This window comes from Protomyctophum bolini, assembly GCF_963924005.1.
Source record: "Protomyctophum bolini genome assembly, chromosome: 24".
Lineage (NCBI taxonomy): Eukaryota > Metazoa > Chordata > Actinopteri > Myctophiformes > Myctophidae > Protomyctophum > Protomyctophum bolini.
This window is the reverse complement of record NC_137885.1, coordinates 9416378-9544217: the sequence shown is the minus strand read 5'-3', so window position 1 is coordinate 9544217 and position 127840 is coordinate 9416378. Positions and strand designations below refer to the sequence as shown.

General features: G+C 44.4%; 2 protein-coding genes across 4 annotated transcripts in view; one reads left to right on the top strand and one right to left on the bottom strand.

Annotated features, from left to right (window-relative positions):
* The first annotated feature begins 6413 nt into the window (after window positions 1–6413).
* LOC308311668 (vang-like protein 1) lies at window positions 6414–112777 on the top strand. 3 transcript variants are annotated; one of them, XM_080758455.1, is made up of 12 exons: window positions 6414–6505; window positions 9544–9666; window positions 33269–33574; window positions 45508–45673; window positions 57589–57714; window positions 82009–82233; window positions 83486–83695; window positions 87203–87378; window positions 103893–104026; window positions 107685–107835; window positions 108820–109069; window positions 111779–112777. In XM_080758455.1, the coding sequence occupies exons 3-12, from the start codon at window positions 33504–33506 to the stop codon at window positions 112037–112039; spliced, it is 1770 nt and encodes a 589-aa protein (XP_080614581.1). In that variant the 5' UTR covers window positions 6414–6505; window positions 9544–9666; window positions 33269–33503; the 3' UTR covers window positions 112040–112777. The 3 variants fall into 3 exon arrangements, with proteins under 3 accessions (XP_080614581.1, XP_080614580.1, XP_080614582.1); XM_080758454.1 differs by lacking the exons at window positions 6414–6505; window positions 9544–9666 and adding an exon at window positions 10405–10607; XM_080758456.1 differs by lacking the exons at window positions 6414–6505; window positions 9544–9666; window positions 57589–57714 and adding an exon at window positions 10405–10607.
* A 12181-nt stretch (window positions 112778–124958) lies between these two features.
* LOC308311429 (calsequestrin-2-like) overlaps window positions 124959–127840 on the bottom strand; it is a gene marked incomplete at both ends in the record, with an annotated part of 12663 nt that continues 9781 nt past the window's right edge. The window contains 3 exons of the mRNA XM_080758115.1: window positions 124959–125228; window positions 126762–126836; window positions 127471–127571. Of these exons, the coding sequence (XP_080614241.1) occupies window positions 124959–125228; window positions 126762–126836; window positions 127471–127571 (446 nt within the window). The remainder of the gene's footprint in view (window positions 125229–126761; window positions 126837–127470; window positions 127572–127840) is intronic.

The following is a 127840-nucleotide window of genomic DNA, read 5'->3' as shown; positions in this document are numbered from 1 at the left end:
ATGTAGGCTATACTTGAGTTAAAGGAGAATTCCATGCTAGAAGTCTTTCTTACCTTTCTTTGTAGTTGTTACGTCCCCACCAAAAGAGGTAGCCTACAGGTGTTTTTTTGTGCAAAAACTCCTTTTTGGCTATTTCCCCTATATAAGCCCTCAATGAATTGCATTGAATTGAATGGGAATATGGGGTGTTGTGCTTATTCGCTTATTTCCATCTAAATAAGTTATAGTAAAGTGTGCCGCTTGGGATATTACTTACATTATGAAGAGAGGATATATACAAAAAATATATAGCATTGGAAATAATCAAATTACCCCATATCCCCATTCAATTCCCATTCAATTCAATGCAATTCATTTAGGGCTTATGGTATATAGGGGAAATAGCCAATAAGGAGCTTTTGCACAAAATAACACCTGGACCTTTTTGGTGGGGACATAACAACTACAAAGAAAGGTAAGAAACCTTTTTAGTATGGAATTCTCCTTCAAAGTGCAAACGTACATAAAGTATTCAAAGTAAATGTACTCAAAATCCAACGCGAGGTTGAACTTCTACTCAAATCTTTCAAAATATGTCAAAAAGAAATTCAAAACATATCCTATATCTACGAGCTCGTATAGATCTGCTATTTTCGAACGGACAAAGTGACTAACTTCTAAACAAAAGTTTGAAAAGAAGTGAGTAAAAAAATATATAAATACATCTATAAGATCTGAGCATAACGTATTGAGAAACGGACATATAGTCAACTAAAGTAAAAGCACCTCAGAATTGTAACATGAGTACAGAACACTTCACGCTATACTTCCCATCACCATCTGTACTTTGCCATGAACCACCACTATATGAGGGCCATTTGTGCTTCTCTCATCCCCAAAGCTTCCGTAGCATCGAACCTCTTCAATATATTCTTTACAAAGCCCCACGAGGGGCCGCGGGGGGAGAGAGAGAGAGAGAGAGAGAGAGAGAGAGAGAGAGAGCCATGACAGACACATCCCACACTGCTGGGGGCACCGAACAGCCTGGATGATGACGACTATGTGGCCTGGCACACGTGTGTGTGTGTGTATGTGTGTGTGTGTGTGTGTGTGTGTGTGTGTGTTTGGGAGGGTGGGTGAGTGGGTGGATGAGTGGGCGGGTGTGGGTGTGCATAATATACACACATGTCTGTGTGGGTGTGTATATCTGTGCATCTGTCTGTGAGGACGTGTATATGTGTGTGTGTGTGTGTGTGTGTGTCTGTGTGTGACGTGTGTGTGTGACGTGTGTGTGTGTGTGTGTGTGTGTGTGTGTGTGTGTGTTGGATGCATATGTGTGCGTCCTAATGGGTGCATGCACTTGCGCATGCACATATGCACAACGATCTGTGCATCTGTCTGTGAGGATGTGTGTGTATATTTGAGGTCGGTGTGTGTGCGTGTGTATGTGCGTGTGTATGTGCGTGCGTGCATGCGTGTGTGCGTGGCTGCGTGCACGTGTGTGTGTGTGTGTGTGTGTGTGTGTGTGAGAAAGTGCCATGCTGCCATTCTCCATTGTGGCCTTATACATAAGGGTGCACAGCAAAAAATCAAGAATGTTAATTTGAAGCCAGAGGCCGCAAAAACACACCCGTATATAACACTTCCAAATTGACAATCTGGATTTGACTGTGCACACACACGAGTCAAATCATCAGCTTTGACTCATCCATTTCCATACACTCAGAGAGCATGCAAATAGTTCCATTTGCACTGCATGCAGGTTCCAAAATGAACACTGTGGGTTTGACAGTGTGGAGGTCTTGGAGTGGCCATATGTCAAGAGGAGGGCACAGACGGCGGGGGATTAGACAGCCGCTATTAGGAGAGGCTGGACAGCCTTCTCTTTTGCATTGTCGTTCAGGTGTATGGGGCTACTTAAAGAAAACCCAGAGGAGGAGGACACATGCACGCGTATACGCACACACACACACACACACACACACACACACACACACACACACACACACACACACACACACACACACACACACACACACACACACGCACGCACACACACACGCACACACACACACACACACACACACACACACACACACACACACACACACACGCGCACACACACACACACACACACACACACACACACACACACACACACACACACACACACACACACACACACACACACACACACACTTCTCACACGCTCGGCACACATGCACATGCATACAACAAACACGGGGACATGCATTATATATTTCTGAATCTTAGTTGTATTCTCTGTCTCCACTCCTGCCTGTATGATCTGTGCTGTGTCATCCAACCATCCGTCTGTCTTTCTGTCTATGATAAACACAGACAAACGCATGCACGCACGCATGCACGCACGCACGCACGCACGCACACACACACACACACACACACACACACACACGCACACACGCGCACATGCACGCTCGTTTAATTCTGAGGGCTTGTTAGGTTTGTGTAAATTGGACAGGGAGGAAAGACCATGACAACAGGCGGCCATATGTTCACGGTACGAGGAGCAGCATGAGGGCTTTTCCATGCATGCCATCTTTTTGGCCCTATCTTTTCTTCTCCTACGTCTTTGGGTTACTATGACAGTATCAATACACCCCCCCCCCCCCCACACACACACACACACACACACACACACACACACCATTAATACTGCCAGTCTGCAACTCCTTCCTTCCCTCTGCTTCCACTTACCTCTATATCGCAGAGGCTTGTGTGTGAGTGTGAGTGAGTGTGTGTGTGTGTGTGTGTGTGTGTGTGTGTGTGTGTGTGTGTGTGTGTGTGTGTGTGTGTGTGTGTGTGTGTGCGCGCGTGCGTGTGTGACGTGTGCACGCGCACGCTGTGAAGTGTGCTCATGCGGGCCCAGGGTCTACGAGAAGTGTAGCAGCACTACAACAAAGCCAGGTCCATGTGTTGAAATGCAGCCCCCGGGATGGGTCGTATTATCCCTGCATACTTCACCAGCAGGGTCCCGGCCGGGGCCTGGGCTGGCTCGTGGCCCTTTGTCTCCAAACAGATGGAAATGGGCATGAGAGAGGAGAGGAGAGCGGAGGAGAGGAAGAGGAGAGGCTGAGAGGGAGAGAGAGAGGGAGGAGGGGCCATGCAGCAGAGAAGAATGGACAGCGGGGATAGAGTGCACGGGCAGGAGAGTCAGTCTGTTCTCATTAACTGGTGTATTGAAGGCGACGTCCTGCCACAATGCTCCAGCAGCCGTGGACGGTCCCGGGTCCCCCCTGTTTCATTCAGACTCACGCTCGGACCATCTGTACCGCGGGCCCTCTCTCTGTCGTAAGGTGTGTGTGTGTGCGCAACGCATTATGCCCGGCACGGCGCAATCTGGCGCGTTTATAAAATGGCAATATTCATTGGGCTTTAATTTGGTTAAGATCTTTCTCTGAAATCCAATTGTGCTGCCTTTTGTTGTCGTGTCAGGCAAAAAAAAGGGAGGGGGAGAGAGAAAAAGAGACAGAGATGGTGAGACGTTTTTGGCCACAAATTGGGGTCCTTGATGGAACACAAAATGTGCATGGACTGAAAATGAATTGATCAAAGCGGTATTAAACGCTGATAACGCTTGGAACGTTGATATCAGTGGGGAAAAACAATATTTGTGAGGACGGAGGACTGTACACTCCAGTGTAGTGCATGCTTGCACTTTTCCAAGAAAATCAAGTCTTGAACTTATACCGCTCCCACACATACATGCACCAACAAAAGAATGGAACAAACAATAAATATATATTTCTAAATGTCACGGATCTTTATCTTGCAACAAAATAACTAAAACTGCCATTGATTCTTACCACTTCACTTTGGTTATAGGCCTTAGAAGCCCACACAGTTTTTCTTCCTCCCACACAATGTCAAACGTGCATATATCTGGGGCCTGTTTTCTTCATTCTCTAATTGATTTATTAAATGAACAACTGAGTGTGCAACAGCATCTTTTTAACCCTTTTTATCGTTTGCCAATGTGTCGTATATGATTAAATATGTATATGGATAATTCAGCATGAATAATGTCTTAAAATAGTACAAGAGCCACAAGTATAAAGAGCAAATAGCTATTTCATTATGTACGCTATTGAAATATATCTGATTAAAACTTTGACAAACTTTGCATTGGAATATTGTGGTCCTAGTATAGGCCTATATACTCTGAACTTATAGCCTACTTCAAAGAATTGCACGGATTGTGGCTTTACCTTGTCCTGACCAAACAAATTTGTCACACACTGCAGGGAATGTAATTGGCCCCTGAAGACAGAATCTCATCTGGTTGATGGAAATGTTCCTCTGACGAAGAATCTAGCATTCTAACATTCTTTACATGCAGCCTGCTATATAGGCCTAGATTGAATCTCTCTCTCGCACACACGCACGCTGCACGCACGCACGCACACACACACACACACACACACACACACACACACACTACACACACACACTCTCTCTTTCTCTCTATCTCATGCACCCCCCCCCCCACACACACACACACCACCACCACATCCATGCGACGCGTGTGGTCTCGTAATAAACAGCATTTCCTTCCACTTCGTCTTCATTTTTACATGCTTTCATTTTTCTTCCCTATTTACCAAAAAGGCCCTATAAACTCATAAACTCCGTGTCTTTGGGGAGGGATCCATCCATCTTCCCCCGACACCAAATGTAATGATCTCAGGGGCCCCACCTTATCTTCTTCAATAGGGGCCATCTGCACGCCCCCCCACCCGCCACCACGTCTGAATAAAACGCACAGAAAGACAAAGTGACAGCAGGATCGTGCATGCTGCTTGCTCGCCCCGCACACGACGACGCCTGCCCGCGAGGTTAACTGCGGGCGGCGCGTGTCTCGCTCATAAACAACAACTGAGTAATCACATTTTGACCGCGACCTCTTATCGATTGATTATTCACGCATTTGACTGAGTATATTATGGGGTCGGTCTTTTGTTCACTTTTAGGGTGCTATTTAGCCTATATGTTGTTAAAACAACAACAAATAAATCATTTGTTTAGTATAGTCCACTCCACTATAATAACTAATTTAATATAAAGTCAACTGCCTAAAATAGCTGAGAATATAAAAAGGACAAGACTAACAACAAGTGAACAGACCAAACTATAATGTTTCAGTTGGGGCTTTAAGTGTGTCTCTCAGTCTCAACTCGTAAAGGTTTAACGTAGGTAGGCCTAAAAGTAAACCAAATAAAAAGAAAGGGGGTTTAAATTATGTAACCCATAAACCCACCAGTCCCGACTCCCAAGTCTATGGAAGCAGCCCGTAAGATAAAGAATAAACTATACTGTCCTCCTCATGCAAAGTTGAGCCTGCATTTTCTGTAATGGCGTAAAGCGAACAGAGGATGGCGCAATAAACTCAACATATGATTGTTTTTGGTGAAAGTTTACGGCTGCGGACGGCTGACAAGTCAAGGGTTAATTCCAGTAATTACGTAACACCCCAAAGAACAGCTGTGAGTGGACGAGAGAGAAGTTAATTGTCTATATGTGATAAATGATAATCATCATTATCACATATAGACCTTCCTAAACGTATGATAAATATAGCTGCCGAGCATTCTATCTTTCTTCTTTCTTTCTTTCTTTCTTTCTTTCTTTCTTTCTTTCTTTCTTTCTTTCTTTCTTTCTTTCTTATTGCTCATCTATCTATATGTTAGAACTAGAAGAGGTTTTTCCCTTCCCATATTTTATTCAGTAAAGCGTGAAGCAAAAATTGTGTCGATTATAGTGTGGGATTAGATTATGTTTAAAGAGCACCTCTGTGTCTGGACTCTGGACTCGTCCTCGTTTGCTCCCATACATACGTGCACAGCGCGCGCGCACGCGCGCGCACACACACACACACACACACACACACACACACGCACACACACACGCACACACACACACACGCACACACGCGTGAGAGAGAGCGAGAGCGAGAGATATATCCTTATGTTGATTCTGTTACATTTATTCTGATTCAATGTTTTTACTGTAGAAATAGAATGTATTTTATATTTTAGATGTTGTGTCGTTTGGTTGACTGCTGATTTGAGTGGAAGGTAAGAAGCTTTTTTGTGATTCGGTGACTATCTCCATGGCAATTTATGACATCATGACGTGTGAAAACCACACCCCCTTGTGCCTCCGCGCCCTTTTTTGTATTTGACGTGGAAGCGGTCACTGTCTGTTTCTGTTTGTTCTTTTAAAAGAGTTTAAATATCTTATTATGAGGAAGAAAGGAGTTGTTGTGAACAACTGAAAATAAGGAATCGTGTTTTTGCTATAGCCTAATATAATTGAAAATCCCTCAATCAACAAGCACACGATAATAATGACCTACAGCTGTAAACAGAATGCAAGTTAAGAACAGGCTTTTACTTCCTCGTATTTGGGCATTTTACCATGACGTTTGACATCTTTGTCCAGAGGAATATAGGTGCAGGCAGCATGGACTTTGCCTACAAACAAAGTAAGTGCCACCATTATAGTTAGCCTGTGTTTGTATTTAGCCTGTGTTTTTTTTGAAAAGCTTTTTAAAACTGACTCTTTGTTATGTTTATGTTGTCATATGATGATGGGTCTGCACTGCAGGGAGGCCTATAATTATGCTGCTGGCCATTTTAGTTCTCTTGTTTTCTGCTTTTCTGCACTTGTTTATTGTAATTTGTGTTGTATATAATTCTACAATGCGTGAACACATCATAAGCTGCCTTTGCAGGCACAGTTGTTGTGTTACTAGGCCTACTGTAGGCTAATATATGAACTTGCTGCACTGTAATTATGCCAAGAAGCCCACATTTAAATGTGGTACCACTGGTAGGCTAACCTATAGGCTGGCAAACCGTTCACTGCATGTTAACGCATGGAATACAGAAACCGTTCTTCTGGGGAACGGGGGTCGGGGGATGATTCTACAGGGTCTGCGGGCCTCTCATCTTAAACAATGCTAGACAATAGACATGGCCTGCTGAGCATATAATACTATAATTGACCGGTTGGATGGAGGATGGAAATGAAGACATAAGAGGCCAATTAAGGGTGTTCTCTGTCACTTTGGCCAAATTGGCCTCCCTCCCTCTTGACTCTACTGGGCCAGTGTTTATTTGGCTCTCAGTGGGAAGGCAAAAAGGGAAACTCGAGGTTCATGACCTAGGCATGACCTGCATTGTGCTGTGTGGAGTGTGTGTGTGTGTATGGCGTGTTGTGTCAGAGGAGGGGGGAGTCGGGGGACAATTGACTATATGTAGACCGCGCCATCTTGCCATTATATTAACTTAATGGCAGGGCGGTAACTAGATGCAATTTCCCATTGACAGCCCATACATCCAAACAGAAAAGTCCTATCTGAGTGTATTAAACAATGTCAAACTCACCAACATTGTAGCTGTACGAAAAGCTTGAATTATCCTGTTTCTATCTGCTGTGCTCGTTTCATAAAAATCCACTGTGTAAGACATGTCATGAGGACACTCTCAGAGTTACAGACCCATAAGGGTCCATTTGGTTCCAAACTATCATTTAGCTGGGGACCCCCTGGAACTCCCTCAAGGACCACTTTGGGAACCACATAATGTGTTGGTAGACAATGAAATGCATATTATATGAAGGCAGGACAAGGAGGCTCAACGGGAAAGATGAATACTTACCATGTACGCTATACCGTGTCGTTATCAGAGGTTGTGTGCATTGTGTTTTGTCACTGACTGTGTCCAGACACGATGCACTTCCATGCACAACAATGATGGTTATCGGTTGTGTGTCTGTTTTGTTTTGCCTCTTTTCAAATAAATGAGCGGCGTGCTGTCAGAGAGGCATCCTTTATTCACGACCACCAGCTGTGGAAAAACAAAACAGAGTGCCCGTACTAGATGATGCAATGAGAAACAAAGAGAGGAGTGTGGAGGCGAATCGTAAACTCTTCTTGCACACTCGAAGAAGATGGGTGTTCACTCAGTGGTTCCTTGCGGAACAGTGGTATTCTTTAGCCTCAGTCTAAATGGTTGCCTCTCAACTCCTTTATGGGCACGCAGAATGGACAGATGAGATTACTGTCCTTTTGAAATTGACCAACCCCCATTCTTCAGCACTAATAATAGAGTATTATTATTAAAAGATTTAGCCTTTTTTGATAGTTAGAGTGAAGACAGACAGAGAGGAAAGAGGGAGAGAGAGAAGGGGAGAGACATGCAGCAAAGGTAGCCATGAACGGGATTCGAACACGCGACACGCTGTCAGGCAAGAGCCTATAATGTGGCATGCGCCCTGGACCACTAGGCCAGCGGGCGCCCCCAACTAATAGAGTATTAAACCATACTGTCAATGTTAACAGAAATAAACAATCCTTAAAGGTTCTGAGCATGCCATACATTCTCAAATACTTTTTTGCAGTAAGATAACATTATCTTTCTAAAATATCTAAACTTCTAAAGGGATGATTCCTTTGCTCTACTTGACCAAAGTGCCTCTCATTAGAGTGCCACAGAATAGGCCTATTGAATATGTTATCTATTGCCTTAAGCTTTCTGGAGACATATAACGCTTTGTCTGTGTCTGTTTCGCGTTTGCAGTCTCATGACTGTCAGATTTAGCTCCAAAAATCTGTGACATCCCTGTAATGCAACTTTAACCACATGAACCCTATATAGCGTCCCTATTCTGGCCGTGTCGTGGCAGGCGATTATGAGTGAAAATAGCAGATCTACAAGCTCAGAGTTTCGCAATGCGACTAAGGGAGAGGGCCAAATGCAGACCACTGTGGGGGACCTTGGCCAATGAAGTCTATTTTAAATGGTTAAGAAGTGCTGTTAAAATAAGTGCTGTTTTCAAAAGAAACATAATGACATCTTGAGTACTGTCCGGCTAAATGTAGATACTCTCTGTATATTTTGTCTAAGATTGTGTCGCTCGTTGAAAAGGCAGGTCGGAGGTCACATGACACGACTAAATGTAAATGGGCTTACTGTGTGTACTGTATGTACTTTACGAGCCACTGTTTGGCAATTAAGCATTCTTCAAAGTGGAAGGGGTGAGTCTCAAGTCTAAGATGAATGTCAAGTGCACTACTTATTTACACATAAATCAATGACATACTGGCCTACATGTCTCACTGACTGTGCATTACAACAATGAAGTTACTCCTATACCTATTATGTGGTTCTCAAACCTTTTTGTGCCCAAGGCACCAAAGGGCCAGAGTGTAGAGTAGGAGAGTAGCGACACGCTTTGATCTCGCCGCAAAGCCCTATGGGCTATAGTTCCAAACATTGGCTGGAACTATCCCATTGAGATAGAATGAGCACTTCCGCATTCCATTGTTACAGTGGGAGTCAACGCTAGTGTCGCCACTCTCTTACTATATTACTCTGCAAAGGGCAAGGCACAGACACCTGTATTCATATCGATTCATGTCACAATATCCAATCCATGCAATATATATATATATATATAGCCTCTATAACACGTGTTATCACTCATATCACTCTTTGTATTTTCATTTACTAATGCCAGAGATGGGAAGATAACATCGGAGAATGGACACACTTGAAACTCAGTGTGGCAATGAGAGCTTCCGAGGACAGAGAGGGATGGAGAGAGCTGGTCAACAGATTGTCTGTGGTGCGGCTGGGATAGGTGAGTAGGTGAGGTGAGAATGCCAAATACATTTGTTTTAATTTTAAATGAACTAGAATGGTGCCCGTGGGGCCTCGACAGCGGTGCCCGTTGGGCACTGGCCTACTTGGAACGATGCAAGTTGGAAATGCATTCCCCACCCAGTTATTACAGTATGTGTCCCTTTTATGCCTCTATATGGAGTTCTTTGTAAGGCACGGGGGTCCGACCTACTTGACACCGGGCACTGCACCCTCTGCTGTTGTGTGGAACGTGTGTGTTGGATTTGGAATACAAGGCATATTCATTGATGCAATGAAATAAAAAAGAATCCTACGATGGGCGATGCCCCATATCTAATCCAAATTATCACATATATATTTTTTTTTAAGTAATTTTCTTTTTTTCCCCCCACACTTGCTTTGGCAATGTACTGAATCACTTAATGTAAATGTTATCCATGCATGCCAAGAATTAAGGTTAAGCACAGTTGAATAGAAATTAATTAAATGAAACGACGGAGACACTGTCTGGCACAGGGGGGGGGGGGGGGGGGAGAGAGAGACTAGCTGAAAAGAAAATGCTGAAACGCATTTTTACTTGTTGTACACTTGAAGTTTATTTTAAATAGTGTGTGTAATGTAAAGTAAACACATCCCCCCTAGCGCACTCCTCTCGCACTACAAGCAGACAGACCCCCCAACTTACAGTCAGGCAGAAGCACTGCCCCCTGTGTGAGATTCCTCACTGCCAGGGTGATTCCTTTGGTAACCCAGGGCTGCCTGTGCTGTGTGCGAGTGCTGCTGTGTAGCCTAGTAGACCAGACAGACTACCTTATGGTGTGTTGTGTGTGTTCTTCTGTTCTGTTGCTGGCTGCCGAGAGAGTGGCGAACTATTTCATGGTTATATTTGTGGATGGAAAACGGTCGCAATCGGAATGACACCTCCTCCACTGTAAAATGGTGAGTTTTCCCTTCCGAACAGTGACAATACACCCCGGCTGTTCGGATTAATCCTGCAGTTGTGTGGCGTTATGTAGTGGCGTGGTGTGCGCTTTGAAGTGTGGCTATTCTGTCTGGGTTCTCGTGTTTTTAAGGCTACCATTATGTAGGTTAACGTGGTGTCTACCTATACATTCGTGTGTGTAGACCCATAAAGTAGACTATATAGCCGGTGACGGTGTGTTTATTTATTTTTCGTAGATTGTCAATTGTCTTGTGGAGGAAACATGTAGGTTTGTAATAAAGTGTGTTGCGACCAGAACACGCCCTTGTTGTACGTGTGTGAGTGTTGTCTACCTGTATGAAAGGCAGCTCTGCCTCTGCTGGAATGCTTTCAACTGGATTTGAATGGACGACTGCACGCATAGCCTGCCCTACACACACACACACACACACACACAGCTACTGTTTCTTATCTTTCGAATGTGGAGTTGAACATTTCTTATTCTCATCATAAATCACAATTCTGTTTCGAGATCAGATCAACCGCAACGTGATTGCATATAGGATAACATATATAATAAGTGTGGTTTGTCCCCCACTCCCCCCCCCCCCCCAATCCCCAATGCGGTGCCACTGCATGGTCGCATTCCAGGAACTATAGGATTGGAATAATGATTATAATTGAAATAGCTCCATTGCAGGGCGGTGTCGCTTGCCGATAGGAGCAAGGCGCTAGCGACTATATACTATAGCGACGCGTAGTGACTGTTCCGTACAGCTGTTCAGTTTTTAGCTTCAGTTTGGAATAAAGGAAAAGTCCAATTCTGTCACACACGGTTGACTGGTTACACTGTAACCAAGCAAGGAAAGAGCGACAAACTGGATACATTGTCGCTTGTCGCGTCGTTGTTTTCGGGAAGGAATCGCAATTCGCAAATAAATACATACCGGTAAATGGAAAAAATAAATAAAATAAACATGCATTATTGCGTGGGTGGGGAAACACCTCAGGCATGCAGCGACCAGCGATCACATAACCCCGAGCCGAGCGCTGTCTAGCCTGTCTTATATTATGTTTGGTCAAATGAAAAGCTGATTAGCTGAAACGAGTAAAGTCAATGGGAACCGGGTACGAGGGCCGAAACCAGGGAGTTTCCTGTGTGAAGTGAGCCCCGTCAGTGTTTGTAGTGCGTGTTGGACACACACACACACACACACACACACACACACACACACACACGTACAGCATGCAGAGTCAGACCAACCAGCTGTGGAGCTGCTACACTGTAAACGCACGCACACCTTACGACGTGCGTCTTGGACCATCACACTCACACACCACTGTAGTAGGATCACTAGGGTGTGTGTGTGCGCGCGTGCAAACGATGGCTACAGTGGTTCTCAAAAAGTGGGGTGCTTGAGGGGGTTCCAGCGGGTCTCACTTGAACCATTTATTTTGAACCCAACATTGGCTAGAATATTCGAAAATAGTGTTGTGAGCAATTTAAAAAAAATCACACCTGTGTGAACTGAGTGGTGCAACTCCCACTCTCCCCCTCCTCTCTCTCTCTCTCTCTCTCTCTCATTAGCAGGCAACAGTGCAGCACGTGCAGCACTATATCTCTCTGTTTCTGGCACAACAGCTCCCCTACTGGTACTAATAGTCATACTGGTGCTCACTAACGTCACATAGACGGACACATAGGTGAACCAACACATAGACATAAAAAACAACTCAGTCAGTGTCTCATCATGTCTCTCGCATGATGAGAGACTAATGTTAACAGTATAATAATAATAATAATAATAATAATAATAATAATAATAATAATGTTAACAGTATATGCCTGCCTGGTCTTCTAGGCTCTAGAAAGTCCGAGATAGCCATACTGTGCTCAGTAGCTTCAGGCAGTACTACTTGTCCACCTGCAGGTGCATGTCGTATACCTCCGTGGTTCTCAACCTTTTCGGGCCGTGAGTGACCGCCCCAAAATAGTCGTATTTGAACTGGGGACCACAGGAGTTGAGGCATCACATTTAGTTTGGTTCCACAGATAAATGGTGTGAAAACAGATGCGAGGGCTTTGTGTGTCTGTGTGCACCAAATTTGAAATGATTTGATTGGCTGAGCATGTGAAGTATGATGATGTATGACGAATACGATAAGGGCGCCCCTCACTTCACGCAAGTGTGATTTTCATAGATGCAGATGGAGATCCATCTGCATCTATGAGAAAAAGAAGGGTAAAAGAAGTGGTTACTCAACAAAAATAAAGTATTCGTATCGGTACTCTGTATCGGCGAGTACAAAAAAATTAAATTAAGTACTTGTATTCTGTCTGAAAAAAAAATGGTATCAGGACTAGTCAGGACAACTCTATGCGAGAGGAGATGCTGTGAGATTAGAAAGCACTAATCATTCATTAGCAGACGGGCAGCATCCTCAAGAGGACTGACGGGAATTACCAGGCACTTATTTCCTTTTTAATGTGACCAAATGACACGGTTAATGGATCCATTTGTGCACTCTCAAAGTTAACGAACGGATAAGTTAACGCCGAGGATAGGAGGATTACCAGAAGAAGTACAATGACACCAGTAAACTCTTCTGAATCTGTGGTGTCACGGTGTTGTCATTATCGGTGACACACCGTCACTCACATTTTGATGGGACTCACTCCGTCAGCTCACATTTGCTCTGGGCATGTTTTCATCAAGCCAGTGCCTGTTCCCTAAAAACCCAAATACTGCTGGCGGTGGGCGGTCCAATTAGACACTTATTTATTTAAATAAGTTTAATTGCCACCTAGATTAGTTGGATGCCGAACAGCAGGAGGTGAATTACAGTGTTCTACCTCAGTGGCTCTCAAAGTGGGGTCCAGGGACCCTCAGGGGTCCTTTTTAGTTTAGGGGGACCCTTACAGCTCTGTAACTCTATGAGAGTGTACAAATGGAAGTTATGGCTGTCCTTGAAATGAAAAAGTTTGACAAACTGTGTTACTACCTGATATACAATCGAATTTCAACAGTATAGGCTCACTAGAGGCTGGAGAGTGAATTTAATTAGAACCAATATTTTGGAGCAGATTGTTGCCAGGTCCATTTTAAAGTCCGCATTAATGACTTGGAAGTAACTGATGTATGAACTTATGAAGCTTCAAGCAAGTTGGTCTGCATCACCATCAGATGGCTCGAACAGTGGTTTATTGTGCTTACATATGGCAGTCTGGAACCACACTACTGCTAGCTTTATGTTTGTCATCATCATACAATTTACAATTTAGGCATTTAGCAGACGCTCTTAATCCAGAGCGATTTACAATAAGCAAAAACAAAAAGCCTGGCAATACATCACAATGATCACATACGGTACATAAAAAGTAGTTTTTTTTTATGCATGAAACATGCGTAAGCTAAGAGCGTAACCGTGGAATATCTATTTTTAAACTGAGTACAATTGAGGGGCATGTAGCCGAATACAGAACACAAATCAACATTACGCAAATCAACAATTCACAACAGCAATCTTAAATATTTGAATCAACTATAGTGTAGATTATTGTCCTAACACAAACATTAAATGCCCGTGACAATGAATGGAGCATTTATTAGGCAATTTAGGCTCTGATTATAGAAATGGAAAGAAAGGGGGGGGGGGGCACCCCTCACCCCTCACCCCATAGAAAGTGTGTGTGTGTGTGTGTGTGGGTGCGGGTGTGTTTTAGTTTTCGTGAGAAGAGCGAGAGAATGGAGGTAGAGTGGTTACATACATTATGTAATAATTCAGCTATTTAAAAATAGCAGATCTACAAGCTCATAGCGCGCTACAAGGTTGTAGTTCTGCTATTTTTGAGAAATCGTTAAAATGTGCCTCAAATCTTTCCGAAAATTGTCATGATTTAAAAAACCTTTTAAACTTTTAAACTTAAAAAAAAAGAAAATACAAAAAACGCAGGATAGAAACGGCTCAGTCAAATAATCCAACAAAGAGATCATACCATATATAGAGATATCGCATGTTTGCATTGTAACGTTTTGCATTCTTCTTATTTATTGGTCCCCCTCATAATGATGTCTGTGCTTTTGTGTCGTCTGATTATGTGATGTGAATGTGTCTTTTTGTATATGTCTGTTTTTAGTGCACTGAAACAAATTCCAATCAACTCTGTTGACATGGCAATAAAGTCTTGAATCTTGTGTACATACAGCTGGACTGGATGTCCATTCGACCCACTTTAAATCAGTGATCATTAACTGGAAGTTGATGACAGCCACGCAGTGGTGGTTCTTCCTGTCCCTGAATGATGCAGCTCCTTTGTTCATCTCCATAACATCTTTTTGGTTTACTTGGATGTGTCTAAAGTAACTAAACGCATGGGTTTTGTGCAGTTGGGTTGTCCCACTTCTCTCATTGTGTTCCAGCGAAGTCTTTCTGTTTTTGTCTGACGATAATGCTGATGAACAAACAGTGTGGTCTACTACATGCTGCCTGATGTCAGGTGCACACAGGTGTGCTGTGTGTGCACGTGGAAGTCTGATGTACGTAGCTGATGCACAATGACGTAGCTCTGTTTTTTTGTGGTTCTCCACTTTGCTCCCTCTGACCCGGTCTGTCTGCTTTAAATTATTCTACCATATTTGTTGGATAATTGAATTCACCTATAAATCGTCTTGAGTTTGAATTAGTCCCCGATTAGACGGCTAGAATGACAATCAGCTGTGATCTGGGACCTCACAGCGGACATCGACAACCAATATTATAGTGGGGCAGAAGTTTATTTTCTCAAAGTGAAGTCAAAGCGGTCCCCCAAGAGTCCAAATGGACCCTGCAGGCTTAGTTAGAGGTATGTAACTCTTGAGAGTTATGGCAAATCCTTGAAATTGAAAAAGGTTGAGAACCACTGCTTTATAGTTATACATTCCATTGGGGCAAGGCAGTGGCTCAGGAGGTAGAGCGGAAAGAGAAGGTTCCCGGTTCGATCCCGGGCTCCCCAGACAGTTGGTGTCAAAAGTCTCCTTGAGCAAGACACTGAACCGTAACTGCTTCCCGTAAGAAGGTTGTCATCTTGCATGGTTAATGGTTAATGGTGCATTTATATAGCGCCTTTTCTCCAAGGCGCTTTACAGAGATTGTGCATTACATTCACCCATTCACGCACACATTCATACACCGATGGCGGCGGAAACCATGCAAGGCATCAACCAGCACATCGGGAGCAATTAGGGGTTCAGTGTCTTGCTCAAGGACACTTCGACACTAACTCTGGGGGAGCCCACAGGGTTCGAACTGGCAAACTTGCAAACGGTTTGTCTCCTACACCGTGGGCGTGTGCGTGTGATGCACACGTGATGGCGATTGCCATGATCCCATCACCTACTGTCGTGTGACATCACTGTTGTAGCTATACGGCAAGTGCAATGATGAAGAATTGTAGAGCATGCACAAACACACTGGTAATCAGAATCAGCTTTACGGTCACAACCCATTTTGGGGCGGGAACCCCTTTTGGTGTTAGCATTATGTTATGCTTTAGCTATTGAAAAAAATAGCAGATCTACAAGCTCATAGCGCGCGCTACGAGCTTGTAGGTCTGCTATTTTTGAAAAATCGAAGAACGACTGACATAGAAACAGCTTTTTCAGAAAACTGTCAGGATGCAGAAGACATTTTTAGAATCTGGTCTGATCTTTCTGTGAGAAGAGAGAGAGAGAGAGAGAATGGAGGTAGAGTGAGAGAGCAGGGGAGAAAATACAAAAAACGCAGGATAGAAACGGGTCAGTCAAATAATCATCAAGAGATCATACCGTATATGGAGATATCGCATGTTTGTAGGCCTTGTAGCAGACATGTAGGCTGCATGGCAGAGATGAAATGTTTTTATAAACCCCCCCCCCCTCCCCCCGCACATGCCTGATGCATGTGTACCATAGACTGTAGAAAATATGGACAAAGCGTTCTCCGGGTCTTATATGGACGTAAAATGAAGCCTGTCAGTCCTTGAACTGTAAGTCGCCATCTTTGTAGATCCGCTTGGGCCCAGCTGGCCATTGGCTGGTTTCTATTTTGACTCGAGCGGGGGGTGGCTCCCGATCATAGACTGTAACGGTAGCCATGCCCCTCAGAACATACACAACTTTATGGTCATTTTTTTAATAAATGGGACCATAGTTTTCCAAAAAGAATATTATGACATGAGAAATGAGACTTTAAACTACTACTACTGACTGGAAGAAAGTATTCATGACCATGTTTATTAAAGGACCACTTTTCAACCTTCAATCTTCATATAATAGGTCCTCACTAATAATCATGATAAAATGGCAAAAACATTTTCTACTCAGTCTGTGTCTCATAGGAGGGCTGTGGGCAGTTTAGAAACCGTCTTCCAGTGACATCATCATTAGGCAGATTTTTTTTTTTTAAACAAGATCTTTTTACAAAAATATTTAGATTTTCATTATAGTGAGAACGATGGCTTCCATTTTCGCATTGCAACTTTTCAGGACTAGAAAGCCTGCAGTTTTTATTAGCTTGTATTCCCCATCGATGATGTCACCGGAAGACGGTTTCTGAACTGCCTCACAGCCCTCCTATGAGACACAGACCGAGTAGAAAAAAATTGCGCCATTTCTTTCAAGATTATTAGTGAGGACCTATTATATGAAGATTGGTGAAGTGGTCCTTTAAGGTAATACAGTCTAGGTGAAGTTGGGCCCAAATTCATGGTACTCTATGGAGCTATGGGTTTTTTTAGCGCCACAACAGGCCATTATATGAACTTTCAGGAAGTCCCGATACCTGATGTGTACAAGAGGACAGGCAACATAAGCATCGTTGCTGGAGGACAAACAGAAGATCAGCATTAAGACGATAACAGAGTCAGTCCACACACACTGTGTTGTTTGCTCCCACTGTTTATTGCATCAATGTTTTGGTCCCCAGTGGGTCTTCATCAGCATAAATTAGGAAGTGGCACACTTGGCAGACAGTATACTCATATTGTCGCTGTCGGGTGGAAACCTTGTAGGTCCCTGTTCCCTTCAGGAAATGAAAAAAAAAAGATCCATGGTAACAATGGATTTATTTTTTATTTTTATATATAACTTTATTTATAAGATTTTCAAATTTTGAAGACAAACAACCCCACATATATCCCACCCTCCCCGGTTCCATCACAAAACAAGACAACAACAACAAAAAAAGCAACAATATATGAATATAAAATAAAATAGGTAGTAAAGGATATAAATAATAAATGAATAAAATAAATACTATAAAATCAAATGTGCCTTTTACTAGATTAAGGGGCTACACAGTGAACCAAATGACATGTAGGAAAACACTTGGGACACATCATCAAAAGACAGTGAAAGGGGGAATTCAAGGAAAGGGGACCAAGCCTTTACAAATTTCTGGCGAGATTTTTGTACCTGTTGTATCTGAGCTTCTCCAATGGTATAAAGGATAGAACATCCTTGACCCAACTTGTAAATGTTGGAGGTTTATCAGATTTCCAATTGCGGAGAATAAGTCTCCTCGCTGTGAGTGAAGCAAAAGCTATGAAATTGGCTTGGGGAGAGGTAATTGGTGCATCGTCGTTGGGAACTCCAAATATGGCAGTTATCGGGGTGGGGCGCAATTGGCATAATTTGACAGATGGTTGAGAAAGCATCAAAAATACTATTCCAAAATGGGTTCAAGGAAGCGCATCCCCAGAACATATGTCCAACAGAGGCTGGCTCCAGATGACATCTCGTACAAGTAGAGTCAATGTCAGGATACATTTTAGATAGTTTTTGTACCAATGGATTTAATGTAGTTATTATTTATTTAACGCAAACATATTTTCAATATCGCTCTCAGGGCGTGTTACTGGTCTGTCTGTCTGTCTGTCTGTCTGTCTGTCTCTGTCTGTCTGTCTGTCTGTCTGTCTGTCTGTCTGTCTGTCTGTCTGTCTGTCTGTCTGTCTGTCTGTCTGTCTGTCTGTCTGTCTGTCTGTCTGTCTGTCTGTCTGTCTGTCTGTCTGTCTGTCTGTCTGTCTGTCCGTCCGTCCGTCCGTCTTTTCAGTATTTATCTGTCTGACGTCAGTAGCTTGAAACGACAATGGAAAACAGGCTTTTTGAGGTAAGCCTCTCAACCTCCCAGTTGGGGGGAAAACACACCACATGGGTCGAAATGCTTTTCATCTGGTAGTTTGTGATTTTGACAAAAAAAGAAAAAAACGAAACAAGGAAATGTATCCATCTGCTTCTCACAGGCTCGTTCTATATTAGAACAAACCTGATTAATGTGCCCAGCATCTGTCTGTAATGCCTGTCTGTCTGTCTGTCTGTCTGTCTGTCTGTCTGTCTGTCTGTCTGCCTGTCTGTCTCTCTCACTCCGTCTGGCCTGTCTCTGTGCTTCCATGTGTCGTGCGTGTCTTGGGGTTAAGTGTGTGACACTGTGGAATGCTAATGGAATCCTTGTGGAATTAAATGGCCCTCTCCATGTGCTCCTTGGAAGTCAAGGACCGGTGTCAGACTGTCAGTGTGAGCATGTGGATGACCGGTCCAGGCATAAAGGCTGCAGTGAGCGTCCAACTTTATCCACTTAAAGCCTCAGTTATGCTCCCCACCGCAAAGTTCGGAGGGGGGGAGACGCGAGACGGACTGTGGGGGGGACAGTCGACACCCGACATTATAGCTCGAAGAGAGAAATTATTACTCTTCCCCCAGGACCCCAAACTAGTATGGTGAAAACAGAAAATAGCCGATCTACAAGCTCATAGTCACAACGCGTCACGTCACTATGAGCTTGCAGATCGTCTCTTTTCACTACTTCTACTATTTTTTATTATTCATTCTTTCTTTTTAGAACTCTTTTAATTAATATTTTGAAATAATATCTTTGTAGGGAACTGACAAAAGGTGGCGTTTACTGTACTCGCAAGCAACCCACAGAAATGGGTCACGACGAGTCAGTCTTTGGGAACCCCTGGTTTATGGCGTTCATGTTGCCTCATGTTCGGAACATGCCTGGTGAAGGCGTCCGTCGTAAATCATAGAGCTTACAGTAGCCTCCGCCTATAGATTGCACTCTGACGGTGTGTAAAAGTGCACAGGTGGTGACAGAACTAGACAGTAGGTGTGAGGTCTTCTGGGTCACGTATAGCGAGGAATGCGTGTGCAGGTGACAATGACACAGAGACGGTGTGTGTGTGTGTGTGACGTGTGTGTGTGTGACGTGTGTGTGTGTGTGTGTGTGTGTGTGAGAGACACACACACTCACACTCACACTCACACACACACTCACACACAGAGCTAACCAGTAAGACGCCTGAGGGTGAGAAGCGACTTCGCCCGTGCACGTGTCCGCCTGGGTGACGGCAGACTGCTGGGCGAGCGCTGGTGCTTTGGCATGGAGGGTCAGATCAACATTATGGAATTAATTATGTACTTTAATTCTTGTACCTGTCTTGAGAGTACAGGGTTTGATGAGGTCAGATCAACATAATGGAATGTCAGAACAGGTCAGCTCTAAGGGTGCCACTGGGGGCAGTGTCTTGAGAGTACAGGGTTTGATGAGGGCCCCAGGTATAGGGCCGGGGCCTTAGTTTACGAGACCTGGGGACCAGGGGGCTTTCCCCATGTATGGGGATTTTGAGTGATACACTGACTGTGACTGACGGACACAAATGTACGATTTCATAGTAAATGCGACTTGCCGTCGCAGCAAGACATAACAGTCGAATGGAAATGAAGTCTCTTTTTTTTGTTGTTGCTTCTTGTTCATAATGAAAGACCAAAACATCTTAAACATTCAATTCCACTGTGACCGTGTTTAATCAAGTATAATTTTAATTGGAGTTAACGGGAACAACAGATTGAATCAGAGTCCTTGTGCTGTTTTGTGTACTGTCAGGAGAAATGCGTTACGAAAGTTCAAAAGGAAAAAGGGGAAACATTAAAGCTTACGTCAGGTCAAATTCCGCAGCCTGTAATGTCTAATTCTGACTAATTAGCTTCAAGTTTGAGAGTTTCCCCCGCAGCCGGGAGACTGCTTATTCATTTACTGCTCGCGAGGGTGTGTCGGAGCGCTCGTCCATCAAGTAAATAAAGGTCATGTACGCCATTAAGCATGAACGCTGATGATGAGCTCCTAATAGCTCCTTTGTTCGCAGGGAGGGAGGGCGGGCGGGTCTCGTTTGGATCCCAGCGGCTGCAGGAATTGCATCTGTGACTGTGCATTCGGCTCAGCAGACGTTTTGTGTGCAGACTGTATAGTATGTCTGTCGTACTTCTTCTCCATCCTCCTCGCGACGTACGCTAACGCTACACTTCACTTCACCAGTGACCCTCAACCTGTGGGCCAATCACTAACATTTTAATGATAATATAGCCTGGCCTATCCATATGGCCTGCTTTCTGTTCTAGAGGGGGGCGCAGGCGCGCGCAAGGAGCAATTGCTGGAGAATATTTCTGATCTCATTCTGGCGGATCACAATTTGTGTCCTCACTTTTGTCTTCCGGACGACTTCTCTCTTTGTTGACAGTTTAATCTGGTGGAATACACAGACGTATCTGGTCCGCTTCTGTCTGTGTAACACACCCAATCCTCAGCACGTCTATAGCAGAATTAGCAACGTGACCAAGAGCATGTTTTTTATAAACAGTTTACAGTTTAGCATGTCAAAATAATTAATTGAAAACTTGTACAAAACATCGCCACTTGTTGGTACATTTAGCATGTTTAGAACAACTAATATTCATCACAGTAAACATACAGACTCTTGTTGAAAATATAGTGTGCTGAGGAACACATCTTACCATGGGCATGTCTCACGTTAGACTGACACCACTCTAAACGTGGACGCCTGCAGTGTTATTCAATGGGTGCCGCCCACTAACCAATAAGAAATGTCATTACTGATGGAGCAAGTGGAACCCACTAAACTCTGTTACATTTACACACTTTTGACAAATGTGTACACTTTCTCTTGAGTTATGAGGGCATACCAAACGGTGGGTCCTTGACATAAATAAATAAATAAATGCCCGAGGACCACTATGTATCAGACTATCTGGGACTTTTTGAGTCTGCGTTGTACTGTTTACTGTTTCTTTGTCCCGATGAGGAGGATCAGAGGAACTACGGTAAATGCTGCTGCCGCTCGCTCAAGTCACTCTATAGTCTAGAGAAGAGAAGAGCATGGGGCTCCATGCCAGAAATGTACTGGGAAAACAAACGCGTCATCTTGACGCCGAGCGCTCTCATTGCACACGAATGACATGTTGCGATCAGTCCTGTTGTGACTGTCTGATGGCGGTGTGAGATTCCACCATGGTGGTGGTGGTGGCTGAGGGGGTACGGGTGCCTCGAGGCCTGCCTGCATCTCTGTGCTCAAAGATTAGTTTTGCGGTATGTCAACGGTGGTTGTTTAATATGCCCCCTGCTTGGCCCTCTCGATGCATAAATCTTCCGAGCATGGTGCTCTTATTGCCACACCTGTGTGTGTGTGTGTGTGTGTGTGTGTGTGGCACACTTCTGCCTGAGTGCACAATTCTGTTTCACTGAGTACATATTTATTTTTGTCTCAGTGACTCAGTGAATTATATTTCTCTTGGAAGTGGGATCACAGTGTGTGTGTGTGTGTGTGTGTGTGTGTTTACTGTGTTATAGGTGTGTGTTTGCATGTGCACGCCGTGCACATGATTGAGTGATTACCTGTTAAAGGTCAACCCTCCTACACTGCCATCGTCATGTTGATGCTGATCTATTCTATACCTGACGTTTAGTAAGAGATTGGCGAAGTACACTACAGGGTTGAGTCGACACTTTATTATACCACTGGCTTTCAACCTTTTTCACATCGAGGCCCATCATTTATTCAGCATTTGAGCCACGGACCACTGACCACATTTAGCCTCTCAGACCCAAGACTTAGCATATTTTGTTGTCGTCGGATAGGATTTTGTCCACAATTCCATGCTATATTGTATGTGTTACCGTAGGAGAGATGACAGGCAAATGTTGAAAATCCTTCTCTAATTCTCTCTAATTGTGTAAATTAACAATAATCTAACTCTTGATTGAGAGTGTAAAATGAAACCAAATGGTTTCATTTTACACTCTGAAAGAGTTAAAGTTCTATAAGGGTCCTCTTGGTAACTACTCTCCAACATGTTGCTGGGGACCACCTGGGACTGTTACTCTTCTGTTGCTGGTCTTAGAGGGGTGTAGTCACAGTTAGTCAGTGACACTCCTACACAACAGAAAAGCACTGCAGGTTACTTGGAGGATTCCCTCTCTGCTAGCGTTGTGGACTTCAGTTTCCCTTCTGGAACAGCTAGACAACAGACAACTCACAAATAGATTGGACCAATATTTATTATAGAATGAGATGAGAATACAAGTGTGCATATAATACATTATCTTGGCGTTCGGCTCTGCTGCATTTTCTCCCTGCTCGGCACGATCAAACACCAACATTAGACATTAAGAGCAGGGAGATAGATATACAATAACCCCCCCCCCCCGCATGGGGAACATAAATAACAGAGCCCACCGGTGGTGCTGGGGTGGTGGTGGGAGCAAACATCACATAACAACCAGGAACCATGTGCAGAGGAAGGCAGGAAGAGCATGCAGTCTAGTGAGCTTAAGTATAGCCCGCCCAATTGGTCAGCTGACTGCCACATCAGCGAATGACATGTGGGTCTTGCACCCACATAGTAAAGCAGCATATTAACCCCTTGAGTATAGTATGCGCCTTTTGAGCACGGCATGAACTCCCTCGAGTATGTCTGACTGAACTAACTCCGCAAGCTACGTCTCATAAGTTCATCCGCCAATAGCCTGTAACCTCTAACATAACATTCACCCCAGGAACTCCTATAGCATCCCTGTTCTGGGACGAAGTACAGTTGGCGAAGAATTGCAGATATACGAGCAACGACGCACAATGCATGCACGTTGCACAATGCGTCACAACGTGCCACGCGTCGTAAGGTTGTAGACCGGCTATTATAACCGGTATATGGTCCTTTTGACCACATTAATCCATCATTCAGCGTCCTCCCTATCTCCCCACCGCTCCGCTTTCAAAAGGATTAACGCGGCGGATGGAAATCCCCTCGGGACGGATGACAGAGCTGCCCAGGTACCCAAAACAAATCGACAGTACTGTACAGCGGTACCAAGACCGCAACCCTTCCCTTCGAGGTCTAGAATTCCAAGTTCCCATTACGCCATGCGGAACTCGCGTTCAGTTGTCGGCATCCTTTGGATATAGCGGCTCAATGCTGCTATTTTAGCTATACATTTTGTGTATCATACGTCAAATAAAATAAAGGTGATTGAAGAAGCGATACCAGGAGAGAAGAGTGCTAATTGAGGTTGAGTCTGAGATGTGAGCGAGTCTGACATTCTGACTGCATTCTGACGGTCAAAACAAGCAGTATCTCTTCTCTCACTGCTTTTTTCAGCGTTATTTCTTCTTTCACTATCCTGCGGCCGCGCACAAATAACATGAAGCTCGTACACTAGTATGACTCTATGCTTCCGTCTCGTTGTGTAATTCCAATGTGACAACACCGCGTCGTGACTCGTGATTGGTGGAATATCTTTCTGATGAGCAGCAGAGACGGTTACTCGGCTCTTGGGAGGTGTAGGTCCAGACTCTATACAGTATCTACGGAGATTGTGGAATAGTTGTCTGGCTTAGTACGCGAGACTAATGAAGCTTCCTGTGTTAGCTATATGTTGGCTGATTCAGTGTGCGTGAATGAACTGGGTTATAGTGGAGGATCATGTCCTGATGGTATGGGGATGACGTGGGCGTGGCTGCCTGTAGGCTATGGCCAGTGTTTTGTACACTATAGTCTGACGTTTCCCCAGGCTGATGTTCCTGCCCCGTGGCAGGGGGGAGGGAGGGAGGGAGGGAGGGAGGGAGGCAAAGCCTGGTGGGAAAGCCCTTGAACGCATGCAGACGCAGTGGATGGATGCCCGCACGCACAAGAACGTGACCAGTGGATAATTTGTTACTACACATCTCTCTCCCTGTATGGTGAGATATTTTGAGTTGTGGCACTGCGCTGCAGGTTTAGCTGCACACTGGGATGGTTTTGATTTATATAGTTTTGGTTGACCATTGGGCTGTCTTAATTGTCACACAGACCTGGCAAGTGGCAACTCTGGTGAGACATCCTCAAACCGCTGTGCTCGGTGTTGATTTCGTCAACTTAAGACGGGAAATGTTCGTCGACTACCTTTTTTCACTAACAAACTACATGGAAACTAAATTAAAACTAAGCTATATGATGACTAAAACTGAGACTAAATATACTTACAATTTCGTCGACAAATAGAAACTGGACTAAAATATTAGGAAGGGACTAGTGTACAAGAGATCAAGTATAAGTCATTTTACAATATTGGTTGTATGCTGAAAATAGCAGATCTACAAGCTCATAACAATCTGCTATTTTCAGCAAGTGAGAATCGGCCATTACGACGGCATCGAGGCCCACCAAAATGCATTTATGTCGACTAAATCAACTGTAGATTTAGTCGACTAAAATCTTAGGATACTTAGTCTTACTTTTTTGACTAAGACTAAATGGAAGCTATTCAAGAGACTAAACTAAAATCTATATTTCCTGCCAAAAACAACACGGGCTGAAATGCAGCAATAAAATATCTCACTGTACTCTGTCTCTTACTTTGTTCTTGAACATTTTAATTTGTATGACCTGGAATGATATATGGTTATGGTTAGCACTGTTTTTTAGAGGTAATGTAGTCACCTAATTGGTTACATATTCCGTCAGTCAAGTTTAGACACTAGCCTCTTTGAATGAAGGGATTCTAAATTTGCTTTTGACACGGTAGTTTCCCACACATCTTCTAATGTTTTAGAGCCATTAGGAAGATGAGTAGCACGTGAATCATAGAGCGCACACACACACACACACACACACACACACACACACACACACACACACACACACACACAGCAGTACATGTACTTTTCACCGCCCATGTGACACGGGTGTCACATGGGCGGTACGCGGCCGCCCCAGAACCGGTCGAGAGAGGGAGCAGCGTGTTTTTTTGTTTATGTCGCCGCACGCGCAGGTGATTCAGACGGTTGAAATTATTCACGGAATGAACGTTCTATAGACGTCGTGCTGACAGACGGGCCCAGAGTGTGAAACCTTCAAGTTCAAAGCGACCTGCCGGAGTGACATGACTCATGCAACACAACGGCGGGCATGTTCACACACACACACACACACACACACACACACACACACACACACACACACACCAGATTTGGGTCACAAAGCATGTTTTGCCCCCACCCACAGTGTGTTTGGATCCAGTGTTAGCCAGTCATACGTGTGCTTTTTCGCTCCCCCCCCTTTCCGATGCTACCCGATAAAGACGGTGTCCCTCGGCACTGCTGAGTAAAGTGTTCAGAAGACCCAGCCAGGCTTCATAAAAAAAATCACACCCGTGTGAAGTGAGTCGTGTGTGTGGGGGTCCCCGGGGGGGATCCCCGATTCCCCGGAAGTTCCAGACCCACAGGGACCACAGCAGGGTGCAGGCCTGTGAAAAACAACCATCATACCCATCCAGGCACCCACACACACAGCTCCGTAAGGGAGTGCACCACTCAAAAAAAGCATGCAGAGAGACCCTCCCCACAGGGATGACCTACGGGTGGGGTGGGGGGAGGTAGAGTTTGTTCCATTTCCTATCCACCCTTTATGGCGACTGTGGCAGTAAATCAGCGCGTTTTTATAGCATCGCGGCGCTCGCAGGTTTCATGCCAGAGTTCAAGGACGGTCGGTGGGAAACGTCACTGCTCTGAGACATGTCAGGACACACAGGGAGAGGAGACTGGAGAAGAAGAGGCATGCAGGCAAGGCCGATCATATACTGTATCGTGTTATAGGCCTCTTGGTAATTGGTAGATGTTTGAGAAAGTAGCTCTGTGCCAGGGATTACTCAAAAGTATATACACACATTACAATATGACCTGGACAGGTCCTTCCTCGTGCTGGTGCATAACTTGACTTTAAATCATTGTTTCTCTCTCTCTCTCTCTCTCTCTGGGAGAGTTTTGAGGTGCTGCAGCGAGCGAGTTTCGCTCGCTGCCCTACTTTTGAATAGCTGCCATTCTTCTCATTGCCCAGGTCCAATTAGAAAGGTGGCTGTCTGAGCATACACTTGACTACCGGTATATGTTCTTTTTTATTTTTTCTTTTAAACATGTAGCTCATGTCAGCTCCTATTTGGGTCAGGCAGGCTCAAAGTACAGTACTGTACGTGTATACAGTGTATGTGGGAAGAACAACGCTGCACTATCTGTGCAGAGGTATGATTTGGCTGGCTTATACGGTCTCACGGTTATGTTTTAACTGGGCCATATAGAGCAATGCGTCCACGAAGAAACATTTTGCTTGCGCAGGAAAAACATACGTAATATACCAACAATAAAGTTGACATTATAATAATAATAAGGTTTGACATGAGTGAAAGACACGACGACAATGATGCGACTAAGAAATAAGATAAGGAGAAGGCTCTTGAAAGCCTTCATACTCCAGAGCCAGATATCATCTTATTGGCCTTGCCTGTAGCAGCTGGCAAAGACTGACAATGTTATGTACTGTACTGTATTAGAGTTTGACTCGCAAGTCTCTCTCTCTCTCTCTCTCTCTCTCTCTCTCTCTCTCTCTCTCTCTCTCTGTGTGTGTTTTCATTTGTCTTGATAATATTGGAACATCCTGACCTGTTAGTTGCTGAGGTAAGGACTTCCAGTTGATTGAGTGGTCGTTCTCAAAGTAAAGGAGTCTGGGCTGGGGGACCCAGCGGGTCCTTGAGGGGGTTCCTGACTTTATTGTCTGTCTTTACTTTAACCCTATTTTATAGGACTGTATTTGAAAATAACCGATCTACAATACAACGTATTGCAATGCAATGTGTGGTGATCTTGTCACATCTGCTTTCTCAAAGAAAAGTGAAAAATCTTGAACAATTATGAAAAACATTTAACCACGCAAATCTTCTCTTAGAGGGGTCCCTGGCACAAAATCCTTGCAGATGGGTAAGGGGGGGGGGGAGGCGCATCAAAATTAATATAATTTGGGAGTAGGGTTTGTGAACCACTGGACTGTGATGCTTGTAGATCTGCTATTTTGGCCATAGTACATTTTGATTTTTGGTGCCGGCGGTCTTTTGTGTCGGTCCTTTCTTTGTACAGTTCAGCAATGGTCTTAATCGTCCCCTAGAATGTGATCGTGACAGCGCTGCTCTCCCATGCCATTCCACACATTCTTCTTCCAACTGCAAACCATCTTCTCCCGTGCATTTACTCAAATCAAGGGCACTCAAATGAAAGGGTCCTTATCATTCTATGGCTCCTTTTAATCCATTTTGGGCCGGGAACGACTGACATGGAAACATGGCTTTTTCAAGAAAACTGTCAGGATGTATAGAAGACATTTTTAGAATCTGATCTCAGGTAAAAAATGGGTTAAAGTAGACTCTAAAAACCATATCCACCTGCTGGGGGGCGGCGGGGGGGGGGGGGGGGGGGGACGGGCGGGGGACGATGACGACGGACGACTACATATGGAATTAGTTCCAGGATGGGTGGTGGAGGGCGGGGGGGGGGGCTTTTTTCGGGAGCCTTTGATATCACAATCCACTTGATGCTTGAGTTGACTTTGAATCTGCAGACGCTGCCCTCAGCACTTTAGATTCTTTTTTTCACTGCACATTGATCCTCTTGGGAAAAGAATGCAGCTCTGTTTGAGGCAGCGGCTGGAAATGACTTCATTCATGCAGGTCCACCGAGACCGTCGCACTCCTGGAGAGAAAACGTTGCAGAGAGAGAGAGAGAGACGAGCGAATATATTGACTTGCGCCCGTAATTAACCCATTTAGACCTGCGGTCGATTCTAAAAAAAAAAACCTGTTTTCTGAAAAGAAAAACCTGTTTCTATGTCAGTATAGTGCTCAACCTTGTCAAGGAGGACCCCCAGAATTATCTGTTGTGGCTGTGTGGACCCCCATCTGAAAATATGTTTGTCCCCATGCGTTGATTGATTGATTGACATATTTATTAACAGTTTGCAGAATTACAGTACATTTCAAGCACAAACTCAATACAAAGACTGTTATAACTGGGAGTGAGTGGACGACCCAATTAAGCATTACACTTGTTTACAACAGGGTCCACCATGTTCAATTCATCAAAACATTTAGAGACATACAAATAGACACTTCAATATAGTCAAAGAACAGAACAGGAATTCATCATAATGGAGGTAAAAAGGGAAAATAAACATATACAGTGAGGGAAAAGAGGGAAGGGGGGGGGGGGGGGGGGGTTTCTTTGCAGAAACAAATATTTGAGTTAAAAGCGTTCACTGTGAAAGAATATATTTTCAAAGATTTGTGTCACATTTTCACGATTGTGAGATCTACAAGCTCGTGAGATCTATACCAGCTCGTGAGCTTGTAGATCGACCTGCCATTTTTCATAATGCTTAACGCGCCAAAAGGGGTTCCCGTCCTGAATGACTTAATGCAGTTGCTTTGCTGCGGGGAGCGTTGCATGGAAGCACGTTCACCAAATGGCATAATATTATATTATGAGACAAAGGAAAAGAAAGTGCGGTTTCCGTGAGGATGTTTTGAAGAGACCATTTGCAATAGCCAATAGAAAACATGTATTTTCATGTTATAGTAAGTTCTAGGCTAGTGCCAGACTGATGGCACTATAGTACTAAAATACTGACTTTTTTACGACATCAGTAAAAAAGAAATCAAGCTCACAAAGCGTCACGTTATGATACGTTGTGAGCTTGTATATCTTAATCATCAATTTAATGAAAAGTCTTGTTTAGAATTACATTTTTTGCACATTTTTGACCTAATGTGATGTGGGTCAAAACATTAGTAAAATCTGTGAGCTATAAAGACTCTCCAAAATTGTGGGGTCGGTCGGCCATTGTACCCCAAACCTGGCTGGGCTTTGGGTTTGTGGTTCTGTCGGAAGCTTGTGTGGTTTTGCTGTTCTGACTGTGTTGATGGCTGCTGTGTGTGTGTGTGTGTGTGTGGAGATGTTTCACCTGTAGCAGTTTATGGCTGGGCGGTGCAGTGATGCCAGCAGATCGGAATGCTGCACCCGAGCCAAACGGCTCAGCAGCAGCAGTGCCTCATTTGTACTCGGTGGTGCAAAGCATACATGGGCAACCCGGCTGCCCCCCCCCCCCACCTTCACTTAACTCATTTTGGACTGAAGTCGATTTAAAAAAAAAAAGTCTTCTAAATCCTAATCTTTTTCTGAAAAACCCCATGTTTCTATGTCAGTGGGGCTCAACAATTTTCATGTCAAGGACCCCCAGAATTATCTCTATTGGGCCACGGACCCCCCCCCATCTCAAAATATGTAGTTCCAGGGACCCCCCTCCCCCCAGAAGCCAATCTTTTAGTTAAAAATGTTTTCTCGGAAATATATATTCAAAGATTTGCACCACATTTTTACGACTTTTCAAAAATAACAGACCTACAAGCTCGTAGCGCGCCACTCGGTGGCGCGCTATATGAGCTTGTAGATCTGCTATCTTTCAATAGCTAAAGCATAACACAATGCTAACACCTAAAAGGGGTTCTCGCCCAAAATGGGTTAATGTGCCCCGCAGGTTAAATATCAGAATACTGATATAATATTGATTTCAGCTGTTACAATTCCAAACATGCAAACATGAGCCGCTTGAATTTTCTTCAGTCAGTAGCTTAATTACTAGTATTAAAATGTTATAGAGGGTATTATTCGCATGCATACAGTGAATGGCATGTATATGGGCTGTCAAGGCCAGAAAGTAGTTTTTTGGCCACTATTTCGTTCATAAAGTTAACATAACTTAACTAAATGCATTTGAAATTAAATAAATAGGTTGCTTTTCAGGATTCCAATTAAAAAAAAAAAAAAAGCAAAAGATATTATAGTCAAATGACCTATAATAGCTGGGGGGGACCCCCCTGGAACTCCCTCAAAGAACCCATTTTGGTGTTGGCATCATGTAATGCTTTAGCTATTGAAAAATAGCAGATCTACAAGCTCATGAGCTTGTAGGTCTGCTATTTTTTGAAAATCAAAGAACGACTGACATTTTTAGAATCTGATCTCAGGTCAGAATGGGTTAATCAGACCAGTGTGTGTCCAGTGGAAACCTCGTATGAATCTGATCTCAGGTCAGAATGGGTTAAGGCACACTGTTGTGCACAAACAACCTCCGCCAGAGCCCCCTTCTGGCTTCTGCCTCCCCCCCCCCTCCCCCCTCCCTGATTTTGATGGCTCCCGGGGAGATAATGCTAGACTAGATTTGGAAGGGGGGGGGAGGGGGTGAAATGAGGTAAGGTTGGAGCATTATGGGATGCCTTTATGTAGTCCTCCAATCCGAATCGCTGACATAATCCGTCCAATCGGAAATTGTTAAACGACCTATAACATAAAATTCAACTTTTTTCCATTTCTTTTGTGTTTTTGGGGCTCCCATATGTGTTTTCTATCCCCACAAATAACCCATTTTGAACAATCAGGCTTTCATATCACACAGGTGCTTTAATGGAAATTGCTCTCAGGAACAGCTCAACTGATTTTGGTCTCATCGTGATGTCATCAATGTCACCCTACTTTGTATAATTCCCCCTCTTCTTCAGTCTTCAGTTCCAAATGTACATTTCCACTTTGTTTACAATGTCCACCATTGTTGATTTTTCCAAGCTGGCATGGAATGGAAACAAGCCTGGTTTTTATCTAGCATCGGTATTATAATGACTCAAATATTAAATAATCTGCATATCAGCACCCCCACCAACTCAGGACATTGTCGTACTGCATCTAAAACTGCTTTGAAAGTCCAGAAAGAAATGACAAGGGCTGGTTATATCAGAGTAGTGATTGAGGCTCAAACCATTAGGAATAACTTTGAGGGAAATATTAAAAGCAGTTTTAAAATGCATGTTATTTGCGCTTTAACACACGCACGTGCCACGCACACTATGTTTGTACCAGACCAGTGTGCAACGCTATACGTTTGGACCAGAGTAATCTAGTAAGAGAGTGGCGACATGCTTTGATCTCGCCGCAAAGCGGGCCGCTATGGGATATAGTTCCAGACATCGGAACTGAGATAGAATGACACCTTCCGCATTCCATTGTTACAATGGGAGACAACGATATAGTGTTGCCACTCTCTCACTATAGATTACTCTGGTTTGGACTGTTACTGTTATTGCTTTAGAGTTCTTCTGACTTGTATAGACGATAGACATCGTATCCAGTCTCTCATCCACTTGTCGATAATCTGTAGTGTGCTGTACATTTAATTTATCATTGATTTTTCTATATACATTCATAGGCGATATATGCTCATATTAATTACTGGTGATAGATTGGACATTCTACGTATGCTGCTCATATTTATTATAGAATATACATTATCTTAACTCGATCAGACCAAGTGCAGAATAAGATGCTATTTTTTTTTTTTTATATTTTTAATCTTGTTTGTACCTGTACCCATCGTGTGCTTCATGCTTAGTGCCGTTGCTGCTATGACACCTGCATTTCTCTATGGAGATCAAGGACGGTCTAATATGGATAATAATTTTACAAGGCAATAACTGGGCTGCGTTGAGTGAATCGTACATTATTAGATTTATCAATACATGTAACCAATTCCATCTGCAACAAAGTCATCTCAGTCCAGCTCGTTTTGAAGTAATTGTTTGGAACAGCTCTGTGAAATTCTGATTTTATTTTGCCCGTAGCTACATACTCCGAAATGTTACTCTGAAGGATTGCTTGTAAAAAGGAATCTTATCTTCACTGACATCTCACCACAAAGCTCTCCAATGTCGGATGAAAATTGTTTGCTGTGTGTCAGAGATTTCAACTGAATAGCAGCTGTCAGCCAATTTTCTTTCTTTTCTTTTTTTTATATCGGAAGCACTCGACTGTATAGCTGTACTTGAACAGCATGGAATAGCTGCAGGTTCTTGCTGTCAGAAAAACAGACCTTTTAGATTGTGCTTACTCTTAACCCTCTATAGCATCTCTATTCTACGGGAACATTTGCCAAGCATGTTCCCCTTAGATCCTTAGGGTTGTGAGCTTGTAGATTTGTTATTTTTGGGCGAAAGATTTGGGGGAAATGGAGCGGACCAAGTATTACTTCACCAAGTATAGAGGGTTAAATTGTGTAAAAATCGAAGACCGACTGACATATTAACATAGCTTTTTCAGAACACTGTCAGGATGTAGAAGACATTTTTAGAATCTGATCTCAGGTCAGAATGGGATAACTAAGTTGCGTTCAGTGATCTAAATGGGAATGTTTGAATGGGAGACGATCGCACACACCTTGCGTGCATTTTGAACTTGGCCCCACTTCTTCCAAACGTTGATTTGCTGCAGGGCTGTTGTGTGCATGCTTGTTGTGTGTCAGATAACCCTGTTAAACTTTTGATCAGGAATCCACCTCATTTTTGGAGTTGGCCTCTCTTCGCTTGTGCACCGGTGAAGTATGCCGGGCAACTCTCCCAGACAATTCCTAACACTCGTATTAAATGTCTCTCTCTCTCTCTCTCTCTCCTCTCCGTTTCTCTCATTCAAAAGGTTTGACGTCTCCTAGCACGGAGGAGAGCCCCCCGGGGCCGCTTCCAAGATTGACCCCCGACAGCCTGCCGCCAGCTGCGTCAATCTCCTGAACGAGCCAATCAATCGCCTCCTGCGCGACAAGACGGCCCACAAGGTCCCGCTGCGCCTGCCTCCGGCGGTCAAGCCCAGCAACCTCTCTGTAGCGCCCCCAGCAGGCCAGTTGCCCGGCGGGCACCACCGCCGCGCCGGCGCCATGGACACGGAGTCCACCTACTCGGGGTATTCCTACTACTCGGGACGCTCCCGGGGGTCTCACCGGCACGGGTAAGGGGGCCGAGTCACAGTCGCATCACATTTCCACTGTGTTCGGAGTGTCGCCATCTATAAGGGGTGTCTGCTTGTGTTGTCTTGTCTGTGTGTCTGTGTTGGAGCTATAATATAGGCCTCGCAAACTGCTCGACTGATCAGAGCCAATTTCATGTACCTGCACTTTATTCATTGATTGAAGTCAGTGGGGCTCCTGTATCATGTAAAATATCCATCGTGTATAACCGATGACACAGGGCTGGCCACATCAAGTCCGAGATCCACATTGAAGCCATGCACGCCGTTCCCCTGTTTATCCTGAGATCCACATGATTAGATCCAAATGTATGTGAATTAGGCCAAAATCAGGCAAGATTCCATAAAACGTAATACAAAGTGTTTCAAAAACCTGCAAGTTCACGACACGTCTTATTTCAGTTTGTTCTGAAATTATACCTCCGCCATTTTCCCCTCGGCCGCCTTCCTTCTTCGTTTACAGAGTGAGGAAGACCTCACTCAGCCCTCCTGTCCTCCTGTCTGTTCTGTCAGTATGTGTCCCTGCGTTCGCGCGGACGCACGTGTCTGTCTGTCTGTCTGTCTGTGGTGTCCTGTGGTACCCCCGGGGACCCATTAGCCTGTCAGTGGTGAAATAGCTCTTAGTTGACGGCTCTCAGGAAGGCAGCGGAGGCCCCCGGGCACCGGACAGGTGCTGAAGGGGCCCGGCTGAGTGATGCCATCAGCGGATGCAGAGAGAGAGAGAGATGATAGGAGAGGAGAGGGACATTGAGAAGAGGCTCCCGTTCCAAAACAGTCCGTCCCTTGTACATATGACCATTCAGCTATATAGATCTCTCTCATTCCCCCATAACTCTCACTGGCGTCCCATCCCCCCCCCCCCCCGGCACCTGTTGCGGTGGAGAGGGGGACCCCGGCTTGCCCAGGCCTTCAGTCTGCATGGAGAGACAGACATGTCCAACCTGACTTGTCTTTCACTCAAATTTTTGAAAGACAAAAACAAATGTTTTTGGACTAGTGAAAATAGTCACACCTGTCGCTCTGCTATTTTCACTATTATAGATTTCATTTGTTTTTAAATAGTTGAGTGTTTTGGGAAATTATTCAATTCAGCAATACGCCGATATTAATAGAAACAATGTACTTTGTTATTTGTATTTTTTTTAAGAATTGCACTTTCTCAACTACAACTTTCTTGTACTGATTAACTTTCACTCGTAGTAGTGGAGTCATATTTGACCAGGAGTATCTATATAGGGTATGCGGGAATTCCAGTACTGAGTGACCAAAAACTACTTTCTGGCCTTGACAGCCCATATACATCCAAACAGAAAAGTCCCATCTGATTGCATTGCAAATGACTTTAAACAACATTAAATTCACTTTGTCACTCACTTTGCCACTCGGTTTGCCGTGCACTCAATCTGCCATTCACTTCATGCATGCGCATAGTATCCGCGTGCACCCTCTACTCATAGTATCCACATACACCCTCTACTCATAGTATCCGCATACACCCTCTACTCATAGTATCCGCATACACCCTCTACTCATAGTATCCGCATACACCCTCTACTCATAGTATCCGCATACACCCTCTACTCATAGTATCCGCATACACCCTCTACTCATAGTATCCGCATACACCCTCTACTCATAGTATCCACATACACCCTCTACTCATAGTATCCACATACACCCTCTACTCATAGTATCCACATACACCCTCTACTCATAGTATCCACATACACCCTCTACTCATAGTACCCGCATACACCCTCTACTCATAGTACCCTACCTCCCCCCCCCCATACCACCAGCGTGATGAAGAGGCAGCTGCCCTCTCTTGTTCAGCTCCACTTGACGGGCGCCCTTCTTTCCCCCCATGTCCTCCCCCCGCCCCCCAACTGTAAGCCCACCCCACCCCACCCCTCTAGACTGGAGACTGTCCCCACTCTCTCAAGAAAGGGGCTGGGGGCAGGCGTATCACCCCCCCCCCCCCTCCGCTTTCAGCACACATTCCCAAGGGCAGGAATTTGTCCTTGTACTTCCAAGTTACAGGGAGCGAAAGTGGTCCCACTTTGTTTGGAATGAGAGAGGGCGTGCGAGAGGGAGAGAGAGAGAGAGAGAGAGAGGAAGGGAGGAGGGGGAGGGGGAGGGAGATAAATCGGGTTTGTGGCTTCCTGTATCTGCAGCCTTTTCAAGCGTATGACAGATAATTGGGGCATCCCTGCCAGGCGAGGCCGCTCCTCTGTGCCCACACATGCACTTCTGGTCGCGGCTGTGCCGTCACGGCTGTGCTGTCGCGGCTGTGCCAGGGCTGTGCCAGGGCCACCGGCTGGCCAATCATTTGATACGCAAAAAAAACGAAATTGTTGCCTTTTTGAAACCCCTAGCTGTGTTCGTTTGAAGGTAATGCACGAGTCAGTTCTGGATCGCTGTTGTCTAATTACACTGATGCCAAGGGCCCGTTCGAGTGTTCGTGTGGCTCGCTCGCTCATAGGCATGTGTAAGTACGCAACCCCCCCCCCCCCCCTCCCCACCCCTTCCACACACAAGCACACGCATTTCGCATTTACGCACGCTCTCATGCACGCACGCACAGACACAATTTGTTAGAAGGCCGCAAATGGAAGGATGGCGTATATTCGTATAAGATAAGAGTTAATAGTTTCGATGGTCAGCCCTCAGCCGCAAACAGAAGGTGGCACGATTGTTTGGAGATGTTCCCTTTGCGTCAGCTCTGGCACTCTCTACACACAATATCTATACCGGGTCAATTGGTCACACCCGACTGGCGTCTGTGTCGCCAGGACACTTTGGATGGAGTGAGAGAAAAAAATCCCCTGGCTTCCCTATAGTGTCTGCTCTGTCTATCTATGATCATCGCTCCCTGGTGAGCGCTTGGGACGAGCCAAGCTGAGACGAGTGTGTGTGTTCTCTCTCCAGCGTGGCACATGTTCAACAGTGTAGAGCAGTATAACTATACCCGAGAGACTATTCTTTATTATGATTAAAGGATACAATGGCTCTGTGAGAGGGCTTTGTGCTGGACTGAAATGAGGGCAGGCCATCGAGTTTCCAAGCTGCAAGAAACTGATTTGTATTAAAGTGAATGGTGCGTGGATATGTTGTTGTACGGTGGCTATGAAATCTCACATCCGAGACCTGACCTGAGACCAGATTCTAAATCATGACAGTTTTCTGAAAAACCTGTGTCTATGTCAGTGGTTCTCAAACTATTTCATGCTCAAGGACCTCAGAAATTATATGTAATTTCCCCCCACCGACCCCTCCCCCTGCAGGAAGCAAAGATTTGAGTTAAAAACGTTCGCTCTGAAAGAATATATATTCAAAGATTTGCGCCACATTTCCAAGATTTAAAAAAAATGGCAGATCTACAACCTCTTAGCGCGGCACTCGGGTGCCGTGCTATGAGCTTGTAGATCTGCAATTTTTTTCAATAGCTAGAGTATAACATAATGCTTAAAACACCAAGGGGTTTCCGTCCTGAATGGGTTAAGATAAAGTTGAACATTTATATATAACAATAGGAAACGCAAGCACAATGCATTCGTATCTAATTCTTTAACATTTCACCATAATACAATTGCAGCAAAGCTATGTCCTCTTTATGTCCTGAATGTACGAATGCACTTCAAAAAGCTTTTAGGGATATAAACTTCAGAAAAAGTTCTGGGTTTTTCTGTTCTGTCACTTCACTGATTACTGAATTGCCAATCTCACATTAGCAGCTACTCATGTGTAAAATTGCTTCCTTTGATTGGTTGTACTCCAATTATATGGCAGCATACTGCATTGGCATGGGATTAAGTGGATAATTTAAGCCAATTCATTCACAGTTAGAATACTCACGGGTACCATTTTCTGCAGCCTGGGCAATGCCTCTCTTTTGAGGCAATGTGCTGTAACAGTCAGTGACTTGGAACAAGGCAAGAAGCCACAAGGAACAATGCACAAGAAATCTAAGTTTGATCCAGTGAGCAGGCAAGGTTTCAATCAGCGATGGGCATAACCACAAAGCCTATTTAAACTCATGAACCTCAGCGTCCCTATATTCTGAGCATGTCATAATAAAGATATGACTAAAACACAAGCTATAACACTGTAACGTTTGACCATATAGATCGGTTCTACTGGTAGGGTCTAAGTGGTCAGGTTTGGAACTTGGTATAGAACTTCAGAATAGAACGACTGGTAATGTGGAACGTTCATATTGTATACAAAAACACTTCCCAAATGAGTTCTGTGTTGAGAGCTCACCCTGGAAAATCACCACCAGAAACATTTCAATAGAAAGGAATTAACATTACATAGGATTCACATTAAATCATCCGCCAAGTGTCCCCTTGAATAACAACATCTTCTTTAAAAATCCATCTCCATAAACCTCATTTGAGTCCTAAAAAGTCCTAAAAAGAAATCACACCTGTGTGAAGTGAGGGGCGCTCTAATCAATTATTGACCTAATTTATACCATCCTTGAAACATACTTTAGTTACGTCACCAAGAGTGGTGGTCCCTTATTGGCCAAGCCGCTTTGCTCAGACACGTATGACGTAAATGATCCATTCATTGTCAATGGCATTTAATGTTTATGTTAGGACAGAATCCACACTATAGCTGTTTATAGGAGAAAACACTGCTTTAGGGGTCTCTCTAACGTTGATCCTTAGATTAGTGATGTGATATAGTACTTTATTGTCAGTTCACACTGAAATTTTATTTTGCGACACAGCAGCCACGTATGCAGAACACATATACTGTACACACATTTGACATAAGACAATTTACATACATAAAGACATGAAGACAAGAGCAATATCCACCGCTTAGATTATCCTGTGGCTACTACAACTCCTGATTAAGCCTCAAGGTCGAATGGCGGACAAAGGACCTCTTTAGTCTGACCTTATTGTATGCTGGAACACCATATCTCCTTCCTGAAGGTAGCAACCTATATTCTCCATACAACACATGCTTAGTATTAGAGGTGATATTCCTTGCTAACCTTAGGATGCTGTTATCATACGTGGATGTATAAGGTTTTCTCACTTTGTGAAAACAAAAGCCAAGGTATGCCCCCCCCCCTTCAGACTTGACCTCTGTGGTGTTTGGGGTATACACACAGTCGGTGGCAGGCGTCATTTGTCCTCCGTCACCTAGCTGCAGTGTTATCTGTTGAGAGCTGATCCTGGCATGTGGCCATGGGCCACAGAAATGCTTATCACTCCCAGTTCCCATGAGGGCCCCCTTCAACTCCCAACCTGTGTCAACAGCAAAAACCCAACACGCTGTCAGTTGATTTGGCCCATCCGGTCCTGCAGCACAATGGACTTACCGCTGATCTTGCCTGCAGCGTGTGCTGTCCAGCCAGGAATGAGGTTACTGGGCACGTCGAAAGGGCCTACACCGGTTATCTTGTGAAAAATGAAATGAGATTCATATTTTGATATCGGGTGTTTAAATCGGGACTTTTCACTCAACGAATGGATGAAATGCTAAAAAAGCACATTTTGCGACATCAGAGGAAGAGTGATCTCATGACCCGCCTCAACCCATCATTAGGCACAAGCTATATCATTATCTCATTAAGAAACAATTCTCTCTCTCTCTCTCTTTCTCCCCCTCATCTCGCCTCGTTCTCTAATGGGTTTGAGATGACTTAGCTGAGCGCTACGCCCGGTCGCGGCCATTTTTCATTTTGGCTCGGACCACGGACCACACTGTGGCTCCTTTTATAGGCTTACAGGTGGTGACTCCGGGGCTCGGTTCCTCACCGGTGTGTGCGTGGTCTGGCCAGCCAGCCAGCCAGCCGTGCGTGCTTGCGTGCGTGCAGAAAACAAAGTCACTTCTTCTTGGTCCTCCACGGACATTTTGGAGTGGGTGTGAAATGACCGTGGTTTTCCATCCCGATCTCTCCCCCCGCGCGGAAGCTGGCCAGAGTGTGATGGCGGGGGAGCTCTTAGCGTCAGGTGTGTTGCGGCGGGAAGAAAGGGTTTTCCTTGAGTCTTTGGCAGAGCTCTGCCTCAGCTCGCCAGGCGTCTGCCTCAGCTCGCCAGGCGTCTGCGGGCCCATCATTCCCCCCTCACTGTGCTCCCGCCGGCCCATCATTCCCCCCTCACTGCTCCCAATATTCCTGTCCAGGAAGCTACACTGGAAGTTAAATTCCAATACCTCCGTTAAAACCCATTTTGACCTGAGATCAGATTCTAAAAATGTCCTTGACAGTTTCCTGAAAAAGCTATATGTTTCTATGACGGCTCCCCTGCCCATATTTACAATGAACCTAATCCCAGACTGCATCAGCACGCTGCTGGAGAAACTGAGGCTGTAGTCATGGAGAATGATGATAGCCATCATTTATTTATTAAGGCTCTGCACGTCAACCTCCCGGTCCCGTCCCCCCCCCCCCCGCCTGATTTATCCGAAATGAAAATGCAGTCAATCACTCCCATGTCTGTGATTGTGATAACAAGACTCCAGCGGGCGTTATTATAGCAATATAACTGCCAGTATGGTTTTTTCTCTCTCTCCGCACAGTTTACAGTTGTACACACAGGTTACACACGCATTGCACAGTGCTCCCCTGTACTTTCGAAGGACTGTGTTAAGCGTTTAAAAAAAAAAAAAGTGCCTACTGTATATAGAGATTAATATTATTAGTTGTTGTTATGGAAGTGGCTGCCTGATAATGATCTGTTGTGATTGAGGTGGCAGATAGTTTCCTGTTGCCACTTCACAGTAAGCAGTGAGCTGCATTCAGTTCAGACTAGTCAGTGGTTCCCAAACTGTTTCATGTCAAGGACCCCCAAATACACACTCATTAGCCGGCTGACCCCCATATGAGTAAATTTTTACGGCTCTAGCAGGGATTTCCATTCATTGAGTCCTGGATGGATTTCAAGGACCCCCAGTTTGACATGAATTAGGGTACGGACTACGGAACCCCCATTTAATGCCATTTCTATCTCTGAGACAATTTATATTGTAAAAGCAATGTTAATTTAACTCTGAAAGTGTACAAAATTAACCAAATTGAGTCGTTAGGGTCTGTTTGGTTCCATTTTTACACTCTCTTAGTTACAGACCCATACGGGTCCATTTGGTTCCAAACTATCATTTAGCTATAGTGACCCCCTGGAACTCCCTCAAGGACCCCTGGGGGTCCCCGGACCCCACTTTGGGAACCACTGGTTTACATTAGTCTCTTTGAATGATATTCAGAAAGCCTGTAATCTGCCCAAGAAGCTTAATATATTTTTTGCGTCCTGGGAGAGACCCCGGTCAACTCATTTAAGTGGTTATGGTCTTGAGGGCAGAGTCACTGACTTCAGCAATAAGAAGATCAAAGAAGTCTTTGCAGACTGTCTGGAATCAGAGTCACATCAGCCAGACTAAGATGGCAGGTTGAGGAAGTGATTTATTAAGAAAACTCCCCCGCAGTATCACTACTCGTTCATCGACTGAGCTGTTTGTCAGTGGATTTGGCTGCGGACGGTCCCCCATCTTAATTAACATGTTAATTATGCTAAGGACGTGTCCGGTCTGTCCACGCTTCTTTTCTAAATCAAACTGTGGGGGTCCTTGGGCGTGTATACACGTCTGTAGGTCCTTTTTTTGGCCTTTCCTTCTTCAGCGAACCTAGACCGGTTTCGTACACTGCCTACTAAAGTTTCCCATAACTCAAAATCTACGGCCATATCCACTGAGTGCTGACCTCATTACATTTTGTGATGACGGCTATGGCCGTTTTTAGGCCAAGGAGTGTTTTTCGGGCAAAACTAATGCTTGGAATGGATTCAGAATCATGTCACATCCTACTTAAAGTATGATGAAATGTTGCCATATATTGGTTGTCTATGGTGTGGTATACAAAAATGGCCATAACATTTTCTTTCTTTTGTGATGTTTCCGGCAGAGCAGACCTCTCATTCTGTGGACCTTATAATGGCCAAGTGAATAGAAAAAACACAAATGAAAATGACATGACATCACAGGTCCTCTCAAATTTTGGGTGACTGGCTAAGAGCATCACCTAATTCCCTTCAAATGCCAAATGAAATTGTTCGTTCGCGCGGCTCCCCTCCTCCGCCATCTATCACCGCTCCGTCTTGCCTGCTGTGCTACTGTATGTCTCAAAGAAAAATGGCCGGTGAGCTGACTGCCAACTCTCCATTTTACAGTTAACAATTATTCACTCCGGGAGCGTCTGTCTGGCTATCGACACTTTAAAATCAACAACTTAAAATAACAGCACATTTCTGAGCGGGCTAAGATAAACTGTAAAAAAAAGAAAACGTTGAACCACAAAACCCTCACAGTCTTTCCTCTCTGTTTGCGGTTTTGGGAAACTGTGGCTAGCCTTTGTTGGGGTTTTTTTTTGGGGGGGGGGGCGGAAGCCGCCACTCTCGCGCAGGGCTGGAGGGGAAGTACCATAATAGCACTGAGGAAACGGTGTGGTGAACTCCCTTTAATCAAAACACCTAGATCCAATGGAGTTGTGCAGGACTGCAGGACTGCTGCTGTCAATCAGAGCCTTATTCCTTCATTAGGGCCCCTTGCAGGCAGGATATCCTGGAGATGGAAGGGTGGGAACCGCCATTGTGCACGTGAGTGGGTATCGAGAGTGTCTCTGCAGAGTCCAGTAGTCCTTAGCATGGGGGGTTAAAAGTATTTAAAAGGATCCCTGCAGGCTAATAAGACAAATATGCCTTAAAACATTATACTTGCCCTCTACAACTAAAATAAAGAAGTAAAAACACCTTAAATATTGTAGTTTTCTTTTCATAAATAGAGAATCTTTCACTCAATGGGAGCTGCTCCTGTCGCAAGTTGATGATGTCATATGTCAATGTGGTCTAGCCCTATGGAATGTATGGAGTGCATATGCTAATAAATATGTATAAATATGAGCATCAAAGCAATATTTTAAATACTTTTTATTAGCATGTGCATTCCATATATTCCATAGGGCTGGACCACACAGACATATGACATCATCAACTTGCGACAGGAGCAGTTCCTATTGAGTGAAAGATTCTCTATTTATGAAAGAAATAAAATATTTAAAGTGTTTTTAGTTTTTAATTTTAGTTATATAATGTTTTAAGGCACATTTGTCATATTAGCCATGGGGTTCCTTTTAAGTTCGTAACAGTTTTCTGGGTTCTTGGGGTGCAACAGTTAATCGATGTATAGTTTAATCAATGACAAAAACAAATAGATTTTAATAAAATTTTTGATTTATAAAATAGAGAAAATCGGTGATTTACAAGCTCACAATGTGGTGGGCCTGTAGATCGGCTATTTTTGCATGACACCTTTGTACGACAGTATAACACATAAGGCTTAATTGTTCGTAAGATATTAGACAATTTAGTAATTCAGCAAATTATTATTATTCAAGTATTTTTATTGAAGTTTGCACATAGGACAGGACAGACAACAGATACATGACAACAATCACAGAACAGATACAGAACAACACAACACCCGTACTCTCAACATTCATGTAGAGTGTAAAAGTCTGAAATGCAATGTAAAAAACCACAAATTGTATATTAATGAAATCAACTATAATTCAGCAAAGTAGGCTATTAACCCCTTTTGACCTGGGAACGATTCTATAAATGTCTTCGAAAAAAGACAGTTTTATGAAAAAGCTATGTTTCTATGTCAGTCGTTCTTTGATTTTTTTCAAAAATAGCAGAACTACAAGCTCGTATAGCGCGCCACTCGGTGGCGCGCTATGAGCTTGTAGATCTGCAATTTTTCAATAGCTATAAAGCATTACATAATACTAACACCAAAAGGGGTTCCCGCCACAAAATGGGTTAAAAGAATAATCACATTTTCCGTTGGTTCGGTAAAAAAAAAAGTAATAAATGGAATTATCGCTGAGAAAATAATCAATAGTTGCAGCCCGACATGCAGTGGCAGAAAGAGTGGTTTTGCTGTGTGTTGCTCTACAGGGTGTGAGGTGGTGGTTTGGTTGGAGGTGGGTGGTGTTGCTCTGCAGGGTGTGAGGTGGTGGTTTGGTTGGAGGTGGGTGGTGGTTGTCCCCTAATGAAGCCTACCGGGAAACCACAAAATCCTCCTCCTGCGTGGTAGAAATCCCATTGGTTCCACTGCTGTTCTACTGTCTCTCCCACAGAAGACGCGATTAGCATTAAAGGACACGCTTGCAGAAAGAAAATATCTTCTCTTTTCCCTCTGCTTTTTGCCTCACACGAGAGAGAAAGTATATGACGGCTCGGAACAACAACGTCCTGCTGTTCTCTCTGGTAAAACCTTGCTAAACTACTTTGTTGACCATGCGGGTTATGACCTGCCCAGAATATTAGCACATTAACGTGACACAAATCCAACCGTTGTCTGCCTTTATCGGAATATTCTGTCATTTCAGGGACGCTGGGGTTCATCTGGTTGTAACCGGGAGAATCTTTTCATTCATGGAGGGATGTTATTCACTTTTATATCAGAAAGTGTGTTGAATTCGACAGATGGGTGAAAAGCCTCCCTCGGCTACTGTCATCATCATCACAGTGCCTTTGAGCAAGACGCTTAACCCCCCCTCCCACACACATGCACGCACGCACACACGCGCGCGCACACACACACACACACACACACACACACTCTCTCGCTTCCTATGAGGTGTAGAGCGCCTGAGCGGCCAACAGCAGTGTTAGATTGTGTTTGTGCTGTTTCCGTTGCTCCCAGGTGTGTCTGTGCATAACGACGCGTGAAGCATGAAGCAGTGCATTGTGGGGCGAATAAAGCATCTGTGCACGGTCTGCTCCCCGGCGATTACATAAAGCTAAAAAAGAGAGGAAAGCACGGGTATCCTAATCCCGCCTGCCTGTTAGCATGCATGCTAACGCACACGCACGAACGCACGCACGCACAGACACAGAAATGCCTTAAAAGTCATATCGGAACACTATTTCAGAAGGGGAGAATTCTGGCTAATGGAGTTCATATGCTGTTGCTCATATCTGTGACGGAGGCGGGAGAGATAGTCGGCATTCTGGACACAGCGAGCGTGGGAAGGTGCTGGGGGGGGGGGATTGGAATGGGTGAGAGGTCGCTGGGGCCTGACCCCTGCCTGGTCATTAGAGCTTAGATGGAGCATGAAATACAAAGCGGGTTTATTTCTCTATACCTTTACATGTAGGCACAGCGAGCAGAGGAATGGAGTATGTATCATCCGTGGCTTAAACTGCCATTCAATGTGAGATGAGATGTACTTTATTAATCCCCGAAAGGGGAAATTGAGAGTGTTTATACAGCAGCATAATGTGACGCATTATAAATTAAACTACAGCTACTGGACGATGAGAAAAACAACAAACACCGGTGGACAAAAACGCACAGGACCAACATAGGACAGTATGCATCGGCGGAGACGGTTCCTTCTCTTCTCTTCTCTTCTCTTCTCTTCTCTTCTCTTCTCTTCTCTTCTCTCCTCTCTTCTCCATGTCTGTAATTGTGTGTGTGTGCTCATGCGCGTGGCTGTATGTTTACGTCCAGATGTGGCTTCCTGTATGTGTCTATCCACTAAGCCCTTTTCCCTTTTGATTCGCTCAATAAACAAGGGAAATGAAATGAAATGCATCAAAAGTTAAAGGCCACAACGGTATTAAGGTCGTCACGGATTATACGCAGCGTGATTCCCCTCCGACGGAGACGGAGAGGGGGAAAAAAGACAAGAACAAGAAAGAAAGCTATAGACAGAGAGAAAGAGGAGAGAGTCGTCTTAACGTTGTCTTAAAAGAAACGCATCGTCGCCTCGTATAGATGGGCTCGTTGGGGCTCGCCGGTGGCGGCGGGTTGTCGTCATGGCAACAGCATGGCGGCGGTGGCGGCGGCGCAGCTCGGCTCATCCTCTCCGCGGGTTGTGTTTTTTCCAGGGAGCAGAGGAGCCGCGACAGAGACCGCCACAAGTCGCGCAGCGGCCACAAGGACAGCCGCTCGGAGAAGTCCGTCACCATCAACGCGCCGCCCACGCCCGCAGAGCCGCTGCTGGGAGGAGGAGGAGGAGGAGACTCGTCTGCTGCGCGGGGGGACGAGGTCCAGGTAGGAGGACGCTGATCCTAGATGAGCTTGTAGATCTGCTATTTTCTTTTCCTTCATTTTCAAAGGATGCGTGATTGTGAATCCCACCGACGTTCCAGGATAGGCCCCCGCCTTATACCATGTTTCTGATTGGCTCCCGGGCATGCATAGTTTTACCGAGGTTAGGGTTAGGGTTAAGGTTGGGTGTATAGGCATAGTTTTACTGAGGTTTAGGCTTTACTAGAACTGCAGTAGGATCCATAATAATGCTTCAAGGACCCCCCCCCATAGTTTTATATAGTCGTTGTTTTTTCATAAACGCCCTACTTGATCATACTACAGTAGCGAAAGTATAGCAGATCCACATGCTTGAAAAAAGTACCGCGAAGCGCCACGTTTTTTTTGCTTTATTTGAATCCTGAAATGTGGATTTGGACGTAAGAGGTTTCCACTTGACAGAGGCGACGGCGGGACCCCCCCTCTGCAGGGACCAGATTGTGCACAGCAGGTGGATCCAAATGGACCCGTGAGAGTCCATTTGGTTCAAGCAATTGGCCAGGTTTGCGTAGGTGAAACACACTGTACCGTCTCTCCTTCCTTCCTTCCCTCCCGTTCTCCCTTTCTCTCTCGGCATGGGCAGGCTCCCGTTGTAGCTGGGGTTATTGTGTTGACATGTACTGGGGCCTTACGCATTCTAATATATGAACAGGAAATGATGCACAGTGTGAGTGATGCGATATAATAGATCACATTGATTGAGAGGGAATTGGTAACGGATGACGGGTTAAACTTGGGCACGAAATGTATATTATTTGATAAGATAGATAGATAGATATCTGTCATTAACTGTCATTGCATCTCTGTGTGTATTTATCATTTTATTTTACCAACTGCATATAGGATGTCATTGTGCTGTGGCGGTAATGTACGTTTGGGAGTGTAGCCAAATGGACCCGCTCATTCCATGTTGTGGTCTCGAAACACGGCATGACACTGCGTGTGTTTTGGCGATAACGCACCGGGCTGAGTGGGACTCGGGGAAAACCCTGTTGTATTTGTCTGGCACGGCGAAGGAGGTGGTGGAGTGTTGTCACCCGCGGAGTTACACGTTATATCGAGTGGCGTGCGAGCAGGTTACGGGTAGAAAGAAGTGATATTATAGGCGACCGTGTTGAGCGACGGTGCGGTGGGTAAGGCAAGGAGAGTGTTGCACGGAAAACCCTGATCCATACATTAATCGGTGTCCCCTCCCAACATGCATTTCACTTGATCTGCGGGAAGACGGCGGGTGCTAGGAGTTGTTTGTGTCGAAAATGAAGTAAATCAAAATGGTGGAAGCAAATAGTTTCTGTCCATGCGCCGTGTCGTTGTGAGATATGGGCCCCAAAGCGAGCAGAAGTCTTGTCTCTGTGCTCAGGAAGGTCTTAGACAGCTTCCACTTTTCGACACTTTTTTGCGACGGCCGACAGACAGGCTTTTCTTACATTTATAAATTTATCTAGAATAGATGGATATCTGCACGTCCGCCACAGACGCCACCCGTCACAACGTCTCAGTTGTTTTGTGTAGGCAAAAGGTAATGCGTAATGCATTACCTAACGGTAAAGTATTACATCAACGTGTGATGCGATTACAGAAGCTCTCACACGGCTCTCACGCGTTAATCATTTGCAATTTTTACTGAAAACCACATGGTTATACGGTAACGGTTACGACACGTCTCGTCTCGTACAGTACTTAACCTCCAATTATAGAACGACACAATCGCACTTTGTAGATGATGTTTCGATTCCACAGCAGCGCCTCATACTGTACACATGCAACCACCAACCACGTCTTCTCTGTCGGGCTGGAAACCTCACAAAAACTACTTTTGATACTTTTGTGTGACGCTGTAGTACGATGAAGTAGGACAGTGGGTTTCAACCAGTGGTCCGGGGACCACCTATTGAAACTACATTTCAAAGACAAATACTGTACCTTCTTTGACTCTTGACTATATATATATATATCGACTATATTAACGGGACCCCCGGGACCCAAGGCGTAAATTATGAATTTACTACTTAATTTCAAAGGTAGTGAAAATAGCAGATCTATTTTTGAGCCTGTAGTACTGTAACTCATGTACAAAGTTGACAGAGCAACTTTCACTTGGAGAGTTGAGTAATATTTGATTACAGGGGGTTGAGTCACTCGCGCACCGCTGACAGTCGCTCGCTCACCCTCATAAGCTATTGTATACATTTGTAACACACGCACACACACACGCACACATGCACACACACGCACATTTCACATCTTTATTTGCATTCACATTTAACAAGAAATTCTTGAACACAAACAATAGTGGATGCGCAAACTTGCAAAACTCTACAACAAGTGCTTCAGGATACAGATCACGGGTACAGGAACACACACACGCACACCCTGTCGGTACAACCATCTCACCTTAGCTACCACCACACGCTTAAACCCCAGAGTTGGAGTACGCACACACCCTCCTGTCTCCCCCACAGTCGGTGCCGCGTCACACCACGGGGCGTCTCTTTTTTCAGAAGCCGCTTCCCCTTCGAGACGGGGATTATGCGCAGATTAATCGCGAGTCAAACTAAGGCCAAAATGATAATGGTGTGTATGTACAGTACACGGGGCCATCTGGGCCATTCCTGGCGTATGGCAGCGGGGCCTGCATGTGTCAACTTCTTGGCAAGGGCAGAGCAGGGCAATTACTGTACACGGACCTTCAGATCGAAGGGAGAATGTTAATGCACAGCGCAGCAAAGGCTTTAGAAGCCCCAGACACTAAATCAATGTTCATCCATTTGTATATGGACCCTTGCCGGTCCATTTGGTTACATGTGTATACGCTGCTCTCAAGAGTTAAATTAACACTGAGTAATTGACTATGCGTACCAAAGTGGATCAGTCCAAAGAAAACGGTGCAGTGCTAGTCTGCATAATTGTACCGAAATCTCACAAACCGCAACAGCACCGCAACTGTCTGCACACGTAGCAGCATGTTAAGGGTTATTTTGTTGAAAGGCAAATTCAAGGTAGGCCCCGTGTTTTTGTGTTGTTTCGTTCTTAGTTTGTGTATGAATGCAGTGCATGTAGTAGTATATGATCACATGCATAATGGACATTAGACAGGGGTATTTCTCTGTTTGCTTCACGTTTGACTGCCGGCTATCAGTAAGGGACATTTTGTCTAGCCCAGGGGCCCTTGGGAGGGTAAATCCAGCCCTGCACAGATTTGTCTATACACAACTGTATTTTCAAATGTATCTAAAGACCAGAATCATTTAACCTCCTTGAACCAAGCATCGCTATTTTGGGCGTGACTTTAAAGGTGAAAATGTCTTTTAATGTTTTTAAATAGAGCGTATATACCATAAGTGGTTAATAAGTAAGTCCAATGTTTCACTCGCATATCTCGGTTGGCAAGAATCTAAATCTTTCCCCAGACAGACACCCGTCAGCAAGGCGCTTCAGGTGTGCAAAAATAGCAACATTTATTTTTTTAATTTATTGATTAAATTGTGAATTCATAAAGAAACCAGGGAATTAATCTTCTTAATTAAATTGAAATAATTGACGTGGAAATTGTCTGAAAAGCATTTATCCACTATGTCTGGGTTTTGCTGGAAGGCTTGGGTGGAATCCTGACTGACACTTCCAGTGTATCGACTGCAGGCGGAGGCTTTGCAGGGCATTAGGGTGTGTAATTGGTCGATTGGCGTGTGATATCTTATGTCGGGTGGAAACCATCTATGTCCAAAACTTAATTTTCAGGAAATGGAAAAAAAGGAACTGTGTTCCAATGAATCCAATGTAGTTATTAGTTTGTCAGTTCTCTTGTCAATACTTTTTATTGGTTAAATATTTGCTGTCGAAAAAAGCAGATCTACAAGCTCACAATGCATCAGGTCGAGACGTGTTGTGAGCTTGTAGAGTGGTTATTCTTTGCTAATTTTGCGTGCCGCACTTGCATGATGAATTAGGGAATTCATTTAAGTAAAACAAACTTTGAATATTCAAATGGAGGGGGCACGGTGGCACAGTCGGTAGTGCTGTCGCCTCAGCAGCTAGAAGGTCCTGGGTTCGATTCTGTGGGTGCTGGGGGCGTGTTCTCTCCTCCGCGTCATCAGTGCCCATACCCGAGGCGGGGGTTGGCGAAAGGGCCTTTCTGTGTGGAGTTTGCATGTTCTCCCCGTGTCCCCTAGGGTAGGTACCCTCACAAAAAACATGCAGTAATCCTGGTCTCTAAACTGCCTCCCCCTGGCCAGCCGAGGCGCCTGATGGAGGGGAAAGGAACTGGTTGGAATAACATGTTCCTTCCACGCGTCCAACCGGGGAAACTCCCCCGTCAGGTGAAAATAAGCGGCTTGGACTCCTCATGCATTGAAGGAAGCATGAGGTCAGTCCGTTGCTCTCCCCAGGTTGACAGAGGGAGTGTAGAGCCCAGGATTACATTAGATAATTGACACAAAAATCGCGGGACAAAAAACTAAACAAAAAAACCATTAAAAGTTAAAACGGACGGAGATGCCTTTGGAGATACAGGGTTTCTGCACAACAAGCTGGGCTATGGAATGCAGGCAGTTTAGCTTGCAGGTACTGAAGGATGAAGTGTGCTTCATTACATGGAGATCTTACCAGTTAAAGCTGTCAGGAAATGAATGAGACGGAGAGATGGGGACTGTAAACAGGCAGACACACACTGCCTTGGTCATGAATGAAAATGTGGCTTATACACTACACTACTGTACTGTACCCCTTTGGGATAATAGTAAACCCCTTTCTGAAACACTGCACGGACACTTAGAGCATAGACAAATCAATGCAGGCTACCCTGGCTGGGTGCAATCATAGCTGCGGTGTCACATTCCGCGCAGCTTGACGCCGCAGCGTTGATTGCATGCAGCTGGCCTAAACAGGGCACCTCTCTCTGTGGATTGGTCCATAGGCTGCAGCAGCTGGGGGTCTACCAGTGATTGAAGTCCCACTTACACCCCGAAGTTGACTTTCATTAGCCAGTGGACTCCCATTTAAAAATGCTTCTGTCCAAGGGACTCTGATATGAGTCTTTTTTTTTTTTTTGAGAAATACTGGAAGATATTGTTAGACTATTCATCTGTACTGTCATGAATTCCTTGTATGACCAGTAAGACACATAGAGTATTAAAAGGATAGAGACTGATCTGGCGCGAAGCTCCGCCCCCTCCGCTATTCATGTCAGTGGAAGTTGATCAGTGGCGTTTTGAAGCACCCGGAGGGAACGTCTTATTTCCGCCTTTTTGGGCGCATTTCCGCATTGGACCACCACATTTTAGTGGTCCAATTGTGCGGAAGTGCAACCGAGCGCTCTATGTTAAAGCCCAGCTGCACGGGGTTTCCTCGCCATGAATCCACGGGTCCGCCTGCAGTCCTTCCTCTTACCACTAGGGCCCAGCGCTTCAACGTTGGAGTGCCTCACTGGCCCCTTGGTAAGATGCCCTTACTGGTGGTAATACACGCGTGCACACAACCACCTGGGTGACGACAGACTGCTGGGCGAGAGCTGGCGCTTTTGGCATGGGGGGGGGGGGGGGTCAGATCAACATATGGAATGAATTCTGTACTGGCCATATATGGAGCGTGTTTTGATTGTACAGGGTTTAATGAGGTCAGATCAACATAATGGAATGTCGGAACAGGAAATACGGGTGGGGAAGGACCAGTTCTCACATGTCAGAACAAGTCAGCTCCATATATGGAGATCTAAGGGTTTGAGGTCAGATGGAGAGTTGCTGGCCGGCTCCATATATGCAGATCTAGGTGATGATCCAGTCTTCTCCATGTATGGTTATCCAGGGTTAGATGAGGTCAGTGTCGTGATCTTCATATATGGAGATGGCCATGTATGGTGGCGTGACGTCATGAAATGGCTTACGGTCACTAATCGTCACTACAGCCATTTCATGTAGTGACCATATATGGAGTCGTGATGTCACGAGGCGTGACAATAAATGGAGGCGTGATGTCATGAGGCGTGACCATATATGGCGGCGTGGGGTGACTGACTAACTGACGGACGGGAGATGCAGGTTTTCATAGTGAATGCGAGCTGCGGTCGCAATAATAGTGAAGTGCAGCCACTATAGAATCGTAGTTAAATTAATCTACTTGGCTGTGGACCGGCTCAATGGACCCCTGGAGTGCAGTTTGAAGTGTATTACACTACCGTCTGGCGTTGTAGCAAAAAACAAAACAAAAAAAAAGACAAAACAGACAATGACAAATGCAAGCACAACAACATCCCCTGACCTTCACAGTAAAATCCTCACTTTTAATTTTACTCTGAGAGTGCACTGTAGGTCCCTGTTTACGCCCTCAGAGTTAAATTAACGTTGAGCATTTCACTGTGTACTTGGCACTCCTTTTCCCACTGTGTGTGTGTGTGTGTGTGTGCGTGTGTGTGATATACAAATATCATTTTTTTTGTCTGCATACACAAGGTCAAATTGCTGATGCTTGAGTACATTGGCTCTAATATGTTTAACCATTTTGTTTCCTACACTGGTGTTGTCCTTTTTTCAGGCTTATTGTTTAGTACGGTCCTCACTACAGTAAAGACTACTACTACTACTCTTCCTGGGGTCCAAAAACACAATCAAATTAAACAATGTAATTTCGCATTACATAGTTAAAATAAAACAAAACAAAACAAAAATAATTGAAGATTTCAGTCTTCAATTATACCTTCTATAAATGATATTACACTTTGTTTGGTTTACAACCAGCAAATTAAAACATAATATAAACTACAAACTAAATATCGTATAACCTACTACTCATTTCTAGGCCTCGGCACCAGCTCCACAAACTCTGCGGTGACAGTCGGAGATACATCGGCAAAGCCACCATTTAGGCTATACTTTGTCATGTGGGTAATTGCAATCGGACGCAAAACTATGGCGGACTCCACTCACTGCCAAACTTTACGAGTGTGTTATATCATTAGCAATCAGGCACAATTGACGCCCCAATTCATGCTGCAACCGGGCCAGCACAACCCATTCTTTGTGAGTATTTTACTGTGTAGTAGAGCAGTGGTTCATTGACACAATTATTAGAGAATGTCTGTTACCTCTCCTATAATACAACATGGACTTGTTGACAAAGTCCTATCAAACGATAACAAAATATAGTTTTGGGGTCTGAGAGGCTGTAACTCATCATCATAATTGTGGTCCGTGGCTCTCATGCTGAGCAAATAATGGACCGTGGTATGAAAAGGGCTGAAAAAAACCGCTGCAGTAGAGGACGGATGGGTCTAATTTGAAACGCATTGACAGGATTAGCCAGAAGAGCAGAGAGAGAGAGATGTCCTTCCGGCAGCGTGTCTCATTCATGCTGTGGGCTGTAGGAGTGCCGCTGACAGGGTGTGGAGTGTTGACTTTACTTACTAGTGCAAGCAGGGCCACCAATCCTTCAGAGAGAGAGAGAGAGAGAGAGGCTCATTTCAATGCTAAGCCTCTGTGTATCTGAGTGTATTTGTACGTGCAAGAGGGAAAATGTATTTGACAACGTGCGTGCGCGTGCGACCCGTGCGTATGTGTGTGTGTGTGTGTCACACTAAGCTGTGTCAGAGTCTCAGTGTTCAGAGCCGTGTTGATTACCCCACTACTAGTGGGACTCCATCACAGCTCTCTCTGACAGTGTACTGCTGCACAGCCCTGCGTTGCACAGCCCCTGCGCTGCACTGTTCCTCTGTGGTGGGGCTGTTCCTCTGTGGCGGGGCTGTTCCTCTGTGTATTACTTTGGAAAGTGAGAGTCACAGACACACACCGAAGCGTTTCCCCAACATTGGCCCCGTGACCCATTTTGTGGCCCGTTTTTTTTTACCCTTTCCTAGGAAAAACTAAAGAAGAAAAATAACTCTGTATGGTATTTATTTTTATTTCTTTATTTGACGGGGACAAAGCTCATTAATCAACATGTCAGTTTTCACATCAATGTAAATGGGCCAGAGTTTAGCTACAAAAGCTACATTTCATCTGTAGTCCCTGAGCAGGCTCTTAGAAAATGAATGATAAAAGAAAGACAGAGTGTATAGTGTGCCAGCAACACAACACCATGCTTTGATACCGTGTGTGCATTATGTGCAAGCAGCACCCAACACTATATCCATACAAAAACACAATACAATACAGTACAATACAGGAACAGATAAACATGGTACAGGGGACAGAACAACCGCAAAGTGAAGTGAAAAATGACACCGGTGGTATTTTAGTACAATTTAACTATAGTTAATTTGTCTGCTAGAGTAGGGGTCGGTGATACCGTGATAAATATGGTCTGGACGATACAATATCTCCATGATATGTCTATCATTTGCATTTCTATACCTTAATTTGTACTTCTGTAGAACGACGTATTTTGGTCTAAATGGTCTGACTGTTACTCATTTTACTTTTAGTTTTTGTTACCTTATAGTTGTAGGTGGTTGAACCGTTAAGTAATGTCAAAGAATTGTGATAATATCGTCTATCGTGAAAACAATATTGTGATATTATATTTAAAATGTCCATATCGCACGGCCCTATGCTAAAGTGTGCTAATACATTATAATTAAATTAGCTAGAGTATGTTTAACCAATATAACTACTGTACTTAATCTGTATACTAGAGTATGTTAATATGATAGTTTATCTGTATGGTGTATGTATGTATATCCGTATGATAGTTTATATATTAATACAATGTGTAAACCTGCAGTTGTTGAGGTGGTCTCCCTACTTTTCCATTGAGACATTTAGACAAAGAAATAGTCACATTTACCATTAATAATAATAATATCTCGCCCAGGCGGTGGCGTAACCGTCTGGGCACCCGACTGGTAATCCAGTCGCAGTGTGCCGCGGGTTCGACTCCCGAGCCCGACACGGCCTTTACTGCATGTCTTCCCCCCCATCTCTCTCCCGTTTCCTGTCAGCCTACTGTCTGTCCCTTCAAAAAACCAATAAAAAGGCGTAAGCCGCAAAAAATATCTTAAAAAAATAAATAATAATATGTCAAATGTACTGTACGTAGTGCTTTTCTTACCAGCCTACAGGCACTTCTAACCACCTGTAACTCTCCACAAACTTCTTGGTTGGTTCCTAACCTCCTCTCTCTCTCTCTCTCTCTCTGTGCGCACATAGACGCTCTCCCTTGCGTGGGCCTCGGTGTACATTTCCAGTTTAATTGCTCGATGTGTTTGAACAACACTTGACGCTCACCCAACAGACTGCCGAAGCGCAGGGAAGCAGGCCAGGGCTGCAGGCTGTATTCATGCTAATGCCAGCCATCATTCCCAGCCAATGGGGTCGCCGCGCGGGACCCATTTCTGGGTCATGCAAACCAATTTTTTTTTTTTATGGATGGCAAAGTAAATATACCCATTTGTTTTTGTTTGCGCGGTCCTCCCTTAAGCCAATTTTATTAGAAGATAAAGAATACAATAAAAAGATTATAAAAACAAATTAAGAAAAAATCTATACTTTTAAAAAACAACAAAAAGGGTGAAGATGGCAAAAGAACGGATCACATTGCGACCCGTTTCGAGGTTGTAGATTGGCTATTTTTCACAGTTTCTGAAATAGGGCTTAAGTGATTAAGTGATTAATTCATGATGTACTGTATTTATCTGTACAGTACAGAGGGGGGGGGGGGGGGGGGGATGCATCATTTCTCTTTAGCATCTCGCGGCTAAAAGGTTTGGGAAACACTGACTGAAGTGTGTGCTGTGATGCATTAGCTGCACTCTCTCTCAGACCCTGCAAACGGAGTAATAATGAATAGAAAGCATGACCTGACTGAGGCTTCTTGCAACCACCCAACTGTGTCCTGTTTTTCTGGCTGTCCTGTGTTCGGTGTTGCCAATCATGTCCCTTATCATGATTCATAACCCATTCAGGCCTGACGTCGGCACATTTTAACGATTTTTCAAAAATAGCAGACCTATACAAGTTCATAGCGCGCCACTCGGTGGCGCGCTATGATTATTATAACATAATGTTTAAAACACCAAAAGGGGTTCCCGCCCCAAAATGGGATAAGTGACTTTGGGCTTGTTGTTTTCTGTAAAGTCGCTTGTATAACATTTGTAGTTACAGGTTTCATTTTTTTTTTGGGGGGGGAGGGGGGCTTGTTTCGAAACTGTACAGTTTCCTTCCTAATGTGGTTTAAACCAGACGTTTCTGCTGAAACAATTTCATCCCAAGGACTGCCTAAATTAAAAATATAAAAAGATACTCTTGTAGAAAGGCTATATTATTTTACTTATATTGACCCTATAAACAATTTAGTATTATTTAGTATATGTAAGGTTTTGCACACTCAAATGGTACCTCGTCAGATAATCCCCACATATCCTACAACAACTTCTGTGAACAGACTTCAATGTAGTAGCTTTTCATAAATTATATTTGGCTGTTCTGCTGTCATGAAAGTTTATAGTTAGAGAAATTCAAAGTCCAGCCGTCTGCTGTCCAGCCTCTCCCACCCCTCACTGGGGAAAGTTCTGGGAGGAAAACAGAAACGGGGCGAGTCTTCTTGTTACCGCTTGTTTCACCGGCGCTGTGGCTTGTCATGAAGGACAATGGGAGCTCGGTGTGAAGCTTAAGGCTCTTAAGTACTATGAGCCTCGTATGGAAACCAAACGACTGCGGGGTCCGCCTGGTGTGTTCTTCAGCTTCATAACGTAACTGGATACGGGACGAGGGTTATAGCTGGAGGTGAGCGAGCGTAGCTTAGCTTATGGGCTAAAATGTATACCGGCCTCTGCTTTTGTAGTCGAGGAATTCGCGGGAGCCGAACGCCATTGAAAGAGGTGTCACATATATATATAGGCGGGAAAAGTGATCCGTTATTTAAACCACGGGGGCGTTCTTTTGGTAATTGGCGCCTACCCCCCCCCCCCCACACACACACACACACACACACGCACACACCGACACACAGAGCTCTGTTTGAACCACAAAGTGGTTTAATTTATTGTTTGTTATTTACTGCTTGTTCCACTGGAACGCACAGGTGTGTGTTGATTGGGTTGGGCTAACGGCTACTGAGTGCGGCTGGGCAGTTAATTTGAAAGTATCTTGAAACCGACTTTTAGAACCAAAAACCGACATCATATTGATCATGCAGATTAATGGAAATATTGTGTTTGTATATATCAGAAAATCATGGATTTGTTTCTCCACTGACTAACTAAATCAAGTAGTCTGATTAAGCACTTGACTCGCTCTCTTTATCTGCCTCCCTAAAACGACTTTGGATGAGTTGTAAGCAATGTTTGCCTAGAACGACATTTGGACGCGTTATTGGGTTATTTTTAATCTGCTATTTTCCCCTTTTCTTTTTTTTTTAAATAATCTTTCATTAATCACTATACCGAGGCAAAAGTCCATATCTCACTACTGAGACCGGGGGGGGGGGGGGGGGGTGGCGGGGATGAAGAAAACCTGCATCCTTTTAGCCCATAATGGCACATGACTGGACACATCGCATAATGTATCAAACCATTACAATTAAAAGCATTATAGAGTCATGTTACACGCTGCATCATGGCAGAAAACACAGACGCATGCATCCCCCCCCCTCTCTCTTCGATTCGAAATCTCAACCGCTCTCCTCTCCATCGTCTGCCCCACCCCACCCTCTCCGTACCCATTTTATACCTTCCACTCGTCGGCAGCTCGGCTCCCTCTAATTACCCTCAGCTGCTCTGCTATCTCAGCTGTTTTCAACGACGGAGGGCGGTGGGTGGGTGGGTGGGGGGGGGGGGGGGGGCGGTATATATACGGTGTGGGTGGGTTGGTTTAGTCGAGGCTGTGTGCGGCGGCTGCTGTTTGTCTGTTTTTTCCGGGTTTAACGACGGCATTATAACTGTCACCATTCCTTAGGCAGACCACAGCGCAGGTAACACCTCTACCCCTCCTCCTCTCCATCCGGGAGGCGCGGACCCCACGATGTCGGGCACTTGGACGGAGCGGAGCTCTTGCATTCACGCTTGGGATCCTTGTCCCATGGTGAGTGGTCTTCAACGACTCTCTTAGCCTCCTCCCACTACCCACCCACCCCACCCACAAGTTGAGCCGAGGCTCCTTTCATGTCTGTGCCGCCGAGCCCCGTGTGGTGTGTTGTGTGTGTGTGTGTGTGTGTGTGTACTGTGTACGGTACCTGTGTTTGCTCTCTCCCGGGTGTGTCATCATCACCATGCTCTGATCTGTGTAGGTGGGCTAGAGAGAAAGATATGTGGGGAGAGGTTTTGTCGCGTCTGTTGTCGTCTTTGTGCCGTTTAAACATCAGCGGCGAGCCTCCATGCGATCGCAGGATTAAATCCAGCAGTTGCATCTTCATCTAATAATAATAATAATAATAATACATTTGTATCACAAAGTGCCAAGAACTGAGCACTCCTTCAGTGGTCTCATTAGGTTAATCTGTGTGATTTACTGTAATCACCAACATCTACATTTTTGATATACTAGAGCGGTGCCCGTTGGGCACTGCGGCCTACTTGTAACGATGCAAGTTGGAAATGCATGCCCCACCTAGTTATTGTCTCCACCAGTCCCGAAGGCATGGGGGGAGAGACACACACACACACACACACACACACACACGTGTGTCTGTCCGTCCGTACGTCCGTCCGTCTGTGTACAGCTAATCCCTGGCACCGTTAACCGTTAATCTAGGGGTGATCAGGTGTGGCACGGAGGACACAGGAATGTTACATTTAGCAGCAGGACACAGTGTTTTGTTGTTGTGCTGCCTTCCTTGGCGGCATCTGGGTCTCGCCAAACCACAGTCTCTTTGACTCTAACCAGTTTGCCATTGCGTTACACCGTCGCTTCCCAACCTTTTCGTTTAATTTTAGTGACCCCTAATCTGTTATGCATTGATTGATTATGCCATGGACGGACGCCGATAGTTGATATGATCTTTTAATTTTTTTGGGGGCTTTTTATACCTTTGGGATCCCAACCTGAGAAGAGTTGTATTGATTGGACCAATATAGTCTGTCATTTGATATAGACTTACTTCAGATTGAATATGTATACATATATGTGCCCTATAGTTGTGTTTACTTGTACATGTAACTCATTTAGCCCGGGGACCCCCTGGAAACCAGTCACGGACCCTTGGGTGTCCCCGGACCTGTTATAGCGCCACCAGGATGCCACAACCTGACCTGCCCCGGTGGAGACCTGTGCCCCGATGGGGACTTTATCTAGCACTTTATCTGTGTCCCTTTTATGCCCATATATGGAGTTCTTTGCGAGGCATGCCCAAATGTGGAGTCTATGTGGATGTGAGAACAATCATTGTGACGCCTGATCAGGCCAGCTCCATATATGGAGATCTAGGGGTGATCAGGTGTGATGATCGCCTTTTGCTTTTGTGCTGTTTCTGGACAACGGTGTGTCCCGCCGACTCAAGGCCGGGCACTGCACTCCCTGTGGGGGTGTGTCTAGTCGCTGGGACGAGTGCTTCTCGAGTTCCGTGGTCGATTACGTACACACACACACACACACACACACACACACACACACACACGTACAGAGACGTGGTGCATTTATAGATCTATAGATAGATAGAACTACATGTTCGGCTCATTTTATCGGTGTGTTTGAGGGCGGTGTTTTAGTACGTTTTTAAGGCGGTTGTGACCGTGTAGAGCTACATATACACGGCGCATGGTGGGATGGAGAAGCGGCGTGGCAAAAGGCCACGGCAGCGAGCGGCGTGGCCGCCGGAGAGAGCGCTCTTGTCGGCTGTGTGCACGGCGGTTGGCGGGCGCGCCGTTCTCGCGTGCCCGAGCATGCGGCGTCGGACCTTCGGCGCGCACGAGGCAATTGGCCAGTCGGGTCATGACCTGCAGCACGACCCAGGTGTGCAGCTGTAACCTTACATACACAGGAGGAGACACACACACACACACACACACACAGACATCATGAGTGCGCGCACACACACACACACACACACACACACACACACACACACACACACACACACACACACACACACACACACACAGAGCTACAGTATATACGCCATCGCCTACAGGGTGACACCGGAGTGCTCACTGGGCTGGAAGCAATGGATGGAGAGTGGAGCCTAGGCGGTGGTGGGGGGGTGGGGAGGGGAGGGGAGGGGGGGGGGGGAGGGGAGGGAGGGGTGCATGAGAGAGAGGTCGCCTTGAGGCGGGAGGCGGATGTAAGGTAGGAGAGAGGAGAGTTTGAACAAGGAGAGGAGAAGAATGAGAAGAACAGATTGGAGAGAGAGAGAGAGAGAGAGAGAGTGTCAGTCCCTGGTATGTCCCTTCTGCAGCTAATTGGTGTGTTGTTTTGTTTCACTCTGCCTCTCTCTCTCTCTCAGCTGTTTGTTTAATGGACGATCCTCCCTCCTTATTTCTCTCTGTCCAAGTGCCACCCCCCCCCCCACCCCACCCCACCGTCCTGCTGTCAGGACATCTAACGTTAACTCGGCATTGCTCTTTCACTCACTCACTCCCTCTCTCTCTCTCTCTCTTCCTCTCTCTCTCGCTCCGTCTTTTCTCCACAAAGCCACTCGCATTAAAGCGCGGAGAGTGAGTGAGTCCCATACAATACCTCCTCAGGCATGATGGGAGATATTTTTATATATAAGGACGGATAAAGCGAGTGGGGGGGGGGGGGGGGCAGGCAGGCGGGCTGCAGCTCAGCAGAGGCAGAGGTCACACACACACAAACACTCGCACACACACACTCACTCGAGTTGGATGGAGGGATGCTAAGCTGCGAACACATTCTGACGATGGTGGTGGTGGAGGAGCTGTTGTTTCGCGCGTGGCGCTGCCGTAGCGGAGAAGTACTGCACGTGAGGTTCGGCGGGATTTAGCTCTTCCGCGCAGGTCCAGGTCTTCCTGTATAGTCCTCGGAGGGGTTTGGGGGTGGCGATGGAGCCCGTGGAGGTGGAGGAGGTGGAGGAGGAGGAGGAGGTGTTTGTGTTGTGCGAGCCCTCCGAGGAGGACTCGAGGGAAGCGCTCATCGGCACCACTGTGGAAGAAGACTCCAACACTACCTCGCCGCGCGAGCTCAGTCCTGGCCCGGGGTCGGGGACTAAGTCGGCCCAGGTAAGGCTTTAATTGGCTTAATTGACAGGGCTGACACTCCCCCCGATTGGATGGTTTTGATATAGCTTCAAAGGTATATATAACGCACATCGACTGGTGGGTGCTGGACTATAAAGAAGAGGCTTCATTAAGGTTTCGTGCTGTTGAAATGTCAACTAAAAAATTTTCTTCGTGTGACTTCAGGAACTATGTGTGAGGGAGATGCATTTAAAACCGTGAGTGTTCCTTTTGACTCTTGAGAGTGTGTGCAAATGGACCCTTTCGGGTCCCATTTGCGCACACTCGGGGTCAAAGGAACGCTCAGGATTTGACTGTGTGCGTGCTGTGGCACGGAGGACACAGGAATGTTAAATTTAGCAGCAGGACACAGTGTTTTGTTGTTGTGCTGCCTTCCTTGGCGGCATCTGGGTCTCGCCAAACCACAGTCTCTTTGACTCTAACCAGTTTGCCATTGCGTTACACCGTTGCTTCCCAACCTTTTCGTTTCATTTTAGGGACCCCTAATCTGTTATGCATTGATTGATTATGCCATGGACGGACGCCTAGTTGATATGATCTTCTTTTTTTTTGGGGGGGGGGGGGGCTTTTTATACCTTTGGGACCCCAACCTGAGAAGAGTTTTATTGATTGGACCAATATAGTCTGTCATTTGATATAGACTTACTTCAGATTGAATATGTATGTATATTCTTGTATGTGCCCTATAGTTGTGTTTACTTGTAACAATGGTGCAGATTAGCTAAATGACAGTAAACACAATGTTTTGGGCCGATCAAATAATTTGTGAGAAGAAAAACATGGCACTTTTTGTCTTGTTTTTCTCATTTTTCTTGTGTTCATTGTCATGATGTGTCACACAACTCGAGTTGGCTTTTGTCCGCGGCGTAATCGTCTTTAAATAAATACTTTTTGAAAAGTCTAACGAGGAAAATGAACGAGGAATTCACTTCTGGTTCTATATAGCGTCGTCATGAAAGGGGGCGGGACTGCGACGCTCTATAGACCGGCGTCTACCAAGTATATAAGATTTAACTTAAGTGCATAACATTCAAGTGATTATAACCTACTAACATTCAAACATTCATAACATTCAAGTGATTATAACCTACTAACATTCAAACATTCATAACATTCAAGTGATTATAACCTACTAACATTCAAACATTCATAACATTCAAGTGATTATAACCTACTAACATTCAAACATTCATAACATTCAAGTGATTATAACCTACTAACATTCAGACATTCAAGTGATTATAACCTACTAACATTCAAACATTCATAACATTCAAGTGATTATAACCTACTAACATTCAGACATTCAAGTGATTATAACCTACTAACATTCATAACATTCAAGTGATTATAACCTACTAACATTCAAACATTCATAACATTCAAGTGATTATAACCTACTAACATTCATAACATTCAAGTGATTATAACCTACTAACATTCAAACATTCATAACATTCAAGTGATTATAACCTACTAACATTCATAACATTCAAGTGATTATAACCTACTAACATTCATAACATTCAAGTGATTATAACCTACTTGAACTGAGCAGAGACGACACTCGTCAGTTCATCGGGACACTCTCTCCGTTTTCCTCCCGAATGGCTATACGTTGAAGCGTGTCAAATGGGGAGTGAGTGAATAATCTCTTTCACCGTGTACTATAATTATAACTCCTTTCCACTCGGCAGGCCTGATTCTTCTTAGCCCTCCATTGTCTTCCCCCGTCTCTCCTCTATCCCACGTGCGTATTTCTGGGAGAAACATTGCTTAAAGTGATTATACCCTCCCTTGTTACGCCAAGCCTTTTTGGCAGCTGCTCGTCCTGTGTCCGCACTCAAGAGCCACGGGTATATAGGTTCAAATGCATGTGAAAAAGCCCTTAGGAATGCATGCAGGCTTGTTGCTTTGCTTTACAGTTTACACAAACAAAACGTGCACAGTACTGTACAGTACACATGCACATATGCATTATGCATTACAGTATATGCATTATACAGTGCACACAAGGATGAAGTATAATATGCCTTACCCTTGTGGTGGGCATTGTCCGTATCTATGCTTGCACAAACATATGGATACTCTTCACAATCATGGATGCATGCACACAGTCGCACTACTGTACACCTTGCCTCCTAGGAGTGCGCCTTGGCTGGGAGAGCATTTTGACCCGCCGGGTCCATTTGGTTCCATCCTTGGAGTTGTGTAGCCCCACTTATACCACTCGCTGAGCGGCCGTCCGGAGGCTTTTAACGGACGGCCGGGTCTATATACTGTAAGAGACAATAGGAGTTATTTATGGAGGAACGGTCCCGCGGAAAAAAGGTTGCAAATGCCCCGTGATGGAGATTAGAGCAGAAGTTGTGCGAGTTGCAAACGTGTAACGTTCACATATACACAGACAAGAATGGGCCTTCTTTGGATTTCTTTTCGTGTTTTTTATCTGGCTGATCGTTGACAACGCTTCCCCTTTAGCTCTGTTCTGGTGTTTTCAATGGGAGGAAGCGAGGCTTTCGGGTCACCCCTGTTGTTGACACCCTCGCACAGCAGGCGCCTGAGAAACGGAGCCCAGAATCGTTCGGGACAGGAGATTAGTAGAATGCTTTATGTTTAGTTTTTTTTGTAAGGCCCAGGTTTTTTTCCACAGCTGCATGCAGGATTCAATTGGACAGAATAGAGAACATGGATCAGAACAGGGGGAGGGAAACCACCCATATGACTCTCCTATGCCCATGCTTTGTCTGTTTGTGTGTACACCATAGTGATGACTTGATTGGCTGAGCACCCCATAGCGATGATTTGATTGGCTGAGCACCCCCATAGTGATGATTTGATTGGCTGAGCAATGGACGTATTGAGGCTAAAAAGTGAGGACAAATAAATGGTGGTTTTCACTGGAGATGTCCCGATACAGTATCGTCATCGGCCCTTTGTCATATCGGTATGGTATCGGCGAACATGCCACTATGCCAGTCTAACCACCGATCACGACACAGCTATTGCAGGTAAATTAAATGTTGAGCCATGTGGAGTTTGCTTTCGAGTTGCCAAAACTGCAAGTGCACATTATGAGTGAGGAGATATATATATATATATATATAGCTAGATACAGTAGCTATAAACGCAACACGAGATCACAACACTGGTATCGATATTCGGTATCGGCTAACTCAGAAATTGTAGTACCTGGATCGGATCGGCAACTAAAAGTAATAATAATCAGGTCATCCCTTAGTTTTCACTGTAGTAATGTATAACTGGATTACATAGAATCACATGTTAACCCATTTTCTATTTTTCAGAAAACTGTGAATTTCTATGTGATTTCTATGTTAATTCATACAAGTATACCGCTGCAGCCACTGTGGGAACTATTTAGGATCATGCAGTGGAAAGCCGTGGAGCTGATGTCATCGTCACATTATTAAAAGCGAGAAGAAAAAAGTTAGAGGTGATTAATGAATTAAAGACAGCCAGGTGACGGTTGATTTGTTTAGAATTTGGCAGCCAGTAACACGGCGAGCTGAATGTCGGCTGCAAAGAAAACGTAATCAGTGTTGGAGCTTTAACCCATTTTGCGCGGGAACCCCTTTTGGTGTTGGCATTATGCCATGCTTTAGCTATTGAAAAATAGCAGATCTACAAGCTACGAGCTTGTAGGTCTGCTATTTTTGAAAAATCGTGAAAATGTGCCTCAAATTTGGAATATTATTCTTTCAGAACGAACGTTTTTAACTCAAGTCATTGCTTCTGGAGGGTCCCTGGAACAACATATTTTCAGATGGGGGTCAATTAAATTACAGATCATTTTTGGGGTCCTTGACATGAAATATTGAGTGATATAGGCCTAGAAAACATTTTAGAAGACATTTATTTCAGGCCTAAATGGGTTAAGCACCGTGGCTGAGCCTGATGGATGTCTGAGTGTGCACCGGGGGACCTTAGGACACTAATGTGAGCTACTTATCATAACGCAGGGAGCTCCCAGGAGCTGTGGTGGAAAGGAACTAAGTATACAGTATATTACTTAAGTACTGTACTTAACCCATTTTGGGGGCGGGAACCCCTTTTGGTGTTAGCATCATGTTATGCTTTAGCTATTGAAAAATGGCAGATCTACAAGCTCATAGCACGCCACCGGAGTGGCGCGCTACGAGCTTTTAGGTCTGCTATTTTTGTAAAATCAAAGAACGACTGACATGGAAACATAGCTTTTTCAGAAATTATTTGAAATTTGAAATTACCCACTTCAGCCCTATATACATTTCGGGCAATTTGATAATAGCCAATCTACAAGCTCACAATGCGTCACACTTGCGACACATTGTGAGCTTGTAGATCTGCCATTTTCAAAAATACTTTTTATACATTTTGAAAACTTGTGATTTGGGACACTCTGCATAATGAGTACTTTTACTTTTGTACTTGAAGTATATTTTGATACCAATACTTTTGTACTTTTACTCAAGTACATTTTGAATTCTGGACTTTTACTTGTAACGGAGTACTTCTACATTGCAGTATTGATACTTTTAGCCTAAAACAATTGAGTATACCGGTACTCTTTTTCCACCACTGCTTATCAAACGCATGGCGGTTCCCAGGAGAAGAGTGGCACTGTGCGGGCACGCCACATCCTGTCTGCTCGAATTTCACACGATAAGCCATCACCATGGTGATGCAATACTCCTCTCCTCTCCCCTCCCCTCCCCTCCCCTCCCCTCCTCTCCCCTCCTCTCCTCACTCTCCCCTCCGTCTGTGATCGTATAGGGGCGTGCGCGAGAGAACATGTCATATCGGATGCTTCAATTATGCGGCTCTTTTAGTAGGCTGTCTCCCCCCACCCCCCCCCCCCCCCTCCCATTCCTCCTCGTCCTCTTCTGAGAGCAGCAGCAGAAGTAAGTAAGTATACCCTTTGGGAACCAACGTTTTCCAACAAATAAGGGTAGAAGCCTATCGCCTGTTTCTGTAGCGTGAGGTGACTTATTGATGTACAATACAGTTACACCCCCCCCCCCCCCTCCAGCCATGATGCTACATGTAAACCCCCTGAACATGGCGCTAACTCTGCTAAGTATGTCCCAGGGACACACCCCCCCCCCCCCCGATCCGACCCTTGATGCTGAGCAGGGAGGCATTTGGCTCTCATTTTTGAGTGGTGCAACCCAACGGTACCACTCCAAGGAACATGCAATGTCCGTCCTATAACCTATATGTGACTATGTTATTATGTTACTATGTTTAGAGTACCAGTAGGGGCAACAGTGGCGCTGTTGTGCCAGAAACGGAGAGAGAGAGATAGTGCTGCACTGTTGCCTGCTAATTACAGAGAGAGAGAGAGAGGCAAGGGGAGAGGGGAGTTGCACCACTCACACAGGTGTGATTTTGTATGACCTTTGGTATGACCGGTGCTTGAACCCTGACCTTCCAATCTCAGGGCGGATAGCAGAAGTACTTGTTGTGAATAACCCTTCAGGCAATAATTCCTTGTTTGTACTGACTGAGCCGTAGGTGTTTGACTCACGCATCAATGCATGACTTACACGGTAAAATAGGTTTAAGTTTTCACTATAGTTTCCAGCTAAACCCTGTACTTCGTTGACCCGATCGGAGTCCCCATACTGTAGGTCTCTATACTAGGTCTGCTAGCTAGATTCCTTCTACACGGACACGTTGTGATCTTGTAGATTCGCTATTTTTGCCAAATAGGGACGCCTGCAGGGTTTATTAACCCATTCTGACCTGAGATCAGATTCATACGAGGTTTCCACTGGACACACACTGGTCTGATGAACCCATTCTGACCTGAGATCAGATTCTAAAAATGTCAGTCGTTCTTCGAATTTTTCAAAAATAGCAGACCTACAAGCTCGTATCGCGCCACTCGGTGGCGCGATATGAGCTTGTAGATCTGCTATTTTTCAATACATAAAGCGTAACATGATGCTAACACCAAAATGGGTGCCCGGTCAGAATGGGTTAATAAGCAATCTGTTTCTGATCTCTTCTTTATTTTATCTCTCTCTCTCTCTCTCTCTCTCTCTCTCTCTACACTACAGACTTGTGATAAATGGGGCCGGGGGTTGCTAGGCAGCGCAGAGAGTCAGAGGCAGAACTAGATCAGGTTCTGGAGATGGGTCAGTTCCCGGGAGGAAATGTAGGTCACTGGGTGACGATTTCTTCTTAAGACACAAGGGGAATCCCCCTTTAACAAAATCATTGTCCCAAATTCCTTCTAAAGTGTGTGTGTGTGTGTGTGTGTGTGTGTGTGTGTGTGTGTGTGTGTGTGTGTGTGTGTGTGTGTGTGTGTGTGTGTGTGTGTGTGTGCGTACCCCAGCAAGCTTCACTTCCATTCCCTTCTCCCTCCCCTCCCTTGATGCGTATATAGCACTTCTGAGACTTAATATCTAATGTTACATATCATGCAAATTTGTAACGTTTGTTTTTACTTTTGAACCGAATAACTTTAAAGTCCCCCTCTAGTCGTCAATGTGTTCTTTCTAAAGGTATAGCTCCTCTTTGGAGGCATGACTGTGACTCTACAGAATGTTATAGTATACCGCTATAACGTTGCTGCCGGGCAGAAACCGTGCATATCCAATTATGTATTTTCGTAAATAAAATGTCCCAGTTTCATCATACAAGAGTGTTGCACAAAAGTAGTGAAAATAGCAGATCTATACAAGCTCTCATCAGACCATACTTTTCTCATTCTTCCACTGGAGGTGAGAAGCTTCTCTGTGCCGGCTGTGTGACGTTATACTAATCCCACAAAACCTACATCACCCAAATCTGAAACCTCTTTGCTTTGAGCAGGATATGGTGGTGGCCTGCATGGCCTGTGATATTTGCATATTTTAATATTCATAGGCCCATCATTTCCCAGTGACAGATAATGAGGAGAGGTGCTTCCAGTCGGGTTTCAGAGGGTTTTTTTTTCAACTTTTGGAAAACCATGTCAAACAAAAACGAAGTACGAAACTTACGTATTCTCACTTCCTTTAAAACGTGCATGGAGAGCAAATTGAAGCCATTATATTTTGTCGACCGAGGCCGAGGTCTGTACTAGGGATGTACCGATGAGACATTTTGGCCGATATCGATATCCGATATGATTAATTGCCGTTATCTCCGATAACCGATATGATCTCATTCTGTATTAGGAAAATATAATAATTTTAGCCTTTCCGAAAAAGGCTTATAAACTCTGAATTATTATTTTTTTGCTGTTTTGAAAGCTTCCCCAGAAAACATTGATATAATTTGCAGCCTTCATCATAACAAAAGGCTTTTTCTGGCTATTTTGTTCCCTTTTTTTCAGCATAATAATTATAAAATAAAATATCTGCTTAAACCGATATATTATTTTACCGATACCGATGACCGATATATCCTTTTAAGGCCAATATCGGCCGAAAAACGATGTGTTTGCCGATTAATCTCCCATCACTAGTCTGTACTTGACCCCCTCTGTTTTCCCCAAATATCTTGTCTGAAAATAACCAACGCGTCACACTGCGAACCATTGTGAGCTTGAAACATCTGCTTGTAGATCTGTGAATGTTTGCCCACCCCCCTCCCCCCTCCCCATAGGGTCAACGTGGTCAAGATCCTCAATCCTCATAGGAAACGGTGCGGTTTGAAACCCGGAGCAGCCGAGTAGTGATGAGGTCCGTGTTTACAAACGGGCGATTCATGAGTCTCTGGGGGCGTTCATTATTAAGGGTAGTGTGTCAGTTTCCCTCGCTCAGAGGAGATATATCACACTCCAGACAACAAACTCATATTGATTTCTGATTCTTCGTAGAGCATGGACACACACATACACACACACACACACACACACACACACACACACACACACACACACACACACGCGCACACACACGCAAACACAAAGCATTTATTTTGTCGTTGCGACAACAAGACAGTGTCCAGACAAGGATTAAGTCTGGCGGAACGCAGCTAAGCGGGGGGGGGGGGGGGGGGGGGAGATGTACTCTCTAAGCAGATGTCTGAGTCCCGCCCGCTGCAACAGCTCATGGACAGGTTTGCTCTCCAGGGAACCGGCTCAGTCTCTCCCTTCTCCTTTTTTTTCTCTTCCCAATTACATTTGTTTGAGGATCATTCGGTATAAAGGCACAGAGGAAATCATTAGACCATTCTGGACGGGAACCCCTTTTGGTTGTTCTATAAGCGTCATGTTATACTTTAGCTATTGGAAGATATAGCAAGATTTACGAGCTTGTGGATCTGCTATTTTTGAAGATCTTTGAATATATATTCTTTCAGAGCGAACGCTTTTAACACAAGAAAAGCAACAAAAGATAGCATACATTGGCAGTAACCTCACATGAGTCGCGTCACCAGGCTTTCCACCTCACCTCGGAGGAAACACTGGCAGTATACCCCTCAATCCCCGCGCATGCGAATTTCTGTTGTAGCCCAACGACGTGTCCAAAACCACACCAACCACAGCACGCCGCCTTTGTTTTAACACGGTCCCACATTAGCAAGTTGGCAAAACCGGCTCGCAATCCAATAGTCCCAGTCAAAAATGTCATCCACCATCCCAGAGGATCCCACAGTAATGTTGTTGGGAGTGGTACCGGAAGGTCTGGAGAGTAGAGCCAAAATATATTTATTGCATGTGCTGCTTACAGCGGCCATCAAATGTATTACAATTAAATGGCTGAAACCAGCCCCACCAACATACAGTATGTGGGTGGAAAAAATATGGGACATCTACCAGATGGAACAAATTACTTATGCCCTGAGGCTTCAACCAAACATATTTAGTAAAAGATGGAGTCCTGTACTGCCTCTACTGTCGAGGTAGCAGGCTTTCGGAATCTTGAGTAACCCATACACTTCTCTTCAGACCTTCTGGTGTACCCATACACCTTCCTCCATCTCCAGTATGTCTGTTCCCAGTATTGTTTACCTCCCATTGTTGCCGTCGCTCTGTCGTTTTTGTCTCGCTGTATACCTGTATTTTTTGTTGTTTTGTTTTTTTTTGTTTGTGAGTACTTGTAAATGTATGTGAAGTTGTTTGTGTGTATGAGTGTATCAGTTATATATCCTGTGAAAGTATGCAGCTGAGGTTGTGAAAGAAAAATGTATACTTGTAATTCTGTGAAGTTGCCTAGACTGAAATAAAAACAAAAAAAATGTCATCCACGCTATACACGCCTGCCTCAAGTCTTTCTCACAATGTCTAGATTAAGACGTGATTTGTGTGTGATTTCCATCTCCTCCTACTAACTCAGAGTCTCAGAGAGGACATTCCTTAGTTGGTGTGCTGTGTAATTGTGTCGGCATGTCTCTGGTGATGTGTTGGTGACGTCACAGCCCTTTGTGTCAGAGGCGTGCTGTGACGGTATGTCCCTGGTGATGTGTTGGTGACGTGACGTCACAGCCCTTTGTGTCAGAGGCGTGCTGTGACGGTATGTCCCTGGTGATGTGTTGGTGACGTCACAGCCCTTTGTGTCAGAGGCGTGCTGTGTCGGTATGTCTCTGGTGATGTGTTGGTGACGTCTCACAGCCCTTTGTGTCAGAGGCGTGCTGTGACGGTATGTCTCTGGTGATGTGTTGGTGACGTCACAGCCCTTTGTGTCAGAGGCGTGCTGTGACGGTATGTCCCTGGTGATGTGTTGGTGACGTCTCACAGCCCTTTGTGTCAGAGGCGTGCTGTGTCGGTATGTCTCTGGTGATGTGTTGGTGACGTCACAGCCCTTTGTGTCAGAGGCGTGCTGTGTCGGTATGTCTCTGGTGATGTGTTGGTGACGTCTCACAGCCCTTTGTGTCAGAGGCGTGCTGTGTCGGTATGTCTCTGGTGATGTGTTGGTGACGTCACAGCCCTTTGTGTCAGAGGCGTGCTGTGACGGTATGTCCCTGGTGATGTGTTGGTGACGTCACAGCCCTTTGTGTCAGAGGCGTGCTGTGACGGTATGTCTCTGGTGATGTGTTGGTGACGTCACAGCCCTTTGTGTCAGAGGCGTGCTGTGACGGTATGTCTCTGGTGATGTGTTGGTGACGTCTCACAGCCCTTTGTGTCAGAGGCGTGCTGTGACGGTATGTCCCTGGTGATGTGTTGGTGACGTCACAGCCCTTTGTGTCAGAGGCGTGCTGTGACGGTATGTCCCTGGTGATGTGTTGGTGACGTCACAGCCCTTTGTGTCAGAGGCGTGCTGTGTCGGTATGTCTCTGGTGATGTGTTGGTGACGTCACACAGCCCTTTGTGTCAGAGGCGTGCTGCTCCACACTCAGCAGAGGACTCGTACCGCCAAGCCCCTCGCTTGAATAAGGGGAATCGTTTTATGCTCTCCGGGAGGATAATTGCCTCAAATTAATAATGGCCGTTTTCTTTCCATCGAGGGTCTGAGGACGTCTCCACAATCCTCCTCACTTAAATAGTAATGAAGTGGCTCTCATTTAATCTGTCCAAAAACCAATTCCCTCTCAATTGAAATTTACATGACTTGTGTGTGTGTGCGTGTGTGTGTGTGTGCGTGTGTGTGTTTTTTTTTACGGTGAAGTCAGACTGTATATGACTGTATGTGTGTGGCGACGGGCGTGTACACCCCATGTTGGCTGCACCTGGTGACTCCAACTCTCATAATAACAGCAATAATATCAAATTGAATCGGGTAATTTCAGGTAATCAGCGGCTGAGAACGCATATAATACTAATACGCGCAAAGACAAGCGCACTTTTAGATCGTGTCCTATATCTTGTATTTCTGCAGGCTGTGGTGGATTGCGTGATATTACGTGTATTACGGTGTAGCTCGGCAGTAACGGAGACATTCTATTAGATGTAATTTGACTGTCTTTGACTCTTCTGCAAATTATAAAACTGCTACTGGCAATAATAGCCCATATTTTGTGCAGGACCAGGTATATTACTTTAAATGTGATTGTGCGGCGTATACCAGAAATAGCAACTCACAGTCACAGTTCAGTCGTAACGGACCCTGTGAGAGAGAGGAATGGATTCTTGAAATTCACTTGCTGAGCTTGTTCGTATAGATCCGATATTTTCAGCAGCACTTATACTTGCACGATGACGGCGTTATCCCTCAACCAGCCCTGGCTATACAAATGGCATTCAGGAATTCTCAACATCAAACCTCGTGGTGGACTAACCGAGGCGTTGGACCCGGCTATACGTCTGAGTATAGACATGGAGAAAACGTCAGCTTGCGTCACGAGAACAAAACCAGGGACGGAGTAACTTCACCCCTTGACCCCGTTCACCTTTTCAACCTCAACCGCATGCATGGGGACGTGCACACATAGACATCAAAGGGGGGCTTGTTCAGCCGTCTGTAAAAACAACTGCCCTTTCCAGACAACGAATGCAGCATTTACTACATGGTGAAAGAAATGCAAAATGCCACTCCTTTCCTTTCCATGCCATGCCGGAAGGAAGGAAGGCAGCGTTCAGGAGAATTGCTTTTTTCCCTGAAGTCTCCTGAACTTGAACACAGTATTTTGCGTTGAACAAAATGTGTTTGCATCTCCACCAGCTAAAGAGTGCTGTGTTGCGCCTCGAAAATAGCTGATCTACAAGCTCTCGACGCGCTGTGAGCTTGTAGATGTGCTATCTTTTGTCCAGAAGAAGTGCCCTCTTGCGGGATTTCAGACCCTGCCCCCTCTCTTAGCACTCTCTGCACGTCCCTGCTCGGAAGCCTTGCATTCCCTCGTCTCCGTTTACGGCGTGTTCGCTCAGTCGGTCGTGATGTTTTGATGTGTTCTCACTGAGTCACGTTGACAGGCGGGTATTTATGACGCTGTTGTCCAGCCCCCCCCCCCCCCCCCCCCCCCCACCTCCAAAGGTCAGCTTGGGAGCCCAGAGCTATAGGATTCAGATAAACCAGGAAGACACATGGCTGGACGGTGTGTGTGTGTGTGTGTGTGTGTCACAGCTGAGAGTCGGACGAGCGGAATGTGCACGCACACATGCACGGACACACGAACATATACTCATATCCTACTACTGCAGCTATACTGCTAGATTCAAGAAGATGAATTTGTAACAGCCGTACATTGTGACGTGAAATGTTGCCGTGGCATGCTCCGCACCCCGCATTGTGTGCTGATGAAAACTAAAACCACGGTATAACACGAGTACAAACTTAGACGTATACAATTGAATTGAAATGGCATCTTCCCTGAGCTACACTGTAAAACTTGATAAGTTAATAGTACTCAAAAATTTTGGTGAAACTTATTACATCGAAATTTTTAAGTTAAATAAACTTGATATTTCTCTTTAAAAATACTAATACAAATCTAGTATTGATAACTCTAAAATGTTTGTTACATGTACTACTATTTTTAAGTTATATAAACTTAATATTTCTCTTTAAAAGTACTAATACAAATCTAGTATTGATAACTCTAAAATGTTTGTTACATGTACTACTATTTTTTAGGTTATATAAACTTGATATTTCTCTTTTACAGTACCAATAAAAACTAGTATTGATAACTCAAAAAATGTTTGTTACATGTACTCATTTGCTTAGGTTAAAAAAACTAAATATTTATATTTTTACAGTACCAATAGAATAACTCTAAAATAGGTTACCTTTAGGAAAGTTTCTAAAGCATTAAAGATGAACTGATTAATGCTTTACAAACTTGCCTATACCTAAGAATTACCCAGGTTTACAAAACTAACATACAATAATAAGCAACAGAAGGATGGCACTGGAGCAGGTCTGACTGTAAAAGCCATTTTTTATTGAAGGTTCAAAGTAAAAAGACTCATTTTGATGTATACATCTTGAGTCTACGACTCTGATGAAGACAGCTAAACTTTAGTCTTGGTATGTACTTTGCACCTTAATAAACAAGCACCAGTGCTGTCCCTCTTACCTTGCTTCTGTGATGCACCAGACCTGGCTGATGCGGTACTTAGATTACAATGAAGCAGCTTTTACTCTAAAACACAAACACATTTAAGTCAATTAAAAACAGGTTAACACAGAAGATTTAGATTTAAACACAAGTTACTTTTATTAAGTAAAAATATTAAACAAGTTACTTGTATCAAGTAATCAACATTTTGTCAAAACAGAGCAATGCATTTATCAGTGCAAAATATTAACAATCTGAACAATTGTGCACATCCTAATATAGGACTCGAGAATTGAATACAGTAATACAGTAACATCACAGAAATAACTAGCAGTACAAACAGTATGGCAAATATGCCATACTATTTACACATCCACATAGTACTTGGTGAAGCGTATATCTATTCTACATCCGAGCATAGACTTGGTAACAGCCTCTGATTGGCCTACCGACCCTACAGACACTGCCCTTCTAGCCTGTCTAGCCCCTATGGTCTTACAAGACTGTCCTCCGATACGCAAAGTTACTCCATGGTGGGGCATATTACAAGTACAAGAGAATGGCAGCATTATTGGCACGAGCGACTTTAACTTTAATTTTTGTAGAAGAGGCAAACTAATAAATGAACTAAACTTGTGCTGTTTGCTTTGATTGGATGTATTATGGTTAGATGTTCTAAATACAGTAAAGTGTTGGTGTTAAACTAAATACTATTATACTAAAAAGATCAGGGGAAAGATAACTTTTTACAGTACAATAATGTTTCAAGTTTACACATGTATACAAATAAACAGGCCAACGGCATAAACAATATTACAGTTTGCCTGTCTTCTACAAAAATAAAAGTTACAGTCGTGCATGCCAAGCTGTCATTCTCTTGTATTATATCGTATTTCCCACCACGGAGTAACCTTGTGCAGCAGACTATCCAGCATGCATCCTCCACCTCGGAGGAAACATGTGGTAAGGCCGGCAGTGTCGGTAGGCCATAGGCCTATAGAGGCAGGCGGGGCCTCTGATTGGAATAAACATTTGTGCAGAGTGTTTTCAAAGCATTAATTGATGGAAATGTGCACACACAGTCACTGTAGAGACAGGGCAACCGACTGACTGAGGACACATTGCTATGATGCAAGCGGTAGTGTTCCAGCAGCTGAGCTCTTTTCTCAAAAGAAAAAGTACAAAGTTTGCACCGCCAAGCCATTGTCTGACCATGTACATACCACACTGTTTTTCTGTTCTTGTTTGGTTCCAAGCTGAAAAGAGACGAGATTAAAAATTAAGACAGGCTGCAATCATTTTCTATTTTTTTCTAAACACAAAGTCACAGTATCAGAACAGGGTTCTAAACAAGACACTCTAAACATTAATAAATAAATAGAAGCCTGGTAACACAACGTTAAATTATATCACCTCATCAAGTTTTTGGTACAAAATGTACAACTAAAGGGCCTTTGCCCTGTATGAATCCTCATGTGAATTTTCAAATTACAGATTTGACCAAAGCCTTTGCCACACTCTGTACAACTAAAGCATTTGGTCTCTGACTCAGAGACTTCACAATTTGCATGATCCCTACTTTTGTGGGCATTGAAGGAGGAATCAGCATTTGTGCTGTAGTTACAATTTTTGAATGGACCAACCACCGTCTCATGGCGTCTTAAATGTCACCACTTTTCAACCTATCTTCATATAATGGATCCTCACTAATAATCATGAAAAAAAAGGCGCAGTTTTTTCTACTCAGTCTGTGTCTCATAGGAGGGCTGTGGGCAGTTCAGAAACCGTCTTTCAGTTACATCATCGATGGGGAATACAAGTTAATAGAAACTGCAGGCTTTCTAGTCCTGAAAAGTTGCAATGCGAAAATGGAAGCCATCGTTCTCACGATAATGAAAATCTAAACATTTTTGTAAAAAAATCTTGTTTAAAAGAAAATCTGTTTAATGATGATGTAACTGGAAGACGGTTTCTAATCTGCCCGCAGCCCTCCTATGAGACACAGACTGAGTGGAAAAAAATCGTGCCATCTTTTCATGATTATTAGTGAGGATCTATTATATGAAGACAGGTTGAAAAGTGGTGAAGTGGTCCTTTAAATAAAGAAATGTACCTAAATTATATTTAAAAAAAATCCCTAATTCCCGTACCTGGCCTGTTGCTGAGCTTCTCTCTCTGCTGGACCACGGTGTCTCCCAGACGCAGAACCTCGTCTCGGAGGTCCTTGGCTTCCTCCTCGCTGGCCGACAGCCTGGACTCCACGATACAGACTGAGCAGAAGAAAATTGTGCCATTTTATCATGATGATTAATGAGGACCCATTATATGAAGACAGGTTGAAAAGTGGTGAAGTGGTCCTTTAAATAAAGAAATGTACCTAAATTATATTTAAAAAAAATCCCTAATTCCCGTACCTGGCCTGTTGCTGAGCTTCTCTCTCTGCTGGACCACGGTGTCTCCCAGACGCAGAACCTCGTCTCGGAGGTCCTTGGCTTCCTCCTCGCTGGCCGACAGCCTGGACTCCACGATACAGACTGAGCAGAAGAAAATTGTGCCATTTTATCATGATGATTAATGAGGACCCATTATATGAAGATAGGTTGAAAAGTGGTGAAGTGGTCCTTTAAATGACCAAAGAGAGTTGTGTCATTAAAAGGTTGTCTGAATTTACACACTGGACAGACAAATGACTCATTGAATGAATGAATGACTCAAAAGTGCTTTCAACAGTAGCCTGGTGGCGTGACTTTAAATAATATTACTAATACATTTACTGAAACAGGACGACAACCATGGACATAATTCCATCGACATGTAAAGTCGGCATAATCGTCATTAACGTTCGTGATGTTTAATACAGCCTGCAGACCACATTGCTACAAGAACAACATCGCTAGCATGCCAAACTAACGGGATGAGGAGGAGGGGGGTTGTTACCGTGGGACTCGGAAGCCTTTACTATGGCTGAATCTTTAATGTACACATACACAACAAATGAAACTATTTAATGAGTAAGGTCTATATATCTATATGTCGGCATAATAGTCATTAACGTTCGTGATGTTTAATACAGCCTGCAGACTGTTGCAGTGTTGCTACAAAAACAACATCGCTATTCGCTAGCATGCCAACTGCCAAGCTAACGGGAGGAGGAGGCTGGTTGTTCAGGCGGTACTCGGGAGCCTTTACTTAATGTACACATACATACACAACAACTGAAACTATTTAATGAGTAAGGTCTATATATCTATATGTCGGCATAATAGTCATTAACGTTTGTGATGTTTAATACAGCCTGCAGACTGTAACAAAAACGGACTGAAAAAAACACACGGGAGGCGGGAGGTTACGGCGCGACTCGGCGGTAGCCTTTACCCTTTACTATAGCTAAATCTACAAATGTACACATGCACAAAGTAACACCAACAAGTTAACTGAAACAATTGAATGAGTAAGGTCTAAATGGTTCTAAAACAATTAATAACGTACCCGTATTGGTGTTCAGTTGTCTTGGTTGAGCGGGCTTTCTCGCGCACTCAGAGAAAATGGCTGCTCTCCAGTTTTGAGAAGGGAAACTGACGTTCGTGACGTCGTGACGTCACTCGGAGCCCCAGCTAATATTTGAGTGCCGAGTACTACTATACATTGAAATGCATTAAAAAATATATGGATTGTTCACTTAAAGTTTTAAATGTGCTCTGATAACTCATACCGTTAGAGGTGATATAATGTGTATTGCATTTTTAGGTCAAACAACTCATATTATTTATGAGGCTTGCACTGTTAGGACTTACAGTGTATACTGAGGAGAAATAATACAGAAAAAAAGACTATACACAACATGAATGGGGGAATAAAGAGTCACTACTACTTCGGCTAATGATTCATTCAAACCTTTATTTGTTCTCGAAAAGGGGCTTTGAATTTAAGCTGTAGGTCATTCCAATAAGACAAAAAGGGCTGTTTTTCTCTCGGTTCAGTCTTTACTCGACGTGTAGAACAACATATATTTTCTAGGTTCACTGGTTCAGTGCTGTGTGGAATGATTTGAGTTCATACTATATTACAGTACAAAGGAGTGTGTCTTGGCACCAATGAGAGATATGGTGACTCATTTAAGCGTGCGGTCGAGGAAGGTCTCCCTTTATTCTCTGTTGGATGTGTTTGTGCTGCTTTTTTAACCCGCTGGCCCAGAGGGCCCACTATCAATGCAACACACACACACACACACACACACACACACACACACACACACACACACACACACACACACACACCAGTTAGCCTGGATTGACCACAATGTGAACCCTTTCTCATTCCCCCAAAGCAGCCTATTTTAGTGACTGAGCTCATTGATGCTAAGCTCTGAATTGGAAAGAAGATTAAATCTGTGTTTGTGTGTCGTATTTTTGGGAAGAGCTATAAGAGTATATGAGCTAAGAGAGTATACGATGGCCTCGAATACTAAATCTCTTAATTGGTTTGAGATTAAATATGGCTATAGGCTTAAATTATGTATGTAATTGTGATTATTCAACATGACTTGATGCCATCGCTTCTTTGATTGCACAACTCGACTGCGTTACGCGTTTTTGCTTACTGACATTTGACTGAACACTGATAAAAACATATTTTATATTCCTTTGACTGAACACTGATAAAAACATACTTTATATTCATTTGACTGAACACTGATAAAAACACATTTTATATTCATTTGAATGAACACTGATAAAAAACATATTTTATCAAAGTAGAGCAGCAGTACAGCAAGTTGTCAACAGGAAGTCACTGTATGCAAGTAAATAAAGAGTCACTCCAGTCCAGTGTGCAAGGAAATTAACCCATTTTGGGCAGGAACCCCTTTTTGGTATTTTAAGCATTTAAAATAAGCATAATTATGTTATGTTTTAGCTGTTGAAAAGTAGCAGATCTACAAGCTCGCTATATGAACTTCTAGGTCTGCTATTTTTGAAAAATCTTGAAAATGTGGGGCAAATCCAATATATATTCTTTCACGACGAAAGTTTTTAACTCAAATTACGGCCAATTACATATATTTTTGGGGGGTCCTTCATGACATGAAAATGTTTGAGAACCACTGACATAGAAACATCAGCGTTTTTTCAGAAAACTGTATTTGGATGTAAACTGGATTTAAAAGACATTTTGTAGACATTTTGTTTAACAAAGTCACTACTGTGTGCAAGGAAATAAATGTGACCTTGTCACACTTCTGATGGGCTCCATGAAGAGGCCTGGTCACACTCGGCAGTCAATTGTGGGTTAAACATTAGAGGTCCACGGAACTGCGACGTGGAGGACGAAAAGAGACTCCGGGGAGGGATTCTCCGGATGTTTGGGTTAGTGGCAGGCCTTACTGGAGCCTATATGTAGTGTATTACAAGCACTGCTGGGAGGCAAACCCACACAGACAGAAAGCATCTTTTCAGAGGGACGGGCCTCTACGTCCACCACTGCATGCTGATCTGCACAAAAGCCCTTGGATAGAAGCATGTGTCTTGTCTGTCTTGTCTTGTCTGTCTGTGTGGTGTTACCGTGTTGCATTTTGCTGTGTTGCATTGGGTTGCATCAGCTGCTGCATGTGACTGATGACTGCAACTGCGAAGGAGGAAAGGGCTCTTTTCCCTGTTGTTGTAACGGCTTTGCTGTGACACCAGCGACCTTCATTATCTGCGGATGCAGTCAAACACACTAGTCAGCATAGCCCAGTTGGCAGGCCACTCTGTTTACTTTTTTCACTTGCTGTTCCTTTTCTCTCTTCCCCCCTCTCTCTCTCTCTCTCTCTCTCTCTCTCTCTCTCTCTCTCTCTCTCTGTCTCTCTCTCTCTCTCTCTCTCTCTCTCTCTCTCTCTCTCTCTCTCTCTCTCTCTCTCTCTCTCTCTCTCTCTCTCTCATCCCCCCTTGCTGGCTGGGTTGACGTTTCAGTGGAAACAGAAATGGGGTGTGATGATGTTGTGACGTCTCTGGGTGGACCCCTAATTGGGGAACCTTTTGGGAAAATTCTATGATCTAGAATTCTAGCTCAGTGGGTTTGAAACATTATTTTATTTATTCATTTCTCTTTTAATCCATTTAAAAAAATAGTGGGAGAGCACTATTTGGCATGGAAAAGTGTGGGATCCCCTGGCCTGACCGCTTTTTGTGCTTCCAAATCTGTTTTTTTCTGAAGTCTCAACACCGACATATCAAAATACCAGCATGTTCGCCCGAGTTGTTCTTTGCGCGTGACCCTAAAAAGATGCACCGTTCCTTCGCCACTGGGTCCTGAACCACCTGTTGGAAAACGTTCACTTGGGGGCCCTGTTCTTCATTCAGATATCCGTCAGTCAGTCGCTCGGAGCAACGATCAGATAAAAAAAAAAAAAAATCAAAATATTTATTTAGGCTTTATTATTTTATTCAGCTGTCGGATACTATATCAGATGGAGTGGGGAAAAAAAGACAAATCTTATCCGTTTCACTTTGTGTGTCTTTGCCTCGCCCTCTCTGATAGCATCTCTTCATGAATGTACCCTTGAGCAAAGTGGCCCTCTCTGACCCAAACCATATCTCTGTGCATCACCTGACCCGCCCAAATGTGATTAATGCCTTGTCTGGAGGGCTTTTTAGACGAACAAATCACACAAAAAAACACATCTTTCTCCCCTCGTTCCTGTCCTCGTTTGAGTATTCGTTCCTGATGCACTTACCCACTTAAACTCTGGCATCTCTATTCTGGGGCATGTCAAAATAAGCCAACATTCAACCGAAAATGGCAAATCTGCTTATAGATATATAGGCTGTTTTCGTCAAAGAGATTTGGTGTAGAGTGGGGAAAAAGTCGACGAACTATATATATACCGTTCTAGGGTTTAAGTGGTTAAATGATTATCAATAGTTTTAAAAAAAAACAAATTTTGCCCATGTTGACAGAGGAAATTCCCCCGTCTGTCTCAGCCGTTCTCTGTGTTCTTACATTTTCCATGATGAATTTGATGGGGAAAGCACCAGCCTGGCATGCGCTTGCATAGACGTGACGTTGAAAATGGTAATGGTGTCTCTTAAAAGGCATATAACTCTAGCGTCCCTTTTCTGGGGGGGCGGACGTTTGGGAGACATTTGCATTATCTACAATCTCACAACGTTTGTCCCAATTTTCAGTGAAGAGAAATGGCCTAGAAGGGGACCAAGTATATATAAAGCCCTATAGGCTACCATATTTCAGACGGTTCTTGGTCACTCGTTCTCACGTTTATGTTCCTTGGTTTTAGAGTGGCGCTATAGCCCCTCCTATGTACAGCTTTTGTCCCCACAAAATGTCCGCAACACAAACGTAACATTTAGGCCGTTGACAATGAAGGTGAAACCTTACGTCATCTCGTCCCCACACGTCTCATATTTGCCATCGACAATGAAATGAGAAATTAGGTCAAATGTCCGCCAAAATTTGTGGCAACAGGCATTCAGAATTCTGATTGGCCAGTATGAGATGATGCATGAGGATGCACGATGATATGAGCGCCCCTCACTTCACACGGGTGTGTTTTTTTGTCTTTCTTGATCACACCGTTAATAATGTAATTTTGATGTTATTTAAACCAATGGTATAGGGTCATTGTTTACCTGGTATCCTATAGTTTCCTGAGGTACTACAGTGTCGGAAACTGTGTAGTAACTACACTGTCTCACTGCATTCTAAGAAACGGGTGCACTTCCTCTGGAAACTGCCCATTGTTTAAGGCAGTGTGGGTGCTCGGCTTTGAAAATAACGTAACTCGTAAGCCAACTAAATGGAAAAAAGCCGGCCCTCCAAAATAAAAGATGCGAGACTGGCTCCAGATGCAATTTCTCATGTTTATTTGAGAAGTTTGAGAACGCTGACTTTTTAGTGTTAAAGTCTTAAAGGTTTATTTTCACTCAAATTTCACTCAAAAAAACTTTTTTGGCTGGCACCTAAGCCTTTCATCCAATCAGGATAGAGAGTCAAAAACGAAACCTAAGGTTTTTTGACCCCCAGGGGTTAACTGGGGACAGGGAGGAACTCCTTATATGGTCAGCACACTCTATAGTAGAGTGGATTATCACAACAAAACCAAAAAAATAAGTGATATTTGAATTAAGTGAAATCACTGAATATACCTTTAATTTTTGGAAAGAGTGCTGCATGCTTTTTCAATTTAGATGCATTCTAAGTACTGTATGTGATTACTGTCGCTCTGGATGAATGTTCTGCTAAATGCCTAAACTGTAATTGTACATTTTTTTCATTATAAATTGTATTATGGTAAACTCATTCTTCCTTTTTCCAGGATGACAACTGGGGCGAGACCACCACGGCGGTCACGGGCACGTCGGAGCACAGCCTCTCGCAGGAGGACATCGTGCGCATCACCAAGGACCTGGAGGACAGCGTGGGCTTGGAGTGCCGCCGCTACTTCGCGCTGACGCTGGCGGCCATCTTGGGCGCGCTGGTGTTCCTCACGCCGCTCGCCTTCCTGGCGCTGCCGCACGTGCTGTGGCCCGACAAGCTGCAGGTTAATAATAACCCCTCTAAAGTTTTGAGGAGAAAAGAAAGCTGTTCATTCCATAAGCTTCAAAACGCAAAAGCTGCTCTGCATAGAGATGACATGGGACCACGAAGCTAAAGCAGAAGCTATATAGCTTCTTTGGTGTGAATGGAGCTTAAAGGTAGAGTAAGTGATTTCACTCAAAAAACCTTAGGTTTCGTTTTTGGCTGTGGGACCTAAGCCTTCGTCCAATCAGGATAGAGAGTAAAAAACGAAACTTAAGGTTTTTCACAACAAAACAAAAAAATAAGTGATATTTGAATTAAGTGAAATCACTTACTTTACCTTTAAGATCTACCGAAATGTACTTCATGACAGTTTCTTGAAAAAAAAACCCTATGTTTCTATGTCCGTTCTCAAACATTTTCATGTCAAGGACCCCCAGAAATTATTATGTAATTGGCCGCCGACCCCCCCCCCCCCGCCCATCTGAAAATATGTTGTTCCAGTGACCCTCCAGAAGCAAAAGATTTGACATTAAAAAAATGTTTGCTGTGAAAGAATATAATATATTCAAAGATTTGCACCACATTTGCAAGATTTTTTCAAAAATAGCAGATCTACAAGCTCGTAGCGCGGCACCTATATGAGCTTGTAGATCTGTTATTTTTCAATAGCTAAACAAAAGTATAACATAATGCCCTATGTTGCGTCGAGGTGGGCAGATATTCTGGTGTTCTTTGTGACCTGGGGAGTTGTAAGGATGAGTTTAATTTAGTTTTCCACTAGTCCACTGTACCATGATGTAAAAGAAAGAAAAATAAAGAGTTGAGAAAATCTGAGTTAAATTAACACAGATTTTTACAATATAAATTGGGGTCGCAGAGATAGAAATGCCATTTAACGGGGGTCCGTAGAATAATTGCATGTCAAACTGAGGGTCCTCGGTCCATTACAGTGGTTGAGAATCACTGCTAGAGCCGTAAAAATCTTTCTCTTCTCTCTTCTCTTATGTCTTTTCAAATTGGGGTCCGCAGGCATGATAAGTGTCAATTTGGGGGTCCTTGACATGAAAAAGTTTGGGAACCACTGCTGTAGGACACTTTAATTATTTCTTTCCCAAGTCCGTATATATTCGTACGTCGACGCAAACACTGTCTATTTAAAGTGGACGTATGCGCTGGCAACTGGAGCTGGTGTTTATGCTAACAGCTAGTAGCAATAAATGAGTTAATCATTTTAAAAACAAACCCTCTCATATCTATATGTACTTCTGCAGCCGTGCGGCACGGCGTGCGAGGGCCTCTTCATCTCCGTGGCCTTCAAGCTGCTCATCCTGCTGCTGGCCGTGTGGGCGCTGTTCTTCCGGCCGCCGCGCTCCGCCGGCCTGCCGCGCGTCTTCGTGTTCCGCGCCCTGCTGGCCGTGCTGGTGCTGCTGTTCGTCGTCTCCTACTGGCTGTTCTATGGAGTGAGGATCCTCGACTCGCAGGTGAGTCCAGAGCGAGCGGCCCCCGAATCACCCTCCTCCCCCCCCCCCCCCCCCCCCCCCCCCCTCGCCTTTTAACCGAGCGCTGTTCATGCAGCCTGAACTGACACAAGCTGGAGTTGGAGATACATTGTTTTCAACGAGGGCGGCGCAAACGAGAGCTATTTTAAGCATGTGTGCAACATGACAACTGCATTTCTGCCTACTTCCGGTCCAGGACTTGGCCCAGTTGGTTGTCCCGCGCTCAATACGTAAGAGCCGCCATTGGACTGAAGCCCCATGAAGTGAACACAGTTCGCGTAACTCTGTCTATATCTAAGGCTCTGACCCATACTGACTATCAGGAGAGGTGGCTCCTCCTCCCCTCGCCTTTTACCCATACTGACTATCAGGAGAGGTGGCTCCTCCTCCCCTCGCCTTTTACCCATACTGACTATCGGGATAAGTGGGTGCTGTTACCAATTTAGCTGCCTTTGACGGAGTATTCCGTCAATCAAACCATTGTCTGCCTTTGTCGGAATTCTCCGTCAATTGATGTACTTTATCGATATGAAACGGTTTATCTGAAAATCAATAGCTAAACAATCTCAATAACGAGGTACAGATACAGTAAGGTAAACATCTTCACAGCCTTTAAAAGTTGTATTGTCGACTCGAGGGGGGGGTGAACGATTAATAACTATGGTTAGTGTTGCTATAGTGGCTAAAAACACTAAAAACGACTCTCCATCTGCTAAAATATGTCCAGGAGATGCCAAAATGCTCGCAGCTTTCCGGAGGAGTGCATCATTCATGGGCCAAACAGTGGGGTTGGGGTGGGTAACAGATTAGATTAGATTTCACTTTCATTTTTCATTGATCCCCTGGGGGGGAAAACAAGTGTTAACAGTAGCGAAGAGGCAAGCGGTACAGTGCAGTAACACAAAGGTGCACACCAAGCACATAACGAGCCTTCCAAGAAAGGGATATTGTCTCATAATCAATCACAATCATTGTACAGCAGCTGTGTTTCTTGTGTACAGTAGGTCAAGATGGGTTGTGGGTTACTTCTTATGGGTCGCTTTCCCTACAACTGTACTGCTGTAACTGTAAAAGGAAAATGCATTTAATTATTTATAAGATAGAGTTTTTCAAAAGACTTTCAGGAATTTTTCAAAGATCATCGAAATAGCCAAGCTCACAATTGTATTTAACCAGTAAAAACACATTGACTGTGTCTCTTTTACAAGTGTGAACTGGCCAAGAAGCAGAAATAAAATTACACTTCAATCGTATTATGTCACATTATAGCAGCAAATAAAACATCCACGGTACACCTCAAAGTACCTATGAAATAAAAAACAACAAATCACCAAAGTGCTAATCTTTTAGTGGCAGGGCAAATTACACAATGTACAAAATATAAACAAAAAATAATAAATATATAGGCATGAACAAAGGCTAGTACATATCCAAACATGTGCAGGTGGTGGACTCACTACATCTAAGATTAATCCTTTTGAAACTTCTCAAAGGAACTTTCAAATCCAACAATGCCTCAGAAATAGGGCAGGGAATCAGCGATACACCACACGTCTCAAGCTGAAAAGGCTCGGGAGCCGCTCTCTCATCGGTATTTATTCATATTCAGGCTTTTCTTTGTGATCAATTAAAAGAAAAATGTTTTTTTCAAAACAAAACAAACAGAAAAACACACACAAAACCGAACCGAACATGTACCAACAGTAGTCGTGAATACAGTATGTGTCACACATTGGCCACGGGGAACCGTCGGAGAGGAGAGGACGGTGTTGTTTTTGGCAGTAGTGTGTGTGAAACTATGGGAGATAAATGTAGCTGTCGGCGTAACGCACTAAATATAGGTCTTAGTGCACAATTAGGCTGCATTTCTCATGTGTTTTTGGTGTCTCGGCTGAAGTCATCAATATCCCGAGATCGCCTTTCAGAGCTCAGAGGGACATGTTTGCGTTCCACAGCGGCTGTGTGATGTATACGCTATACGGTCATGTAATCTTAGTAATCCCGCGTTCCCGTCGAGAATGCTCGAGGGAAACCTCACTGAAACAAACACTGACTTAATCGCACGCACACACACGCGTGCACGCACGCACGCACACACGCACCGTATCTTGTTTAGATAGCTTGAAGTCGTTTGAAATATAGATATAAAGGTTGTTTTGCATGGTGTCTGTGTAATGTTGGTCTGTGAGGAGAGGTGGTGTCTGTGTAATGTTGGTCTGTGAGCAGAGGTGGTGTCTGTGTAATGTTGGTCTGTGAGGAGAGGTTATAAAGGTTGTTTTGCATGGTGTCTGTGTAATGTTGGTCTGTGAGGAGAGGTTATAAAGGTTGTTTTGCATGGTGTCTGTGTAATGTTGGTCTGTGAGGAGAGGTTATACAGGTTGTTTTGCATGGTGTCTGTGTAATGTTGGTCTGTGAGGAGAGGTTATTCAGGTTGTTTTGCATGGTGTCTGTGTAATGTTGGTCTGTGAGGAGAGGTTATAAGGGTTGTTTTGCATGGTGTCTGTGTAATGTTGGTCTGTGAGGAGAGGTTATACAGGTTGTTTTGCATGGTGTCTGTAATGTTGGTCTGTGAGGAGATGTTATACAGGTTGTTTTGCATGGTGTCTGTAACGTTGGTCTGTGAGGAGAGGTTATACAGGTTGTTTTGCATGGTGTCTGTAATGTTGGTCTGTGAGGAGAGGTTATTCAGGTTGTTTTGCATGGTGTCTGTGTAATGTTGGTCTGTGAGGAGAGGTTATAAGGGTTGTTTTGCATGGTGTCTGTAACGTTGGTCTGTGAGGAGAGGTTATACAGGTTGTTTTGCATGGTGTCTGTGTAATGTTGGTCTGTGAGGAGAGGTTATACAGGTTGTTATACATGGTGTCTGTGTAAAGTTTGCGTGATGCTGACCAAGTCGTTTCTCACTTCACATGATCCATCATTTCATCCGATTGATGACCTGAAATGACAACAATTCACAGATGCTGTAAATACTATATTGTGCCACTGATGCGGTATACAAAGTGAAGTTTTTATTTTATTTATCGTGACACACTCAATTTTATAGCTAAAAATCTAAAATCGCAACAGATTCTTTCCTGGTTTTAACCCATTTTGGGCGCGGGGAACCCCTTTTGGTGTTATAGCATTATGTTATACGCTTTAGCTATTGAAAAATAGCAGATCTATACAAGCTCATATAGCGCGCCACCGAGTGACGGATAGAAACATGGCTTTTTCAGAAAACTGTCAGGATTTAGAAGACATTTTTTTTAGAATCTGATCTCAGGTCAAAATGGGTTAATGGGGTTAAAATAACTGATTTTATTCTGCGCACACGCACGCACGCAAATCTGCTATTTTCACTAGTTTGGGTCTAATTTCTCTTTTGGCTAAAAGGTTTGTGAACCACCACCACCGCAGTCTATACATTATGTGTTTCATCACCCTGCCCTTCCCCCCCCCCCTCTCTTCCTTGCCCTCCCCCGCCCCCGTCCCTCCCGCCACCAGGACGAGAACTACCAGGGCATCGTCCAGTACGCCGTGTCTCTGGTGGACGCGCTCCTCTTCATCCACTACCTGGCCATCGTGCTGCTGGAGCTGCGCCAGCTGCAGCCCGCGTACTCCGTGGGCGTGACGCGCTCCACGGACGGGGAGTCGCGGCACTACAACCTGGGCCAGCTCAGGTGAGAGAGAGAGAGAGACGCACGCACGCACGCCGCACGCCGCCGCATGTTATCCCATTCTGACCTGAGATCAGATTCTAAAAATGTCTGTTTTGAAAATGACAGTTTTCTGAAAAAGCTATGTCTCTACATGTATGTATGTCAGTCGTTCTTTGATTTTTCAAGAATAGCAGACCTAGCAGGTCTGCTATTTTTAAATAGCGAAAGCATAACATAATGCTAACACCAAAAGGGGTTCCCGCCCCAAAATGGGTTATGTCTACCTACAAAGCGGCTGTGGCTCAGTAGGTAGAGCAGGTCGTCCAATGATCCCTGGGTCGGCGGTTCGAATCCCGGCTCCCCCTGTCCAACATGTCGAAGTGTCCTTGGGCAAGACACTGAACCCTGCGTTGCCTCCAATGAGTCTGTCGGTGTGAATGTGGGAAGTGAGGTCGCTGGCGTCGACTGTTCGCCGCTTCACCTCCCAATGTATGAATGAATGAATCATTGTAAAGCGCTTTGAGCACTTGGAAAAGCACTATAAAAATGCAATTCATTATTATTATTATTATTATTAAATGCACCAAGCCTCTGACCCACCGACTTCAAATTCGACACACGTGTTCCACACGTGTGTGCAGTGCCCGGTGTCGAGTCGGTCGGACCCACGGTGGAACGGGTACTCTGACACGGGGTACACCGGGTATTGCATAGCCGAATGAGGCACGGATCTCCAACTTCCATCGTTACCGCCTCTGTGCTCTACAGACGGGCACCGGTATTTTATAATTGTATAGATTTTATAATTGTACTAATGAAAACTAAGCATTCTTCAAAAACACGCACGATATATCACGACACTGTTGCCTTTTGCGATACTGATATTGCGCATTTTCATACATATTTTGCAGCCTTAATTACTTTTAGTATCATCGGTCCCTGTATGAAGGAAGTTGGGAAGCAGTTATTCTGTGTGCATAGAGCCCATTATTACATACAGCAGTCGCCTGATTGTGATCATTTTAGATCATCGCCGCAATCGTTTTCCATGTTGAACAAATTCCATGTATTTTCTATTTTCTAACCTTTTCAAAATTAGTGGAAATATCAGAACTACAACTATACAATAACTGAAAGATGGGAGTAGAATAAAGGAGAGTAGAGAGAAAGCGAAGCGTTGGATGAATCACGTCTGGAAACTCACGCGTTTGAACACACTGATTTTAAGAGTTGCTGCTTCCACTGCATTATGTCATTGTGTTGCCCTGTTTATGTACAGTGTTGTCTGCTTTGCCCTTGCTATTGTAGTATTTTTCTTGTGTACAGCACTTTGTTTCAACTCTGTTGTGTTAAATGTGCTTTATAAATGAAGTGGATTGGATTGAATGCACAGGGAAAGACAGACAGTGGCAATTCAGGAAAGTTTGTGTGTGTGTGTGTGTGTGGGTGTGCGTGCGTAGGTACGTGCGTCGTGCGCACTTCCACAGCATACTGAGAAAAACGGACAAACCTCTTGTACTATGTACCGTATTACTACTAGTCACCATTGTGTGACGTGGTTGTGACCTTGTAGATGCAGGCTATTTCATGGTAGACCTATTTGGCATACAGTATATATACTGTAGGGCTTAAGGGGTTAAACATGATAGCTTTGTTTGTTGTGGATGGCCGTCCTTTCTGGGTCAAGCACCGGATCAAACGACTGTTTATACTGTAATTATAATCCCATGGCCGTGTTTGAATACTGTATGTCCACTCCAGGTGGGGTCACTGCAGTGTAAATGGATTACAGTGTAATATTATTGTACAGTGGCTTTTCTAATACGGTAGTTTTACCAAAGACTATCAAAAATGTCCAGGCCGGGGGTGTACTTGTACGTGAAACTGCCTCACACTATAGAAACAGGAGACAGGCCACACAGGGCTCTGCCCTATGGGCCACAAATGGCTCTGCAAGGCTTACTATTCTAATCGTCCGACGACTGCGTAAAATGCGCTTCACAATGTGCTTCACGTTCGCCCATTCAAACGTCAGTATGTCTGCAACAGCGGTGACGCTATTATCACATTATATATGTGGTACACATTAAAGCATTTCATTATCACATTATATAATGTGGTACACATTAAAGCATTTCATTATCACATTATACATGTGGTACACATTAAAGCATTTCATTATCACATTATACATGTGGTACACATTAAAGCATTTCATTATCACATTATATAATGTGGTACACATTAAAGCATTTCATTATCACATTATACATGTGGTACACATTAAAGCATTTCATTATCACATTATATAATGTGGTACACATTAAAGCATTTCATTATCACATTATATAATGTGGTACACATTAAAGCATTTCATTATCACATTATATATGTGGTACACATTAAAGCATTTCATTATCACATTATATAATGTGGTACACATTAAAGCATTTCATTATCACATTATATATGTGGTACACATTAAAGCATTTCATTATCACATTATATAATGTGGTACACATTAAAGCATTTCATTATCACATTATATAATGTGGTACACATTAAAGCATTTCATTATCACATTATACATGTGGTACACATTAAAGCATTTCATTATCACATTATATAATGTGGTACACATTACAGCATTTCATTATCACATTATATATGTGGTACACATTAAAGCATTTCATTATCACATTATACATGTGGTACACATTAAAGCATTTCATTATCACATTATATAATGTGGTACACATTAAAGCATTTCATTATCACATTATATAATGTGGTACACATTAAAGCATTTCATTATCACATTATACATGTGGTACACATTAAAGCATTTCATTATCACATTATATAATGTGGTACACATTAAAGCATTTCATTATCACATTATATAATGTGGTACACATTAAAGCATTTCATTATCACATTATACATGTGGTACACATTAAAGCATTTCATTATCACATTATACATGTGGTACACATTAAAGCATTTCATTATCACATTATACATGTGGTACACATTAAAGCATTTCATTATCACATTATATATGTGGTACACATTAAAGCATTTCATTATCACATTATACATGTGGTACACATTAAAGCATTTCATTATCACATTATATAATGTGGTACACATTAAAGCATTTCATTATCACATTATACATGTGGTACACATTAAAGCATTTCATTATCACATTATATAATGTGGTACACATTAAAGCATTTCATTATCACATTATATAATGTGGTACGCATTAAAGCATTTCATTATCACATTATATAATGTGGTACACATTAAAGCATTTCATTATCACATTATACATGTGGTACACATTAAAGCATTTCATTCGAAAACATCTCAATCAACACGCATCTTTAACTTCAATGTGAAACAGGTGAGGCTGAGTGGATCGGAGACATGGCGAACAACGCAAAACAGCTGCAAACATTCATTAACACCTGCCTCGAGAGAATACCAAACATCTGCTGCGGAAGAGGCAAAGTAAGCGGTATGTGGGACCCGTGGAAAATCAACGAGATGACCGGGATCGCGCTGACCTACAAATTCGAAAGACAAAGTGGAGATGGTTTGGACACATGTGGCGGCCGTAGCTTAGCGGGTATAGAGGGCGGCCGGTGATCAGATGTGCGTTTCGCCTCCCCGCCTCACCCATGTCAGTGTCTACTGAGCAAGACGCTCAACTCCTATTCATGCCCTACTTCGGCATACTATTACTACAGTGTCCAAAACTGTCCATCCATCCATACATCTTCAACCGCTTATCCGTAGTCGGGTCGCGGGGGCAACGGCTCCACCACAGAGAGCTCCAGACGTCCCTCTCCAGAGCAACATTAGTAACTTAACTTCCTGGGGGATCACAAGCCTTGGGTCTCTTCCCAGTGGGACGTGCCTCGAGGACCTCCCTATAGGGAGACGCCGAGAGGCATACTATAAGGGTCCATTTGGTTCCTATAACTATCATTTAGCTGGGGACCCCCTGGAACTCCCTCAAGGACCCCACTTTGGGAACCAGTGGTTTAGATGCGGGGTGCCAGGTGCATGCGGTGGGGTGTGTGCGGTGCACCAGGGATTCGGGGTTTGGGAACCAGTGGTTTAGATGCGGGGTGCCAGGTGCATGCGGTGGGGTGTGTGCGGTGCACCAGGGATTCGGGGTTTGGGAACCAGTGGTTTAGATGCGGGTGCATGCCAGGTGCCAGGTGCATGCGGTGAGCAGGGTGTGTGTGGTGCGGTGCGGTGCACCAGGGATCCAGGGTTTGAGAACCAGTGGTTTCTACTAGGCTTATACTATTGATCTCTCGGGGACTGGCGGATCCTTTTCCACAGCTGTGATCTGTGCTGTGAGCCACGCGATAGCCATGGTAGTGACACGCCTAATCTTCAACCCCGCGTTACGTTCTTTTCATTCCTTTATTATTCACACTTCAAAGCCGCCTTCCGAAATACTGAACGGGAACTCACTTAAACTGGCACAGAGGCTGTGGCTGCACCAGATCTGGTGGGACTTTCACTTTGATTTCACCACCACGGCAGAAAGTGTGTGCACGTGTGTGTGTGTGTGTGTGTGTGTGTGTGTGTGTGTGTGTGTGTGTGGATGAGACTATGCACGTGTGTGTGTGTGTGTGTGCGCACTCTGTGAAAGGTGCCCTAAATAAAATGTACTAAAATGTACTTACTTACAGCACACAACAATGCATTATTCTATCTGTGTGTTTGCATGCGTGCACGAACGCATTACTGCATGCATGTGTGTGTGTGTGTGTGTGTGTGTGTGTGTGTGTGTGTGTGTGCAGGCTTCCTTGGGGGTGTTGTCTTGTGTTAAGTGCTGCTGCTCATCATGGCTGCTTGGCCAGCACACACACACACACACACACACACACACAATGCTTGGCCAGCCAATAGCACGCTGGGCCGTCCGCCTGTGACTGTAAACAAACGACTAATTAGGCCTCCCTATAGGCCTGGCACACAGCATCTGGTCAGCCCATCACACACGCATGCACACACGTGCGCGTGCATGCGAACGCACACACGCACACATTGTAAGGGCCATATGTGCAGAGACCAAGTGCCATGTGCATGGTTGTGTGCACTAGGGCTGGGCTGGGCTGGGCTGACTCCAAATCAATATTTCGATTATTTCATTAAAACTTTTGAATCGATTACTATTAATGAACGATTATATATAAATAAAGGGAAAATAGCTGTGCTACAAGTACAAGCTTTCGTCACATGCATATCAGTTTTGATATATTGTTGGTTAATTGCCCAGCCCTATACGCACGCACACACACACATGCACGCACGCACGCACGCACTCAGACACGAGAGGGGGGTTGTAGTACGTTTCCGGCCAGCCAGCCAGCCTCCCATGCCCCTCCCCCTCTCTATTAGCGGTGCTGACGTTCCAGTATTTCTGGATGCCCTGTCCACTGGTGGAAAAAGTACTCGTATTTGTTTTACGCACGGTATATGTAAAAGTATCAATGCTGCAATATAGAAATACTCCGTTACAATCCGAAATTCAAAATGTACTTGAGTGAAAGTACAAAAGCATTGGCTTCAAAAATGTATTTAAAGTGAAAAGTACTCGTTGTGCAGAATGTACCATTTCAAGTTTTCACTTTTTAGAAAATAGCCAATCTCACAATAGCCAATCTCACAATAAAATAGCCAATCTCACAATAGCCAATCTCACAATAAAATAGCCAATCTCACAATAATCTCACGTGACGCATTGTGCGCTCGTAGATCGGCTATCAAATGGCCGAAAAGTATATATGGGCCTGAAGTGGTTAATGTATGTTTTGTAACAATAATCAATCTGCAAAGTAACTATAGTAACTACAGTTTTCAAATAGTTGCAGTGGAGTACAATATTCGGATCCGAAATGTAGTGGAGTGTAAGTACCAATACCTCAAAACTGTACTCTAGTACGGTGCTAAAGTAAATGTACTTAGTTACTTTTTCCACCACTGGCCTTATCAGAGCAGAGATGGTGGTCCCCAGTGCTCTGCCTCCCCTTTGATCCAATCTGTGGGCAAATGGAAGCCTCGTCTTTTAGCTCTTGCCCGAGCAGATGAGTCGATTAAAGAATACTACATTACGAGTCACAGCGGTGGCCAGAAGAAAGTTGTGGCATTGGTGGGGCAACAATACCTTTCATGCCGCGAGCCGCCCAGTGCAAACGTCGAGTTTTCACTAGAGCCCGGCCGATGTTTAGGTCTGATCCCCAACGTAGTTTTGACCACGAAGCCCGCCAAAAACCTAGTAACCGTAGATGAGCTTTCGTCTAGCAGCCCACCAGAACCGTAGCCTGTACGTTTTCTATAGGCTTTATATTATTTTATCCATGTTGTGATCAGATCGCATCGATAGCTCTCTCCCATTAGCATCCCGGTGTAAAGTAAGTGTGACAGTGGTTTCGGCCATTTTGAAGATGCGTGCCCGTCCACTTGCACTCCGTGTGCTGTTTTCAATGGCCTGTATCTCAAAATCGGCCGAATGAATCTCGTTTCTGGTGAATACAAGGTTTTTCGACGGCCGACAGCAGGAGGCGCTGTGATACCCGCGGTGGGGTTTTTTTCTGCACCGAGCGAGAGAACAACAACAACCGGTCAAGACACCACACGCGGCATTACGGCATCGTGACATCCGGCTACGGATCGATATTTGTCTCTTCAAACTAAGGGTTGAAAGGGGAAAAACCTTGGCAATGCGTGATAAATAGATTAATTAATGCTTAATTAATCCTCTCCTGTGCCCGCAGCAGCGGGGCATGCTCCAAATGCTACACACTGGTGGCGATGGGATGTTGTGGGTGGGTTTGAGAGTTGAACAACCATTTCCCAAACCCTCCCACCTCCAGAATCATCGGTAGAGATTTCTATAGCTTCTAACGTCTGGCGATTTGAATTCATATTTGTCTGGCTCTCCAAGTACGCTCATGTTGTTTAATAATTGATCAAAGCCATGACGGTGGCAGAAACTGACACAGCACTTAAAACCCTATAGCTGCCACTGCTTAGACTGCTATGAAACAATGGGCCCTGGGTACAACGGCACACACTGATTACTTAAAATGCGAGACAAGTTTTCCCCCGGCCAAGTGAGCTGATGTGGTTTCTTTAGAATGCCGTCAGTGTCTAGTCACAGTACCACTTCCCCCCCCCCCTCCTCCTCCTCCTCCTCCTCCTGCTGTTGTTGAATAACTGGCCCGACTGTAAAGTCTGCGTTCCTGCAGCACAGTATGTGCTATCTCATGGCGTTGTGCCAGTCTTAAAGCACCATGCCAGCAGTGGTGGAAAGTAACTCAAGTACATACTGTAGTATAGAGTACTGTACACAGTTTTGAGTTATTTGTACTTTACTTGAGTATTTCCACTTTTACTTCTACTCCACTACATCTGTCTTTTTTCTTTTACATTTTCTCCAGAGTGATTGAGACATCACGTGACTTGCACATGAACTTAGTCAACGTTGGTTAATAAGTCCGTTCCGTTACCGTGTGTCAGATCTCGCATCTCAAGCCTCGTTTTGTGTTCCCGCAAGTCGACTGAAATGAACAGAGTCCACTGAAACGTCAATCAAACGGCATGTGATAAGCTGTGTGATATATTAGCCAAAATGTTTAAAAACGGAAGAATAGAAGCGCTGCTGGAATCAGTCAGTGGCTCTCATAGAGGGGCGCTCTTTTGTGATACAGGTAGGATTATAGACACACAAAAAGGCCTAATACCCAAAAGGTGTAAAATGCATGTCTTGCAAAGAAAAAAAAAGATTCCTCGGCACTCAATGTTTGCCTGTTTTTGTCTGCCGAATGTTCATCTATTATGACTTTATGACTCATGGTTAAGCGCTTAATGACTGTTTTGACTGTGGCTGACTCTAGCTTTGTCTTTGTTTTGTAGTCCCAAAGTGGACATCATGTGATTGAACAGATTGTGTGAAGTCGTGTGCATGTTTCTTATAATCCCAGAGGAACGTCAAAGCCATTATGGCTTTGAAATTAATCTAGGGCTATTTGTATTTATATTATAGTATATATTGTTTTACCTTTTATTGTTGAGTGTTAATGATTCAACTATTCCTTGTACAGCATTTGGTCAACTTTTCTTGTAAACGTGTGCTCTGTAAGTAAAACTGACTTGACTAATTAATTTAGTATGGGACACTATTCATTTTTACAAATAAAGACAAAGAAAATCAAACTACAAGAGAGTTAAACCCTTAACAGTCAACTGCTTATACTTTAAGACAAAATATAACATTCTGAAGAACATAAAGTTGCCATTAGGATGGTGTAATTAAAATAAATAAAAAATATCACCTTAGTATAGAATCTATACTAAGGTGATATTTTTTATTTATTTTAATTAATAAAAAATTACTTAATTTATCTGCCCCGCTCCTTTCTTCCATCTATACTATAGATGGAAGAAAGGAGCGGGGCAGATAAATTAAGTGCACGGTTTAATAAAATCCTTTCACTTGACTTCATACTTTTAGAGTCGGCAGTGTTCAAGGTGTTCTTTACTGTTACGTCTTGTGTACAGGTACATAAGAATAACATTTATTTTGTTCTCAGACACTAGCATCAGTAATAACAACAGTATACTGTACATGAATACAACAATATGGAAAGGTTCTGAGACCTTTGTCCCGTGGCCAATTTCTGTCGCCTCACCCCAGGCACGTGCGGAGACAGTGTTCGAAAGGCGGGGGCTGAAATCCCATGCATAAGAGGGCACTTTTGGCCCAAAATAGCAGATCTACAAGCTCACAACGCGTCGCAGCGCGACGCGTTGAGATCTTGTAGATCAGCTATTGTCGGAGCGCAACCCTGCACTCTTCATCTACCGGAGATGCGGTGTATAACGACATGGATTCCGAAACAAATTAGTTCAATGCAAAATGCTGCGTTCAAGTTCAGAAGACAAGTTCAGAAAGAAAAAAAACTATTCTCCTGAATGCTGCCTTCCTTTCTTTCACCATGTATAGTATAAATGCTGCATTCGTGGTCTGGAGAGGGCAGTTGTTTTACATACGGGGGAAAGGGGCAGGGGAATGGCAGGACCTTTTGATGTCTATAGTGTGCACGTCCCTGTCTGGTGGGGAGGAGGGACGTGGCCTTGTCCCGTGGCCAATTTCTGTCACCCTCACCCAGCAGCACGTCTGTCTGCCGAGGGGAGGGAGGGAGGGAGGGAGTGAGCGAGGGAGGGAGGGAGCGAGGGAGGGAGGGCAGACTACAAGGGCCCCAGAGGTCAGTGCCCTGCCAGAACCCTGTGAGTGTGGCCTTTCATTGCCAGGACAGAGGTGGTGCTGTACATCTCCGCGGGGAAATGGGAAGCACATGGCTCCATGGCGGCCCGGGCTAACATGAGCTGTTGTTGGGCGTATATCAAGTTATAGCCGGGCCACGTGCGGGTGCGGCGCCTCCAAGGATGACACTGCTGGCCACACGTTCGTATTATTATCACCATTATTATTATCGTCTTAAAGGCCTTTTATAAGAGTTCAAAACGTTGTATCCCCATTCGGATTTTAAGGGTAGGTTGAAACCCCCTTTAAAAAAACAAAACACGCAGGACTCCTCCTGGGCCTGGAGATCGGAAAGGTTCCCGGTTCAACCCCCCGACTCCGTGTCCGAGAGCAAGGCATTGAACTCCGTTCACTCCTCCTAATTGGTTCCAATGTGCTTCGCCCAATGAAACGCTCCCTCTTTTCCACCCTAACTGTGTTTGCGAGGACCATGGGCCGCATTCACAACCCCTTTGATTTGATTTGACGTCTTCATTGACAATGATTATAATGCACAAAACACACAACTACACCCGACTGTCAAAGGGATATAGACACGAGGAGTCTAGTATTTCAACTGCGGTGCTGCGGCGTGGGGCGTGTATAAACTGTGAGGGTTGTGGTTGATATGTATAGCAATTATAATGCCACATGGGAGGGGGTTTGCAGAGGGAGCCGATAGAACAAAATAGAAGCAATGACAAATCCGTTTAAATATAGCCTAATCAAATACCCAAATTGCCCCTTTGAAAAGCAGTGACTTTGCGAAAAAGATGAATGAATGACCTCCTGCTTTTATCTGTGCGAGGACTTGTGGTCCTCACAAGGATAGTGGAGTGTCTGCGACACACACACACGCACGCGCACATTTCGTCATGCTGTTACACATGTCCAAAATCCACGCAGGCCGACGACACGGGCTAAAAGGAGGCGGTGAAGTGGGAGCGGTGTTTAGCAGCGGTGGGGCGTTGGCCGCGGTGCGCGGCGGCGGGGCAACAGCTGTCAACATCTGCTGGGCTGCTGTCACACGGCCAAGCGCAGGTCACGGGGACACGGCCGTGTCATTGCTCAACACGCAATAGGGGCGAAGGAAAGCCATATAAGGGTCCACTTCTTGGTTACATTTGTATACATCCTCAGAGTTATACATCAACACTGAATATTTTTTTTTACATTGGACCGGCTTGTATAAGACCTTGTTTTTTTTTTTTTTTTTTTTACATACAGTGCTTTATTTTGTCAAATACAAGACGCGACACAACAATACAAGAGATGCACGCACAAAAAAAACTAAAAAAACAAGGGGACATGGGTGGAATGGAGAAGGGATCATTTTGAGTCCAATAGTGAGAGATGCACAGTTGCAACATAGCAGCCACAGATACAGAACATAATACTCAACCATTGTCGAGCACTGCCAGGAATGGCATCGACATTCTTTGGAACTTAGTGTATATTCTGTCCGTCATGACGGACAGAATATTCAGACAGAAATCTGTCTGAATGTCCTTTCCCAGTTTGTAAGACCTTTCTTTATATCATAATATAAACCCTCGTGTCTCTATTCCGGGCATGTGATGTCACGATAAGTGAAGACATAAAATAGCAGATCTACAAGCTCATAACTTGGTATAGAGGGAGAAAAAGGAGGTATACGGTCTGAGTGGCTAACCAGTTGCCTTCACGACTCGCACGAAAAGAGAGGCGTGAGGCGCCCTGACAGTCTTTGAAATGTTTTAGATTGTATATATTGCTTCGTTTGTTTGATTGGAGGATCCCTGTTGTGCGTTTAACTGTAAAGACGAACCCATGAGGATTTTGTTTGTTTGTTTGTTTTGCTGCATGACAACTAGTTCAATTTAAGCATTAATAATACGTTCTAATATCCCTTTACAAAGCATTTATTCCCAAATCCTGCGTGCCGGCTGTGCCAAACCTTTTTGCTCAATAAGTAAACGCTGTCTCCCTGTACCACCGTCCTGGTCAATTGAGACAGACAGACAGACGGACAGACAGATTTATGTGGTGTAACATGTGAAAACACCTCTCCTTGTGTAATATTGGTTTTGGTGGAGGTGTGTTCCAGCAGACAAGACATGGCATGCATGTCAGTGTGATCATCACATAGGAGACTGTGCATGCAGTAGAGACTGCAGATGTTTCTCCTGCTGCCCTGGGTGTCTTTTTTTTCTTCTCTCGTTTCCTTCAGATTGCAGCAAATCCCCTTCTTTTTTTTTCACCCTCTCATGCAATCTTTAGTACTCCACTTCGTTTATGATCGGATTTTGTGTATTTTCGTGGCATAATACAGTAGGAGTGGGAGTGAACCTTGTATTTCGCTAAGCCAATAACAGTGCTGACAGTGTTGGATCAGCGGCAGTGGTTCAGGAGGTATAGAGCGTGGGTCGGCGGTTCGAATCCCGGCTCCTCCCGGCGACGTGTCGAAGTGTCCTTGCGTGTGGGAAAGACACTGAACCCCCGACCCCACATTGCCTCCAGCGGTCGCCACCATTGTCGTGTGAATGTGGGAAGTGAGGACGCTGGCATTGACTGTTCGCCGCTTCACCTCTTTGAGTAGAAAAGCGCTGTAAAAATGCAGTCCATTATTATTATTATTAAAGTGTAGTCGAATTTGGTGACGTCGGCGTTCTCTCCTGTGTTCTACTGGGGAGGGGAGGAGGAGGGGAGGAGGAGGCAGGCTCATACTGTATGTTGTGAACCAATAGGAATTCTGCGTCGGTTTCCAGCTCTAGCTTGCCCTATAGTCTCGGTCCCAGGCTTACTTATCTGCGAAAAGAAAAGCCTGGTCACAACCTAAGGCAGAGAAGCATAAAGAAAAGCCTGGTCACAACCTAAGGCAGAGAAGCATAAAGAAAAGCCTGGTCACAACCTAAGGCAGAGAAGCATAAAGAAAAGCCTGGTCACAACCTAAGGCAGAGAAGCATAAAGAAAAGCCTGGTCACAACCTAAGGCAGAGAAGCATAAAGAAAAGCCTGGTCACAACCTAAGGCAGAGAAGCATAAAGAAAAGCCTGGTCACAACCTAAGGCAGAGAAGCATAAAGAAAAGCCTGGTCACAACCTAAGGCAGAGAAGCATAAAGAAAAGCCTGGTCACAACCTAAGGCAGAGAAGCATAAAGAAAAGCCTGGTCACAACGTAAGGCAGAGAAGCTATCGGCGGTTGTATATCCTCCGGAACATCCGTCAGATGTATTTCCCCCGGATACGATATTTTCCCCGACCAATCACAACACTTGTTTCATTCGCGGAGAATGTAAACTTGATTTGTAAAGCATCAACGTCATTTCCTTGGGCGATACTTCCGCTGAAATCCCGCACGTCCGCTGATAGTCTTTTCAGTTTAGGTCTTGCCCAGAAAAGCATAGGGCTCTTTCAGGTTATAGACAGTTGGCAAACACGATTAAAAACTGTGTTTTTTGTGAATGCCACTGCGCTAAAAAATACCTTGGATACCTGTGTCCCATGTAAAATAAAATACAAAATAATATAATAATACTAACATATCCCACTATGTAATATGTTTAAGGATTACTGTGATTATGGTCACCCACCCCCCTTTTTTTGCCTTAAGATTGTCTGGGCTAATCCCTATAGTTGCAGTCCTACTTTTCACCAAGTGGGGTGAGTGAAAGTGACATCATGCATCTTGGCCCAGCGGGCAAACACCTGCCCACCTCCCCGAAATTGTAATGGACTTGGTACGACGTATCGTTCAGCAGGTGAATTGTTATTCACCCTATATGGCATTCTTAACATACGTAACCTACCTTCGGACTATAACAAAGTCACATACATAGAGCATGCATCGCGTTTAAATGATTCAATTGAACTATCATCATCCATATATAATATATATATCAATGGTCTTTTGTCAGGTGTGTGCTGTGAACAAAAAGTGTAACTCAGGCTTTTTTTTTCAGCCGTTATACATTACCAAATGTAACCCAGACAAACAAGGTAAAGAAAAACAAAAAAAAAAGGAAATGCAAGGAGCAAGGACCACTGACAAATTATACTCTGGGGGAAATGCCCAGGTTAAAATACTGTATACGTTAATGTAAAAATGTCCCCATAATATACTGTTGGGCGGGGGGCGTTCATAATACAATTCGGGTATGAAGCTCAGGGGCCGCATTTGGCCCGTGGGCCGCACTTTGGTCAACCCCCCCCTACCCTATATGCTTTCCCCTCACTCTACTCGCATGGGCTCCGTTCTCGCTTCACGCCTCGGGTATCGCGCCTCCATCAAACGCCATGGTAACCGATATCAACTACTCGCATGACAACTACACACACACACACACACACACACACACACACACACACACACACACTGCCATGGTAACTGATAGCTCGTGCATTGTACTTCGTATGACTCACGTCACGTGTGTCGCCCCAGTCAGTCACAGTCAGGCCCCAAGACGACGACACCTTACCTCCTTATACCTTCCATCTCATCCTTATACCCCCACTTCCCTTTCCCTCCCCCCCCCCTTCTCTCCATCCATCCTAACGAATGCATGTATTCTGACCGATTCATCCCAACTCCTCCTTTTCTAATACTTAAAAACTAAAAATGATGTATGGTTTGAAGGCGTGGTCTGTACGGGTGTACACTAGTTCCACCGCAACTCTCAGAGTTCTAGACTTATAAGAATCCACTTCGGTCCTAACGGTCACTTAGCTGGGGACCCCCTGGAACCCCCCCCCCCCCCGGGAATTAAGGTGACTTCATTGGTTGACATTTAAAAGGGCCTGTCAGCTCAAACACACAATGCAATGCGACATTTGTTCTCAAGAGTGTTGCTGTCAGTACAGTAGTGTTACAAATTAAATACAAAAAAAACCCCTACCTATTCCATTTCTCCCCCTTTACGTACTGTATGTCCCATTCCAAGTGCATATACATGTATGTAGCGCCAGCGCTGCTTTTTCCAAAGGCCCCTCGGGTACATCTTCAGCAATGGTATAATTTATTTAGGTAGATCTTGTTGAGCTGGTCATTTTAAGTAGTTCTCAAGTAAAAAAAAGAAAAGGTGTGGGCACCCCTACACCGATTTACATTGTAATCGCTTAACCCCTTTTGGTGTTTCAAACATTATGTTATAATTTAGCTCTTGAAAAAAATCGAAGAACGACTGACATAGAAATATAGCTTTTTCAGAAAACTGTCAGGATGTAGAAGACACTTTTATAGAATCTGATCTCGGGTCAGAATCGCTTAAGACCTGATCCATGTGTCGTTGGGGCGAGCGCGACCATGGGTGATACAGTGAGTCCTATATTCACCCATGGGTGATACAGTGAGTCCTATACTCACCCATGGGTGATACAGTGAGTCCTATATTCACCCCTGGGTGATACAGTGAGTTTTCAGTGTGGGGGAGATACAATGCTCACCCTTACTAGACGATACATGCCGAGGGTCTCATGCCATTGTCTGCAGCCTGCAGCACAATGCAGTACAGTACGTAGAGAGACGTAGACGCTGAATCGTCTCCCTTGTCTGTCTCCCACAGTCTGTGCAATCTGTGACCTTAATCTGACCTTTCACTGCCATTGACGCACGCACGCACACACACACACACACTCTTCATCGTATGACCGCGTCTCTCACCGCTATCGTCTGATTTTTTTTTTTGACGCTGCTTTTTTATACCACGTTTTGTAAATTAATCAAATTGACTTGAATGAAAATAACTGATTTTGCAAACTGATGTTTTGGTATGTGCAAGTCTAATTTCTGTGTGTTAAGCCGTCTTCACCATGATGTGTTAGCGTCATGCTATGCTTTAGCTAGTGGAAAATAGCAGATCTACAAGCTCATCTATGAGCTTGTAGGTCTGCTATTTTTTAAGAATCGAAGAACGACTGACATAGAAACATGGCTTTTCTGTTACTCTTGGTGGATTCTATAGACCCTCCGGCCCAGCGATCCATTTCCTCTGATCGTTCATTTCCATTATTCACGTTTCACTTATTGATTTGACGCCTGAGGTTGTACTTTATCGTTGTGTTTATCGTTCTTTTTTTTTTGGGGGGGGGGGGGGGGGGTGTTCACTGCACTCTTAACCTATTCTGACCTGAGATCAGATTCTAAAAATGTCTTCTACATCCTGACAGTTTTCTGAAAAAGCTATGTTTCTATGTCAGTCGTTCTTCGATTAAAAAAAAATAGCAGACCTACAAGCTCGCTATGAGCTTGTAGATCTGCTATTTTTCAATAGCTAAAGCATAACGTAATGCGGTTCCCGCCCAAAATGGGTTAAATCCTCAGTGGTGATAATTCATCTATTTGCAACTCAGAGTGGTGTACACTCGGTGGTGGAAAAATACTCAATTGTTTTACTTAAGTACTGTAAAAGTATCAATACTACAATAGTTATAGTAATAGTTGTAAACAATAGTTGAATTCAAAATGGACTTGAGTAAAAGTACTAAAGTATTCTGGCATCAAAATGTACCTAAAGTACCAAAAAATAGAAAGTACTCATTATGCAGAATGTATGTTTGGTCATTTTCAAAGTAACTATAGTAAGTACATTTATCAAATAAGTGTAATGGAGTCAAAAGTTGCCTCTGAGATGCAGTGGAGTAGAAGAAAAAGTATTGGAAATTGGAATTAAGTACAGTACTCAAATAAATGTACTTTACACCCCTGGGTACACTCTTCAGTTTTTATGGCGTTAGCATTATGTTATGCTTCGAGTGGCGCGCTATGAGCTTGTAGGTCTGCTATTTCTGCTATTAGAAACATAGCTTTTTTCAGAAAACCTTGCGGGATTTACAAGACCTATTTAGAATCTGATCAAAATAGGTTAAATCAACACTCTTCACAGTAACACTGAGGATTTTTGGAAAATACACAAAGCAAAGAGCTCATCAAAGCCGTTCCCCCCCCCCCCCCCCCCCCCCCCGAACACTTCGACGACCCCATAGCTCTGCATTTGGCAGGCGAGCAGCACCACTGTATATATCAGCCACGTTGAGAATAGCCTCGGAAACCCAGACGTTTTTATTTCCAGGGAGCAAAAAAAAAGTCTGGGTCTTAGTCCACTTCAATTCGGCATAGAGTAGCGCAAACATTGCTCACTCTCTGCTGATTTCTGATCGTCTGCACCTTTGTTAAATTGACGATGTATTGTATGCTGTGTCTCCTTTGTTGTTGTGTTATCCAGTATCCAGCGGGCGGCGCTGGTCGTCTTGGAAAACTACTACACAGACTTCCCGGTCCACAACCCTGCCCTCCTCACGGCCTCGAAGTCCCGCGCTGCCAAGCACCTGGCGGGACTCAAGGTGTACAACGTTGACGGTGAGTTGTTGGGCTAGTAAAATCTAGTCATTCGCTGCCTGTGAGCCCGCTGCCCCGGATTTCATTACAATATGAACGCAGAGGGGGCACGGTGGCACAGTTGGTAGTGCTGTCGCCTCACAGCTAGAAGGTCCTGGGTTCGATTCCCGGCTCGGGACGCTGTGGGTGCTGGCGGCGTGTTTCCTCCTCCGCGTCATCAGCGCCCATACCCGAAGGCGGGGGTTGGCGAAAGGGCCTTTCTGTGTGGAGTTTGCATGTTCTCCCCGTGTCCCCTATAGGGTAGGTACCCTCACAAAAAACATGCAGTAATCCTGGTCACTAAACTTCCTCCCCCATTTAGGACTGACGTAAAAAAAAATATATATCTTCTGAATCCTGACGCTTTTCTGAAATACCTATGTTTCTGTATCAGTGGTGCTCAATATTTCATGTCAAGGATCCCCCAAAAAGGATTATGTAATTGACCACCGACCCCCCATCTGAAAATATGTTGTTCCAGGGACCTCCCCAGGAACAAAGATTTGAGTTAAAAGCTGTTGTTTGCGCGATGGCAGCCCCTCAGTCTAATCTGGTCCCATTTGGTGTAGGGATGCTGTTGTACTGTACATACACGTACCGTACGACGACCTATGAACCCAGGCTTGCTGAGGCAGAGTGACGACTCCCTACCAGGCTATACCACCGACCACCACCACGCTGTAAAAATAACCGGCGGGCATTCCCCAGTTTACTAGTGCAACACAAACCCCGTGACGTCCCCCAGTCCGACCACCGTGTGTGTTTATAGACAGGTGTAAGGCATAATTCACCGTGAGGTAAAACTACACACAGCGGGGCAGCATGTTACAGTACATTCATCACTCGCCACTCAAGTCACCGCTACTCCCTTAAGTGTACTCCAGGTGCATGTTAAGTGCACTAACCCCCCCCCCCCCCCCCTCTCCCCGTTGTGCGCTTATATTTCTTTCCCACTTCCACCTTCCCCATCCCTCATTTCCTTTGTCCTTTCTTCTCCACTTGTGGAGACGGGCTGTTAAAATCAATAGTTATTTCTCTCTGGAGGTACTGCGCTCTCTCTCTCTCTCTCTCTCTCTCAGAGTCTCTCTCTCGCTCTCTGTCTCTCTCTCCCTCTTTCCTTCTCCACAGTAAAAGTGACTGTGTGAGTCAAGGAGGAGAGTCACTCATCCGTGCTTTATTAAAGAGCGGGTGCGATGGAACCTGATCTCGGAACAGTCGTTAAACGCACGCCGCAGTAGTAAACACTGCCGGCCGTGACTCAGCGCAGGCTCAGTCCATTTTCGTGTTGCGGCCCCTGCCGGGGCTATTACGCTCGGTCCCCCCCTGCTATTTTCTGAGCCTATGGCCTCTCGGGGGAAATGAAAATAGGCTACAACAGATTAGAGAACCCCCCCCCGCCCCCATATCCACCACTCGCCCAATTACCATGTCTCCTCCTCAGGCACTAAGTACTGTAGACCCAACCCTCCTATAAAGTAAAGCACTCGTAAACAAACCTCAGCCTCCCATTTTAGGTCTGCGGTCACTTTAGCACGTTCCTGGCCGCCAAGCAGGGTGTGTGTTCTATACCTCGGTATGTGGTGTTTGTGTGTTGAGTATCTATTTCTATGGCAAAGTGTGTTGTTTTTGTTTTTGTTTTGCCTTGCTTGTTTCAGTGGAAAACTCTTCTATGTTCCCTCTTACAGGGCGCCCATGAATTATTCTAACCGTCCCCGCTATAGCGCGAACCCTTCCTGTGTCAATAATTCACCTGCGTGGAAGTGGAACCCCTTTTGGTGTCTTAAGCATTATGTTATTGAAAAATCGTGAAAATGTGTCGCAAATCTTTGAATATATATATTCTTTCACTGCGAACATTTTCAACTAAAATCTTTGCTTCTGGGGGAGTCCCTGGAACAACTGAATATTTTCAGACGGTGGTTACAATTAAATTTCATATAATTTCTGGGGTTTCCTAGACATGAAATTGAGAACGACGAACATGACGTTTTTCCTGAAAACTGTCTAGATTTAGAAAGCATTTGTAGAATCGAACTCGAGTCTAAATGGGTTAACCTGCATTGACCCTGTCTAAAACTCAACGCTCTGAAATGCCAACGTTGTAATCACTGTCTTAAACCCTTCTAGCCGTTGTAAAATGGACCTGAGTAGCACTGTACGCCAAAAAAAGAAATGCTGATCTACAAGCTTGTAGATTTTTTCTTTTGGCTAATGTGTTCCCCCCCCCCCTGGAATATGGATGGTGGGGTTCAAATAGTTACAGTAAGTTTGATCTCAGCGCCGCCCAGAGGCACGGAGTTATAGGAATATTTGAATATTAATGTCTTATGTGTGGGCGAGTATAGAGAGGATCATACACGGCACCCTGCTGAGGCAGCCGGTGAACCGTCCTACACGCCTCCGTGTGTCTGCAGGGCTTTAACCCATTCTGGGCCCCAACCCCTTTTGGTGTTTTAACCCATTCTGACCTGAGATCAGATTCTAAAAAAAAATGTCTGTTTGAAAATGACAGTTTTCTGTCAGTCGTTCTTCGATTTTTTCAAAAATAGCAGACCCTGGAACAACATATTTTCAGATGGGTGTCGGCCGACAATTACATATCATTTTGTGGGGTCCTTGACATATTGAGGACCACTGATATAGAAACATAGGTATTTCAGAAAACCTATGTTATTTCGACGTCAGGCCTAAATGGGTTAACCCATTAAGAAATGAGACCAAAAATCTTCTAAAATCCTGACAGTTTCCTGAAAAAAAAAACTTCTATGCCAGTTGGTGTTCAAACTATCTCATGCCAAGGACCGCCAAAATGATATGGATTCGGCCGCCGACCCCGCATCTGAAAATGTTTTGTACCATGAAGGAACCCACCCAGGAGATCTATAAGGGCTCCAGGTGAGATAATAACCTAGTAGAGTTGCTGGCCAACATCGATGACATCAGGGATCTCCATATATGGGCTATAAGATTGATGACGTCACATGATGTCACGAGGCATGGTCATATATGGGGCGTGACTGACTGACTGCTTTCATAGTAAATGCCACCTACCGTCGCAATAATTGGTATTGGTTTTTTTTTTTATAACTTTATTTATAGGATTTTCAATTTTTGTAGACAAACAACCCCACATATACCCCACCCTCCCCGGTTCCATCACAAAAGAAGATAACAACAACAACAACAAAAGCAACAATAAAATAAATAGGTAGTAAAGGATATAAATAATAAATGAATGAAATAAATACAATAAAATGTGCCTTTTACTAGATTAAGGGGCTACACAGTGAACCAAATTACGTGTAGGAAAACACTTGGGACACATCATCAAAAGACAGTGAAAGGGGGAATTCAAGGAAAGGGGACCAAGCCTTTACAAACTTCTGGCGAGATTTGAGGAGAACATCCTTGACCCAACTTGTAAATGTTGGAGGTTTATCAGATTTCCAATAATAATTGCTATTGTTGACAATAAAGTTGAAGCTTACGACGTGCGCGCGCGTGTGTGTGTGTGTGCGCGTGTGTGTGTGTGTGCGCGTGTGTGTGTGTGTGTGTGTGTGTGTGTGTGTGTGTGTGTGTGTGTGTGTGTGTGTGTGTGTGTGTGTGTGTGCGCGTGTGCGCGTGCGTGCGCGCCCACCAGGTCCCGGCGGTAACAATGCGGCAGCGGGACTGGCTCACTCCCAGTCCAGAGCCATGATCGCGGCGGCCGCGCGCCGGAGAGACACCAGCCACAACGAGCTGTACTACGAAGAGGCCGAGCACGAGAGACGCGTGCGCAAGCGGAAAGCACGGTGAGACCAAAAAGTGACTCCCGAAAGGTACAGGTCGTGATCGTGATCTGTACCAGTAGATCACAAAGGCTTTGCAGGCATAGATCACACGATATGGCCCTAAAAGATATATAATTGACCCATTCTGACCTGAGATCAGATTCATACGAGGTTTCCACTGGACACACACTGGTCTGATTATAACCCATTCTGACCTGAGATCAGATTCTAAAAATGTCAGTCGTTCTTCGATTTTTCAAAAATAGCAGACCTACAAGCACATTTTATTGTAGATCTGCTATTTTTCAATAGCTAAAGCATAACATGATGCTAACAGCAAAATGGGTTCCCGTTCAGAATGGGTTAAAAAAAGAAAAAAGGTATCTGCCACTTTAAGATTAAAGTGACTTCATTGATCGATAATAAATAGGAACCCGTCAGCTCGAACCCACAATGCAATACTTTGTTTTCAAGAGTGTTTTGCGGCGCACAAACGTCAGTAGCGTTGCTACGACAATTTAACAAAACGGAACCAATTCCATTTCCGGCCCTCTTATTTCCCATTCCAAGTGTGTTTGTCTTATGTAACATCGGCAACGATATAATATTTTTGGGGTGGGTAAAGCCCTTGTTACGCTGGCCCAAGTAGACCCCCTTGGGAGAGACCCCCCCCCTGGTCAATAAACGCTAACCCCTGGCATCTGTTTACATTACAGTCAATAGACGTCAATAGGCCTGGGCCGCCAGTGCGGCGGTCCGGGGACCCCATAGAGCGATGGAAATAAGCCAATTAGCAGTAAAACCCAACGCCCCATTGAGGGCTTATGGTCGGGTATAGGGGAAATAGCCAATAGCCATAGCGCGCCACTCGGCGCCAAGAACGACTGACATAGAAACATAGCAAACATAGAGAACTGTGGAACACATTTTTTATAGACTCTGATCTCAGGTCAAAATGGGTTAAACATGGCTTGTGCCCCCTCCCCTCCTCCTCCTCCCTCCCAGACTGGTGGTGGCGGTAGAGGAGGCGTTCACCCACATCAAGCGCATGCAGGAGGAGGAGCAGAAGAAGGCCCCCGGGGCGGCGGCGGCGGGAGACGTGATGGATCCGCGCGAGGCGGCCCAGGCCATCTTCCCCTCCATGGCGCGCGCCCTGCAGAAGTACCTCCGCACCACCAAGCAGCAGCACTGCCACAGCATGGAGAGCATCCAGCAGCACCTGGCCTTCTGCATCACCAACAACATGACGCCAAAGGTATACTGTGCAGCGGCGGCACCTTTAAACCTCATTTAGATTCATGGTGGCCCGCCAGGGTTTTCACAATGTAAAAAGGCCGGTGAGGTAGAGGAGGAGAACCACTTTAGTGCCGTTCCACCCATGCCTAGATCCGCTAGGGTGTCTAGGAGCAGCTGGTGGTTCACTGTGTCACAGGGTCAAGAGGACAAGTGGTAGGTAGGTAGAGGATGTTACTAGTTGTAGAACCTCGTCTGGGGAAAGAGGAGAGAAGGAGGACATGCATGGTATGTTGGGGTTAGTGTTGGTTGAGTCAGATGCCACTTTATGTGGGAGGGGAGGAAAGGAGCTGCTGATATCATCAACCTTCTTCTCGAAGTAAGTTGACAAAAACATCAGCAGTGAGGGATGCAGGTTGAGTGGGGGGAGGGGGTTTAAGGAGGGAGGAGAAAGTGGAGAAGAGCTTCCTTGGGTTATAAGTACAGGATTGGATTTTGGTGTGGTAGAAAGAGGTTTTAGCAGTGGTTAGTGAGAGGGCGAAGGCAGAGAGGAGTGAGTGAAAGTGGGAAAGGTCATCTGGTAGCTTTGTCTTGTGCCACTTTCTTTCGGCTGCCCTTAGAGGTGTTCGTTCAGATCTGAGAGTTTCAGATAGCCAGGGAGCCGGTGGACATGAGCGAGCTGGCCTGGATGAGAGCGGGCAGTGTTGGTCGAATGCAGATGAGATGGAGGAGAGGAAGGATGAGGTTGCAGTGTCAGGTGAGAGGGAGAGGAAGGACTCCAGGGAGTGTAGAGAGGAGAGAATGGAGGATGAGAGGGAGGAGGGGTTTAGGGACTTGAGATTGCGTCGGGAGGTGACGATCGGAGGGTTAATAGGTTTAGGCCGGGAGGGTGGAGAGAGAGAAGGAGAAGGTTATGAGGTGGTGGTCAGACCTAATTAAGGGGGTAACAGAGAGTGTGGAGGGAGAGCAGGCTCTGGAGAACACAAGGTCCAAAACATTACCAGCCTTGTGAGTGGGAGGGGAGGGAGATAGGGAGAGGTCAAATGAGGCCAGAAGGGATGTAACGGGAAGGTGCTTCTCTGCGGTAGGAAGGTTGAAGTCACCCAGTAGAATCAGAGGGGTGCCATCTTCCGGAAACGAGCTGATCAGAGAGTCTAGTTCCTGTTGTATTGTTGTATTGTATGAACACAAGGCTGCTGTACTTTATACCTCATACTAAGCATTTAAAGTACGAGGTATAAGTTTGAGGAATGTAGAGTCTACATTGTAGACCCTTGTCTACATTCCTCAATGGAAGAGTAGGGAGACCGCTGCAGATGTGCTAGTTATAATCTATTGAAATAATTTCTTGATTGCAGATTTAACTCTGAGAGTGTACGAAATACGAATGTAACCCATTGGACCCTTTCATACATTTGTAGACTCTCAGAGTTGCACGTGGATAAATCGACGCTGTAGATTTTACCGTGTGGACGGTGTTGACATCAAAGGCTTGAAATCTTCAAAGAGATATCCGGGTATTAGCATTTTTGCTATGGTGAGAATTTTGTGGAAGGCTGTTTGGGTATGAGTGAAGCGAATACAGAGAGATCCTAGTCTGACAACATGGAAGTTTATTTACGTGTGGCATTAGTCTTTTTAGTCGTTGCGTTGTGTTTTGATGGATTGGAATTCATTCATTTATTGTCAAGAAATTAAATTCCGGCCTGAGATATGAGTGATTATTATAAACAGACATTTTTAGAATCTGATCTCAGGTCAAAATGGGTTCAAATCCAGCCATCCGTTATTATTTAGCTAACAAACAAATCCAACATTCAGCTCCGGAGGTAACAAGACAGGCCTGATAATTGCATGGCTTCCCTATGGCAGTGGTTCTCAACGTGTGGTCCAGGGACACCCAGGGGTCGTTGAGGGGCTCCAGGGGGTCCCCAGCTAAATGACAGGTAACTCCGAGAGTAGTTACTGTTAGAGTTATGGGGGTCCACTCCACTCCATGGCCCTATAATGCATAGTAAACTGGGAGAGTCCTTCAAATGAAAAAGTGTGAGAATCTCTGCCCTGTGGAATCTGTAGCTATCTGTTACCATACTAGACACTTCTACACAGCTTGTGAATAGGATGACATCTTAGTATGGCTCCAGACTGACCATGGCAGTGTTATGCCTGGAGGACGGTGGGTCTGAGATAGTATAAATTCATGAAAAGAAACAGTTGTCCTTCACGGATTAGAAGAATATTCATGGTTTGAATTCCTCGGTCTGCTGCCAGCGCCCACAAGAGAAATCCGATGCTGATCAGAATTTGCGGTGGCACAAACACACGCACACAGCCCCCCCACACAAACCCACACACACACACACACGCACGCACACACACACACACACACACACACACACACACACACACACACACACACACTGTATGTGTCTGTGAACTTAACCCATTTTGGGCAGGAACCCCTTTTGGTGTTAGCATTATGTCGTGCTTTAGCTATTGAAAAATAGCAGATCTACAAGCTCGTAGCGCGCCACCGAGTGGCGCGCTACGAGCTTGTAGGTCTGCTATTTTTGAAAAATCGAAGAACGACCGACATAGAAACACGGCTTTTTCAGGAAAGTGTCAGGACGTATAGAAGACATCTGATCTCAGGTCAGAATGGGTTAAAACATGTTCCCTTGTGTGTGTGTCCCCTCTGGCGCCCCCCCCCCCTCCCCCGCCCCTCCCTCAGGCCTTCCTGGAGAGCTACCTGAGCCCGGGCCCCACCCTGCAGTACGGCCGCGAGCGCTGGATGGCGCGCCAGTGGACGCTGGTCAGCGAGGCGGCGGTCACCAGCGGCCTCCGGGACGGCGCCGTCTTCCTCCTCAAGTGCCTGGACTTCAGCCTGGTGGTCACCGCCAAGAAGATCCCCTACATCCAGATGTCCGAGGAGTACGTCGACCCCAAGTCGCACAAGTTCGTCCTGCGGTTACAGTCGGAGACGTCCGTGTAAAAAAAAAAGAGAGAAAAAAAAACTGATCTCACCTTCCTTTGCCGCGTTGAACATTTTTATTTTGGGTTTGCAGTTTTCTTTTTCTTTTTTTTTTAATTTTGTCTGAATTTTTATATATTATATATATATATATATATATGAATCTATATATTACACACACATTTGAATACCGGTATATTGCTGTTTTTGTCGTATCGGATTTGGAGGAAAGAAACGAGAGAGAAAAAAACAAGTGAGAGGTCTCACACGGGTTTATGCACGGGGCGTCGGACATGAAAAGTGACCCTTAGGAATTGTGCACGTCCACCTGTGTGTGTGTGTGTGTGTGTGTGTGTGTGTGTGTGTGTGTGTGTGTGTGTGTATGTCTATGTGTGTGACTGTGTGTATGTAACGTTTAGTGTTTGCGTGGCGGGCGGGCGGGCGGGCGGTCGCCTCTTTCCCCTCGAGACATCAGAGCCAAGCAAAGCAGGAACGGGGAAGGATATCCAGCAGTTTTTGGCTTCATGGCAGCAGGAAAGCACACGAGGGGGTCCTGTCTGACGCCTGACATTGTTGCCACGGTCGATCCCTTTCCCTCATCCCACTGCAGGACGGACAGACGAACCACTAAGGCAGTGGACCCCCCGCCCACCCCCCTCCATAACTCTGAGAGCATACGGGTCCACTGGGTTCCGTTTGCAATGCTCTCAGAGTCACAGACCGAAGTATCCATTTGGAAAAATATGTTATGCTTTTATAGCTATTGAAAAAATAGCAGACCTATACAAGCTCGTAGCGCGCCACTCGGTGGCGCGCTACGAGCTTGTATAGGTCTGCTATTTTTGAAAAATCGAGGAACACTGGGAGGGGTTGCGAACCACTGGACTAATATGACGGTGTGACTTGGATACCTGTTGCTATCCAGGCATATACAGCAGACCATACTGTATACGCTCCCCTTGCCCCTGCACTCATGGACGGATATCTGACGAGTCCAGGCAGCAGGAGATTTCTTATTCCGAGTCTCGGAAGGTCAAGCCCCCCCTCCCTCCCACCCCAATGATTTTACCTTCCCCATTGAGAGCACTCTTTAATTAAATGCATTTGACCCCAAAGCAAACAAAGAAAGAAAGAGAGAAAAATCCTAAACTACAATCAGAATTTGCATTAAAATGCACAACGAGCTTGCTAATGACGATGTGTTGAATGACTATGTCTAAATAAGGATTTATCAGAATACAGGATGGTGTTTGTGTAATTCCCAGCCTACACACAGCCAGTGTTCCCGAGAGAGGTTTCCTCTCTCTCCCCGTGCTTCAGTCTCTGGCGGGGACCTCTGATTTAGTGGCCGATCTGCAGTGGTGGAAAGTAACTAAGTACATTTACTTAAGTACTGTACTTGTACTGAACTTTGAGGTATTTGTACTTTACGTGAGTATTTCCAATTTACAAAACTTTCACTTCTACTCCACTACATCTCGGATCAAAATATTGTACTTTTACTCCGCTACATTTATTTGAAAACGTTTAGTTGCTAGTTGTAGTTGTATATTTTGATTATTACCACAAAACGTGTACATTAACCACTTCAGCCCCATATACATTTCGACCATTTTGAAAATAGACGATCTACGAGCTCACAATGCGCTGCGATGTGATGCATTGTGAGCTTGTAGATCTGCTATTTTCAAACTATTTTTATACAATTGAAAACTTGAAATGGGTCATTCTGCACAATGAGTACTGTTAACTTTGAGTACTTTAAGTACATTTTGATACCAATACTTTTGTATGGACTTTTATTTGTAATGGAATATGTCTACGCTACAGTATTGATACTTTTACTTAAGTACTTTTTCCACCACTGCCGATCTGTTACAACTTGGACTAAACTTACAGCAGAATTCCAGCCTAGTATAGGACTGAATTTGTTGATGTAAGAAAAGAAATGTGCTTCTTGATTATTCAATTAATCTACATGAGAGAGATTACTGTAAATCAGTCAGTGGTTCTAAATCACTGGCTCGGGACCCAAGGTTTGGTCGCTGACCAATTTTTATGGGTCCCTTTATTTTTACTTTACTACACTTTTTGTTTTTAATTAGGCCTATTATAATTTAAAATGTATACATTTTCAAAAAACATTCCCCCAAAAAAGCAAAAAATAATAATAATCATGAATTAATAACCAAGATTTTTTTTCCATTCTTTTCATAAAGAAACCAAAGAAAAATCAGTTTTAACCCATTCTGACCGGGCACCCATTTTGGTGTTGGCATCATGTTATGCTTTATCTATTGAAAAATAGCAGATCTACAAGCTCATAGCGCGCCACCGAGTGGCGCGCTACGAGCTTGTAGGTCTGCTATTTTTGAAAAGTCGAAGAACGACTGACATTTTTTAGAATCTGATCTCAGGTCAGAATGGCTTCATCAGACCAGTGTGTGTCCAGTGGAAACCGCGTATGAATCTGATCTCAGGTCAGAATGGGTTAAGAAGTAGTGGAAATATCCGATCAACAAGCTCATAAGCTTGTAGATCTGCTATTTTCACTAGTTTGGGTCCCGGACAAACATCTAATCTCTCTTTTGGGTCTCGGGTTTGGGAACCACTGTTCCAAATGACGGTTTCTGTATATTTCCGACTGATTGCCCAGCCCTATTACACCCTAGGGATCTGCACCCTTCGGCTCCTGGGGTCGGGGTCTATTTTTAGTGGCCAAAAAGTGGGGTGCGTTGTGTTGCTCTGGCACACAATCAATGCCCCTCCGGGTGCAAAAAGAAAGTCAGAAATATTTACACTCCAGTGGTGGGACAACATGCGCACATGCTACCTTTGTACTCTTGGCACATGGGAAAAGGTGGTGCCAACACCTTAAAGCTGCAATCCATAACTTTTGTTGAAGTGAGTAAAACGTATTATTTTTGGTAAATATGTATGGTAAAGCAGTGGTTCTCTACGTTTTTCATGTCAAGAACGACCCCCCGATTAATATGTATTTGCCCACAAACCCCCACCTGAAGATATTTTGTGCCAGCAGGGACCCCCACTAATGGCATGGCGTTGTATTTAACATGCAACATACCCTCTGTATCAAACAGTATTCTGGCTTGGTCGTGGTAATACTATAGTAGACATTTCAGCACTCGGGCGTGTGTTCAAAGTCCCGGGCAGGACAGGAATGTTACGGATTGCTGCTTTAAGAGACACACACAAATAGAGGACTATAGAGTGACGGACAGAAAAGAAGAAAAAAAAAAAGCCAAATATTGTTTACCCCTATTTAACAGTATCCTTGTCTGCCAAGTCTCAGGGTTTTGAACTGCCTATACTGAATCTGCTGCCTGATGGGGAAGTGCAGTGCAGTGCAGTGCAGTCGGAGAGGAGGTGTAGAGATTGCACCACGACAGATTTGGAACGGGGCCCAGTGAGTATATGGCCTATGCATACAGCACATACTGTAGATATAACAGTATAGATGGGTCATAATAAGTGACTACACTTCCATGTTCCAATTCAAAACCTCATGGTCTGGTGGGAAACCTTACATGTGTCCAAAACTGTTGCTTTTCAGGTAATGGGGGGGGGGGGGGGGGGGAGAACGAACCTGTGTAGTTGTTATTTAACTTGTTATTATTTTTGTCATAATATATATAACACATAACCACCACATCTACAATCTCACAAGTAAACACATTTTGTGCTTGTTGTAGATCTGCTATTTTTTTGGCTTTTGTGTGACACTGCGGTATGACCCAAGTACGGCATTCATTTACGAACATGAAGCCCCCCCTGATTGATGAATTCCTCTGTCATGTTCGACAGCTGTGATTATTCCATACGTTTATTTCTGTAGCTACAGGATTCAGTACTATTACTACTACTTCTACTACTACTGACTACTGGAGGGGGGAAAAAACACCATCAGCCCCTTTTTTTAAATGGCGATCGGCAAAGAGATTTCAAAGCCTGCAGGTTTCCACTATGGGCTCCATTTTCGACACGGCTTAAACCCCTTATTCCTAAACTTCTTTGCCTTTTTTTTGTTTTACTATTTTGAAAAACATTTTTGAATAGTTCAACTATAGCCAATCTTCTACATTGACACGTTGTGAGCTTGTAGACTGGCCATTTTAACTATTTAGCAAAATGGTAAAAAGGAAAAAAAAGGCAAAGAAGTTTAGGGATAAGGGGTTTTTGTGTGTGTGTGTGTGTGTGTGTGTGTGTGTGTGTGTGTGTGTGTGTGTGTGTGTGTGTGTGTGTGTGTGTGTGTGTGTGTGTGTGTGTGTGTGTGTGTGTGTGTGTGTGTGTGTGTGTGTGTGTGTGTGTGTGTGTGTGTGTGTGTGTGTGTGTGTGTGTGTGTGTGTGTGTGTGTGTGTGTGTGTGTGTGTGTGCGCGCGCGCGCGTGCCAGTGACATACTACTTATGAGTTCCAGTCATAATTTGAGCTGTGCGTGAATCACATGGGGGGGGGGGGGGGGGGGGTGATTCAGAGCAGGCACTTTCCTGGGTCATAAAAAAAAGAAAATGCTGTATCAGGGTGGAGCCTCTTTCCTTCCTAACTGGACCGTCTGGTTTTTGAACACTGTGTTATACCTAGCTATAGCCTCACCTCTGCTGTCAGACAAACAAACATGTGTTGGTTGGTTGGCAGACGCACTCTTATCTCCCTCGAGGGCAACTGTATTCAGTCACAGTCACAGTGGTGGAAAGTAACTACGTACATTTACTACTTAAGTACAGTTTTGAAGTATTTGAGTATTTCCAATATTTTTACTTGTGTATATATATATATAATATATTTTGATTATAATTACAATTAAGACAATAAACATTACCCACTTCAGCCCTATAATATACTGTATACATTTCGGGCCATTTGAAAATAGCCGATCTACAAGATCACAATGCGTTGTGATGCGACGCATTGTGAGCTTGTAGGTCTGCTATTTTCCAAAGATTCTTTATACATTTGACACTTTTACTTGAGTCACATATTTGCGTGCTTTTTTCCACCACCTGTCTCAGGTTTGCTCATTTTATTCCACAGTCATCTTGACTTCTTAAACTACTATAGGCCACCACTGTCCCGTGGAGGAAACGGTATGCCAGGGACCCATGAGAGAAGGCTCTAGCAGTTGAGAGTGTACAAATGGAATCAACTTGCCCCGTTACAGACCTTCCTGTTCCTAAGTATCATTTATCTGGGGACCCCCTGGAACTCTCTCAAGGACCCCTGGGGGTCCCCGGACTCCACTTTGGGAACCACTGCACTAGAGGCCAATTGTCTCTCTCTGTATTGGCATGAGAAATACTCCAGGAATCATTCTATTATGAAGCTAAAGTATGATATAACTATGATTAAAAGGTTCAATCTATGGCTCAGAGCAGTACTGTCCACCACTGCCCCCTGGCTGTTGAATCTGTCGTTGTTAGCAGCTGTGCCTCAAGGCATGTTTACCCAGACCTGAAACTGAACACTTTCTTTTCTTGTTAAACACATATATCACTTTTCAGGAGCCGGTTGGAATGCTGTGTCAGCAAGTTCTCTATCTTCAACACACACATGTAAACATGTAAAACCCTTTTGCGTCTTGAAGTAACTTGAGAACCTCTTAAAGCCGTTTTCTTCGAACGTATTAATGAAAACACAAAATGTATTTTCTTATAAATATGATGTACCACATGCGTTCCTGGCACAGGTCATATTTTGTACCTTTGATGGGTGAACTTTGTAGAAAAAACAAGCTCCCAACGTTACTGTGCCTCCTGTTTCTACACTGTATGTATTTATGTAAACCAGTATGTGCGTATGTATGCCCTTCCCGTTCACATACCCCCCCCCCCCCCCCCTGCTCTCCCCTCCTCTCATCTCCATCTGTCACTTGTATTGCCAGGTTCAAGTCCCCCACCCCCCCTGGTTTGGTTTGGTTTTCTTTGCAGGACTGCTCTATATTGACGTGACACTGCAATTTAACACACACACACACACACACACACACACACACACACAACTTCAACTTCACGGCATAAGCATTTGTATAAAATAAAACATTTTTTATGAACACTTGTAAAACTCGCTCAATGGTATAGCACTGTTTTTTGGAGCGATGAGTGGAGACACTGAGTTAAGATGAATGACTTGACATCAGCTGTCACTGTCGGTGAACTTTGTTATGAAGTATCCTTTTATATTAAAATAACTCATGAATCATCAAGTGCCCATGTCGGTTCAAATTATCTTTGCTATGTACAGGTGCCGTACTGTACTTATGTGAGCAGGATTTTACAACCTTGTGTTGTGATTAACGTGCAGAGCTTAAAGCTGCAATTCATAACTTCTAATGTCCTATATACCCATGCAGGCTATGAACCCTGAGACCATACTCCAGTAACTCCACCCACCAATCTTCCAAGAGGGAATCCCCACGTGGAGATATTGCACTCATGAGCTTCAGGCTGTACTGCTTCAGTCAACCTTCCCAGTAGTAGGTGTAGTATTGACTTTATGCAGACCGCGGCCATCTTGAGATCAGAGTTTGCAAGCGCTTACTTTCAGCAAAGCAACCTCCTGCTGCCTCCTGTCCAAATTCACGGGTGGTAGCCTACGCATTGAGTGATGTATAATGAGCACTTCCAAACTGCAAGTCTGCAACACATTAAAATAATCACCTGCAACGAAAGAACGTAGCTCACAACATGTTCTACAGTGGATTGTTATGCTTATGCAACACTTTGCAGATATAGAAAGAGGATAATTCAAGCTTTTTGTAGCTGCAATGTTGGTGACTTTGACATCATTTAATACAATCAGATAGGACTTTTCTCTTTGGATGTATGGGCTGTCAATGGGAAATTGCATCTAGTTACCACCCTGCCATGAACTTTATGTAAAAATGGCTGCGGTCTGCATATAGTTAATTCCAGTGTTTCTCAACATTTCAGGCTGGCCCGTGACCCCCAAAATAATATTTGAATATTTTAATAGTATAGTTTGTTGATTACTTTTGATGCAGTGTAATGGTCTTATTCTTTCTTTTGTGGGGTATTAAATGATGTTAAAAGTCCTTAAAGTGTTACTTTATACTGTCAAACGTAATGTGGGGACTGGGGGTTCTGACCCACAGGTTCAGAACGCCTGCCCGTTCTGATACCAGTGTCTAAATTCGTACATTTCTCAGTGGTAGAATAGGAGGACTATACTTTAGAACTCTGCAGATAGTAGTACGTACTAGTTTTAGCACGTAAACCGTATATCGTTGACCGGGGTCCCCCAGGGCTCAGTACTAGGTCCACTTCTTTTCGCCCTCACAATTGCAACGCAGCTTGTAGATGTGTTATTTCTGCAGAATGTTTGCTGCAGAATAGGGGCACTAGACGTTCAAGTGGTTAACTAATACGCTATCTGATACACTTATCACTTATTCAAATGTTTAATTAAAAAATAAGTTCCGGATTGCAGCTTAAATCACCAATATACTATCAACCAGTGAATAATCCCATCTTTTCCTGCACACGGACGCTTCCATGCCATTTTCCAGGAGAAAATATCAATAACCATTGGAAAAATTCACAACTTGTGAAATTCTTTCACTGGAAACCGCACCATCCTTCTCTTACATATACTTAACCAGTCGGCTATCCAATTTGTCCAAATCTCAATAATATGCACCAGCGGTTTCTCACGGTCTCGCCCCCAGCCTTACACACTGTCCTGTCAAACCCCATTAAGAAGTTGGATGTGTATTTATTTGTTTTTTTGAGAAACCGTGGCGAAATGTCTGCCTTTTTTTGGGGGGGGGGGGGGGGGGGTGCAGGTGGCGGCGGTGGGGCTGGTTAGTTATTTTGGGGGCCCTTTTTTCTCTCCTGTGGATTGCTTGGTGGTAATTGGCTTGCTGTCAGCCTGTCAGAGGGGGGGGGGGCAGAGTTGGGTAAATGAATGTCGGCGTCAATGTCCAGCGCCGAAACGAATGACCTCATCCACCGCGAGAGCACGCGGTTTGCGATGCGGGGCTTGTCGGAACTCATCTGTCCTCCGCGGCTTAATCCCCTCCACTCACTCCGCTGCTCCGTGCAGCACTGTCTGGGACGGAGGCGGAGATAGATGGAGAGAGATATATATATAGAGAGAGAGAGAGAGGGAGGGAGGGAGGAAATCCAGGAGAGGAGCATTTGCATCTAAATGGAATATGTTTCCCCCTCTCTCTCTTTCTATTCTTCCATCTCTCTCTTTCTATTTGGTTTGTAATGACTTTGGTTATGTGTCTGGCCGCCGAGGCCACGAACAGGAAATGACTAGCGTTTAGCCATTCCGCAGTCTACATTGTTTAGGGTTCCACGGTGTGTGTATATGGCTATACAGAGAGGCCCCTAAATCTGATCTTTTCAGATATATATGCTGGGGACGGGTGGCTCGGTACTGGAGAGAGGCTAGATTTGATGCTCTCTCGTTTTATAAGAAACCTACAGAGAGGGGAAACAAACACTATGTACTATATGCACTATCATATGTACCCTACACTACAGTATAGATTCTCAAACCTTTTAATTTCAAGAACCCCCCCCCCCCCCCCTGTTTGATATACATCATGCCACATGGACCCCCAATTGATAACGATTTATCTCTACAAATCCTCAGTTGCACAGTTGCAGACCCTTAAGGGTCTAATTGGTTCCTATAACTATCAATGGGGACCCCACCGGTATACCCCTTCAAGGAGCTGGTTTTCACGGTGAAAACCAGACCCTGGATAACCATACATGGAGAAGACTGGGTCATCACCTAGATCTGCATAAAGCCGGCCAGCAACTCCACATACTGACCTCAGACCCTTATCTCCATATATGGAGCTGGCCTTGGGAGGAGGGGAGGGGGGGCAGCGGTAGCTCAGGGGTAGAGTGGCTGGATGGCAACCGCAAGGTTGCCTGTTCGAACCCGGGCTCCCCCAGAGTTAGTGTCGAAGTGTCCTTGAGCAAGACACTGAACCCCACATTGCTCCTGATGTGCTGGCTAGTGCCTTGCATGGTTTCTTCCTCCATCGGTGTGTGAATGTGTGTGTGAATGGGTGAATTGAGGCACAATCTATGTAAAGCGAAAAGCGGCGCTATATAAATGCACCATTTACCATTCACCTGTTGACTTCTGACATTCCATGTTATGTTGATCTGACCTCATCAAACCCTGTACACTCAAGACACGCTCCATATATGGCCAGCACAGAATTCATTCCATTATGTTGAACTGACCCGTCCCCCCCATGCCAAAGCGTCAGTGCTCGCGAAGGCCTCAGGGCATCTTACTGGTATAGTATAGTATAGTTTATTTCCGCTCACTAGAACCGATTATGAGAACTTCTGTCTTATCCTCGTTTAGCTTGAGAAAGTTCTCACTCATCCAGCATTTCATGCTAGACAGGTCAATCATTTGATCCACGCTTACGCGCCTGATGGACACTGCTAAAATCTAAAATATCTAAAACCACATATTACACACAAGATATTACGTGTCCCTTTAAGTTCATATAGTAGTTGACATAAGTAACCTATAACTAAATGCATTTGAAATTAAATAAACATGTGACTTTTCAGGATTCCAATTCCAAAAAAAGAATATAGCAAAAGTAGCAGATACTGCGACGCGTTTTGAGCCTGTAGATCTGCTATTTTTGATACGACAGTAATATGTATGCACTGTGGCCCCTTTTTGGAGTGAGTGTGGATCGAACTATAGTGGCCCCGGTCCGTTCTTCAAAGTTGCCCATCCCTGCTCTAATCTACTCGATCTCATTCAATGTCACATTGTCTTTCCTGGAGGTTTCATCACGGTGAGTCATGAGTGAAAGAGAGGGAGAGAGAGCCGCGGTCGGAGCCCTGCTGAGCTCCCTGCAGTCAGGTCTTCATGTTAAACATCATCGCATGTGACAGACAGTCACCGAGGTGATGTAACCTAAACACTCAACGGAGACACGCACGCACGCACACACGCACGCACACCGTGACACTTCTCTTCCCCCCCCTGGAGAGAAACAACATTCAATGTGTTCTCGCCTCAGGACATGCACACGCACAGAGCAGTGTTGCCATATTCGCTTATTATAAGTGACTCGGCTTGTTTTTCTGTCAATTGGCATACCGTATATAAATTATATTGGTAGTTGCGGTGGTTGGTTTTGGGGACATGTTCCTTTTTTTTGCTTACATTTTTATCCCACATTTTTTTCACCCAGTGTCAAATGTGGGACATGTTTTTAACGTGTAGTTACTAATGTTTTGTTTTTTTGCCATAATTATCTGAAAGTATTTTGTGGCAGGGACCCCTCTACCAGATTTGTTGTTTAAATGTTTCGAAAATATTCAAAATGTTCCCCTTTTTTCCAGATTTGTATCAAATGTATGTAGGTTTAAAGTGTTTGTAGTGGCTTCTTTTTTTTTAGCTTATTTTCATACACCTGGTTGCTTATTTCTCTCACTAACTCTGGCAACACGGACTCTCTTCAGCAGAGCTACAGTATAGTAGTCATGATACCAGTGTGGAAAGAAACTAAGTACATTTACTTAAGTACTGTACTTAAGTACAATTTTTAGGTAGTGTACTTTACTTGAGTATTTCCAATTTCCAATACTTGTACTTCTACTTCACTACATCTCAGAGGCAAATATATTCACTACATTAAATTATTTGAAAACTTTAGTTACTATAGTTACTTTGAATATTAAACATACATTAACCACTTTATAGCCCTATATACATTTCGACCATTTGAAAATAGAGACAATCTACAAGCTCACAAAGATTTGTTATACATTCGACAACTTTAAATGGGACATAGATAGCACCGAGTGCAGAAAATCTGAAAAAGCTTGTAAAACTTCTATTTTTGAAAAATTGTTAAAATGTATTTCAAATCTTTGAATATATATTCTTTCAGAGCGAACGTTTTTAACTCAAATCTTTGCTTCTGAGGGGGGGGGGGGTCCCTCCTTGGAACAACATATGTTCAGATAGGGTTCGGTGGCCAATTACATATCCTTTTTTGGGGTCCTTGACATGAAATATTGAGCACCACTGATACAGAAACATGCAGGGTATTTCAGAAAACTAAAAGTAAAAGATGTTTCCACCACTGCATGCTATAGGCTATACACAGATCCACCTGGAGAGGTATTTTTCGTGCTTTCTTCTGCAAAGGGCTCCTCGTCATTATTTCATGCGCAGTGACATAAGTCTGACCCGAGACAGTGTTCAATCGGCTCTGTATGCAGCTGTTGTTGCACTGATGGTCACCCCCCCCCCCCCCCCTCCCATTAGGAGTCATGACTGCACTGAATAATTCAACTCTGTTTGAATAATTCAAGGTGAAAATGCATCATAGATAGATAGGCCCATTGTCCTGAACTTGAGTGAGACTGGCCTTAGCTAATGAGGGAGAACCCTGAAGCACGCAGCGCACACACACACACACACACACACACACACACACACACACACACACACACACACACACACACACACACACACACACACACACACACACACACACACACACACACACACACACACACACACACACACACACACACACACACACACACACACACACACACACACACACACACACACACACACACACACACAACAAATGCCAGGCAACGTTTTATTTGCAGTTCATTCACATTTTGAGGCTGTTTTCATGGCGTGAAGAAGCAGCTAAGTGTCCGTGTGACATGGGATATATACACACAGGGTTTTTGTTTATTTTGGTGTGTGGCATTATTGGCCAAGAAATCTGATCCCACCACATCAAGCATCTGATCAGACTCTATGTACTGTATTTAACGAGATCAAAAAACTAAATGAGGACAGACGATCATTAACATCCATTCAATATAGTTGCTTAATAACAGGCCTGCTCTGTTGGGTCCACTATAAGAAAATGACATTTTTAATTCATATCACAATGTTTAATCTACAACAATTTATAATCTGTTCTCAATACAAACCTATTTGACCAAAAAAAAAGGAAAATGACATTTTCACTTCTAATTGTATCAAGTCTTTCTTTTGCACCAGGTGTGCAATAGAGTTGATAATTATAGGCCTACAACAGTATTTGACCACATTCACACATTCTTTGCAGATCATTCACCCCAAGCGGTTCTTGTATTCTTCTTGCATTTGTTTTACTGAGGTTACGGGAATAAGGTTAGGTTTATATATAGGCATAGTTTTACTGAGGTTATGTTTAGGAATACGGTTAGTTTTAGGATTTGACAAGCTTTCTTGTATTCATTTGGACCGCCGGAGGTACCTGGACCCCCGCCGTTGGGAACAAGTGGGGGGAACCCATCACAAAACTAGAGGCTATAATATGACATACGAGCCAAATGGTCGACGTGTGAGAGCGTTCAGGGCAGTGTTGTTTTCGTCGACTAAAACTAAGACGAAAAATGTTCGTCGACTACCTTTTTTCACCGACTAAAACTAAATAAAAACGAATCTATGATGACTAAAACTAAGACTAAATATACTGACAATTTCGTCAACGAATAAAAACTAGACTAAAATGTTAGGAAGGGACTAGTGGACAAGAGATCCAGTTTTATGCTGGGTTGCATGCTGGAAATAGCAGATATACAATCTCACGACAGCAGATATACAATCTCACGACGCGTCGTGAGATTGTATATCTGCTATTTTCAGCATGCAACCAAAGTGTAAAAATATGTCATTACAACGACATCAAGGCTCGTCAAAAACACATTTTAGTAGACTAAATCAACTGTAGATTTAGTCGACTAAAATCGTAAGACATTTAGTCGACTAAACACTAGAACATTCCAGGTGACTAAAATGTGACTAAAACTAAAGGAAAACTATTCAAAAGACTATGACTAAAACTAAAATCTAAAATTGCTGCCAAAAACAACAGCTGGTTCAGGGTTAATATTGATTGCCGTCGTCGTCGTCGCCGTCGTCATAGCGACCGCTGTCGTCGGTGGCGTCGTCGTGGCCGCGGTGGTCTCCGTCGTCCCGCCCCCGGTCAGCTGATTGGTCCCGCCGGTCAGCTGATCGGTCCCGCCCCCGGCCAGCTGATTGGTCGTCGTCCTCCGTGTTCACCCTGCCCGTCAGCACGTCGTCGATCCAGTCCTCCAGGTCCTCGGGCGTCGGCAGGTCCTCGTCGTTGGACATGTCCAGCCACACGCTGTCCGCCTGCATGGGAAACATCCTGACCTGAGATCAGATTGGACATGTCCAGCCACACGCTGTCCGCCTGCATGGGAAACATTCTGACCTGAGATCAGATTGGACATGTCCAGCCACACGCTGTCCGCCTGCATGGGAAACATTCTGACCTGAGATCAGATTGGACATGTCCAGCCACACGCTGTCCGCCTGCATGGGCCGGGGAAACATTCTGACCTGAGATCAGATTGGACATGTCCAGCCACACGCTGTCCGCCTGCATGGGCCGGGAAACATTCTGACCTGAGATCAGATTGGACATGTCCAGCCACACGCTGTCCGCCTGCATGGGCCGGGGAAACATTCTGACCTGAGATCAGATTCTATAAAAAATGCATGGAAAGGAGTGTGGCATTTTGCATTTATTTCACCATGTAGTGAATGCTGCATTCGTGGGTCTGGAGAGGGCAGTTATTTTATACGGACGGGTAAAAAGGGCAGGGGCTGGAGCCCCCTTTTGATGTCTATGTGTGCACGTCCCTAGAGGACTGTAGCTACACTGCACAGCCTCAGGCTTTCCTTTCCCTCGGAGGAAAGGAGATAACACACAAGGCTACATCTTGTTGCCTCAGGACAGAGTGATGCCTATCCCCTCACCATGATATTGATATGCAGAGTATTTATAGCCCACGAGGCCGTTGCGTGGTTCGTTGCGTCACGCTCACCTCGAGTGGAACAAGGATTTTCGCCAGGCATCATCATTGTTAATTCATGCCCGGTGGCACAATTAACCACTTCAAACCCTCTGGTGTCTCCCATGTTAGGAAATTGTATAGTAGCTGAAAATGTTAGAACATGTTTGAAAGGAATAGCTTCTCTACAATCTCACAGCACGTCACATCTCGACACGGCGTGAGCTTGTAGAGCTGCTATTTTCCATGTTTTTAATCATTAATGAACCCATTTTAGATCGATTCTATACTAATGTCTTCTAAATCCTAATGTTTCTATATCAGTGGTGGTTCTTAAACTATTTCATGTCAAGGAGCCCCAGAATTATTTGAATGTATTTGGCCGTGGACCCCCCATCTCAAAATATGTACGTAGTTCCAGGTACCCTCCCGGAAGCAAAGATTTGAGTTAAAAACGTTATATAATGTATTCAAAGATTTACAAGCTTGTATCGCGGCACTTGGTGCCGCGCTATGAGCTTGTAGATGTGCTATTTTTCAATAGCTAAAGCATAACATAATACTTAAAACACCAAAAGGGGTTCCCGTCCAGAATGGGTTTTAAATCGAGCCGGAACTCTTACTTACGTCTGTGACGTAATTTACCAGTCCAATCTGTGGTCTGAACAGGTCCAGAACTCTTACTTACGTCTGTGACGTTTACCACTCCAATCTGTGGTCTGAACAGGTCCAGAACTCTTACTTACGTCTGTGACGTAATTTACCAGTCCAATCTGTGGTCTGAACAGGTCCAGAACTCTTACTTACGTCTGTGACGTAATTTACCAGTCCAATCTGTGGTCTGAACAGGTCCAGAACTCTTACTTACGTCTGTGACGTTTACCACTCCAATCTGTGGTCTGAACAGGTCCAGTTTAAAGGTCTTCTCCCAGTAGGTGGTCAGCTGTGTGGACGAGAGCCAGAATAATGTCATCTGCGTGAGTAATATTAATTATGCCCCCATGCAATTAAGTCAAATGGCTGCACATTCCCCAAACAAGGCAAAAATGTACAGGTTCTTAAAAAGAATCACACCCGTGTGAACCGAGTGGTGCAACTCCCCACTCTCTCTCCCCCCCTTCTCTCTCTCTCTCTCTCATTAGCAGGCAACAGTCTGTCAGCACTGTCTCTCTCTCTCTCTCTCTCTCTCTCTCTCTCTGTTTCTGCATGGCACAACAGCGCCCCTACTGGTACTCATACTGGTGCTCATACATAGGTGAACACATACATAGGTGAACACATAGGTGTACACGGACATTGCTGGTTGTAGGAGTGGTTGCACCACTCAAAAGGTCTTCTAAATCCCAGCGGTTTCGTTGGTGGTGTTCTATCAATGGTTTTCAAACCTCTAAACTTAGATGTACTTGGCCGGGAAAACAAAACATTTTGTTCCACGGACCCCCAGAAGCAAAGATTTGAGTCAAAAGTTTGCTTTAAAAAAAAAACATATATTCAAAGATTTGAGCTTTTATATCTACTGTTCTTGAATGGCCAAAGAGATCTAAAATGATTTGATTGATTGTGTTGATTGAGTGTACCAGTGGGAAGTCATCCGGGTCGATCCACACGATGCTGAGCTCTGGGTTGTTGGTGTTGTCTCTAGCCACGTCTTTGAGGATCTCCAGGAACTCATAGCCGTCTGGGAGGGACATGTCGGGGTGAATGATCAAAACCTCGCCGAAAACGAGGTTAAATTCAGTGGTGTGTAATGTTTTACTTGACCCGTTCTGACCTGAGATCAGATTCTAAAAATGTATTTTTAAATCCTGACTCGGTGGCGCGCTAAGAGCTTGTAGATCTGCTATTTTTCAATAGCTTAAAGCATAACATAATGCTAACACCAGAATGGGTTAACCCAGTTATGACTTAGGGCCGAATGTTGCTATACGATAGAATGGGTGCTGAATG

Bases quoted from the DNA above. Each gene is read 5' to 3' on its own strand.
- LOC308311668 (XM_080758455.1), top strand. From the start codon at position 33,504: ATGGACACGGAGTCCACCTACTCGGGGTATTCCTACTACTCGGGACGC. The intron at 87,379-103,892 runs GTGAGAGAGAGA...TGTGTTATCCAG, and splicing joins TACAACCTGGGCCAGCTCAG to TATCCAGCGGGCGGCGCTGG. The intron at 107,836-108,819 runs GTGAGACCAAAA...CCTCCCTCCCAG, and splicing joins GTGCGCAAGCGGAAAGCACG to ACTGGTGGTGGCGGTAGAGG.